We start from the raw sequence: 119,789 nt of genomic DNA, 5'->3' as shown, positions 1-119,789 counted from the left end.
AGCAGAAATCTCTTTGTGGCAGTATTATCACAATATATTCTATACTTTTCCAATTACAAACTGGCACTATCTAAAAAAGACATCGATGGAATCAAATTCTGAAATACGTACGATACTGCAACCTCACTGATGTTTTTTATGTTCAATTTGAATATAAATAAATTGAAACGTTTCAAAAGGTTTAAGGTTTTTATATATTGTTTTTAATACATTTTTGTCAAATGCACTGAATAATACTGAGTTTAATATAATAGACTATAAAACAATAAACAAAATAGGTGAAATAGAAACATGTTATTATTATTATTATTATTATTATTATTATTATTATTATTATTATATTAATGATTATAGTTATTGTTATTATTATTATATTTTATTATTAATAAGATTATACGTTTTTTTTTCATGTGACCTGTAATAACCTTATACTGAAAAGGTTGCAGTCACCTGTTTGTAACCCTTGGTCAATCACCTTGCTTTGGCAGTAAGCACCCACGCGATCTTTCTCGCTCCGTCTCTGAGGCTGTCTGCAGAACTGCAAGTTTCCCATTGGCTGTAGGCAGTCACCTCATGTCAAAACATTGCTTTACAAATCCAGCTGGACTGCCATGTGTTTTGTAGTTAAGGAGGCAGACACTACACATCCATAGTGTAGATGCTCTCAGTCTATATGTTTGCCTCCAATTTAAATTAAAGGTTTAAGATCAATGAAGACCGTTTTATTTGGATTGCTATTTAAAAAGTCGTTATTGATAAGCTTTCTGGAAACAAGTTGATTAAAAACTTTCTATGATATACAAGCTACAATACATTAAATATTAATATGGATTGCACTTTGGAAGGTAAATTAAAAATTTAATTAAAAACTTTTTTTTGTGTTTCTTAATATTTTTTACTTCCATTGCATGTGTCCTATATATTGTATGTATTGAAGATTTAAGTAAAGCAAACTTATCTAATTTAATAAATAAAACTGACAATGGTGGGTTGTTTTCAAATTAATCGGACTAATTTATTTCCATCGAGATTCAGCTGTCTATTTATCTTGTACTTTTTCAACATTGTGAAAATGTTTTATAGACATAGAAATGCCTGTTGTTTACACACTGTATCTAACGTTGAGATGCTCTATGGCTAATTTATTTATTTAATTGTGAATGATTAATGTAGCCCGCAATCACGACATATTTTTTACTAAAATGGCAAAACGTACTACATGTAGGGATCATTTCTCTTGTTTGGACCCCCAGCATATAAATATGTGCTTCTGATTCAGTGAAATTCCCTAAGTAGGAGCTGTGCTTTATTGTTAATAGAATGGATTCACATTCAACCGGAATTAAAACAGCCATTCCACATGGTTTCTGGGCATAGCTTGTTGTTAACTGGATTTTCACCACTAAGTGTATTAAAGTGCTGTGCGCCTCCTCCCTGAAAGGTGATCTGTTTCTCAAAATAATTATAAGTAAAATGCAAGAATGACCTTTTTACACATCCATCCTTCTTTTTAATGTACAGTTCTACACGTTTATATGTAGATCTAGATATTTGATATATGTTGTACGAGTTAAGGGGAGCGACCCTGTCATCTTCCAGCCTTAATTTTTAGTTATTTCATAATAATAGTAAAAAATAATAATAGATTACATTTATACAGCACCTTTCACAAACCCAATCATCTAAGCATGGAGGCAGAAGAGAAATGTTCATTAAACACAATTCATGATTAACATAATTCAAAAGTTTTTGAAACTTTTGTTATATTTATTTAAAAAAAATAATGAAAGACTGATGAGTTGTACTGAAGTGCTCAGTAATCACTGAAAATAACCCAAATGAAAAATCTAAAACTAACAACACTGTATGATGTGTATGGTGGTGATTGTCTCCTGTTCCCAGACATGCTGCAGCTCATCAATAACCATGACATGGAGTTCGCCAGTGTTTTTGATCATCCCCAGTTCACTGGAGGTGCCCCTACTCAGGACCTCAGAGCCCTCTCCGAGTCCACTGCTACTTCAGCTCCCACGTCAGCTTCCACTCTCCATCCAGAGGCGACTGCCACCTCACACTTAGATGCCCTGCTGGATATTCCTGCCCCCACTACGCTGTACCAGCCCCCACCCTCTGTGCAGTCTCCTTTTCCCCAAATTTCAACACCCAGTCACCCCAAGCTCCACCAAACCGTGTTATCTGGTCATGCGCAGTGCTGGGAGGGCCAGGCTTCATCGGCATGCGATGCTGCGGAAGATGTAGACTGCCCTGGACAGTCGCCCTTTGTCCCATCTCAGCAGCAGCAGTCACAGCTTGCGGTCAGCCATCACAGTCTGGATGAGTACTCAGGTATACAGCTTCGCTTTGGCATTTGCAGTCATCTGCCACTCGTAGATGCAGGAGTGTAACTTTGGTTCATGGGAGCGGTAGAACAGCCCCAGCCTCAGCTGGCAAAGAGGGAATTTAGCAAATCATCGCTGACTTGCACAACTAAGACTGTGGGCTGCCCTTTGAGATTTACACCAGCTGCAATGCTAGTTGCCAGTGAAAGCTGGCTCTCACTGGAGCACTGGGCCCCTGGTGAAGAGGCTCGGTCTGCATGTCAAAGAGCTGCTGGTTGCATAACACGCAAACGGGCCCTTTATGTGAATTTGAAGTGCCAATTCAGTTAGCTTTAAAAAGTTAACAAAAGATAAAATACATTGTACTTTAAAGAGCCTTGATCAACTGCAGTGATGCTTACTACGAAAACCAAGTTTATCAGTCCATCCAGGTCCACTCCTCTGCGACATGGAATTTATAGTTACATATAGAATGAATACATGACCCAGTACATGTCAAATAGTCTAGCAACCACTTTTTATTGACTAACTGACCAGTTACCTGGTCCTAAAGAATGTTATGTAATTATGGCTGTAATACAGAGTATATTGTATTATGTCAGATGAAATCCAATAAAGTATGGATTTTCTTCTCCGTCAAACTTTACTGTGACCATAGGTAATTGTTCCTTGGTGTCAGTGGCTGTAAAATAAGTGCCCAATAAGGCCAGTGAGTAATTTACACTAGGGATATGTTTTCAGACTCTGTTGTGTTTGGTGGATGCCGGTTAACTCTTTAAAGTAAGAAATGCCAGTCAGAAATTGTGAAAGGCATTTTTGCAGGTGCTCCATGCATTTCGGCCTGAAATATCACTATAAGTGAAAGATGCATGGTGTAGAGTACTGAATAAAGTATGAAAGCTGTAATAATACTGTAATGTTCTAACATTTGACGGCATCGCACGGCTGCCTCGTCTGTCCATCTGTAACAGTTGCAGCCTCACTTTGCTCCTCCACAGCGGTCCACAGTCATCATCCTTCACAGCCCACCTCCAGTCTTACAGCTCCTCAGCAGTCAGCCACACACGCAGCCCAGGCTCAAAGTCCGCCCACCGACTCCCTGCTGGCCACGTCGTCATGTCCCTCCACGCAGATTTTTTCTCCGCACGCTCAGCAAGTTCCTGTGAGTGTGGCTGCATGTGCCGCTTTCATAGTGTTGCTGTGGTGCGTTCGAAAAACGAAACGCGCACACTGTCTGATCGTAAGAGATGGCCCCCTGTTACCCTGTCGCCTTCTTGCACCTCCTGCATTAGCTTCCATTAACTGTTCCGTCTCTGATGCTAATTTCTCTGTCTCGCTCCAGCTGTTCCTCCAGCCCCAGTTCATCAAAACAGACTCATTGTTACTCACCTCCCGTGCTGTGAAGCCTCCTTGTGTTACCTGTGCTCCTGTTCAGACTACATCTCTACAGGTAAGGCATCCAACTTCAAGAAAAAAAAATGATATTACACTGGTACATATATATTTTTCCTCCACAATCTCTAGATCAGGGGTCTCCGACTCCGGTCCTGGAGAGCTACTGTCCAGTAGGTTTTCTATCCTACCCAGCTTCTGATGAGCCAGACCTGTTGTCAGGTAAATACCAGGAGCAGGTGTGGCTCATCAGAAGCCAAGTGGGACAGAAAGCCTACTGGATAGTAGCTCTCCAGGACTGGAGTTGGAGACCCCTGCTCTAGATGTTTTTAAATATAAAATTAAATGACGGTAAACTTCATTTAGCTGAATTTTAATGTCTGACTGCCCCTTCCTCTTTGGCATGTTTTCAGGCTCTGATAAATGGTGGCGCCATCTTGACCACTGTGCCCATCATGGTGGACGCAGAGAAGCTCCCAATTAGCCGCATATCTTCAGCTGGCAAACCGTCAAACAAGGGAGAGAAGCGTACGGCCCACAATGCCATAGAAAAGCGATACCGCAACTCAATCAATAACAAGATCATTGAGCTTAAAGACTTAGTAGCTGGAACTGAGGCCAAGGTAACCTCACAATCACTCCCCATGTACACAGATGGTAGGTTGTCATCCTGTGTGAGAAATATTAGAACTTATACATCTGTTTATTTGTTTGTCTTCAGCTGAATAAGTCGTCGGTATTGAGAAAGGCGATCGACTACATCCGCTTCCTCCAGCAGTCTAATCAGAAGCTGAAGCAAGAGAATATGGCTCTCAAGATGGCCACCCAGAAAAACAGTAAGCTTTACTTTGAGTACCACAACCATTAAAGCGATTCCTTTCGGTGGCGGGTCTTCGCTGACTGCCTCTCATCTCTTTTCCAGGATCTCTGAAAGATCTGGTGGCCCTGGAGGTCGAGGGCCCGACCTGCGGCGTGACGAGCGAGCTGCTCACGCCGCCGCCCTCTAATGCAGGGTCACCTCTGCACTGCGGCTCCTTCCCCCACTGCAGCAGTGACTCTGAGCCCAGCAGCCCTTTTGGGGGGGTAAACAGGCACTAACGCTAATGCTAACGCTGACTTATTTAGCTGATGAAGACTCTTAGGTCATTCTCAGGTAAACTGCAGTGATGTTGCTGTTTCTGATGTCCTGTGTTTAACATGATGGGCTTCTCCCTCTCCCTCTGTTCTCCTCCCATTCAGCTGGTGCTTAAGCAGCCGAAGGTCTCCCGGCGTGATGTGGCCATGATGGATCGCTCTCGCGTAGCTCTCTGCATCTTCACCTTCCTCTTCCTCTCCCTGAATCCAATGGGGTCCCTGCTGAGCAGGGGGATGGGCGGCACGGGTTCTGCGGGCACCACAGGGCGCACAGGGGCCAGTGGATCAGGCCGCACCATCATGAGTGTGGAGAATGGAGGTACTGAGCTCGCACTAGCTAGTTTTGGGACTTAATGGGGGGGGGGGGGCTGGTGGCAAAGGGCACTGACAGAAGCTAAGTGAGAGCTGGTTCAAGGTTTAAACCAGTGGAAATATCTCGCTGTATAAAAGAATGTTGTTTGACCTCTTTTTGAAGGGTGAGTAATTAAAGAAATAATAACAAAATGTGATTGATTGATTTGATTGATTGATTGATAAATAAATCTATGATGATGCAGCATCAAAATGAAAAGAATGGAAAATGCTGGCATTTGCATGTTATGTACAAGCTATCAATTTTTTTTTTATTTCAAGATTGGTAGTTGTGTTTTTGTGCACTTCTGAAATTTGTCAATGAGAAAAATGTGAAATTATACAATCACTTGCAAACAGATGTCTGTCTTTTATGATGTCATTGTGTGCTGTGGCCACTAGGAGATGTGGAGGCGGCGGCGTGGCTGCACCCCGCGGTCCCTGTCCTCTGCGCTTGGCTTCTCAACGGCCTGCTGGTTGCTGCCGTCCTGGTGTGGCTGCTGGTGTACGGGGAACCGCTGACCAGGCCCCACTCCGGCTCATCCGTCCTGTTCTTGAAGCACTACAAGCAGGCCAATGAGGACCTCGCCAAGGTGGGCAGTGCAGCTAGGGGGTCTTTATGGTCGCTGGTGTGCAACCAGGATATCCAGTATGAGGAACGTAATACAGTGTAATTAGTAAACAAATTAACTTCATTCATACGCTTCAGTGAATCTGACACTGAGTCCCTGAAGAATGTGTGCTACTTTCACTTGTACATTATTTAGATCAAGAGAAGTAAGACAGGCAGATGAAGTCGCATATACTGCTGATTTACTCTGCGGTTTGCACCTGCCGTGAACCGGCTCCTTCCATAAAAATACAGTTATCACAAAAATGTATGATTATTTCCTTTACAACCTGCTTAGCTGGTTGAATGACGTAGACGTTTTAGACGAAGGGTTTTAGCAGATCAGTTCAGCAGTGGATTGTGGTCATTTTTTGAAACATTCACAAATGACAGCCCTCGGGGTATGAAATTTAAGGTTTTTAAGATTTTTTTCTTAGTGAGAAAAGCTATGTTTATATAATAATATTGTGGATACAATTCCGACATTCGATTTATATTCATTTCATCTTGAAATTAATGTAATAATGCATTTAATACAATATATATGCAGTTGTGATCAGAAGTGTACAATGCACTTATCATAAACATGTTTTTCCTAGCAGTTTTGGGCTTCCAATGATTTGTACAACTGTTCATTTTCTTTGGTAGAATGATTATACAGCACACAAGTTAATAAAAAAACACCAATTTGATGCGCAAGTTTTAATTTATTATTGTTTTTATGAGACCAACACAGAGTCAAAATCATACATGCAGGGTCAAACATATACATACAGCACAGTCAGTATCTGTTTAAATGTCCCTTAGCACGTTTCAAGTCAATCAGACACTTTTAGCAGCCATCTAGAAACCTCTGGCGGAATTCTGCTTGGATATTTGACCACTCTTTGTAGAATTGATAGAGTTCAACCAAATTCAAACCTTTACCACATATTTCCCATGGGGTTGGGGTCAGGACTTTGCGAAAGTCTTTCCAAACACTTAACATTTGGATACAGCCATTCGAAAACCAACTTTGAGGTATGTTTACGGTCATTGTCCTGTTGGAACAGCCGATTGAGTCGAAGGTTCAACCTTCTAGCTGATGATTTGAGATTATGTTGAAGAATTCTAAAGTAATCCTCACTCTTTCATTATTCCATTATTCCATCTCCTTTGTGCAGTGCACCAGTTGCACTAGCCGTAACACAGCTGCAGAGCATGAAGCTCCTGCCACCAAGCTTAACAGTTGCTACAGTCTCCTTGAGGTTCGATGCCTCATCTTTTCCCCTCCAAACATACCTCTGGTGATTGTGGACGAACAACTCAATCTGACTTGCTTGACTGTGGAGAGACATTGACATTGATGTTCCAGCAGCTTCCAGTGCATGGCAGACTTGTACCTTGGTGGGTCTTGGGTTGCATCTGACCATCCAGACTAATTCTTTGTATCAAATTTCTGATCTTTTTTATGATGTAGTGTGTTGAATAATTATTCTGCCACAGAACAGCTGTAGAAATCAATGGAAGCCCTGAACTGCTGTGACAAATCTGTATATGATAATTGTATGTAAACTTTTAACCAAAACTGTACATGGTGAAAGGATTACAGAAATTTGCAGATGTCAGTTAAGGTCAGCGGCTGTTCGGTTTTTGGATTGCACGTCTGGTGTTATGACACAGCGTCCTTGTTAGTCCGGCAGAATGTTACGGAACTCAAATTACTAAGCTAATTTTACAGGACATTTGGCACATACCGCGCTCTGGGTATCGACTGCTGGCGTGATCGGTAATAACTCCCACCCATTAGAAAAGCAGGGGTAAATTGAGTCACTTCTGGAGGAATTGCAAAACTTCAGAAGCCTTAGATTTGCGGGGCTGCACTAAGATACCGAATTTATCTTGTTACTCTTATTATTATTGTGTCAGTTTTTCTTTTTTCAAGGGCCAGCTCTGCGTGTACAGTGTTTATTATGTCTCTCTGAAAATCCGTCAGGCAGTGTGTTTATATTGTAACTATATCCTAGTTATGAGTTATATCCTAGTGTATGTCTGGTTCTGGGAGATGCGTCTTTGTGACGTTGTTTCTGCAGGCATATATTATCCTTTCCAGCTCTGTCTTTTCATTTTCTTGGGTTTTATTTCCAATTTTCGCCGTCCGTCCTCCGCAGGGAGACTTCGCCCGGGCCTCACAAAACTTTCAGACTTGTCTGGAGGTTCTGGGGCGTCCCCTGCCTGTGTCTCAGCTGGACCTGCTGTGTGGCGTCCTCTGGGCGGGACTGAGGCTGGGCCTGCAGTGGCTGTGGGTGGGCCGCTGGTTGGCGGGGAAGGCGGGCAGCCTTTGGCCGGACCCCCCCTCACAGAGCGATGGTCGTGCCAGCTGCGCCAACGCTACGCTAGTTTACCACCGGCTGCACCAGCTGCACGTGATGGGTATGGAGGGTCTCTGCTAATCGGCACTGGCAAACACAAGTAGCTACAGTGCAGTGTACAGTGTGCCGCAGTATGTTAGGATGCTGTGGTCAGGAAGTCGCTAGTTCCAATCCCAGGGTCAGCAGAGTGATTTCACCGTTATGTCTGTGAGCAAAGGCCCTTAACTTCCCCCAGTTCTCTGGAGAATGTCTAATCTTGCCCAGAAAAAAAAATCTACATTACTTTGGATAAAAGCATCTGGCAAATAAATAGAATGCAATAAGCAATGAATTTTTACACTGCTTGAAGTTCCCTTTCTTGATTGCTCAGTGTCTAAAACACATAGTATAAAATGAAGCTTTATTAGCTTGTTAGTGTAGCTGAATGTGAATCCCCTCTGTGTAAACAGCCTGTCCCTGCCACACCTTTTGTGTAACTGCTCGTCTGGCCCTCTAGGAAAGCTGGGAGGTGGCAGCCTCTCTGGCCTGCACGCAGCCCTGAGCGCGGTGAACCTGGCCGAGTGCTCGGGGGACAGGCTGACTGTGGCCACGCTGGCCCGGATCCACGTCTGCGCCGCGCTGGGAGTCAAGGCCAGCCTGCCGCGGGGGCTGCGCTTCGCCGCCGTGAGTGCGGGCTCTGTGTGACCCCCCCCCCCCCCCCCCCCCGCCGTGTGCTCGCTCAGCCTGCAGCCAGAGGCTCTTAAAGGCCACTGCTCAGTTAAAGCTCTTGTCCTGACTGCAGGTCACATGGTGTTAGCGTGGCTGGCAGTTAATTAGCATCTAGTGAGGTGACGCGCAATGCAATGTATTTGAATCAACACGGCATTTTATAAATAGCCGCGTCATTATTTAATAAGCACCACCTTTAAAGTTGACAGTAATCTGACGGCTTTGCTGAGGTTTGCTTCCATTTGTGTGGCCTGCTAATGTGCAGTGTCAGAGCTACATATGGCCCACGTACCAAGTACATGTCACGTGACCTGCCCCCCTCCCCCATGCAGTGGGTATTCCTGAGCAGCGCGCGTCGCGTCTGCCTCGCCCCTGGCTCTGGTACCCCCCCAGCCATGCGCTGGCTCACTCACCCCCTGGGTCACCGCTTCTTCATGGATGGGCAATGGACTGTGCACGGCTCTCCAAGGGACAGTGTCTACAGCCAGGCCAGGAGCAGAGGTCCAACAGCTGCATCCTCCTCTCTGACATACCTCTACACAAACTGCTCAGTGATTGTGCACGCAGTGCTACACAGAAAGATAATCAGTTAATCAGCTTCCAGATTTGTAATTTATGCAGTTCAGTGCCAGATCAGTAATAATATATGCCTATTTGCCTTTGCATAGCATATAATTAGGAATGATAAATTATGCAATAATAACTAATAATTACAAACTACTAAGATACAATTAGAAAATCTTAATTATAAATCAATAATATATAATTACGAATTGATAATTGCAAATTAATAACATAAACTTGGTAACAGAGAGAATGTTTGGGAGTGGCTGTACTGGATTTCAGCCCTGAACCCCAGCTTACCCTGTGCTGCTGTGCTCTCTGCAGTGGAGCCCCTGGCCCAGGTGACACAGGCGTTCCGGGAGCACCTTCTGGAGAAGGCCCTGCTGTGTGTGCTCTCCTCACCGAAGGAGAAGACCCTCGTGGAGGGAGAGGGGTGGGACTCCGAGTCACCGCTGTGCTAGCAAACAACGGCAGACCAGCTGCCTATTAATCAGAAGCCGTAAAGATCCTTCACGGCTGCACTGTGCTGATGTCACCCTTCTGAGACCTTGGCTGCTCTCAGTACCCTGACCGTCTCATTTACGAAGCTCTCGTTTACATGTGTACTGTGGGCAGCTGGCAGCGTATTTAGCTCCTTAGGACCAGGGTGTGCTTATGCCCTGGGAATTCAGGGCTAGAGCTGTGTGAGTGGATATCGCTGTCTAAGTTATGCTTGGATACAGGCTAAGCACCTGAAATAGCTAAAACGTTCAAGGTATGATGACACGAGATAATATAACTCACTACTGTGCCATGGCATAGCCCTGACTGTGCACGACTAAAACAACAGAGCTGAAATATATAATAAAGAATGCAAGTATCAAGACAAAAAGGATAACGATGTAACTAAATGTAACTAAAGTGGGAATGAGCATGTGCACTGTTATAATATAAAACCGCCAGAATACTGGATGCTGTATATAATACTGGATACTGTAAATATGCTATATATGTGTATACAACCCTGAAAAAAATGAAGAGACCATGTTACATTTTTGTAAATCTGCATTGTCAGATCCTGGTTTAATCCTGGTTTAATCCTGGTTTTGCTGGCTGAAGGCTACATGCTGGCTGAGTGGCAGGTTGCTTCCAGGCTCAAAGTTTCTAAAACTGCAATACACAAGAAAAAGGTAAAGCAGGAAACACTGGGAACGACCAGAAATAAGCCAGGTTAAAAGCAGAAGTGACTTTCTAATGCCAGAGATGACGGTCAACTTATCCAACAGGGCCTCATGAATCAGAGGATGACATCAAGTGACCTTCAAAAAAAAAAAAGGGAAACATTAAGCAGTATGAGGTGTACTGCTAGGACAATTCATAACAGACTCCTAGAAGCAGGACTGATGACCCATAAAGCAAGAAGCCCTTAATTAATGAGAAGCAGGAAGAGCCATGCTGGAGTTTGCAAAAAAAATATATATTTTACACATGTGCATAGCTATAACTTGAGAAATGAGTGAACCTAAAAATTTAGCTGTGGTCTCTTAAATTTTTCCAGAGCGGTATACTGTATATATTTCCAGTATATACTATACATCAGTACATTATTGTTATTATTATTACTCACAGGGAGTATTATTACTCACAGGGAGTATTGCCAGGCTCTTGAGTACCTCCAGCTGCTCATCAGCTTCTCGGACGCTGAGGCCTCCACGCAGTCTGTGGCCCCGGGGTCCGGCCTGGCAGCAGTCACTGGTTGGTAAAAGACCTCAGAGATCCCCGTGCTCCAGTAGGAGCTCCGTTCAGTCCCCATGGCTGCATTAAGAGGCAAAGCCGGCCCATTTTCACGCGTCCACGTCTGTGCTGATGTCACAGGATGCGACATCCACTCCAAATGGTGGGCCTCTACGATGGTGGTCATGATCAGTTGGCTCCAAGGAGACAAAGATGCTGCGGAGAGACTCTGTGCAGCTGTGGAGGACTTGCCTGTGAGCCTGCGGGCACAAGAGTGAGCAACGCACTGCTCTCACACACTCACACACACACACACACACACACACACAAAGGTTTATAATTATATCTTTATGAGGACCGCTCATTCATTTCTATAGGATAAATTCTAATGCTAACTATGACAACCTTAAGCCCTACCCAGCCCTAACCTTAACCATAAGTAACCAAACAAAATACAAGCCATTTGGCATTTTTATTTTTTTGATTCCATTCACAAATTGTTTATTAAATTTAGGTTATCCTTGTGGGGACTAGCAGATCAGTTGGCTGAGTTTAATAAATTTTTCCCAAGGTGGGGTGGGGCCCCTGATTTTGCTGGTTGGGGCCCCTGATGTTTGTCAGGGCCTTTGGCTGTGGCCTAGAATAGCCTTGGATTAATCTGCATCGGGTTTTGGCGACAGAAGCACACAGATGGAACTCACACCACTCACCTTCCCTTATAAATGCCAGTTACACTCTCGTACGCCTGCTGCTGAATACTGACGCCGATTCTGTCCTGTCAGGAACCCCTTGCCCAGAGCCGCCCACTACACATTCAGGGCGATACAGGCCATCCAGGGTCAAAGGGAGAACTGGCAGCTGAGCCTGGGCTACAGTGAGAGGGCCAGCGGCCTCCTGAAGGACAGCCTGAGCCGGGACCCCCCCAGCTGTGCCGGGGTCATCGACAAGGTGCCCTTCCTTTCACCCTCCTGCCCCGTTTTCGGTTGTAGCACCCTGGACCCCTTGAACGGTGCTGTGGTGCATTGTGGTTGCATTGCATGTGTGTGCGCTGTTATGCAATGCTGCTTCAGTGCAACGCAGAGCCGGGTCACGCCGTGCCATCGTGCCCGGACTGCGACCTCGCTGTGGTTGCATGAAGTTCACCACGGGTCACTGTCCCTGACAGATGTGAATCTTGTCTATTGCTTGTATCACTCTATATAAGCACAGAGCTTAAAAAGCTTCATGTACTCAGAATAAATACATTATAACTGCATTAATATTTTTATATTTTCAGATACAATATTTGAAAGATATTCTATATGAACGAGTCATCTTGCATTCTGCCCCTTTTTACAGATCGTTTTAGTCCTGTTGAACGTTCTGTTGGGTAGACTGGGCGTCTCGCTCCGTTCGGCCGTACGCCACCTTGGCCGCGCGTCCTGCTGCCTTAGGTGTCACATCTGTCCCCAAGGGGAGCAATGCAAAGTCGTGTATCATTCCACGTTCTGGACCAGCCACAATGTGCTGCCCTACTTAACAGCATAAAGTAGTGCGTTGACCCACATGGTTGCTTCAGACCTGTTCTGGGATGATCCGGATTGTGCTAAGTGCAGATAGACCCACGTATGCACGGTTATGTTTGTTGTGTAATTCCTTAAGGCTTTATACTCTGCAGTGCTGACAGCATTCAGGGTAATCACCATCTTTACTCAAACAGGCTGGATCACCTGCCTTCCCTTTATTAATTTTAGCCATGTCTACGGTACACGTATGCTGCCGCAGTGATTAATTATGGTGTATCGCGCTGGTATGAATGCGACATATTTTAGATTACTCTGCAGCGAAGGCTGACTGGCTGCAACACATATGTGCTAAGTGGTGCATTAAAAGTATAAAGTAAACAAACTGAAACTTAATTAAAGTGAGTGCAGGGGAGACAACCTGTGGGAGTATGTCTGGGGTTTACTTTGGAGTACTTCATTTGTTCTGTTACCCAGCAACAGCGACTTTGCTGAGGATTCTCCTGGCAACATTTTGAATGATCCCCAGTTCCTTAACCACGGCACCCCCTGCTGTCCAGCTACTGCAGGTGCTGCTGTGCGACCTCCTCCTGGTCACGCGTTCCACCGTGTGGCACCGTCAGCAAGGTGGTCTCCTCCCGGCCCCTGCTCAGCAGCTTCACGGCTTTCAGCAGGACCTGAGCTCCCTGAGGAAGCTGGTGCAGAGCTTTAGGCCGGGCACGCACAGGGTGAGGGCACCAGATGCGGGGGGGATGTGCACGGCATGAGGCGGCTGAACCGTAAACTGAGCCACGCCTTAAATATTGCATGCGGCCATCAAAGTTTAACCTAATTCCTTGAGTGCACATTACACTGACTGTTTGTACGACGTGGAGGGAATGAAATATGGGGGGGGGGGGCATTTGTGGGCACGTCTGGACGGTAACATAAAGCCATAAAAGCGTGATATTGGTAGGGTGCCCACAACAAAAAAAAGAGGGGGAGGAAGGACACGTCCTCTAGCGGCTTAGTTACGGGCAGCGGCCTGCTGATCCAGCAGCCTGATCTACCTGCAGCTATTCCTGCACGAGGGCACAGCCAGGCTGATGGCGGGATCCAGTCCCGCACGCGGCCAGCAGGTCCTGGGCCTCTGCCTGCGGCGCCGCACCACGTCAGCCAGCACGTCAGGTGACCCGGCGCCTTGCCAGCTCGCGCCCGTTTGTCAGTCTCATACAGAAATCTCCCGAGACCAGGGCGATGCCGACAGGAAGTGTTATATTAGGATGCAACACTGTTTTTCCACACGAAGTGCCATCTTTTGGTGTATCTCGGGGATCCCTTGCGAATGTCTTGTATTTTCAGGTGAACCTTGAGATCTGGTGACAGGACAGCCAGCATGGATTTTCGGGGGTATTCTCATCCTACAAGATCCCATTCCCACAACTGGGCCTGCCTAGAATTTTAATAAATGACCCAAAAACGACATCATGCCAGTTGCTTCATTAGCCACACCTGCGTGGGGGGGTCACTGTCTTTCATATCCCTCATTTGCTGAAATGTTTCCTATGTTTTGGTAGTTACTCAAACTTTATGATGTATAATATTGTATTGTTTATTATAAATACTATTTAATACTGTATTCCTCATTTGAATAACACTGTTTCATTCTGCCTTTCATAATTAATGGTGTATTCATACTATTCCCTAATTAAGTGTTTCTCAAGCCAGTCCTCGGGGACCCCCCCCCCGCCCGCCCCCCAGACAGGCCACATTCTTACTCCCTCCCAGCTCCCAGCACACCTGTACCAGGTCCATACCCAGAAATAAATTTCATGGGGGGGGGTCTGATAAATTTCAAATTTACTAACTGGATGCATGTCCGATCAGTAACAAAGAACATTCGGGCTTCAAACTCGTTATTTTACTACGCCTGCGTGCGTGACCTGTAGCAGGTATTCTGCGTCTTTGATTGCTTGATTGCTTTGGTTCAGTTGTGCTGGGAGAGGACAGAAACGTGGACCGTCTGCCGCTCCCCAGGGACTGGTTTGAGTAACACTGCTATGATTAGTGCAGTATTTACGTTTATCATCCTTTGCATTACTCTCGTCCTGTGGTATCCTTGCTGCTTGGCTCCTCTCGATTCATACTTCATGCCATACTCACGCTTATGAAGCTTTACTCCATTTACGCTGCTGCTCCCTTGCGTCTCTGCTGCGTTCCTCCCTCCCCGTGACTCCGTTGGTGTATCTGCAGAGGAGAGTCGAACGAGGCCAGGCCCCCCGACAGTGGGCCAAGGCCGTGACACTGCTGTGCCACTACCTGCCCTCCTGCTTGCTGTCCCCTGTCACCCCCACGTAGCCCATGCTGAACCTGAACCGTCACACCCAAGCCGACTCCCGGGGGGGTTTCCCAGCCCACCTCTCATTTTATGTAGCTGCCACTAAACACAAATATTTATAATTGTGTAAATGATATAAATTTAAAGAATGGAACAAGAATGCCATTTTAAATGTAATGTACATTGTCCTGAAATGAATTATTAAATGTGATCCTAAGGATAATGGGAATTAAAAAAAACACAACGTGTGACTTAAATGAACTACCATTAAAAAGATCCAATCTTATTTTCTCTTACGACTCATTTGCCATTTTTGATAAACCCATTGCAGTGACAGCATTTTGCCACTGTGTGGTGCATGGAAGCTTGTAGTCAAGAAGAGAGGGGGGGGGGGGGGGGGATTTCACCTTATCCTGTGTTTTTGCTGCAGGGGATAATCTGTGTATCAGCCTGATGCACATTTGAAAATAGTGATTTATGTTTGCAGTCTGGAAACACGTAGAACTGGGGATTTGACTTAAGAGGTTTGGATCACTGTTAGTGAAACCTGTTTAGTCCCACATTCACCTGTCATGGGTGCTATCTCTCTAAAATGAAATGAGTTCATATCGGTTGCTTTTAATTTTATAAAGCTTTCACTTGAAGAGATTTCATTTTTGTGCAAGATAGAGCCTGATGTATTTAATTTCCCTATCTGTACAAAAGGAGTGTTAGCTAGGTGATTTCCAGCAATTAATAAATAAAAATAGAGGCTATATATTCTAAGTGTTTATCTGTGCAATACAGCTGTTTTTCTTGAAAAATTGTTGCAATTATTGGAAGGTTAAGTATTACCAAAATCTCGCACTTCTGTTACTGCTACAATATTAAAACATAATATCAGGAGTTTACGTTACATAGTATTGTGCCCAAAGCACAGCTGTACAAATCTGTATTTTTTCTTGTATAGTATGGATTTTCGCCATGTTAATAACTCAGATTTTACTTAGTGGTGCATAGAAAGTTCCTGCCAATGATTTAACAGGAAATTACAGTAATTTTTTATAGAGGGAATTAAAGAATATTGAGGAAGAACTGGAAATTGTTCATACTGTATAAAGGTGTAATACTCTTGAAAAACAGAAGTACAACTGCTATGTGAAATTGCAAACAACAAATAAATTACGAAATGAAATTTTTATGGTTACTGAGAAAAAATATATTTTATCCAGTTGGCTTCTTTGATATTTTTACGATGTAGATATGAATAGAAATACTGTTTTGTAACATGTAGAAACAAATCTGTTTGCTGGATGAAGTTGTTGTTTTGAGAACAAACCATTAATTTAGGATTACATGGAAATAACTCAGTAAAAAGAGAACATTTGTACATAATTATTGTGTTATCTTTTTTTTTTTACAGAACTCTGGCCATGAATGAATATTGAATATGAAAAAAGGAAATGTTTGCCTGAAATAACAGCGTGCAAACGCATTTCAAACATTCAAAAAGTCACTTTAATTCATTATTTTAATATTTTATAAGCAATGACATTAATTTTATAGAAAATAAATATCTCTAATAAATACTATAAACAAGTATTTAAGTACATCACATTTTAAAAGAAACCAGCATAAAATAATTATATACAACATTAAATAATTGAGATGAAGTACAAATTACTGGTCGCTTATGATGAAAGTTGAGTATTCTTCTGTTTTTACTGAAATTTTGTAATATTTTAAGGTTAACAGGCAAGTTTTTTCCACCTACATAGTAAAATGTGAGGTCTGAGCAAGGAAGAAAAACAACACTGATATTCGACTGAGCAAAAATTGTACGATATTCATTTGAACTTTATGCGGTGCAGAGTAGCTAAGAACTGTGCAAAATTCTGTACTTCATTCCTTGAGCTAAATTATGAGTACAATCTTTGAGACACTGGGAGCAGAGAGATGAATACTTAGGTGAACTGGCTGGAAAAGATCAATACTATGGTCATATAAAACTTGATTGCCATGTGACCATTTATTTTATTACAGATTTCTGAAAGCACATTAAAAATATATATATATAGGAAGAAGTTGTATAAATACATCCATCAATCCACCTTGCTCACAGTTACGACACAACTTGAGTATGAATGTTTTTAGATATTTAAGTATTTAAAATTTGATGTTATTTTTTAACAGTGGGATGCTCGAGCAAGGATTGCTTAGTACAGAAAGAAAACCAAACCATTTGAGAAACATGGATAAAAAGCGGTAGATTTCGACTTGGAAGTATCGGAACATATGATAATGCAAAATGACTTCAGCTGAGTTTTTTTTTTTTCGTTGATATCCTCTGAAGGAAAGTCACCCACGTTCTGTTGAAATTAAATGTGGCGGAGTGCATGAGTGCCGAAAGTTTTCACCCTTAAAGGACGCCAGGAAAGAAGAGGCTAGCAGTGACTTTCATCTGCGGACATTAGTGTGCAGCTGGCTTCAGCCAGGGCTGCTGTTTGTGCCGCTCTGCTGCAGGAGCTGGTATCCCGGCGTTCAGCGCCACCCTGTAATCCATCCCGGCCCGTCTGGGCGTGTGTCCTCTCGATGCCCCGCTCAGGAGATCCTCCTAAATCCCACTGCCATTTCTCAGAGACTCTGGGAAGAGAGCGACCCAGATGTATTTGGGTGAGGAGCTGCTGACGGCGAACACTCAGGCCGACCCCAGCCAGCACGGAGAAGCAGGCCAGTTAACGGCACGCCCTTCAGGGTCTGTGACACGGAAGCGAGGGGGGGGGGTGGGGGCGTGCGGAGCGTTAAAGAGCAGCGCGTGCAGAGCCCATCCTCGCCGTTCCTGCTCGCCGTGCAAATCAATACAGGAGCACTGCGGCTGCTTTAAGTCGACTGCCTCGTGAGCCCGGGTCACTGTGCAAGAGGAGAAATATGAATGATGTTCTGCCCTTTTTCCACCATGCAGCCAAGTCTAAGACTCTACCCTGGGGTTTCATCCACAGCTTTCTCTTTTTCTCCTTCTTGCCCTCACAGACATGAAGGAATCAAGGTTAATTTAAGACCACCAGCCTAAAGTAACACAAGCAGGTCGCACAGCGTTCACTCTCCCCATAAATAAGTAAACTCACAAGAGAGGAAAGACTGCATCCTTCTGGTTCCCTCTGGTTCCCTGCATTATCTCCGCGGAGCCCTAGATGGGGGTACTACCCGTTTTATTAAGGCGGCGGAGTGGCATCGCAGAGAGCAGCCTTCAGATCCCAGAGTTAGTGAATCACTTTGATGTGCGCTCTGCCTGCTCTGAGATCTCATTACGTGGGAGGCAGTAGAGGGAGGCTGTATTGATCAGCAGCCAAGTCCTCCTCGCTGTCAGTCTGTGGAGAATACGACGTGGTGCTTCACACACAGCTGGCTGCTGGTCGCCCTGAAAGCCGAGCCTCTACACTGGTTACACTGGTTCTGAACTTCCGCCCTTTTTGTCTTCCGCGCCTCTACCTGTCCAAGACGGGGCGGATGACCCAAGAAAGCTGATACAGATTACTCCACAGCTATGTGACTTCCTTCTGATGGGTCACTTTTTGGTGGCATTATGATTGGAGGGGAGGAAGGGTTTCTCAAAATATGTCAAACTGGAGCCCTGGGCAGAATGTTGGTGGATTGCCATGGCTAGGGTAAGAGGCACTGGATGAGAGTCAGGTCATCTGTAACTAGGTGTTTACTTAAACAAGTACTGAATGTCTAATTGTTCACAATGCAGTGTTTGTTGGAATAAAGAAACAACAATAATTGCACTTCAGTGTTAAACTACAAAAGCGTGTCAAACTGGAAAAAAAAACTGTAGCGGGTGGGTGAGATTTGTGCATACATGACAAAAGTCATTTACCTGGTGGTTTGTACATCTCAAAGACAAGCTTTCTTCTTCCAGCCAGCAACCTGTAATGATAAGAGGGTTAAATCAGCTGGAGAGAGTAAGGATGGAAGACGGGATCATCAACGCTACTCTACATTCTCCTTGATGTCAAGTCGAGGCTTTGATGATTATTCTGATGATGAGAAGAGAGTTTTATCCAAAGAAACTTAACACATTGTACCATTTTGCACATTATCCCGAATGAGGTTAAGTGTCTTTCGTCTAGTGAGATCCATATGGCAGTCTGCATAGCAAGTGCGGTTCATAATCCTTAATCTGTCAGTAGTGGAGCCTGTGTTCTACATATGCTTCCTCAGTGTTTTAATTAACCAGAGCAAGGGATGACTGCAAGCACTGATAACTTAAATGGGTACGGGCACATACAGAACTCCTACCAATCTCTTTGGCACAGAAATAGTGGAAGTTCTGAGGACAGCCTTCATAGGAGCATCTGATTGACGCACCCATATCTTGGCACACTGAACAGCTCTGCACAAGGAGGAAAACAGGATTAAAAACTGTCAATAAAAAAACGCATAGCCAGGTTATTATAGGAGTGATTTAGAAGCTAAACCAGCTGTGGGATTAAAACTAACCCAAATACATTTCACCTGTTAATATAAAATTCAAAGCCTTGTAGTTTTCAGCCTGCATGGATCACATTGTGTGGAGTTCATTCAGGAAGCCTCCTAATGCCTCCCATCTGAATACTCCTCAGTGTCAGCTACGTACCGGAGGTGTCGTGCAGACCGACTCACCGTCGCAGCTGTGGCACGTGCAGCCTCCTTCACGCCGTAAAGTTTTCCAGACACCAGGAAAACCCCGCCGGTCCAAACAGCACAGGCCTCATGGAGCCAGTGCTCCCTGGACTCTGCTTCCAGTTCGGCTCCCTGCAGCGCAGTTCTGCCGCTTTCATGCAGTCTTAAGGGACGAGTCCCGTCCTCCCCAGCCCTTCTCTCAGAACCCTGAAGCTGCTGCAGCCTTTTGTACCTCTCCAAGAATTTTGGCCGCGCAACGCCCTCAACAGAAGCTCTCTCCGCACCTCTCAGTTGTCCTGCGTTGCCTTCACAACTGCTCCGCCCCGCTAGACTCCTACCGCCCTCCCTCTTTAGAGCTCCTGTGTGCCCCACATTGCAGTTCATTATCACTTTATCCTCTCTGGACAGCTGTCTGTATTTAAAAGACAGGGTCTTCCTTGGTATGCTGTCCTCGGGGTAATACGGCCCACACAAGTCCCCGAGCTCCTTGTAATTTGTCGGTTTTCCACAAAGGCAGCAAGTGAGACTGCGGTCAATCAGGTTTTTGTTCACCAAGGGACCCTGCAGCATGACTGAAGAGTCCGGTATTGCCTTGGAAACTGTAGCTGCGTCCTGGATTTTCTTTCTCCTGGCCTGAAAGAGCAGATGTTCCTCCTCAGGCCCGTTGATGACGGTACATACAGAGGCAAAATGTGCCATTTTGTCAACATGCACATACGGCCTGAATAAAGGCAGGGTCTCGTTTTTGGGGAGTTTGCACAATAAATAGTTTATAGTGTACTCTAGTTGCTCTTCCATCGCTAATAAAGTATCCTGCTTTCTGTGTGTAGCCTTAAATCTGCGGCCATTCTTTGCAACCTTGCCGTGATTAAAGTACTTGTCAGTTGTCCTTTTGGATACTGCTTTATGTGCCACACTGCCTTGCTTATCCAATGCCGTAACTCGTGCCTTCCTCTGGGAGTGAAACCCATGTTTGCCCGGTACAAAGTTGGGAGAAGCCTGAGAGCTTCCCAGCTGTTTCTCCCTGTCCTCTGAGGGTGCTATGGGCAGCGGTTCCTGCTTTGTGGCTGTGCTGCTCACCTGGGAAGCGTGGCTCTTCCTTCTGCTTCTTCTCTGCTTCAGATGCATTTCATGATTGTTCTTGATGGCCCTTTGCTTGGCTATTCTCTGTGTACTGATGAAGGCGGTCTGTGTTTCCAAGGCCAAGTCAGGCTGCTTGCTGCTCTCCTGGGATCCTTCTTCCTTTATAGCATCAGAATCTTTCAGGCATGTTGTGTTTTCCAACACCATGGTGCTCTTTGCAAGTTCGCCATCCTTGTGCACCAACTCTTTGTCCTCTGCTGGCTTTACTTGTTCCAAAACATCCTCTATGATCTTTTTTGGCAAATTCTCAACTATGTTGTCAAAATGAGTGTTTAGGCTATGCTTTTTTGTGCCGAGTGATGTCATTTTCTGAACCATGGCTTCATATTTTAGCCCTCTGCCTTTCCTTGGGGGCAGATACTTTGTTTTGACCGGGTACTGGACAGGCAAAGAAATATCGTTAACATTAACAGGGGAGGGATCTTTCGTAAGAAAACTGTTCAGAGGTAATGTAAAAATCTCGTCTCGCTTTAACCTCTTTTTGGGACTCTTAACCACCGATAGGTTGGTTTTTAAAGGAAGTTTGTCAAACTTGATTCCTTTTATCATCCTCTGTCTTTTCATAGGAACCATAGACTGGCAGTTGGATTTCCTTTTAGTGGCAGACTCACTCTTCTCATTCGGTTTGCTAATCAATGATCTGTAGACATTTTTCCGGTGTACAGAAGCAAGGGTTTGTTTGGGGCTGTCGCAGCACTGTTCTTTCAGCAACGTCGTCTCCTGCTTCTTCATTTCTTTAATTGTTTTAGGTAGAATGCACATGGTCTTCTTCTCCATTCCTTTTTCTTTCACTGGGTTCTCCTGCGCTTGTTTTCTGGATCTCAGTACCATAGATTTTTGGTCTTTAACAACTGACGTTAAACTCAAACCGGTTTCCTGGTTTTCATCTTGGTTCATGATCTCACTCAAACCTTTCCTACTTGTGATTGCAGTTTTGTGGTCTCTCAGCTTTTTCCAGTCAGTTTTAGTTATCAAGCCCTTGGTATGACCTACAGAGTCCTCGCCGTCAAATTGCTGATATGGCTTTGGGCCACGTTTTTTCAAATGGGGGCATGAACTCGATGCAGCCATTGCAGTGAAAGAACGAGTGCACATCCTGGAAGGGAAGTTCTCTGCTGAAATATTGCATGTCTGGGAGAAGAGGTCTTTGTGAACAGCCCGTCTTTGTTCTGCTAAAACTGTTGTTTTAGTGGGTGCCATATTGATTTCCTGAGGAGATTCTGGAACTTCCTTTTCATCCATATTTGAAAGTCTTGTGACTACAGTACTTGCATGAATTAGTATTCGAGATTGGCGTCGCCTTCCTCGCACATGCCGTCTGCTGAATGCTGTAAGATTTGCAGATGGGGCCATTGGCTCTGACTCGGTTGAAGATGTCACTGCACTCACACAGCTCATCTCAGGATCAACCTCTTCATCACCTTTCTTTGGGGAAGGTGGGGTGTCAGCCCAGGAAGGTGCTGAGTGTATTATTGACTTTCCTGGCAGCTGAGGAGAGTCAGGCTCCAGTTCCACAGCATCTCGTCGATCAATGTGGTCCCTTGCTTGGGGGAGGAGTGATGCTTCTTCATTAAACACCGAGAAGCCTGCCTTCACACAATGTGTCAGAGGTGCAATGTCACGTGAGACTGAGCTTCTTTCTGAGTTTGTGAAAGGCATGTCTTGCTCATCTGCATCTTTACTAACTTGAGACTTGTCTCTTTGCTCCTCAGTGGGGCTGCACAGCTCTTCAGGTTGCAACCATGTTTTATTATTGATGCTCTCCTCAGAGTATGGTAAACTCTCCTTTTGCTCTTTAACTACACTGGTTTCACTGGGACGAATAGACTCCTGCTCCTCAAGTGTTTTTTCTTTTGTGAGTATTGAAAAACCTTCTTCCAAAAGCTCACTCATGGTGTTAAAATGCGGAGACTTAGAAGTATTGTCTTTTAAGGCTACAGTCTCGTCTTTCCACGCCAATGGCATGCTTTTCTTATCGGAATGAGAATCAGAGCTCCTATTACTGCTTGCACGTGATACTGCACAGGACTTTGCAGTATTATCCTCCTCTGTAATACACCCTTGTTCCATCTCATAGTCTATTTGTTCTTCAATATCACTGGGATATGTTTTTCCTGTCAATACTTGACTTGTTTTAGGAAACTCAGTGGGATATTCTTCATCCTTTAACCATTCTTCTTGCTTACTTTTAGTGTCTTTATTCTGGTCGTTGCAGGCACTGGCCATAGTATTATTAAGATTCTCATTCACTTTCTGTTCACTTGGCTTTTCCAGCAAGGATGTCTCTTCAAAGTCTTCTTTTAGTGACTCCTTTATTTTATTGATGTCTTCTTGGGAATTTGGCTCTGGATTTAGTGGGCTGTGAACAAGGTTGCTTTGAGATGTCTCCTCTCCAATGGTCCTCAGGATGGTGTCAATATTCTCTCTAACTTGGGTAATCTGAAGGCCTGATGCACTGTCCTCTGATATCTTGGAAATGTTATCAAGTGCAGTCACAGAACAGGAGGATACATCCAGGGTTAGGTTACAATTAGCAATAGCCTGCACTGGTTCTCTGCTTTGGTTGCAGTAGTAGTAGTTTCTTTCCATCTGGACCTCAGAAGAGCATCCATCCTCCTGCAACTCATCGTGGATCGACTGGGGAGTACCGAAGGCTTCAGTGGCAGATTCAGCATTGTGAGTCGCTGTACAGGAAACTTCTTCAAGATTGCGAAGATGATCCTTAAATTCCTCCTCTTGTTTAGGATTGCTTCTTTTGTTGCCTTTTTTATTAATCACAAGAGAGTCAGACAGCAGTAGATGTTGGACATTATTGGAAATATTTTCCACTTGAGATGTCAAGGCATTAAGACTCCACAAGCTTGGATTAGACAATAGCTTCTCAGAGAATCTGTCCTTCAGGGAAGAAGCATAGCTGGTTGTCTTGGGGTTAATATTTGATGTAGAGTGAGATTTCTGTGGCATGAGTAAACCTTGGTCTCGTAAACTGGTGGAGGAAGAGGTGCCTGATGCAATGGGGGGCTGGCTATATTGAAACGAGTCAGAACTAACCATCAAAGGAGATGGTGTGGAGCTGTAAGTTGGAGACCTCCCCACAGATCTAGCAGGTGACTGGCTGGAGTTGGGGCTACAATTCTGGTAGTAATGCTCAGGTGACCTGACAGAGAGGTCAGTGAGACAGTAGCTCTGTTGTGGCTGAGTAAAGTGTTGGTATTTTGAAATGCTTTCCTGGCTGTTAGTCATTCCCTGCAAGGAAGCCTGTTGTTCATATCCAGACCTAGAGGAAGCCTGCTGGTAGACATAGTTACTCTGTGCTCTGTAGCTATTTTGCTTTAGGCTGTTTGTGTTCCCAGTGTTCCTGCTATACTGGGAGTTCGGGGGCACGGCATAGCTTTTATAGCAGTGTGATGTGGCGTTGCATTTCTCCACGTACGATGGTGTGGATGCCGACAGAGACTGAGAGTGCTGAGGAAAGTGCAGCTGGCCGTGAGAGTAGCTCGCCGGGGATGGAGAGGCGTCTTGCGGGAGCTTCTGCTGATGGTGGCTGGAGTACACTGAAGAGCGGGACTGTGCTGCATGAGTACACCGGTTCTGGGAAACGGGCAGCACATTTGGCTGCAAATACTGAGACCCGGTGCTTCTGACACCATCTACTGGTTCCATTTTTGCCAGCATATCCTGGTCATACTGGGACATGTGCGATGTGGCCGGCCACTTCTGCTGAAGATGACTTTCTGCCATGTACACGCCTGAGTATGTGTTACCAAGATGGCCGCCGTAACTGCTCTGCAGCTGCCGGCTTGGAACTTTGCCGCCTTTGTACTGCTTCTCAGCTGGGGCAGGGTTGCTGCTATAGCCTGGATATGCTTGCTGGCTATAACAATCCTTGGCCGTGGAGTCTGCTGCTGTCGCCAACGGTGCTGCTGCGAGTGAGTGCGCTTCATAGCCCTGTCTGGTCTGGCTGCGCTGATGTCTGTAACTCTCAAGGCGTGATAATTCATAGGGTCCCTGCTGGTAGCAGTGCTGGTTACCATGGAAACAGCTCCGTTCTCTGAAAGACTGCATGACTTCGTCTACGACGCTCTAAAAAACAGGGGCAAAACAGAGTGTATGCTTTATGTTAAAGTCCTCCTCTTATGTTCATAATGCTTTCTCATTTATGTCTCTGTTCTCCTTGTAACACAACTGTATATAATGAAAGTTTTTCATTCCTTAAGTGATATATATATTTATATATACTGTCCTATTAACACTGAGACACACTCTTCAGTACATCTGCTAATGTTTAGTTCATAATAATACGTGCATAAATCTTGCCCTTTTAATATTTTAGAATTATTTACATTTTGCATAATCCGTTTTTATTTCACATGACTCTATTCCAGGTTTATATGTTGTCTGGCACATTACGACAGTGTGCTAATGATTACTAAAGGTAACGCTGGGGGAGAAATTTGTGATTGAAATATTAATTCTGTTTTTTTTTTTTTCCTTAAAGGTGTTAACCAGAGTGATGCATGGGAAAATACGTGATTCATAGTGTAGTCGTTGTTGTCACAGCTTATCGTCACCCAAACATCACATGCTATACTGAGGACAAGCTCTCTGGAGTGCCTTATTGGAATTCAAATAATAATAATAAATCAGAAATTTCATAGATGCAGCTGGCTTTGCCTGACTTTTCCTGCGTGAAGTAAATAAAGAAATACTAAGCAAAGATGCTGCTTTGTACCCTGTGATTCATTTGACAAAAACACAACACTTATTTGCCACGATTGAGATCATGACAGCATATTTAAAATCCAAAACACTGAAAATAAATATGGAAAGATATCTTAAATACACATTTAAAATCAGTGGACTTTTTGAAATCTTCAGTTTCATCTGCAGCAATCTGAGTACGTCGTTGCCCCTATATACCCTGACACTGCGTTCAAGCTCCGGTGTAGGGACTGACGTTTGCGGTCAAACATGAACAACCTTTACCCAGAAGGAGCGAATAGGCTGGTCTGCCTTGTACCCCGAACAGCCATTTTTAAACCTTGTCCCCGTGTCAGAGGGTGCAGGCTGAATAATGAAGTGCCGGCGCCTGCGGACACGGAGATGGGGAGGGCTGGGAATCTGATTGTTCCGCTGCGCACCAGATCATTTAACATGCACTGGATGTAACTGGGCAGCCTCGATCCCATCATCTACCTGGCAGAAGCTGACAGCGCTCTTCTCCCCGGCAGGTTTTCACCGGATTGCGCCGCCGAGCTTCTCTTCTGCGTGTTTACATTTCGGCTTCCCCGCCTTTACCTGCGTACTCTTCAGCTGGATGGGTGGGAGACTAATTTTCTCGCCTTTGAATGCCCCCGCCATTGATTTCCTCCTATATATGTGTTCTCATTAGCAGCGAGTAATCATGAACGTGCTTCACACTGTTATATGTATCTCTCCCTTAATAATATAAGGTGGTAAACCGAGCAAACAATTTAAATGAAATCTGTATAGACCGTGTCTGTTAACGATAACTTATGTATACCACGAGTCCAGATCGCGCTAATAATATTACGAGAACTATAGCGGCTTGGTTTGCACTCCCAAAGTGAGCCAGAGGGAGAGAAGACGAGATGGCTCAGTCTGTCTGACCTGAAAGGTCTGAACTGGGGCATGACATTTCAATCTCTGTGTGATGCAGACCTACAGGCAGGAATTGAAGGATACTGGACCAGAGAGCCAGCAGAACAACTCCCCCACTTTTAAAGGTATACGCTAGAATTTGTATGACGTCATAGAACCAGAAACGCCAGTGAGACGGCCACTGGGAATCCGATAAATAATATTTTCTGTTTGTTTACTTAAATAGTTCAATTATACTGTTCAAGCATGCTGTTGGCACTATTCGTGTTTATATTCCAGCTCCATTTTGTACACTATACATGTATTTATGAAATATATTTGGATTTGTGAGTTTTGTGCATTTACCCAGTTAACATATGGATTTTATGGATTATGAGTCAGTGGATTAGTTATTCCTACGAGGTGTGCGGATTGAATAGCCAGCCCAGCCAAGGGCAAAATTATTTATAGAAGCCAAAATGTGTTATGTGATAAAGCTTGTGTTGAGTGTGAATAACATCCATACAGAAAGGGTAGTATCTTCTCCCATCTTTGACTGCCCATCAAGACGAAGTAAATAAAAGAAAATCCAATTTTGTAAAGCTAAGTGCATATGGGTTAAAGGTCACGCTTTGCAATGATGAGTTGCAGTTTTATATGTGATTTGTACTGAATTTTTAATAATTTTATTAAGAGTGTAAAATAATGTGTGTAAAGTTAGTCATATACACTTATAATCATTTCACTCCTTTATTTGAAAATTTCCACAGTAACCTACACATGCCAAATATTGTCAGCTTATTAAGCGGTATTTGTGAAGTAATGGATTGAAATTGAATGGCTTGTTAAACAGCAAAATAACACCCCCCCCCCCCCCATTTTGTCTATTTGGTTGCAAGTATGGAGCAAAGGTGTGGACTGTCTGGCAGGGAGCTATCAAACTTTCTGCCTATGATGCATACATACCTGTACCTACCATGAGGACACCAAGGTCAAGTCCTCAATATTTTTTCTGCAAGTCCAATAACCTCGATCCATTATACAGCACACCTAGGAAGGGCTAAGACTTTTAACCTCGGTATTCTAAAAATCCTGACTATGGCCCTGAAAGCACAATCATAAGGTGCCACACATAACATGGGACACTAACATCATATTTCATTAATCAAAAATGTGGAGAAATGTTCAAAACTGTATGCTAATTATACACACATTATTAAACTGTTTGGTTGCTTGCCACAAAAACTGGACTACTTAATGATGTCTGAAAACCAGCTGTTGGCTGACTTGACACAAAACAAAATATGCATAATATGAAACATGTCATCAATGTTTTATATTCCACCTCAAGAAACATAAAATAGAGTATGTCCAACTCAGTTTCTTTGAGTAAAATACTGCAGCATTTGATTAAGAGGGAAATCACTTCTAGCATGGCTGTATAGTAAAAATATGTCACATAAACATATAAAATGTCACTAACAAAATGAAATTATCAGATAACCGAAATATGCACCCGTGACTTCAATGAATCTAACAAGAATCATGATAATTGAGCATTTAACTATGGATTTGAAAGATTATATCAATAAGATGTATGGCAAGAAGACTTCTGGCATTTTTACTTTTTGGATTGCATTCACAGATTTTTATAAAATTGAGGTTATCCAAATGGGGACCTGAAAAATGTCCCCGAAAGAAAGGAAGTCTCAGGTTTTACTACACTTTGGAGACATAGTGGTCCCCCAATGTAATCTATGTAAACACACACACACACACACACACACACACACACACACACATTTTAGGGGTGTTGTGAATCTTCTCTTCATTGTCTACAGAAACCCTCGGAGTTTCATTTGCAAAGAACATGTCACGCATTGTCATTCCTTTTGGTGGACTCACATTAAAATGAAGGGGAATGTATTTATGCTTTGAGAGAAGAATAGTACAATCTATTTTTAAAGCCATATAACTCAGGTTTTTGGGGAAAAAAATACAGCATTGGTTGACATGAATATATTTTGGTGCAATAGGAAGACCAACAAAAACATGGATATGTGGTTATGAACAGGGGAGTTTCTAGCTATTGAAAAGATCAGGGGCTACATCAGGTTTACCTGGGGCTTGATTTTTTGAAGGAAGATTGGCGTGGGGGCTAAAATACTCGGGGCTAAGCTTAAATTACTTGGGGCTATAGCCTCAACTAATCAGACCTAATGGCAGCCATGGTTATAAAACATGTTGCATTTCATGTAAACATCTAAAGTGCTTAGATTTATGAAGCAGGTGTTTTAGAGGTCCTATATGAAGAGATGCTCTTTTGAAGTCATTCACCTCTTTACACAACTATGCCATCTTTCATGGGCAATTTGTCTTGCAAAACGCTGTAATGGAGGACAATATTGATGTTCCGGCAAGGATTCGTACTCATGGGTCATTTTATGTCTTGGGTGAGCATCACGGATAGGGCTGAGGGTCTCCTGTCTTACGTTACCGCGGCACAAATTTATTCCGCCCTCAGTGCTGGATCCCGCTGCTGAAGTACCTGTATTTGCTGTGTTTCATCTGGAGGTGAATCGACACACTCGGCTTCGTAAGGATGTCCCCTGTCAGGCCATTAGTGATGGGGTCATTGCTTGCGATGCATTAAGTCTTACGGTGCGCGCAAGGGCTAGGTTGTTTACATCTTGCTGGGGGTTTTGTTCTTTCTCTCCCTGAATTCTCTTTATCTAGGTAATGCCACGCAGTCACTGTCTCTTGTCTCCTCTCTCTCCCTTTTTTTTATAATTGCTCTCTCTCACCTTCATGTTCACTCCTTTTTTCCTCTTGGCAGAGACCTCTCCTCTCAACGCTGCCGCAGCTGAACCGCAGTGTACGACAGTCTGTGTCATTTCTGTTGCTCCAGACCTCAGGTACATTGTAACGCTCGTAATTTATGCTTTGCAAGTTGACGTGGCCCACTTTTCAGTAATACTTTTACCAAGTTGCATCCACAGTGACTATCTCGCATCCAACTTTGAAGCGGTGTTTTCAGCTTTGCCTTGTTGGGCTAAGATAACAGTTGCAATGTGCTGATGAAGATAAAGCCAGAGATGGCAGTGTTGCCACATTTCTGTAACAAAGAAGCATGGTGTGATAACTTCCCACTTTTGGAAGAGAGGAACTCACTAATAAGCCTTATCATAGAGCAATAAACTCATAATGGCCATAGAGCATAGGGTGTCTTTGAGGGTGCCTGTTGACTACGGCTTACTGCCTGCCGTAAAGATGGTATTTCTGTTACCGTAACGTTTTAACAGATAGACATTTTTCTGCAAGGCATTGCTGTTGTGTGTCATTAGAAAGGCTCCAAGCAGGAAATCTCCTTTCCCATAGCTTGTCAATGATATGTCATAGTAAACCTGGACAGCAAGTTTAAAATGGCCACCACTGTAAACCAGGGTTCCCCAGTTCCGGTCCAGGAGGGCTAGTCTGTGACACAATTTGCAGATTTCCCTGCTCAAACACACATTATTGTCAGACTGTCCCTTCAGGGGATCCTTGCTGTAAACCTTTATAAGATTCAACTCACAATATAATGCAATATATATGCTGTAAATGTTTGTCCCAGTATGTTATAGACTAAGAATCTTATATGAAAATGTGGGGTAGCTTTTTAAAATAAAAAATAACCATTTTGTTTATGTTTGACAAAGCATTTTTTTTTTTATTACACTAAGTTCAGTCATTTGTCTTCCGACTTTGTCCTGAGCAAGTTCTTATGTAGCAGACACCTGTACCTAATAGCAATAATGTACCTTGATAAACACATATAATAACAAGCAGCATATACAGTAAAGTTTTGAGAGATTGGCATGATTCTTCTACATGCAGGAGGTGGGGTGATCAGGCTGTTACCAGGGAAACCAAAAGTTCTTTACTGTTCCTGTTTTTCTTTAATGGGTGCTCTCCGATATTGTGGAGACTGACTGGTGATTCAGTAATATGTGGTTGGAAGGATGAAAATAAATAAAAAGATGGTATAAAGTAGAACCTGCATGTGTGATTACCTAAATTTTGATCCTGCTCCAACTCCCTCAAATATTAGCCACTTCCTGTGTAAATGGCAAACCATTATTCTTCAAGACTGAGACCTACATTACTGCAATTTCTCAATTAAATGAATCTGGTTTCTTCATTAAACGTTAATCTCCAATATAAGGCAAATAATCTGCATATGTCATTAACGGGAGCCATATCGAAACCCATCAAGGAAAGGTCAAGAAATCTGTGGAGCACATACTGACAAAAAAGCGTGTTTTCATATAAAAAAGGCAGTTCTGCCTTCGGGGGGGGGGGGCTTGTAGCTGTAGTTTCCTTTGTATCATAGACCTGTGTGAAATCCAGCTGCCAAGGCAACCAAATAACTCCGAGCCAACAATCACAATGCATCCTCAAAATCCACCCATTACTTATGACGTAATTTGCGCAGCGTTTCTTCTTTCTCCAGCATTAAGACTGTGTGTTGGGAGGAAAGTATCTCAGGACTACTGGAGCTTCAGCAACCTGCATGAAAGATAACTGGTCTAAGCCAATGCAAACACAGGAAGCAGTTAAGTCATGTTGCGCTGCATGCTTTGAAGTAATTAAATAATTATTTGAATAAAACCGAATGTCACATTTTTACGTAGAATTGAGTTGCTGTAATGCATCTTTAGCAGTAACTAAATCAAAGTCACTAGCCAGAACTCATATAATTAAGGTTTATGAAATGAAAACAAACCAAGCCTAAATATGCACTCAGTGGCCACTTTATTAGGAACACCTTGCTAGTACCAGGTAGAACCCACTGTTGGCCCCAGAACCTCTTCAGGGGTCAACTAGTTCATTCAGAGTAGCCTTCCTGTGCACCACTGTTTTTGTGAGCTGCTGTTTTTGCACTTGCAGCCTTCCTGCTAGTTTTAATGATCCTTTCTGTGCTCCTCTGACCTCTCTCATTAACAAGGTGTTTACTTTTCCCACAGAATGGCTGCTGACTGGATGTTTTTTTTTTAAGTTATTGCACTATTCCCTGTAAAGTCTAGACACTGTAGTGTGTGAAAATCCCAGGAAAGTGGCTGTTTCTGAGATGCTGGAGAATCCATATCTGGCAATGATGATCCAAAATCCACCAAACACTCACAAAATCAGAATAATTCGATCATGTATCTATCATTCTTATGCTCAGCTAAACAGTGACTGAACCTCCTGGCCCCGTCTGTGTTCTGTATGCATTTAGTTTCAGTCGTATGATTCACTGTTTGTGAAGTTTTCTTTTTGCTTGTTTCCTTTTAATCAGGTTTCAAATGTATGCATTTATAAGTCATGATGAAAATCAAGAACTAGAATTCATTGATTCTGTTAAAGTAGGTGGAACTTTTTATGTTTGATATTACAGAAGGGTATTGGGATAGGCCGGGGTCTTCCTAAGAACATGGGAGTGATTTATTCATAGTCAAATGACCCTCTTACACAATGGAAATAATGGCATACCAAACTTTTGTTCTTCAGACTTCCCTTTTATCGTAAAAATAGTCTTTGTCTGCAAATACATAGCAAAATTGTGTAGGTCTTACATAAAAGTGGAAAAAAACAGATGATGCTGGATTGGGCGAGAAGCATATTTTCTGTCAGAACTGCAGAGTAAGTAGCTTCTGACCTGAAACTATCATCCGATTCCCCCAATCCTCTTGACTCCCAAACCACCCAAGTACATCACTGCTGAATGCCCCACCTCAATGCACCCAAGGTGGACCTTTAACTCCAGCACCAGCAGTGGGGGTGGCTGGGTTGATGTCCAGAGTGACTGTTGCTGTATCTCACTTTTATTTGCGGGCACCCAGAAATACTGGCCTGGCCAGCTTATGTTCACCTTCTTGCTCTTAAGGATATTTTTCAATAGGCAGCTGTTCAAGGTTATGTCATTTATTGTTAAAATTCTTTATAATTGTAAAGTATGCAGTTGCTTTATTAGAGGATGGTATAATGTGAAAGCACTTACAGTTTTCCTCATTGTACTGAAGCAGTTCAGGCAAAGTACCATGCTTACAGGTAGTACAGGGGGGCCCTTCGGGGACTCAAAGCAGGTCATGAGTCCAAACATCAGGTCGAGTCACGTAAAAAAAAAAATGTATGATTTATTGTTAAATCACCCGAAACTCATTCCCACTTAAGGTTTTCTCTAAAAACCCCAGTTTGTTTAGGTGTTAAATTTTTGTGCTATATTTTAAAGAATGCAGCCCTTATAGGTAAATGATTTAAAGGTCCTTTTACTGAAGTTTTATGAATTGGAATGAGGACTGCAGAAACAACCCCAGTCTGCAGCTTTTTGGCATTGAGCTGAGCATGGCATTTGCTGGGGTAAATAGCCGGCTGAAGCTAAACCAGAAAGCACATGCACTGCAGTCACGGGCCAGTCTCTCTTCCATAGCGCCTGAAATCTGCCAGCATCCGAGTCGGCCCTGGGCAAGATTCAGAGCCCCTTGTTAAAGCGGGATGCGGAATCATGCCGTCGGAATGTCGAATCCCCTAAGCGGAAGCACACCGACCGCGGTGCGGGGGAAAGAAAAGCAGAGGAGTTCAACTTCAGGGCCTCTGGGGCCAGACGACTGCTCGTTATCTCCCGGTGAGCTGCGGAGAGCTTGGCATGGCGACAGGGGGCAAAAGCAGAGACGCTCGTCCCTGAAGCAATGCTGATTGTCCGGCCCCTGTGTCAGGTATGCTTCGGCCAGCCTCGAGACCGCCCCCCCCCCCCCCCCGATTCTCCCCCTCATGGACTGTTTCACATGCTCCCTGATGTGCATATGCATGCATCTTATTGGAGATGACCTGCCACCTCCCCCAGCTATCGGCGCCCCCCCCAGGCTCGCCACGGGATGCAGTGACCGTGGTCGGCTCGTGGTGGGAGGGGCCAGTCAATCTCGAGCAGCTGGTCCTACCGCCACGGCTGTTGCGCGTGCGTATGTCCTGCCCCCGTCGCAGTCTCGCAGTCCAAACGCACTGATATGTTCTGTGATGCCCCCCCCACACACACACTTGCAGAGGGTGCCACGATACATCGTGGAAGGACACCTCACCACCCCCGCTTCAGCATACACGCACCCTCTCACACGCACACGCGGGCATCGCTCCATTTTACAGTTTGCCAGGATGCGTCGGCAAATATGCGGCACCAACCTGCGGCGCACAAACCATTTTATTAGCTGCCATGAATAAGAAAAAACAGCTTTTTTTCTTAAGCAGCCATCTTGTTTATTCTGCTTGCCCTTCCAGCCTGGCCTGGTGACTGCATCGCATCAGGGCCGCTGCTTCTGACTGCCAGAGTGCCCGGCTCCTCCCCCCATCCTTGGCAGTCCGTGTGGGAGGGGGGAGCACGCCATCCATCGCGTCGCATTCAGAGTGCCGCCGCCGGGAGCCGCATGCCGCGCATGCGCCAGCCAGCTATCGATTGCCTCTCACCTGCAGCCGGCGTTCATTAGGGTCTGCATCGCAGGCCAGTCGTTTCTCATCTGCATCGCCAAGCCCAACGCAATTAGCCTCTCCGGCCCATGCATAGCGGACAGGGGGAATGGGCGGGGGGGGGGGGGAATTCGCAGCTGAAGGGAGCTCGGAGCAGGCCCTGAGAATAACTAATAGACCCCCCATCGAGAGACACTCAACATCACCCCAACTTGCAATTTGTATGCATATTAGAGCAGGTTCCCGAGCCGAGTTATTTATCGCTCGCTACACGGATGCGACGGGATCTGAGGCAGGAGTGGTAAACAGAGCTGGAGTGGGGGGTGTCAGAGACGGGTCAGCGGGGACACCGTGGCACGGGGAACTGCATCATCCTCACATGATTTTATTTATTTTTTTTAGCATCCGACGGAGGAAAGACATTATTAACACCCTGATCGGAAGGGTTTCCTTTCTTTGTTTTTGGAAGGGCGCGCGCGTTAATGGTCCGCGGTGGTTGCCAGGCAGTTTGAGGCGTAGCGGGGGACGGCGATAAAGGGGGCTTATTATGAATGCGGCACGGAGAGCCGGTGAAATAGGCCAACAATATGGAAGGAGACTGCAGAGAACACGCCTGCTAGATCCTGGGGGACAGCTGCGCGTGAAATGGGTGTTATTTTTAGAGGGGCGATCGCCGCTCCTAACCTCTCAGGTGTTCCCAAATAATGTCTGCCCAATTATTCATTGTTCAATTGAGCGGCAGGCATCCGCTGAATGCGTCCGTCTCTGGCTTCATCGCCGGGGGTTTATTAGGGCAGATGCGGCTTTATCTAGGCTGACATTTCAAACCGCCTCCCTCGTAGGCTGCGGCAGAGATGACTCCGACACCGGATCAATAACGGCTCCAACAGGGATCACACATCTGTTTCGGCGTGCAGACAGAGTGGCTCGAGCGTGCACGCTGGCCAGAGATAAACAAGTGTGCTCGCATCTCCAGGGAGGTAACCATGGTTACCAGAGCTCATTTAGGCAGCCTGTCCTAGAGGCAATACAATAACAGGTTTTCAAGGCCAAAGATGTCACTTATTTTGAAAGGGAAAGTCATCCTTTATTGATACCAAGGTGTGCCCATCTGCGCAGATGTTGAAGTCTTAGCAAGGGTGCCTTTATTTTTGGAAAAATCCCACTCAGAAACATTTGTGCTTTGTGAATACCGTAAAAGCGTATCAGTGATTTTCATGTTCAATTAATTTCGTTTGAAGTGACTCTCGTCATTTGGTTTTCGAAGTCTGCATGAATGTGTCGCGTATGAGCGGCGGGGAAGAAAGCGGACAGGATGGCCAGAAACAAGCCGCTCATCTGCCGGCATCCAGGAGCAGCCCGGAGTGGACGGACTGGCGTGGGAGGCAGTAAGAGAGGTTCACCTTGGCCAGGATATTATGCATGCTTTAAGACAAGCACAATTTACTCTAATTAGGTATTCCAGGCAGGCTGCGTTCATTGACCTACAGTCCATCCTCATGCCATTGATTGGCCTAACTTTGACTTTTCTCCGGGGGTAGGAGAGCACTGCTGCCGGTGATGGTGGTAGGAGGGGTTCGCTTAATGATCTGTGGCATTTATCAGTACGAGTCATTTTCTGGCCTACTGTATTACGGCGTAATTCAGTCTCAAGCCACTGGAGCATTTTAGATGTATTGCGTTTACAGTCTCTCTCTCTCACGCACACTCTCTCTGGAAGACATGCCGCCCTCACCGTTCAGGCCGGCATCGCTGCTCTGAAAATTAAACCAGAAGCGATTCTATCGACTTCTTTCTTGGTGTGATGTTGATGCAGTCTGGTTAGCGTCACACCTGCGTGGTCCATCTGCCTGCGACAAGTTCAGCTGAGATCTTCAGTCTGGCAGGACTCCATTCAATATTAAAAATTAAATTTGAAATGATCCATCTGAGGACTGGGGAAATTAACAAGTGTTTTGTCTCCTGTTTTTCGGGAGGGAATTACTTTGTAATGCTTTATAAGCATTTGCGGTCGTAGTTCATATGACAGTTATAACAAAAACAATTTTGATGCAGGTGGTATGTGGTGTCACTGTGTCTCACACCTCCTGGTTGATGGTTTGAACCTCACTTCCACTGTGTGTGTGTGTAACTCACATGTTCTCTCTCAGTTGTGTGGGTTTCCTCCCACAGTCCAGAGATGTGCAGTTTGGCTAAGTGGTGTCTCTGAATTGCTTTTTGTTGTATGTATGACCCAACCAGAATGAGTGGTTAGAGGACAGATGGATGCATGGATGTTGAGAAATCTGAATACTGTATTTTCCCTCTTTGTGCTGCAGCACTTTTTATCAAAGATTCAGTGGTATATTTTTATTTGTATTGTTAGGGCAGTTGATTAAAATGATATTTTTGTAGATGACTTCTGTCGTCTCTCACCAAGTGCATTGGACTCTCCAGTTTGTGTTTCTTGATCTTGGTTTTCATATCACCGCTACATGTCGCATTTTCTGACCATGTGCAACCTTCCCCGTTCATTACAGGGCCGTGACGGCAATTTTCCAGAATCCTGCGGATGCAATAAAAAGGGAAGGGGCTGCGTTGCACTGCCGCAGTGTGTGTAAACCGGCGTCAAGGTGATCCTGCAGGCTTACCCTGCGTGAGGCGAAGGACCATAAACGCTAACATATGCTCACGCGCACACCGGCACATCGGGGCTGGGCTATGAGGGGTGGGGGGTGGGACAGTGCTCCGTAACCTCGTTGCTTTTTTATGCCACCCCACGTGGGAGGCAGCCTTCACTGACCTCATTATGATGCCCCTTTGCTGAGTGTGGGATCATCATCGTGAAATGGCAATAATGCGATTTAATAAACGTGCTGTAGTGCGGGAGGACAGGCTAGAGGATTGGAGATGGTGAGAGCTGCATTATATCATAATAAAAGGACATAAAATTATGTCATAATGGCATTTTAGTGATTTATCGAAGCCTGTTTTTGTCTTTCGTCCTTATATACTTGTCCATTTTGCTTCAGGGGATAGAAAGTGTTTCTTAAAATAAAAGTATGAGGATAATTTCCAGATATGCTGTGGTACATTTCTGGAACAGATATCCATAACAGTGATATCAATATCCACAGATTAGCAAAAGACATCTTTAAAACTCTCATTTGTCTCAGTATCAAATGTTTTAATTTATATTCGTTGCACTGTGTCCAGTGTCACTGTCCATTGATGAATGCAGCCATTTTTCTTCCACTCCTGAGTGTTGTTGACACCCTTGTGAGATGCCTACAGCCAGGATGGATACCTCCCAGCAAATAATATTGTGGTTAAAGACATAGACCCTGGAGACAGCTATTGTACTTTTAAAAAGGTACTTAACCTGATTTGCTTCTGTACATGTCTAACTGTGTTAAGAGTAAGCTATTCCTATTGCTTGTAATACAAGTTTCTGCAAAGCAACTGTAATAGTGATGACAATCAAACAGAGCTGACGATGCTGATTTCTGTCAGGGAAGATATAATAAACCATATATTTGTTCCATATAAATGGAAATTGCTGCATGAGATGAAGGGAGGATTGACAGGAAATCCCATCTAACCTGAGCAGGGACTGCTGTAGTGTGGAAAAACAGGCCGGAAGCAGGCCAGTGAACAGCGAGCTTCTGACGTGCCGGGAAAAAGGAGCAGCGCCCCTCAAGCGGAATCAGAATGACGGGTGACAGGAGGCCAGGGAGGTACCCGGGGGGACCTGGTGTGGGTGGGTGTGGGGCACTTTGTCCTGTCTCTACGAATCAGTGATGAGAAAACGACCCGGGGGGGAGCAGGAGCCTGCAAGGCACAGCTGGCTGTTAAAGGCGGAGGACAGAGTGCGAGGCAGACAGTGGCTTTTCCTGCACGGACGGACTTCAATGTGTGTGGAGCATCTGGCCGAAACCGGTGCTGCCCAGCCGGGTGAATCGGAGCGCTGCATGGGATCCCATTTAACGTGTTAATTGCAGTCTTCGGTGCAGGCGAGAGAGCTCTGACTCCACTCTGCCGCACCTCCGAGCGAAAAGAAGGGGGTGGGGGGGCTAACACAGCCGGCGCTTTGACAGTTAACCGCTGCGGGTGACACGTGCGTGCGAGCGGCATGAATAATTGTGAGGTGAGGTAGGGAGAGAAAGGGGGGAGGACATGGGGGAAGCGAATGCGACGGGCTGCCAGTGCGCTGCGATGAGTGGGACGGAACGCAGAGAGCGGTGGGCGGGGGGCAGCACCGCCCGCTGTTTTTCCGCTTCAGTCAGTACCGCGCTTACGTCACGCTAACTCGCTAACCCCGCGGTTCACGTCCCCTCAGCCCTGGCCACCGTCTCCTTCCATTAAAGGCAGAAGGCAGCGGGCAGTCGCAGCCTGGCTTCTTTTTAATGGCTCAGAAGCTGCGGGACGGCTGCGGATTGCGCCCTGGGCACAGATACGCGCACCAGCCCTCGCTCGTATATATCCCCCCCTCGCTTTTAGCATCGCATTATTTATTTACACCTCAGTTATAGGTGCCGATGGAGCAGCGCGTTTTCATGTGGGGGAGGTGGGGGGCTCTAAACGTTAAACCGGGTAGTTTATCGCTGCCTTTGTCCTTGCCGAGCCTCGGAATGAATTTGCAGCGGTTCCTTTCCGCCGGTATAAACAATGCTGACATTTCTACTGAAACCTGAACGCTTTGTTTATGTCAGTGCTTTACCGTCCATTTCTACACATCTCCAGACTCGACATTTTTTTCAGTAGTGCTGTACATTAATATTTGATTCCTGAGAGTTGTTCCTGAGAGGTGTGGATGTGTTGATTTTTTAAAAAGTTTCCATGCCAACAGAGCTTCACAGAGCATGTAATTGCCACACACGCTACCCGAGACCACCGGGCTTTTTAAAGCGCTGTCAGTCACGGTTTGCTCTGGCAGCGGCGACAGACTGCGCAGCGTTTCTCCCGTAAATTCATCTCCTTTCCCGTCCGTCCACCTCCCCGCTTCTCCACATCAGCCCCCAGCCTCGCGCTCTTTTTCCTTTTTCTGTCCCGCGAGACAAATCTCTGGTTCCTCTAATGAGCTCGTGCGCGCGCGCGTGCGCGCGCTACAGGATGTCCTGCATTGTAACGGGTGCGATTTTGCGTGGAGCTGCGTGCTACGCTGGTTATCATGAATAACGTGCCGCTTTCGGAACAGTTTCCCGTGATTCCGTTTTCGTCGCTAATGAAATCGAATAGTATCCGGGATTAACACTGTGCAGAAGGGAATATCAATAATATTAATCACCATATCACACTTGGAAGTTTTGCCCCAGAACCATTTGCAGCATCTCATATGGATCAGTGAGGCTGCTGCCCAGCACACACGTGCAGATACGGTTATCCGGTTCTCTATCACCATATGTGGTTCTCAGCATGTGTCAACAGAATCCTCAAACAATGCCCTCCGGTTATTAATGAACACAAGGAAACTGGTCCCAGTCCTTACAATATTCCAGTTACTCAAACACCTCTTTTCTCCCCAAGTTCTGCCCTTTCTTCATTCACTGGGTCCGATGTCTTTGTTCTCCCTGGGTCTCCTTCCTCCTGCACTGCGTGTACTTTCTCTGTAGTGTACTCAATAAGCTCTAGAAAGTTCTAGAAATCTCCTTGCTCAGTAAGCCTGCTGCTAACACCCCCATCTTGAAGACGTGAGGCTGCATTGTAGACGCAGCTTTAGTGCACGTCAGCCTGCACCGGCCTTTGTGAGCTGCTCTACACTCTTATCCCCGCATTATAGAAACACTGCACATTTTATATTAAAGATCATCCTCAGTTTTTTTCTTTCCCTTTCTTTAATCGCCTCGCCTGTCCTGCTAATTTGATTCAGTTACACACCGGCAGGCTTGCTCAGAAAGAAGAGTTTGACTTCCATTGTTTAAGAATCCTCTTGGAAATATGAGCTGTCCAGAGCTATTACTGATTGTCAACAGCATCTGCTGAGCAAACAGGCATGTTTGGCTAATGCAGACAGACTGGAGAATCCATGCTTACTGGTGCACTAACTACTTCCAGCACCACGATGGATGCGGTTTCCTCCTGCTGCCTCCTCGTCACGCCCCTCTCTTGCCTTTGACATCATTCCGCCTTCCCTCATCTGTACATGTGATGCAAACACTCCCTTGGTGAGAATCCCAATTCCCTTCACAAGGTCATCTACTACGGTTTGTGCTGGCAAGATGCCTTTGACCGATTTGAGCGGAATGCTAACCAAATACACGGGTGGCTTGCAATTACCTGCATGCTTCATGTATAACAAAGGCCTTTTTTTGCTAGACATATTTTATTCTGGGGCTCTTTTACCTCAAGATCCATTTTCTGTAAATGTCACGCCTTAACACTGCCCCCTTAATACCCAAATACCACAAAGGCAGGTTGTGTGCTTCTCTAGTACAAACTCTGGCCCCTCGATAGTCCATCTAGCACACATCAGGTGACACTGCATTGTGCATGACAACTAGTACTTCTCTAAGCAACTGGCAGTCATGTGACCTACCTACCCTGGCTGAATCTCTCCCCTTTGAACAGACATCCATCCATCTTCAAATGTTAATCCAAGATGGTGGGGAGCCTGAAGCTTATTCAGGAAGAACAAAGAGGCAGGGTGTACCTTGGATGGGATGCCAGACAACTTTATGGGCACACAGTCAATGAGAACATGGCTTGTTTGTAAATACCTAGATGGACACACAGAACGACTGATCAAGCTCTACCAGTGAAGAACTTTCTAAATTGTATTGCATAGGTGCAAAAAAAAAAAAAACTATATGGATGAAATACATTACTTATAACTAGTAACCTGACAAATCCATGTAGCTACAGTGTATTTCAGAGCAAAGATTATTGAAGACTTTGCTCCAGAGTCATTGGTTCGGTTCAAAAAAAGCAAACCTAAAACAAAGAGAAATGAGGAGAGTTTGCTGATTGTTTTCTACTAGGCTGCTGCATGGCAGACAGATCTCGCGCAGAACGGATCACAAAATCCCAGTGGTTTCAATGGATTTGAGAATGACAACATTTTGAGCGGAACGTCAAGGGGGCGGGGCTAAAGGACACCCGACATTGGGTCTAGCATTGCCTATGATACCAATTATGTCCTGCTGCTGCCTAACTTCCAGCTCACGCTTGGAGGATGACATAATTCAAACATGACCTGCTCTGGCAGTCGCTCAAAGCGAAATATCTGAAACAGGAAATGTCATATGATGGAGGGACATACGAGAGGTCAGTAAACCACTCGTTCTTAAGCTCGAGATATAAGAACAAAGAATCAGAAGCTGAAAAGCATCTCACTCTTCAGCCCATGACTAAGCAGTGCAGAGACACAGCAGCTAGGTGAGAAAAATATTCCCTCTGAGCCGCCATCTGAGAGGCAGAGGTCACACTTTCATGACTAACTCTGAATCGCAATGTGTGCTCCTGAGCCGAAAGGCGAGGATCTTTGCTTGCCGTCTCCAGCTAAGTGCTCCTCTGCTTCTTACACCAATAGCGATGGGCTAATGAATTAGCACCTGTCTACAGTGCTCTGTAGTACATTAGCTGCATGCGCGTGTCTCTGTAACGCCATTATGTGGAGTAATTAAAGTGATTTCCACTTTAGTCTCCATTTTGCACAATTTGCATCCTTGTCAAAAAGAGCATGCTCCAATGAGATGATATCTCATCAAATTCTCAAAGAATGTCAAAGGATTTTTTTAAGCACATTGATTATGTCGTTTTGGGGAAGGCTTCTCACGTTCTAAAGTGCAATGGGAAGTCACAATCGACCACGCTGATTTATGTCAGGAACAGACCTTGGTTGAGAAGATCCCTGTCATTCCTGTAGGTTTGTTGCTGTTTGACGGGTACAGCCTTTGGTTCTGTTGTGTTCCAGGTGCCATTTATTGAAGCGAGTATTTCTCTTCAGGTTTCAAAGAGCTCTCACAATGCCTGCTTTTCAGGAACAGCTCTGTGATCCTGATGGAGAAAGAAGGCACCCAACACCCAGGATGGGATTATCATGCGTCGTCAGTCGCTGCCTGGCGCAAAACTGCAGGAACCACCAAAGTAACTAATCAGAAACCTGTGACTGACACTCAACCTGGGATTCAGAACTGAATCTCTCCTGCTCTTCATTCCAGTATCGCATTCTTTTAATGAAAAACTCTAATCTCTGTATCTCTCAGTTTCAGTGACGTGACCTGAGTTTGACACAGCTACATTTCTCAGATGGCTTGACTTATGAACATTTCCGTTAGAATGCTAATCTCAGAGGTGTGGTTAATGTACTTTTAAATGAACGTTCAATTTAAATTAATGTTTGTCAGAACTAATGTAATTGTTAATAGACAATATGCTGTAATTAAATTTTTATTACGAGCGCTGATTGAGCCGTGGTTTTAATTGTGGTATTAAGCTGTTATTTTAGACCCTAATAAAAAAATTTGTAATTTTCACATTCTGGGATGCACATATAATGTGCTCCTGGTCTTTTCCCATTGGGCCATCTGCACAGAGTAGGACAGCAGGGGAATGCTCTCTGTTCACCTCTGACTTCAGCCCTCTTTATTTCAATGAACTGCCTGCTAGACGTCAAGCCTTGTGCCGTGCATTGACTAGCTTAGCTTCCTAAATGTGGAGCTAGCTGTCGCTATGATTATCGACAACACTGCTGTTTACCGCCCTTCAGGGGTCCGCTCGCATAATTGCCTCGCAGCTCTACACTACCCAGCCGCTGCTTACAGTCAAAGGACCTGCTTCGATGTGTTTAAGTCAGCAAACCTTCAAAAATGTGACAAACATTAGCACCGTAATGGGGGTACTTCCAATGTACTTTCTGTCATTTGCACTGGATGACGACATCATGGCTCAAAATACGACGCTAAATTCATTTTATCGAACGTGAGGAGCCCCCGCCACGCACTTTCATCCCCGGCCATGCTGGTGCCGTGCAGGCTGAGAGCGGCACGTCTGCGGACGAGCTGCATGCGGCATCGACAAGAACAGGAAGTGACACAATGAGAAAAAGTTGCCTGAAATAACACCGCAGTCTCCTTCCTGACGGCATATTAAAGGGATGGATGTGTCCCGTCATGACTCACAGCTGTCACACGGGTGATATCATAATTTAACCGCAGTGCTGGGCCAGGAAGGGGATCATGGTTGTCGCTGCTTGGTTTAGTGACGGTCACCTAAATGGACAGCAGTGTAGTACCGCTAAGTATGAGCACTGTACAGTGCAATCGTACCGGGTTCATCTACGGGCATCGTTCAGAATATCTGTTAAAATAGGCTAAGGACCCACACGTCGCCTTTATATCTCTCTGTTGCAGGCATCTTTAAATCTCCTAAATGTTCTGGGGAAGAAACATCTGCAGCAAAGCCTGCCCCCGCTCCCCTGTGCCAAGCGTGTGTGTCTATCAATAGGAGCCCCAGGTCCTATTTTTGCTTTGGGGCCCATTGCTTCAAAACAGACCCCTTTAATAACCTTTCCCAGGACTCCTAGCTGAGGACTTGTCCAAAGTCTCCTAATGGGGTGTGTGTGTGTGGATTAAGTTTATATTACATTGTGGGGACCAAATGTCTTTTTTTTTTTTTGTTTGGTTACTTATGGGTAAGGTTAGGACTGGGTAGGGGGTAAGGTAGTCATGTTGGGATTAGAGTTTTGCCCATAGAAATGAATAGAGAGTCCCCACAAATATATAATTACAAACCTGCGTGTGTGTGTGTGGAAGGGGTGGAGCGACTGCTGCATGTTTAATGGCTCAGACAAGCTTTCCGATCGCCTGACAAACTTGGTACCAGGGGATTTTTTCTGTTCAATTAAGACTGACCAGGTCCGCTGAGTATTATCAGCAGGTTTGAGGCCACAGGAGATAAATAAATGGTTATTAAGTCCTTGCCCCCAGGCTCCCCAGCTTCTCTCAAACGCTTTTTGACGTTTTTTTTTCGCTCCGTCGCCAGCTCTCTATTTCAACGCCCTGCCGTTTGGCAAAACCGGCACATCGGTAGATTCACTTCGTCTCACCAGCATCTCCCGTCAGAGACCTGTCTATCCGTCTAAGAGCAGAGTGTGCGTCCAGCACGTCCTAATTAATGTCTCTCGGCTGAAGCTGAAGCCGGCCTTGACTGTAATTTCAGGCAAAAGTAATAAAGGGCTCCCCCCGGGAGCTGGGGATGAACTTCTGTGTGTCGTACTGGTGTCGTACTGGTGTCAGTACTGGTGTAAGTACTGGTGCCTGATCCTGCACAATGAGCATTCAAGGCAGGAGGCTACGTCGGCCGCTGGCTGTGCGTGTTGTTTGTTTTGTTTCTATTTATTTATTTATTTGTTTCGCGTTAACGGGAGCAGCAGAATACAAAGGTAGCATTCATTCCCATTTAGTGATGATGTCAAATTAAAGTAGTAGGTTTTGTTTCATTAGCGTGGATTAAAAGTCTTTTCAGGCACGGGGCACCACGAAACACCTGCCCCCTTCCTCCTGACCCTCCCCACCACAGATTCCAGAAAACTACAAGTATGCAATGTTTTGAAATGTTTTTATATCTGCCAGGTATTTTTCGACCACCACAGTCTCCGTTCTGAGCGAGCGCTGAAGCCACGAAGATTAAAAGCTTCTTAGACCCTTGTCAAAAGTCCATGTTCACTGTTTCTACAAGCAGATCCAAATTCCTTCTATCCCATCTTAATTTAATTTCAAGATTATTAAGCTAAGGTCTGACACATACAACTGCAGAAACATACCCTTAGGTACAGCTTTTGAGTGCCATTCAGTTTTGAGTCTGTATTTCACTATGCTGTAGAGAATTTTTTCTTAAATTTAACGATAAAAGGCCTTTTTTATGTCTGGGCCACTATGTTAGGGACACAGGAGCATTTGTCTGTTAAAACACGCCTGTGTGAAAATGTGCAGCACGGTGCAAACATCACTTCTAGACGTCAGGAGCAGCGTTACACAGGCTGCCTGTCCCCACAACGCACTACATCACTCCCAGCATCTGAATCATCCCCGTCAGAGTCCACCGCTGGCGCGGGGCTAGCAGCCAGAGACACCCGCACTCAAGGCAAACATGGAGAGAATCCCTGCTCTGTACAGACCCCCGGACATCAACCCCGCTACGAGTCATACGCATTCCTCACATGCCTCCGTCGGCGGCGGACGCGGAACATGGAAACGGGCGTACCTGTGTTGCCGGTCAGTCTCTGTCTTCCGCACAGCCGAGCAGGACCGGAGCCTCCCGCGAGGTGAAAATGCCAGCGGTACTCCCAGCCTCCTCGTTCTCTCTAGCTCGCCGTTCTCTCTCCATTTGCTGCCATGTTCAGTGTAGGGTGTAGGGGGGGCCGTGTGGGGTGTGGGGGGGTTGGGGGGGACGGGGAGCTCAGGGGGATACAGAAGCAATTAGGAGCCAGCCCTACAGCTTCCAGACGGAATGTATAATGGAATTAGCTGAGGGGGCTGCTTCTGCTGGCGTGCCTAGAAGGGTATGGGAGCGGGCGTGAACCACCGTGTGTGTGTGTGTGTGTGTGTGTGTCTGAGACAGAGAGAGAGAGAGACAGAGAGGGTGTGAATGCGGGATCCTCCTGGGGGGTCAGGGAAGAAAGGAGGGTCAAAATATGGGGGGGCTGGATAGGCACCTGCCCCAGAGGTTTCTAATGCGTGATAGCAAAATGACGAATCCGGCTTCTAATATTTCTGACGAGTTCCCTGCATGAGTGGGTGGCAAAAAAAAAGTCAGAGAGAGAGAGAGAGAGAGAGAGGGAAAGAGAGGAAGAAGAAAGGGAAAGTGAACAGCTTGCTCTTCAAGACGGTGTGAGGGACTGAATGTGAGCCTTGGTATGATTGTGCCATGAATGGAAATAAGAGCACCCCCCCCCCCCACCCCCTCCAGCACTAAAGCCACTCGCTTGCAGTCAACGCCCCCCCACGGTCGCTCAACACCATAGACGCTGACGACTGTGCGGTGGCCCACGCTAATTTGGATGCAGCATATGGAGCGCGAATCCCCTTGCCTGTGTGCTGTCCCCCCCGCCCCCCCAGGCAGAGCGCGGTCCCACAGCATGTGCAGCTTGTGCGGTGATTGACGAAATGTCAGGCTGCAGTGGCGTCTGCGTCACAGACACGCGGTAAGCGATCCTCACCCTGGATGAAGCCGGAGACTCGCCGAATTAATCCCCCTCGTCATTCTCCATCATTTTGTCTTATTCTTGTCCAGAGAACCATACAGGAGCCAAACGCTTAGCAATACTCCAAAAGAAAGCAATTTTCCTAATACTTCACAAACTGGAAATGCATTTCAATCATATAACAATACATAAATACTTGTATCTCATCACCTAGCCTGCAGGAAATGTCCTCTTTAAGGTCTCACGTAGAGAGTAAAATGCAGATGTAAGGCGTAAGCAGACCCTGGCGCACACCGAATCTGCTACAATATCTAAGAGCAGAATTTGCGAGACGTCGTCTCCATCACAGGGTGATGTGTCTGTTTACAATCACCATGCAAATTTGAGCTGCTCATAATGGAATTAAAAAGCTATTTTAACATCGGCAAAATATTTTTATTCTTTTTATTCAACTACTAATAGTGCGAGAAAGTCACAATGGGGATGAATTTTATTTGCATCTACATGCAACCTTAGCAAAATAGCACGTCATTTAAAGGTGATTGCATCTTTACTCTGAATCATAAAAAGTGAGTTATTTTACAGCTGGGTGTAAGTGAATTCTGTTTTTTCTATGATATATTGATATTGAAGTGCTATATATTTATAAACTGGAGGCATTGTATACGTCACAAGTGGCTCTGTGGAAAGGTGGCCAAGCTTAGAAAAGCAATACATAAATGCAATACATAAAGTGTAGGCCTTGGCAATCCTCAAGGAAGCCATAAATTGTCATTAAGTATCACTGTGGTTTGTGTCCTTCATGTCATTAAGGATCACTGTGTCCTTCAGCTCCATTTTAATCACGTTGATTACAGGTTTTCCTCCATTATCCGAAACCCGCATCTGATTAAGCTGAAATAACAGCCTGTCGGCTTGTCAGAAGACTTGTTATCAGCTAAGCATGTGTGTGTGTGCTTGTGAATATGCTAGTCAGGCAACCATAAGTCATTTTTTGTCATTGGGAGAGTACTTTCCCAGAACTTAGGAAAAAAATTAAAATTTAAAAGAGATGACTTCCACTTTTTACTGGTTGCAAAGAAAGAGAGCAGTCTTTGAAGTACATTTACTTACAGTTTAAATTTACGCATAATGTTATTCATGCTAAAGCTCAAGATGTCTGATTCCACACTGAAAATTTCTTATCTGACATTTTTTCCTGCATTTTTAAAAAAAAAAATTTAGATTCAGATTTTCACACTAACTGATTAAGACTGAGAGTTAACATTAACTATAGCAGGGTTATTAAAATCACGGTCTTTGAGGTCCGAGCACTGCTGGTTTTTCAGCCTTCCTTTACCTGTCAGTCAGGTGTGAAGCCTCTGACCAATCAGAATCAGTAACTATTAAACTAACTACCTGGGAGAACTGAAAACAAGGCCTGGATTTGGAATCGAGGTCCAGATTTCAAGAACCCTGAACTATAGCGTTTGTTCCCCAGTGTGATGCTGCAACCTGGGTATGTTACAGCAGCTCTGGAAACCTCACAGCCTGACCCAAACTGGACTGAACTGCAGCGTGTGAGCAATGGAAGGGAAATCTAATTAACGGCAGATACTGAATTGGTGGAAGATGGATACCTTCTGAAGCTTGCTATATTTAATTCTCTGGCTGGGTACTTGAGTAACTGTGATGTGTAAAATCCACTCTGTCCGGTCGGAGCACTTCCACATAAATTGTCTCTCGAGCGACTGAAGCTACTCGAAGCTCTCGGAACAGTTTATCTGCCAAATCCAATTGTGCAGCAGGTGGCATTGTGTCCAGAATGTAAACAGGTTCAAAACAAGCCCTGTTGCCTCTTTGCTGCGCTCCCCGATTCACCCAGCTTCCAGAGGGGGTGTTTGCCATGGAAACGGCAGACCAACTTTTCAGAGAGGAGCGCACAAGGGCAATCGGGCATGGGAAGGAAGAGGATAAACAAGGCCGAGCCCATTTTGAGCAACAGCTCCCCCTTTTAAAATATTCTGTCGGTGTTTCACAGGCACGTCATTGTTGATGATGTAGATTTTTCTTGTGTTACAATGTGATTGAATTTGATCTTTTTAAGTTCTCATAGGATTCCATCAATTTGTAGGGTTGAGCACAATTTCACTTCATACCAGCCAGGATGTTCTAGCTATTTTTAAAACACCGATCCTGGTGCAATGGAATGTGTACAGTCCCCTAAAAGGAGAGCTACAAGAGGCTTGAATGCTTCGAACCAATGCAACATGCTATGATTCAAATATTTTCCCTTCATACTGACTTGTCAGCCATGCTATTTAAAGACCACTGTACATTTAATAACCTGCTGCTATTGTCATTGTGTAAGTTAAAATTGACAGAAAATTATACATTTGAACTGGTTTTTACAACATTAATTTTTAGTATAGTTGTCATTAAATGTGCTTTGAGGTATGACTTACTACTTGGTTTGTAGAAAAAAATGCAATAAAAAAGATTAGTATAATTGTTTAAAATAATTTCAGTTACATTAAAGAGATGGAGTTTACATGCTTTTTCTGTTACACAACTACTCCAGTATCTTGCTACAGTCCAATGACGTCTAGTGTAGCTATTGGGTGCCTCTAAATTGCCTGTGTGATTGTGCGTTTGAGTATGCAAAGGTGTGCTTCCTACAGTATACTGGCGTCCTGTTCAGGCTGTAAGATGGATGGATGACATTAAAGAAAAAAAGAAGTATGAATATAAATAGCTGGTCTACAGGTGCAAACTTCATATTCAATATGTGACTGCCATCTGGTGGTGAGAGATGTAAACACAACTGAAAACACTGCAGGTTTAAGAAAAGCTGAGAATGAAAACATCCATTCGCCTTACAAGTTTTCCACTATAGGATCACAAGGAGCCTGGGCCTGGTCTGAGGGACACTACAAATGGGGACATTCTGGAACCTATATTTTGCCAAAAGTTTGCCAGTTCAGGTGTAACAGGTTGCTGTTGAATCCATAAATATATGCATTTTCCCTCAGTTGTGTTCCTGAAAATGCCAGTTTAAATCAGCCAAATCAGTCAAGTCAGTTTGGATCAAAGAATCAAGACTACACTATGGTAGTTGTAATCCTTTGATCCAGATTGTATTTAGTGTATGTATTGTTAGTATATAATTGTGTGTGTGTTGTGTATGTGTGTGTGTTGTGTGTGTGTGTGTGTGTGAGAGAGAGAGAGAGAGAGAGAGAGAGACAATAGTGCTATTTTTTTTTCTGTTGCATGACAGTTCGTGTTACATTTTGACTGGGTGATATGTCTGCTTCCAGTAATATTTTTAAATGTTCAGTGTTTCCGTGTCAACAATTGCAGGTTATTTTAAGCTTTTGTTTATCTAATCCTGACTGACTGCGGTGACGCAAGGCAGCTCCCGACGATCAAAGGCCTTTGGCATGTTCTGTTCCGCAAAGTGCACCAGCCACGAGAAACAAACTCGCATGCCACTGAGGAGAAATTGAGCAAGCTCAATTAATGCTCAACTAGCATGTAGCAGTATGGCCTTTTTGACGAGAGGGAGCACATGGTCTCTGAACAACCGAAATATTTAAAGTCAGTTTAACATTAAAAAAGGCATTTGAGTGACTTATGGGGTGAAATACAAATATTAACAAGTGATGCCTGTTACAATAGCTGATATCCATCTAGTTTCTAGCTGCTTATCCAGCACAAGGTCACAATGAAACTAACTCAGGAAACACATGGTAAATTACAGATGGCCAATTCACCAAACTACAGGTGCTTGGACTGTGAGAGGAAAAACACCCAGTACAGGGAAAACATACAACCTCCACATGCATAGAACAGGGGAGCAAGATTCAAACCCCCAAATATAGAGGCAAGAGTGCCCCTGAGTCCCCCAGAGAATATACAGCATCCCACATCCCCTTCATAAAAAGTCTTCATTTGGATTATCTGCTGATTTTTTTTTACCGTGTGTGTCTGTCGTGCATGCAAACTGTTGTACTGTATTCATAAAGAGGATTATGTCTGCAATGCATGCTGGGAATTGAAGTCACAGTACACAGGGCTTGAGAGAGTTTTGATTTGTTTCTTTTTAAAATTCACTTCAATTAAAGCTAAATTTGCAGTTTCACTCATTTCTCAATTTATCGTTATGAACGATATAAAATATAAATTTTTTGCACAATCCAGCCTGGCTTTTCCCTGCTTCTCATTGATGAAGGGCTTCTGTCTTGCTTTATGGGTCTTCAGTCCTACTTCTAGAATCTGTTATGAACTGTCCTGGCAGTGCACTTCACACCACTTAATGTTTCCCATTCTTTTTGAAGGTCACTTGATGTCATCCTCCGATTTATGAGACACTGCCGGATAAGTTGACAGTCATCGCTGGCATTAGAAAGTTGCTTCTGCCCTCTACCTGACTGGTTTCTGGTTGTTCTCTGTGTCTCCTGCTTCACCTTGTTCTTGTGTACCGCTTCCTTAGTAACTCTGAGCCTGGAAGCAGCCTGCCTCACAGAGGCCAGCAGAACCAGGATTAAACCATAATTCAATTGTGTAAAATTCATCTATCAGCTATAACCGCAAGTTAATTATCATAATAATAGACTTCCTCACATTTTAAATATTTCAGAGTAGTTATTGTCAACAATTATTTCCCTGAGATAAAAATTCTACCCCTCTTTCAGAAATATATGTGCTTACCCCATCATCTGGCCATTGAGCTGTGAGTAGCTGCCATACTGACATGAATGATGGTTCTTTGGGATCTACACCTTCATGCTCTACACTTAAGGCCCTTTCCCCTCACTTCCAGGCAACAAGGCAACAACGACAGCAGACCCACCAAAGGCCATGGCTTCTTTGAGGCTTTGAAGGATACATTGTAAACGCAACATCACCGTGCTTCTTTGCCCTCAGTTATTTCCATCAGCGGACCTATCAAGCTGCCTGGATACACACACACAGACACACATGTAGGGTAAACATATCCTTATGGGGACCGCTCATTCATTTCAATGGGAAAAACGCTAACTATGACAACCTTAACCCCTACCCTGCCCTAACCATAACCATAAGTAACCTAACAAAATACAAGAGTTTTTGCATTTTTAGTTTTTTCATAGCAGTCACTGATTTTTTTAGTTTTCCCTTATGGGGACCAGGAAACCGGATATTTATCACGTTATGGGGACATTATGACCCCATAAAGATAGGTCACACACACACACATAGAGGCACATTCCTCTCTGGAGGTGATTCCAGTCAAATGTAACACTTGCCCCACACAGGCCGACGGAGAACACACTGCCCCCCCCCCCCCCCCCATAAACAACGCACAATTACACCAGGGTACAGGCTGCGAAAAAACAACAGCAGTTACCAAAAATATGGTGCCGGCAAGCAATTACACATCGAAATCAAATAAAAAATAAATATTTTAAATTCAATGACCTATTTTGTTTATGATATAGCGTCTATTAAATTTGCACATCAGTGAGTTTCCTCATTTCAACCTGAATTTTGCCTTGAGCTTCCATCTCTCTTTTTTTTCTACAAGTCTATACATTATACCGGAAAGAACTCAGGATTATAGCCAATATAGACCGAGAACAGATTCTGTGTGTGTGTGCATGTGGCAAATAACTGGACATCCATTTCTGGATGACATGCATCAAATAAGTCAGAGGAGGAAGTGTTATGCAGTTTATTAAATGATCTGTAAATGTTATATTTGAAAAAAAAAGGACCTTTTCGTAAGCGTTTCTCAGTTTTTCCAGGACTCAGCCTTGCAGCATTCCATGCCAAGTTAATTTACCTAAATATATTCTCAGCACAACACCAACAACTTTGTTAATGGAAGCTTGCTGATCCATAACAGTTCCAGTGGTAGATGTTTGCTGGGGGCAGCACAGCATTAATGTTAATATCAATGATCGATCAGGGGATTTGCAAGAAAGCAAGAGGTGTTTAATTATAATTGCACAAGGAGTGATGGTGTAATGGCAGCGGGATTTGAATAAGGTCACATCTCCGGCTCACCTTGCAAGTGTTGTGTTATATTAAATGCCACTCATGTTAAGTGCACTGAAACCTTCTTGATGTAGTCACAGCATAATATAAAGGTTAAATTGAAAAATGTCCCTTCACCAGCAGAAAACACCTGTGATGATTGATATCCCTTGTAAGGGAAATAAATGTTAACAGAGCCGGTTCATAACTTGTACCTCTATGAATAAAATGTATTTATTACATGAAAATGTGGATTTTTCTGATTATATTTTGAATGTTGCAGTTTCACTGAAATTTAAAAGGTCAAGTGGCTGGGTAAGCAGAGTCTGTTAGGCAATGGCTGAGGCTGCTCTTCCAGTTTGTTAATTATCATAGACCAACAAGGAAAAAGAGCAGTTAAAAGAAGCATGATATTATTACAACAGATGATAACAAACTGTAACAACCCTGCATAGCAGGATAGCGGGCCAACCTGAGAGTACACACACATACATGCACACACACACACACACGCACACACACACACACAGGTTTATAATTATATCTTTGTGGGGACTCTCCATTCATTTTTATGGGGGAAACCCTAATAACATGATGACCTTAACTCCTAACCCAACCCTAACTGTAACCATAAGTAAGCAAACAATATTAGACTTTTGACATTTTTACTTTTTTGATTGAATTCACAGATCTTTGTGGGGACCTGAAAACAGGTTTTTATTACATTGTGGGGGACATTTGGTCTCCACAATGTAATATAAACCTAATCCACACACACACACACTCACACAGAGGAATGTTGGTATTCATATATTTGTGGGGACTGTCCATTCATTTCTATGGGAAAAACCCTAATCCCAACTATGGCATCCTTAACCTCTACCCATCCCTAACCTTAACCATAAGTAACCAAAAAAAATTACAAAATACAAGTTTTTGATTGCAGTTACAGTTTTTTTACAAATTGTTTTTCCCCTTGTGGGGATGGAAAAAAATGGTCAAAATTGCAGCTTTTTTTATCACATCATAGAGACATTTGGTAATGTGTACATGACCCACACACGCATACACACTCTCAATGGGCAGTTTGCAGATGCAAATTCACCTAACCGCATGCCTTTGGACTGTGTAAGGAAACTGGAGTACCAAGTAGAAACCTTGCATGCATGGAGGACATGCAAACTCCCCACACAGAATACGGCTTATGTATGGCGTTAAGATTTGTATGTTTTTTTATATATTCTATCACATTTACAAGGGCAATTTCATTGCAATGAAAAAAGAAAAATTTAAACAAATAATTAGTTATAGCATTTTCTTTTAACACTTCACATATTATTATACTTTTTTTAATATTCAAATACATCACACCACATTTTGGATTTAATGCTAATATAATACTTCATAATACTCAGCAGTATGACAAAAAATTGCTGTTTCCAGCTCCCCAAATGCCATGCAGCGCTCAGCTAACCCTGAGCCTTCCATGCTAACAGAGCTTTGCTTCCATGTGTATTTTTCCTCCTCCTATCATTGAACCTTCACCTCAAGTTTATGACTTGTGCACCCAGTCATGCCTCAGTTTCTCCCGCTGGTGCTGTGTTCCTGTGGTGTTCCAAGCAGAGCTTCCAGCTTCAGCTACGTTGCTGGATTCTTCTACTCTTGAAGTTTACAAAGGTATCCATGTCCATAAATTCACCCATTAAACACAGTGTCACCCGAACCTGTGTGGTATGGTTCCGTGTGAGTGTAAAGATATTGTTCCTGTCTGTAACCATGCCATCTACACCTTCACTGGGTATGAACTGTACATGCAGGGTGTGATTGCACCATGGATGTTTTTATTTTTCTCATTTGTGGCATATGTCTGTTTAGGCTTTAATACACAGCACTGTATTCCTGCCTGTAAGCAGTAAACAAGACAATTACACAGGCATATCGGACAGCATGTCTTCTTGACTTGAGTTTGTGGGATGAGCCTGAAGTTCCCGGTCTTCCATACTTGTGCTTGCAAGGTAACGCAGCTTTGTCGTCAAATAAAACTTTCTTTTTCGTGTGAAGCAGCTTCTGATGGTTGAAACTATTCATCTCTCCAGGGTTCACAGAGTCAGCAGCAAGCGAATGGCTTTACGAGACACAACTGATTGATCTGAATTGAAGTACATGTACAGAGGATAGAAGCTATGGAGGCGATGATGGCAAACATGCCTGCTGTAGTGTAACTATTAGCATTGTCTTGCATGAGAATGCAAATGTCATTCATGCCGCCGAGGGAATCGCCATTCAGGAAACATATTGTTTGGGGGGGGGGGGGTAAGTAGTAAGTAGACTCATAAGTCTACTTACTGCCATTAACTGTCTATTGTTAGATGGTCACATTGTCCAAAATTGAAGATTGAGGTGCTGGGGCTCCAGAAGGTGAACGGGGGGCCCCGTGGCCCCACATGGCGGGGGGCGGAAGCCAGGCAGGGGGTCCGGAGTGGACAGGATGTAGTCGATGCTGAACTTGATTTCGGATTCGGGTTTTCCCAGAGGAGGGGGGTTGAGCCGGGGTTGTCTGTTGCTGGGGTCCATGGGACAAAAAGGACTGGAGTCCAGCTGCCTCAGGGCGCCGTCCTGGGGGCCGTCCAGGGGCAGGAAGGGTTCGGCCGGCTCCCGAAAGCCCACCTTGATGTTGCGTCTGCGGCGACGTCGGCGGAAGTTACCGTTCTCAAAAAGGTCCAGCATAGACTCACAGCCTGTAGCAAATGTCCAGTAATTTCCTTTCCCTTTATCATTGCCCTCGGTCCTGGGAACCTGCAACACAAGTTACATGGATGTGTTGTTTAGCTTTTAATGGACTTTGTTACTAATGTATGTCACCTGGATGACACTACTGAAAACTGTGACCCTAAATGGTAAATCTCAAAATTTTTAGCATGCTTAAAACTGGGGAAACGTTATTTAGCAATGAGCTGAAGAGAGAAAAAAAAAAGTTTGTGGGCATTCACAATGGGTTTCTCAAATTATAGATCTGTCCAGATATGTGGAAAAAATACATTTTTTTCCAGAATGAACCATAAGAGAAATTTTATTAAAGTTCTCTCTCTTTTCTGTGGTTTATGCATTTTCATGAATATATTTTTCAAAAATATATTTTTAATGATCTGGAATCTTTTCAGATTTGACATTATTTCCATGCCTAACGTGGAAGCGATTTCTGCATACAATTTAACTACCTCTGTAATGGATGAAAGTTCTCACAACAATAACAACAACAATAATTATTAGAATAAATGATCATGATAAATAACCACCATACAAAAATATATATTACAAGATGTCCTACGTGTACATTGCAATATTTTCTATGTATATTACATGGGATCTGAGTAAGGTAAAGTCATGCTGTAAAAAATAAAATAAAAAAAAATCAGTAAAATCACCCGTTGGCTTACATTGATCAATAGTTTTAACGGATACAGAAAATGCGTGGCACTTTACGTTCCTAATTCCCGGCATATAAAATTAACGGCAATTACTTTACCTTTATGAAGCAGCTGTTGAGAGAGAGGTTGTGTCGTATTGAGTTCTGCCAAGCTCTCTGGTTGGAGCGATAGTAGGGAAATCTCTTCATGATGAACTCGTATATCCCGGACAGGGTGACTCTGTTATCCGGACTCTGCTGAATGGCCATTGCTATAAGTGCAATATAACTAAAAAAGAGATCGAAGAATTCAGTATAAGACAAATATTCCAATTATGCAGCTGCAGGTAATATAGCATATTCTAGACCCAAAGTCACAACTCTGGTTCGTTTTAATTTTGGAAAAAAACACATTAATTAAATACTTTATTTTATGTGAAAACTCAGTAATGCTAATAGTCTATCTCTATCTGTCTGTCTATCGCTTACACCTCTATATTCGATAAACGAGTCTGATCTTTGCAATTTAACAAACAGCGAGTCCAGTTTAAAGAGCGACAGTTAAAGTTACCAGAGACGATCTACGCCAGCTGTTCATCTTAAGTCAGCAATACAGGGGTAAACAATAATGATTAACAGCAATTCGAATAATTAGAAATGGAAGAGATAACGGTATATATGACAAAAAGTTATAAATGTAGGCTATCGAAGACATTGCGAAAATATACCCTCTAAACCTGAGTAAGTTCGTAAGTTTATTACACAAGAAGAACAAGAACAACAAAAATAACAACGAACAAACAACAACATCATCATCAACAACAACAACAACAACAACAACAATAATAATAATAATAATAATAATACCTGTAGGCTGGTCGGCACATTTTTTTCTCTTCATCAGTACTACAGGTAGGATAGCCGTCACCATCGTAATTGAAACAATTGTACGGATATTGCGAATTATCAAACATTGTTTAATATGTACCTTGCAGAGTGACAATGTTACAGCTGTCACATATGCTGAGGATAAACGCGCAGCTGACTCGCTCATCCAAGCCGTGCGGCGCCCGCGGTTGCCGGCCAGATGTGAGTAGTTGTTCGCCACTGTGGCTCCGCAAACGAAGTCTAACTCCACTAACAGCAAGCGGCCGGTGTCCCAGAACAGCCCGTTCCGATGGACGGCGTGCAGGTCCCCTGGCGCCTAAGTGCAGATAACAGACGGAATTGCTCGGCTCCCACTTGCTTGCATGAACCTCTGAACCCGGGGCGTCATCAATTTGTAGCTAAACGGTCTCACTCGCTCCCACTCTGGGTGGTCCTGAACACGGGGAACCGGGCGCTGTTTATTTATTTATTTTCTATTTCTTTTTATAGTCACATACATCAAACAGACAAAAGCAGTCCTCTCACACACACAAAAAAACACTTCATGCGGGATTTCATTTTTATTTTCGTCTAAATAATCCTTATGAACAAAAGTAGAAATTTCATTTTTTTGTGTTGTTTACTGAAAATACAGAAGTTGCGGCCAACAATGCGAGGTCTGTAGATCTTATCTATAATACTGTATAATGGGCGTAAATTGTCTTTCCGTGACTAAAGGGAGAAGATGTGTGTTCAAAGGGTCCCTAAACAGGGGCATTTTAGTGACTACTGTCAGGCAGGCGGAGACTGAGAGAAACAGCTCTGGGCGTCGTGTCTGCCTGTGTGGGCTTGGGAGACGGGGAAGTCCTGTCTTCCCGTGTATCGGAGCCACTACATCAGGTTAAAAACGCCTCACCGTTTTTTTTTTCTTTGACGCTGGAATTGGAAAAGTCAAGGCCCTCTGATTCAACTTAATAGAGATTTGTATCAAAAATAGAGTAGTAGAAGTATACAGATCAAGGATGTATAGATTGGACAAAAAAAAATTCTTTGGCAAAGATTTAAAATGCTGATTTCATTAAGTGATGATGAAATCACAATGCAGTCATAGGTATGTTCGAACATTTAAATGTCTCAATACTTAAAATATAAATTTTGCCATCAGCGAACAAAAAAAAAAAGGCCAGCTAGCATAAGCCACAATCATTTGGTAAGTCTGGCTTGAACATTACAAGAATGCTGTAGGAGCAAAGCATGTAGTAACAGATAGGTAAACAGCCTATTTTGGGCCTTCGCAGTTTTTTTACATGCTGGTTTTTGAAAGCTGTTATCCTTTTGAAGTGTACCTAATCGTGGCTTTTCAAGGATGAATGTTTTCAGCAATGGTAGCATTATGTAATTAAGTCCAGTTTTACTGTTCAAAAAGAGGACTCTAAAAGCTTTCGTAGGAAGTGATTCAGATGTTTCATTTTTGTGTGTTGAAACACTAACAACATGGTGGCTCATTCCTTCAGGGTTATGCGTGTGTGTGTTTGTGTGGTTATGTATAAATTACATCATGGTGACATTTGGTCCCCACAATGTAATAAAAAACTGTTATTTTGATGTTGTGGGGACCATTTTTTCAGTCCCCACAAGAGGAACCTCAATTTTATCTGCAATCAAAAAACTAAAAATGCCAAAAATCTTGTACTTTGTTTGGCTACATATGGCTAAGGTTAGGGCTGGGTAGGGGTTAAGGTCGTCATGTTGGGATTAGAGTTTTCCTCATAGAAATTAATGGAGAGTCCCCACAAAGCTATAATTACAAACCTGTGTGTTTGTGTGTGTGTATGTGTGTGGTGTGTGTGTGTATGTCTGTGGTGTGTGTGTGTGGTGTGTGTGTGTATGTCTGTGGTGTGTGTTTGTGTTTATGTGTGTGTTTGTGTGTGTGTGTGTGTATGTGTGTGTGTAGGGTGTTCCTGTGCTTTCCAGAATAGGTTTCAGGTTCTCTGTGCCACTGTACAGGATAAACAATTACAATGCATTGCGGGTTTTATAATAAGCTTGATACATTGAAGTGATTAGTAACAATAAACTATATGCTAATTACCATCCTGTCGAGGGTGAACCCCAGCCTTCTGACCTGTATTGTCTGAGATGAGCTTCAGTCTAGCAGTACATACACGCAGAATGTATTTAGAAATTAACAAGGAATTGAATAATTGAGCACCATTATTCATCTGCTACTTGAGGAGTGGCTCAGTGGGTGGCGCTGTTGCCTCATAGCTCTACGGCTGAAGGTTTAAATGCTGCCTCCGCATTCTGTGTGTGCGTGTGTGATGTTTGCATGTTGTACTTTAAGTATTGTGGCTTCCTGCTGCAATCCAGAGACATGCAGTCAGGTTAATGGGAATCTCTAAATTGCCCGTTGTGTAAGATTGCATATTTATGTGTTTTGTGATGGACTGCCAGTCTGTCCACGGTGTGCTGCTTGGCATGAGCTCCAGATCTGCAAATCTGACCTCCATAAGCATTGGAAGATGGATTGATATAATACGTTATAAATATAAAGTAAACATGTTATTTGAGTTGTGCCAATAATGCTATGTCATAAATGTAAATGTATCTTATAGTCTATTTGCCTACAGTTTGATTAAATTAAGGTGTAGCTGTAAGTGGTGTAAAATATAGTACTGTTAAAAGGAACTAAAAGCAACTGACGAAGATGATGATGAAGGACTTCCTATAGAAAATGTTTTACAAAACATTTGTCCATGCCCTTTTTTCCCATAGGAAATAATTAAGGTAATTTGCGTCTGGTAGCACTAATAATTGCAAGTGTGTTTGAAAAAAATAAGTGTTCATAGGTTCATAGTATTACTCCATTTATGATCTTCTCTTGAAATATTTTATTTACATAAATCCAGGTATTTGAAATGTAACTTGTCTGCTTTGTAATGGTGCTGTTTTGCGAGCAGCAGACAAAATGGTGAGACAGAATATCAGGTCTTGGGGAGAGCGGCCTCCCGACAAGCAGCCAATCAGATAACAGTCCCACAGGAGACTTCATGCATTCCCATGACAACACTTCCGCGGTGGACTGTCTGGGGCAGCTGATTGCAGCACTGTGTTTTGCGGTCTCTATCCCCTTAGATGTTTGTCTGAACTTCGCTTCCTTCATTCATAAAAGGGATATTTAAGCCTATTTGTTAGACGGCTGAAAAGAGTATGTGAAGGTTATCAAAACAAAAGTAATGATCAGTATAATTACATCGACTGCCCAATGCCGCCTTGGTAAAATAGAGCCCCATTTTAGAAAATGTATAAAATTGCCAAACTTCTTTCTGAAAATACATTTTAATTTTGTGATGCTTTATTAACGTAAATGTCAATGCCATTTTGTCATAAAAACGATTCCCACCCAGATTTAAAATCAAGCAAAAAAAGAAAAAGTTATAGCCTACTACGATACACGATACAAATATTTGAAAACTGTTTACCATGTTCACAGGGAAGATTACACTGGTTCGCAATTGTTTATTTTCTTCTTGCAAATCAAAGTAGGTCATTGTCAGATTTTTTTGTACTGGATTCTAGCATCTATAATCGGAATTTCCCTATCATGCAAGGACTTTGAGTGATACACAATTAAACTTGATGCTACTGTATATGTATAGTTGCAGTGTATGTGCAGGGTGGAAGTGACTCTTCTAAAATGTAGACGTGTATGGTTTTCTGCTGTGCTTGGCCTCAGGAACATTCACGCTAAGGGGGCAGCGGAAGTCAGCCGGCATACTTGATCACCAGCTGCCACCACGTTTGGAAGTCAGAGAGAGCAGAACCCTGCGTCAACATACAGTACGTACCGATGTGTTACGGCTTGCGAACTCCGGCAGAACAGACTTGCAGTGCATTGTGCCCTTCTGTAAAGTGGTAAAAATGTTCAAAATAGAAATAAAATAATTTTTTTCCTTAAATTAAGCATTAATATACCCATACATTGATAATAAGGAATTATATACTATCAATATAGCCACTCTAAAACTATAGGTGATCGCAAAATGTTGAGTGCATTTCTGAAATCAACACAAAAAGTAGACAAAGGACACCCTTCAGTTTTTCTGTGACAAAGTCCTTGTCGACCAGTGTTATTAATGACATTTGTATCTCTAAGCAGTCATATACAGGATCTATGAATATAATAACATGGACTGTTTGTGGGTTGTTTAAGTAGGCTAAACTAGAGCAGACTCTCTGTATAAACATAATTCTGAAAAATATTACATAAAAAAAAATCCAGACATTGATATTTAGCTTTCCCATCATACCAGTAAATGATACGCACCAGGTATTCGGTTATCGTTTTGGGAGGTGTTGTAATTAATGGTGGGCAGTGCAACCTGAAGCTCATCCTCTGGATGTATTTTAATGTTGCATCAGGTTGCTGAAAGGTTTGGCTCAGTGGGCCGCTTTTCAGCTCCATATCTCCTGTGTTGCGGGTTTTAATCCTGGCCCAAAATCAAAGGTCTTTAGAGGAAATAATAATAAAAAAAAGCTTTTAAGTGAATTGGTATCTCTAAAATGTCCATAGTGTGCCCTGTCACAGTAATGCTGTGACATATCATAAAAACAATTCTTATAAAATTCTTTAGATATTATTATCATGTATGCATAAGTTCATTAATTCTTCATTAAAAGTTCTTTATAACGCCTGAGTGTAATGCGGAATTTCAGTAAATCAGGGGGGTAACTAGATGCTAAATAAAGATGTTTTTCTTTGTTTGCACTGCCACCTAGTGGAACAAATGGGTATCACATCAATATTCATTCGTCTTAGATGTCACCTAACGACATCCATGTAGGAAAGAATGGTACATTAATTAATCAGAGAAAATATATGTGGGAAAAATATGTGTTTCACTCGAGGAGTGATTTTCTGATAAACAGCTAAGAGAGGATATGAACCCCATGCTCCACTGAATGAAATAAAAATTAAAAATGAATTAAAAATTAAGAAAGAAAGAAGAAACTGGGTGCAATCGCTTAACAGCGCCAACTAATCCTGCAAGTTTGTATAAGCCTCATATTTCATTCCATCCTTTATAGTCGTCTGCAGATTAGATTGTTTTCTAAACGTCAGCAGAGACGTCATAAATTCTTCATATAAATTTTCATTGCCCACCATTCGGGGTCTAAGAAAAAACAACACACTTTGTTTTTGTTTTTGTTTTATTGCACATTTTGCAAACAAACTCCACACAAACAATGCATGAAAGTAAAAGAAGCGTATCGCCACAAAGTCATAGCTTTTTAGGCTGGCAAATTACTTATACTTATTTACATGTGAGAACAGAAGGGAAAAAAGTAGTGCCGTGTTCATCACCATCAGGACACGATGGACACACACCTCAGCTCCAGTTCTCCTTGAATCCAGGTGGAAAGTAAGTCTTTTTTTAAATAGTGAAACCAAATATTCAAGTATTCCTATCATTGCACAGGCACTGGATTAAATCCAATTCATTCAACTGTACTTACACAGCCACTCTAGCATTGCACTCTGCTGACAGTGACTGATGCCCACACCCTGGCTGTACTGTCAGTATACGATAGACATCAGCACACCATGTTGAAGTACCCACAATGATGACACAAAATCGAAAACTATTCTTCTTGTTTATTTAAGCGTCATTTAATTTTCTAACTTAGACTTCAGAAAATAAAACAGCAAAACAAAAAATAAAGGTAAACCATTATTAGTCTATGGAGGCTATGCATTTCTTTATAAATCGTCTCCTCTTAACCAAGGAAGATATGTCTTGGTATATGAGTTGTGATACAGCGAAAACCCCTCACGTTTCTAGCACTACTGGGACGCTGCTTTTCTTAGGAACAGTCGGTCAACCTACCATACAAGTTATGGTTTTAAAATATTGTCTTTTCACTACATTGCCACTGTGATCATTGTGTATATTTCTTCAGACGAACACAACCTCACACAAGGACAAAAGGAAGTAACACTTAAGTCTTTATACATTAGGCACTGTGTACAAAAGGATTTTCTCCTAATGGATAATTATGCTAGCATTAAAATGTATGTTCAAGATGCAATTAATAATGCAGCATTTCATCTATTTACAGTAATAAATGCTTACTGCACAGTCTGAAGTCAGGACATGTATTTTGACAGCAGCCACAATGAGAGTTACTGTTCAATTTTGTAAAGACATGATTCTTCACCCAGTGCAGAGGCCTTTTGCCACCCTGCTAACCCGCGGTCAGTGTGTGCAAATTGGTTTCAATTGTGCATTTTGCTGTGCTCCGATATCGACCAGAAGTTTTTCGAATGGAAAAGAAAACATTATACATAAATAGAGCCTGTTCTCCCTTGCCATTTTAAATTGGATTTAAATTCCTATGCTCCTGCTGAATTTTCAGTGAGATGGAATATTTACAATACACTTCATGCTATTGCACAATTCAAGGAGGTCGTCCTTGAGCCACCAGAAAGCCCATGGGGAGGCTTGATGCAATAGTGTACGATATCTGAAAGCCATAATCATTCTGTTCTATTCCCATGGCTTCTACAGACTTAGAGGCCTGGGATCTCTGGAGTTTTGGTCATGAGTCAAAAAGTGCTTCATACAAAAAGCTTATAGGACAGACATGACATGTTGTTTGGAATACATACAATGATACAGAGCGATACAGAATATCAGGCAACAATGTCAGAGACCCAAGTTTTGCAACTGAAGCTAAAAGAGTATTTCAGTAACAGATTATTATATTACCTCATAATTTAATTTTATCATGGTACCCCAATTTACACACACACACAAACACACGCACACAAAAAAAACACAAGATTAGTGCAGAATCAGACCACATCACAGAACTTGACTTGTTCTCCAGTTCTCCTGGAATGTATAGAAATAAACAAACCAGAGTGCTGATAAATAAGGAAATACATTTCAATTTTATCACAAGTCTGGTTGGAGAATCAAAGTTCCACTTTAAAATGCACAGGAAAAGTTTTATGATTCCTAAAGACAACTTGTAATATCGGAATTGATTTAATCAAGGAAACAGAAGCTTTTGCCCTTTGGCAAGACCATTTCAGACTAACTATCTTCCACAAAGGCTTGACAGTTTAAGGAAAGGACTTAGCGATCTGGTGAAAATATTAGACGAGCTAATTAATGAGCTAATTATAAAAAACTTAAGTCTGTTTTCAATTTCAATTGTCTAAACTTGGACTCTTATGGCATATTATATAGACCAGGGGTGGACAATGTTATCCACAAAGGGCTGGTGTGTACGCAGGTTTTTGGGATAACCTTTAGGTCAGCTGTTCAAACCCAGGTGTGAGGACTCCCCAGCCAATCAGTCCTCTAATTAGTGACCTAATTAGGGAGTTGCAGCAAAAACCCGCACACACACTGGCCCTTTCTGGATAAGATTGCCCACCCCTGATATAGACTTTATAGTGTTCACTATAAACATTCATAAACTATGACTCATTAATATGCATGTTATTATACTGGTAGCAAAATATGAAATTGGCTCAGTCATTTATATTATGGCCACTTGTGCTTTTGAAGTAGCGTCATCTAATACAAACAGATGTATGGATGCACTTGTGTAGACATGAGAAGGAAAACCCAGTACCTAGGAAATCAATAACTTAATTAGAACATAATTCTGAGTTTGGCAGCTTTTTGCAAAGTGAAAGGACGCAGCACTTTGATATATGTGAACAGTCCCAGCACGAAGAGTACCTAACATAAGGTCTACAGAACGCCTCTGAAGTACAAAGCATGTGATTATAACCCAAAGTTTAACGAGTGTGGCTGAACAGTGTTTATTAAATGTCAAACACAAAGTTGGCCCATGTCCGCTGTTTATAGGTAGAATTAATATTAGGATTTACGTCCCTTAGTTGTAAAACAACAGCATTTGTCATGTCTGCACCGCTCCATGTTTAGGCAATAATGTAAACATGAAAAACTGAATGAATGACCATAAACAAACAACAAAAAAATATAATTTGATTTTTAAACCCAAATATATAAAAAAGGAACTCCATAAATATGACCTCTAGCTATGGCTGTGCAGAGGTTCCTAAGAACATGCACGCATGCTGCCTTTTCAGCAGATCTGACCGAAGCGAGCGGCTGGGCACCAGCTCCCCGGATAGCCACACCCCCACAGGCTTGTGCGTCGCACGGTGGAGACGAGGAGCTAAGCCTGCCCTTCTGTATGTATCCAAATTCCAATCCAATACACTTCAACCGAACCAGTCTTATTCCCTTTTGCGCACTTAATCGGATGTTCACAACAAATAAAAAATAAGTAACTCAATAAATAATTTAAGGCCAATTGAGGCTGGCAGGACAAAATAAACACACATTGGAGCAAACCGGCACTCCAATCAGTGCCTCGGATTAAAAAGAAAAATTTTTAAAAATTATACAAGGGACAACAATGGTTCTTGTTGACGCGCTGTCAGATATGAGCAATAAAACCATTTTATTTAACAAGACCATGTCTATCACCTCCCTTATGCATGTACTTGCACACAAGCTTGTATCAGCTTATATACACACACTTATATACAAACACACATACAAGAGAAATGAAGGAATAAACGAGTCTTGGAATTCACTGAATTCAAAAAGTTGCGTAAATAGGGGCGTCTCTTGCAAGACTTTGGAGGGCTGGGGGGTGGGATCTGGGAGTGCAGGGGGAAAGCTCCCTCCGGCCCTGGCCTACTACCTGTCCCGGGGGGCCGTGTGGGTGCTCCCCCCCTCCAGGTCGTCCTCCACCACGGCCGTGTAGCCCTCCTTCTCGATGCAGTCGGACAGCACCTTGAGCACCAGGCGCAGCCGGCGGTCCATGGCCTCTAGGTGGGGCTGGATGAGCACGGGCGTGAGCCGGTCCCTCAGCAGGGACTCAGCCATCAGGGTGCTCAGCTTGAACTCCTCCCTGGCCAGCAGCTGGAGGCGAAGGTGGGTCGATTTCTTCACTCTGCAGGGAGACGGGGGGGGCGGCACGTGGGGAGCTGTCATCATCTTTCGCTCTGCTTCCCCTGCCCTTTGTCTTCTACATTACTGCAGAAGTGTTTGTTCTTTTATAATTTAAGATAAGATTATCATGCCATACTTTCCTTAGCTGCACTTAACACGATCAAGTGTATGAAGCGTCTGTTTTAAACTATTTACAATTATTTTACAAGTATGAATGCATGTCATGCATGTATATGAATAGATTTTAGAAAACAAATTTACATAAGGAAACAGCAGCATTATACATAAAATACTTTTACAGATATTGCTCTGAACAGCAAGATATGGGACCTATGAATATTAAGGAAGTGAAACTTTCTGCTCTGTCTGAGCTGTCATGGTCCTGAACACAGATGATGTGATGCTAATTGATAACCTAAAAACATAGCTAATCATTTATGTCTGCAGCTATAAGATGTTTTATCTTATCAATATTAAAACAAGAGGGACATTTAGTGATAATGACAATATATTGTGCATAGTATCCACCATAAAATATGCATCGTATATTGTTATATCAAGTTACATGACACATTTTAATAAGTAGCTGCTGGTGTTGGCCCAGACTATTTGAATTACTGCATTCACAACAACGAGAAAATGTATTAGAGATAGTGAAAGTAATCTAACAGCTTTTTCCTCAACATTATGCAATTATGTTTGCTTCGTAAATAAAACCGGAATGTACAAAATTGTCAAGGAAATTGGTAGAGGTGAAATACACTCAAATCACATCAAACAGGCTTTTATTGTCAATTCCCTATATGTTCATAACATACAAAGGAATCGAAATGCTGGTCCTCTCTCATCTTTGTAATAACAAAAGATATAGATGTATAAAAAAGAAAAAAAAAGTATAAAGTATAAACATATAAGACATTGACACTGTTATTTCAACATTCCAATGAAAAATAAATCCGCTGACTCACCTGCAGCATTGGCTTAAAGGCACAAGAATAGAGGCTTCGTCATGGGAGTATTTCCCAAACCTGGAAAAAAAAGATGTAATAGACATATTCAACCTTTTTGGCTCAGCACTGGAGCACTGTAATATTTATAGAATGGATCGATATGATGTTGTGGAAAATTTAGGCAGGTAGCTTGAAGGCTTTTGACGCAGTCTTAAACAAAAGGCTTCTTGAGGATGCAGCCTGCGATGTTATACTTGTGCTTAAGCATAAGCGTAAATAGATGAACATGTTAGTCAGATGCTATAAAACTGGTCTTGCTGACTAACTAAACTGAAAACAAGCACACACAGATTCAGATACACTGATACACAGCTACAATTACCAGCATTGTGATATTCTGAGAAATCACCATTCAAGAAAATCAATAATCCTGTTTGTAAACACCTTACTTACACAACAAACAAACACAAGAATATGTTTTTGTTTATGATAACATAAAGCATGGAACCTTTTAACCCCTTAATTTGCAACACAGTGTTGTTTCATAATGCTCTATAATCGTAACAGAAAATTTACAATACGAAAAAAAAAATCTATTTACACATATGAGATCTTGCTGTGTTGCCTCACACACACTTCTACTAGCTAGTTTAAATATTTCTCATCCCCAAAATGATTTCCTGCTCATGTGACCTTAGTAATGACCTAGTGCCTCCTTACCCTCTCCCATTATCCAAGTGGATGATAAACGTGTCATTCCCAAACTTCTCAAACGTCTCATAGTGATGCCGATCCATATTACCTGTGTGACACAAGCACAATTAATCCTGTAAGAGGCAGGTGCTTAAATGATGTAACATCTCAAACGACATCCAATCTATCCATCTAGGAAGTCGCTGGATTTCGTGTTACAGATTTCAAGCGTTCTTTCAGCTGTTTTTTTTTTCAATACACAGAGACAATATCTTTTATAAGACCTGACAGAAAGATGAATACACAAAAGAATTCTAATCCAGGGTAATATGCCTATGCGTGATAATGGCACACTGATAATATCTAGAGGAGGTATATGAGGATTTTATGAAACATCTCACCCATGAGAAAGTCAAAGATGGTCATGTCCATGATGTCCAGGAGGCGCGTGCCGCTATCATAGGGCGGGGTCTGCTTGACCTCCTCGCAGTAATCTGGGTCAACCTCCCATCTGTTGGGAGAAAACATCTGACGGTTTTCACAGGAAGTCCACTGCTCTTCTTATTCCCTGTCTGGGATTTCAGTGTGCGAAATGCATTTACAAACCAAATTCTGCTGCCTTCATCTTTTATTAATGATCCGTCAGTAACCGCTGCATCTAATTCAGAGCAGATAACATGGGGCTTGTGTCAGTGTGCCTTTCTGTTCCTGCATGTGTGTATGTATGTCCCCATTCTACAGCACTGAATGCTGGCTTGGCAGCAAATGACCAGGTGCCACTCTCATGATTCATACTCAAAAATAATAGCAACACGCCGTTTCCCTGACAACGATGCTGCCGGTTCAGCCTTCGGATGTAACATCTTTCTGATTAGCTGCTTTCCTGAAGAGCGCGGTGCAGATATCTGTCCGCGCAGAGCGTGAGCTGGCCTGCGGGTGGAGAATTTTTACCTTCCGCGCAGCTGGGGAGAGGATTGCTGCACGACTGTGAACTACAGGACCTATGAGATCTCACGCGGTCCCGGGGAAGAGTGAAAAATGGCATCATGCAGGACTCAAGAACATCACAAATAAGAATTCAAGATTTGGAGTGAGCACTGAAATCAGAAAAAGACTGTTTTCTCAGTTACCTGTACCTTGAGATTGTTTGATTATCGTTCTGAAAGTATACAGGAGGCTACGGCTTTGCACATATTTCAAAGGGGAGGGAATTCTCCTGGCTTGATGCTTTTATGGATGTGCATTACTCTCTATAATGTATAATTAGAATGTTTCAGTACTTTATAGCTACCAAATATTTCTGCAACACATATATCTCTGTAATGCATTTGTTTGCTACGAAAGCTTTTCTTTCCGAGACCAATCCTTTTATCCATCCAACCATCTTCTGCACTGTTTTTTTTCCTTTCAAGTCGATTCAATTCATTCTTGTACAACACTTCCTGATACAGTTATCCTGAAGCGCATAACAGAGAGTCAACCAACTGTGTCACTCACTGGCATGCAACACTTTGGGGTAACAATAGTGTAAATGAACAGTGAATAAAAGACAGATGACAACAGGGGAGAGGAGACAAAGGTCTACAGTTTGAAAGTTGAGGAAAAGAAGGGTCAACTGCGGTCACATCATCCTGAGTATAACATCACACGAATATTAACCATTCATCCATTCATCCATCCATCCGGGGCTGGACTGACCATCTTGGTCCCCCAGTGGCCAATGGATATGTGGGTCTGGCAAATTTTTCATGGGGGACCTCCTTGTTTGGCAAAATTTACTGTGGGGGACCCAAAATCAAAGGCAGAGTTTTAATCCCAGTCCTGCAATCCATCAGCAACTTATCCTGATTAGGGCCATGTTGAAGTGTCACTATATTACTATATATGATTTATACTGTTGCTGTGTAACAGATCAGAGATTTGAATGCTGCTGTAAACAGCTGTATTGTAGAGCACTGCTCACTCTGAGACAAACAGCATACGAAGAGGGCTACTTTAGAATGAGAACCCTCACTGGCTGCGCTACACTGCACAATGGGAACCAAGGGCTACCTTATGAATAATTTTCCAATTAGTTCAGAGCATTTTGATTTACCCCAGAGACAAAGTACTAGGTATTAGTAGAGCAATGGCGTTAGAATTATATCTTTGCTGAATGTGTGGTTCAGCTCTTGGGTGCATTACAGTAACCTATGGTAGCCAACCATACGATCAAAAACCTTGATACACAAAATCACAAAATCCAGTGAACACCATGAAAGATAATTGAAAGATACATCATGGTGGCTCGACCGTGTCCAAACACACCACAAAAACAGGACAACTGTGGGTTTATAATCTATTGCCAAGCAATGTAAATACAACACTGCATCCGCTTCCTTAATTTAATGCTTTCACTAGGCCATCTAATGACATTGCACTTAATTATTCTTATTGCGTCGCTTCTCACGCTGTTCTGCGCCAGTGAATCTATTACTTCATTTTTAAATTTCAATTTCAGGGAGTGTGAGGAATCATATTATCCCAAGTCCCTAATTTCCTGGAGCAATTAAAAAACAGACGATGAAAGAGGCACTTTATGGCTCTTTTGGAAGCAATGAGCTCCTAAATCACTCTGTATGGGGGAAGTTCTGTATTGTCAGTCATTTGTAGCTTTATTTATTTCATTATACCCAATCCTATGTGTTCTGATTGTGACAAAATAAATTTTATAAAACGTAATAAAAATAAATAAGTTACAATTGTATCCCTAGAGACAATGCATAGGGTTCAATGACATTCACCTGTAATATGATTCTGAAATTGTCATTTTTCTTTAAAAATATTGTTCTGTTATTTAAAAGTAAAGATGTAGAGACACAGACATGCCCAGTTCTGGTTCTGGGGGGCTGTAGACCATGCTGATCAGGCCCAGTAATATGGGGAAGGGCAGGGTGGGTCTGGCCCAACTGATCATAAGACTGGAGCACCCTGTCATAACCGTGCCCCCTCCCCGGCCCACCCACATTGCAAAGCTGAGGCACGGCTCGGCACTGATGTTCCGACGCCACGTTTTTAAAGCAAGGAAAGTGGGGAGCATAAAAGCGACCACAATGCATTCAGAAGGGCCAACCTCATCATTAGTCAATGATATGTTTTAAATTGGTGAGTGACGAGGAGAGACCAATCAGCTTTCAGCTGGGGCCAGTGGCCCCACCCATGTATATGCCCCTATAGTAGAGTTATGTGAGTACAAGGAGGAAATTCACTGCATAAAATAAAACTAAAAGTGGGAGTGTTCAGTGAAGATGCCCCTGCAGTTACAGAACCAGCTCTTACTCTGCTTTCTTTCGCTTATGGTAGGATCGCCGCCAGGGGTTCCTCCAGGTCTTGCGCTTTGCCAGGGCCAGGTCGGGCAAGAAGGCAGCCAGGGAGCCCTCGATCTGATCGGGCTTCCCGCACAGAGCGTGCTCCGTGGAGCAGTAGTAAGAGCACTCGCCATAGAAACAGATGTTGTTGGCTAAGGAAGATGAGAAAAGGGGGAAAAAATGCATCGCAGCCTCCGTGACGAGCTTAAACATGCCCCTAACAGTAAAGCTATCAACGGCTTCGGGATCAAGGCGCCATGCTGGGGTTTCAAAGCATCATCTCGGCCTCATTGCTGCAGAAGTAGACAGGTGTTTGAGAAGAATGACCTTTAAAGTGTCTCCTTGCCTTTGTGCGGCATATAAATTAAGTCACTATTCATGTCAGACCTATTAGAGAATATCTGACGCGGCACAAACGCCCTCTTGTCTTTGTGAACTTTGTAATGAATGGAGCTGACATCTGAACTGGAATCCCCTGTCAGTGTGGAGTCCTGTTTAACATATGGCACACAAATGCACTGCACAGCCACCCGCAGTGGCCCGCGACTCTGCCATAGTTTTTATAATCCCCCGGCGCCCCCCAGGACAGCCCCGTGATGTCTGCAGAGTTTGGGGGTGGGGGGGGGGGGGGGAGCAATGGCGTCCGCACCTGGCGATATGAAGAAGGTTTTCCACAGCTTCTTGTCCCGGGTCACGTCTCTGATCTCTTTCGTCATGTTGACCAGCCGCCCGGCCACTGGAGGGACTCGACGGAAGTCCAGGATCCTGCCGAAGTGGACAGCGTGTCATCAACTAAGGTGACTCTATTGAGGAAACAGCATCTGGCTACTGCCCACATCTGACGCATCTTGCTAACCAAGCCTCCACAGTCCCCAGACCCAGAGTTGCATGATAATCTCTGGTTGACCACCGAGAGGCGCTGGATTAAACTTCCCTGGATCACTCGCATCTCCTGCTTGGTGTGGCAGCCCATCACGCACTAACACCAGTTACCAGTCACTGGATTGGTAACTGCTGGGGTCCACCTCACGACCTTGATGAACGTGGACAGTGAAGGTCTTTTAAATGCAAACACATGCAAATTAGTTCATATGTTTATTAGATTAAGGGAATTTAATTAAAATCAAATGTGACACCTCAATCTAATTAGACTATTCCCTTGCTTCCCCTGCCACTGGGGGGAGACAAACTCAGGGCGTGCAGCCGTCTGTATGTGAGACAGTGATAAACTGTGGCTCTGTACAGGTTTTCAGGATATTGCTGCCTCATTTAGTGGATAAAATGTCATTGTAATTGAACCATTGGTCAGCTATGAGGATAAAGACAGTATGGAAGAAGTGAGAGGCTCAGTGAAAGGGCGGCCCTAAATATATCTTTTAGCTTGATAATGTAGAACTGTTCAAAATTATTTTCACAAATGTAGCTTACTTGTATTGTTATTAGGTTAATGTATGCATAAATTCAGAATATTTCAGGCCTTAAAATTGGCCCAAGCAGTTGAACGAGCCACAAGGAAAGCGATGGTGAAAATAATGTAATTTCTAACAATGACCAAAAGGGGGAGCTATGACCCAGGCAATTATGTCTAAAACCAAACCAACAGTTTAATGTAATGCTGATATTATTTTAAAGGCTATTATGGAAATAATTCTACGCTGAAATCCCATACAATAATTCTTATTCTAAAAAGGATGGGTAAACAAAACGCATCAATCCTATATAAATAACTAAACAGAAATAAATGAACATCTTGTAAAATGAAGCATGGAAGTGAACCACAAAAAAGTTACTGCTGCAGCAGAAGCAGAGTGCAGGTGCCTCTCTGACATCCACTTTCACTTTCCTGTGTGTGCAGCCACATGAATATTTCATCCGTTTATGACATGAAGCTGAGCTCAGGCCCCAGGGAGAATAAAGGGCCCGCAGCCAGCTGAGATGCAGGGCTGCGACGGCCACGGCCACGGCGATGGCCACGGCGAGCCGAGCCGACCTGCCACCTGAGAGCTTCACGCTCTGCCTCACGCCTCCGTCAAGGACTCATCCAAAAAGACCCTAAATGAACAAGATCTAATGAACAGGCCTGAGCCCCAGAAATTCAAGCCCACAGACACCCCCGTCTCCTCAGTTACGGGCTACCGTGCTCCCGTGCTGAACTGCCCGCTATTCACGTTACAGAATTTTAAAGGGCGGCGGCCCAGTATATCTGCTCTTATAAGCAGGAGACTCACGCTGCACAGGAAGCAGGCCGTGCTGCTGTGACTCCCCTTGTTAGAGATAACAGTCTCTGCGAGTGCACCTCTCCTCAGCTCGATGAAATGATGAATGCCTTCGGTTCGGTGTTGCTAAAAAGGCCGGATTGCTGAGACTTCACCAGAACTCGGCCTTAATTTGTAACAGAAGCAAAGCCTGTTCATTTTGGTGAACCTCTGGGCCGTATATTTAGAACAGCGCAGGCTTTGCATACCTTTGGTCCTCTCTCGCCCTGCCCGCAGGCATGCCAATGTACCGACTGGATATTTCACTGGACCAGATGGGCTAAAGTCTGTGGCAGACATTACATTCCTGTATGTCGATACTGGGCCCAAGGGACACATTCTCCACATTTCAGGTGACTAGAGTTGGGATAATGCCAGTTTAGGGGCAGCACGCGCTCCTGAGCACGGTCACGGTCGGAAACGAGGGCCTCTCCGAGACAACCTCCCTGAATCTGCTACACGTCTCACTTGGTCTGTTTTAAGCCATAAAAAACAAGGCAAGTTCAAGGTTTTTTGGGTGCGGATTTATGTGTTTACCAATATGTAACATCAGCTGCTGGAAATCAACATTGTACATTGGCTGTAATTGCACTTAATTACATTCCATTATAATATCCAATTTCGTGCGCATTTCGGTGGAGGGTTTAATCACCAGCATCCTTAAATAATCAGGGGTTACAGTCTGGAGGTGTGCACGGATTGCCACTGTTGTGTCAGCTGCCAGAGGGGGGGGGTGCTGCCTCTCATCTCTGCGCATTTGCATCGTTTAAAGCCGGCACACAGGTCTCCCGGGTGTCCAGGCCGGGCCTGACATTTAGAGATGCAGGTGTGACATTTACCTGTCCAGATGAAAGGCCGCGATCTCAGCGTTGTGCCTCTCGAAGTCGGAGAAGTAGAAGAAGTCGGGCGGGGTCTCCTGCTCCCGGGTCTGCCTGAGAGGGAAAGGACACAAGACAGCGTGAGCCCCTTTGATGAGCAGCGTCACTGGAAAGCCAAGCAAGACCAGGCGAAGGCAGATTAGCAAAACAAAAACTGTCAGCAGATGAAGGCTCAGAGACCTCAGTCGGGGTGAGGAAGAGCACTGTTTAAATTAGGATTATGCACACTGGGTCCAAACACACACAGCTTATATAAGGAGGCCTGGAAAACAACAGAAATAATGTGAATATCATCGCGACAGCTTGTTATGTAACGGTTTGAGGCAGCAGATGGGCACACTGGGGTATTTGTTTTTAAATTAGGTATAGCGTGCTAAAAAAATTTCATGAAAACTTCGACGATGTTTCATGGAGATTAAATATTATACATAAAGAGGTGCAGAGGACTGACTTCATTAATGGGGGGCAAGAAATATCTGTGCATCCTTTTGCATATTCCACGGTTAAAGCTGATTCTTTCCATGTGATTCATGATTTTCTTTGGGAATTAAGTGTCAGCAGACAGCAGTGGTGAGGAACTGGTCCAACAGTGATCAACCAGCCAAATCTTTTTGCAATATAAATTATTACAAATACAGAAAGGTGCATTAAAGTATCTTCAACACACCAAATAATAAACTTTTGATCCAGTGTCAATTCTCACAACACCATCTGTAGTCCACCTCCTACAATATAAATAATAAGCATGGCCCTGCTGTAAGAAATTAAGTGTTCGTAAAATACTTATAAAATACTTAACAAAACTGCCTTGTGGTCACTGAGGACTTTCAGGAACTTTCATTACTACCAAGCCAAATATGTCCAACCCTTGGCTCGGTGTGGTTTTGTCACCAGACTACCATCCAGCATTATTTTAGCTGTTTATCGCGTTATCTATGGGAGACGGAGGAGCCGAGACGGGCTTGGAATGGAAACAGATCGTAATCTTGGCAGGGCGGTTCCCTTCAACCTATTCTTCAGCTGGCTGTAATCGTCGCCCCGCCGCTGCAGTGGATCTGACATATGCAGCGATCATTAAAAGCTCAGCGTGGAGGCCAGCGAGCAGCCACTTCATTCAGCAGCTCGCCCCCCCCCCCCAAGCCTGAAGGCTGCACATGGCGTTTCCTCCCCCAGCCTCCCTTCAGAGACGGCTATAATTAAAAGTCTTTTTTTTTTTTTGTCTGTATGGGAAGGCCGACTTCGCCATTATCCGGTCATTGATAAAATCTACCGATTTCGGTAAATGGATTTGCAGGGAAATGATCCAAATTCAGCAGTAAATTAACTCACGATAAAAACCACACCGAAGTCTCATACAGCGTGTCTGAGTTGGGTGTCTCACTGGGTGATGTTTTGGACAAGTCGCTGCAAGTCAGTGTGATTTGGTATGCAGCACGTCACAATACATATCTGTAAGATACTAACTGTGACCATAACGGTTCAGAAGCCATGATTCCCAGCTAACATGATATCCTGTCAGGGCTGGAGCATATGGAAGCGAGCACCCTTTTATGTTTGCATTCATACAGTATCTTTGTGGGGACTCCATTCATTTCTAAGGCAAAAACCCGAATCCCAACTATAACAACTTTAGCCCCTATACATAACCATAAGTAACCAAACAAAATAGAAGACTCTTGGCGTTTTTAGTTTTTTGATTGCAGTCACAATTTTTTTTAATTTTTTTTAATAAAATTGAGTTTCCTCTTGTGGTGACTGAAAAAATGTAATACATACAAGGATCACACACACACAAAATAAACATGTAAACAATCACTACTGATTATATTTTTCAGTGATCTATGTGTCCAGCCCAGTAGGGGGCAGTACAAACAGGTCTGGTCCTGAAAACCTATCCAAGACTGAATTGGCAACATTCACCTGAAAAATAATACGCGCGACATGGCCGACAACTAGGGCAATTCTGGAAAGTCCCCCAACTGAAACGGACAACAGCTGCGTTTATATGCAGGTTGGGATGTGGGGGGGTGGCTGTCAGCCTCCGGTGGCAGTGCTCCAAAGGCCATTAGCTCCCTAACCACTTACTCCCGGCAGCAAAAACCCTCACGTCTCTGAGCCCATTATCCTCCCCAAGCCCACGCTCGAACCCGCACTGGAGCTATAGCAGGAAGTGTCCTCCCCATCTCTGCTGGCGAGAGCTCCCCCCACAGCAGCTGTGGCCCCCGGGCCTCGTCTCGCTCATGCTGTGTACTGGGTTTGACTTTTTGACATGTAGAAGGGAGCCGCAAAGACTCGCTGATGAAAAGATGTTAGGCCCTTGAAGATGGCGATTACTCTGATATACACCTGATTTAATGACAATATAGCTGTCGGGACCTCAATATTACTCATCCGGGCTTTGAGGTCGAGGAGGGTCCCGTCACCGACTGTCAGCTGGCTGGAGGTATGATAATAACCCACCAGGAATCTGGCCACTTATTAACACGCAACACGAACGTCATTATAGCTATCGAGTTCAGAATTATATCGTTAGCCTGCAGAGGCTTGACAACCATCGCATGGGTTTGTTTTTCGTCAGTTAGGCTAGTAAAATAATGATCGTTATTAACACACACATATTGTAACTAAATAAAAATACGTCCGTCCATTTTCGATAACCGCTTGTCCTATGCAGGGTCACAGGGGGTTCCGGAGTCCATCCCGAAAGGTATGGGCGCAAGGAAGGGAATAACCTTCCAGTCTAAATGAAAATACCCCAATTTCATTCTGAGTAACAAAGTCAATGGCAGGCAGTTAGCAGAGGGCTTGAAGGTGGCCGTGGAGCAGTGGTTGGATGAGCTCGATACTCGACAGGCACTTCAGGCTCTTGGGGGTCTGACGAGGCAGTAGCGATACCAGTGTGCTCATGATGACTTTCCCAAACGAGGCCCCAACCTTTCTTTAAAAATACAAAGTGCTTAACTGGCTGTTTGCTTGGACACGCAGGCAGAGTAAACACATCCTCTGATTTACTAACTAAAGGGCTTGTTGGTGCTCTTTGTAGGTTACTAAACTAGAGCTATACAAATACACTGAGTGGGTTGCAGACAGACTTGAAGCCACATTTTAATATGACCAGATCTAAAAGGCTTAAAATAGAGAAAGTTGACCTAAAAAGTCCAGTCCTGTTACAGCATTTGTCATAGACATAGGCCAGTCACGGACAAGGTTTTATTTTTTGACAACAATCTTGGATGTGCCTTTTCTGTTAATTCTCCCTACCACAAGGAGGCGCTGTTTAGCCATGGCCAAAAGCAGATTTTACCAGGAAAAAAAAAATAACAAAACAGGGTAGTTTTCAAGATTAGCACAGCGGCCGCAGCTCTAACAGTAACGCAGCCCTAGAATTCAGTCTCTAAGTGAGCATAAAACATGAAACGGCACATGGGCTGGCCTCATTTTCACACTCCGTCTTTTCACAGAGCACTGCTTTGTCCTCGGGCTTTCATCACAAAAGGCTGCTTGGCGCTGCTTTTTTGTTTTCTTACGAGCAAGCAGACGTGTACCGGGAATCGAGCTGTTGCGGGTCATTTTAAGATCCTCTTTAACAATGGAGGAGCTCGCCGTCTCAGAAAGACAGAAAAGAAAAGGCAGGCAGGGACAACACAGGGTGTGACATGCTAGATCACCTAGTGTCCCCAGCAGCCAGTGCAGATGACAATTATTTAGCAGTCGGTCTTAAAGACGGAGCCACTGCTGCTGCTTGGCAAAAAAAAAAAAACGGGGCTGGAAATAGTTGGCGGACTTTGACTCCAACTCTGTGCCGGAGTTCTTGTTTATGTGAGGATGATGCTTAATGGTGCAACAAAAATACCATTGCAGGATTCCACTGTTTCTCTGCTTGCAGTTGCTGCGAGACATAGACACACACACACACACACACACATATGCATATCTTTGTGGGGACCGTCCATTCATTTCTACGGGAAGGACCCTAATCCCAGCTATGACAACGCTAACCGCTAACCAGCCGTAACCTTAAACATAAGTAACCAAAATAATACACGACTTTTGGCATTTTAGCTTTTTGATTGCAGTCACAGATTTTTTTATAAATTTAGTTCCCCCTTGTCAAACTTTTGGTCCCCACAATGTAATGTATACGTAACCCACACACACATATGCAGGCACACACACACACACACACGCACGCACACACCCATAAGCCTGAAGGGATGAGCCACCATTCTGTCAGTGTTTCAAAACACATAAATGAAACATTTGAATCACTCCCATGAAAGCTTCTAGAGTTCTCCCTCCCTGCCCCCCTCCACACACACACACACACACACACACACACACACACGCACACAGTATGCCCAGGTGCTAGTACACCTGCAAAGCTGTTCTGTTTCTATAATATCCACATGACCCCCCTCCCCCACAGTATTGGGAGGAGCTCCTAGACTAGCTGTCAGCTCCAGAAAATGAAGGGAGACGCCAAAGGTACTGCTAGCTCACAGACACAAGGGGGAGCTCTAGCCACTGGCTACACTTTTTTTTTCTTCTAGAGACAAAACACATTCCTCATCTGTTCCCTGCTAGGCGGGCTTTTTTCAAAAGATACTTGCTTATCAACATCTTCCCAAAATCATAACATTTGTGAAGTGGAACAGGGAAAAAAAAATAAGATAAACCATGCAGTCAATGCTTAGAGGCAGCTGTAGCTACACAGAGCTGCTGGTCTAGAACGTCGATACCTCTCCAGGAATAATTATCTGTTATTCACAGGCCGATGGCTCTTCAAGATGAATTTATCGATCCTTATAAGTTTCTCAAATGGAATTAGGTTTAAATTTAAAGAACAAGTATTAGCTAAAAAAAAAAAAATCCACGTGAAGCATTCTCCTCCACACCCAAAATTTTCAACACAGAGCTCAACAGAGCTTGCAGGAACTTGAAATGAAATGGAACGACTTGATTCATGTGATGACAGCCAGGCAGTTTTCAGTCCTGTAAAACCACCAATGAGGAGATCTTCTGCATATCCCCAGAACATGCTGGCAACATTTACTCATCAGTGGCGGCTGCATTACTACATAGATGTCAGTGGTAGAGCATGTCTTGTCATCTGACAGCATGGTGTGGCATGTTTTTAAATGCAGGGCCGTTCTGGAAGCCCTTTTGCACTGAGATGCAAACTGGAGACAGGGGTCCAGATAAGCTGTCAGACGGGCCTCGATATCGGCATGCGACCCTCCCTTCCACTCCCACAGACCCTGTAATCGCATCCTATAAATATTCCAGCCTGATAAACACAAGAAGGGGCGAACATGGAGGAATCCATCCCTGCACATACAATCGCTGGCAGATTTAAACTCCATTCCATCCGACGCATCGATCTGATCTTGTGCTCCAGGAATCATGCAACGATCTTGCAGGAGGAGACCTTAAGAGCGATGTGACAGCGCTGATCTTTGTCAATACATTCCACACTCGTTTATCCTTCTGTGAGTAAAAACCAGGTCTTACAAGATGAGTAGATAGGTCAGATATAAGTCTCCTCATCCTGGCATTTTATGCCTCATTTGCAAAAATCTATGTAAAGGACAATACTGAGAAACACGTCTGCATGTCTTGTAGGACCTTAAAGGGTTTACGTAAGCCTGTGCGAGGAATGTTAAATATCGCTTTTATAACAAGAACTCCAAGCTTCTCTTACAGGACAAACCTTTTCAGTATGAGTATCCTAATGAAACAAATATATACAGTATATGAACTATACAATCAATCAATCAATCAATACATCCATCCATGCATGATGCATCCATCTATCTTGACAAGGATAATTCAGTACCCTGTCATTTTAACACTTTACTGTATATTATCTCTTCATAAAAAGGTTTGTTAGTTTTAACCCATATACTTGCAACAAATCACAGTAAACATTAAAAAAAAAATCCTGTCAAATCCAATAATTTCCCAGCACATTTATCTGCAGTATTATCAAATTTGGTCTAAACCACACCAACAATAAATTTTGCTCCATCAGACTTAATTGAAATGTCCTCGACTATCATTCCTCCGACAGAAATGCTATTAAGAATTCGAAACACTGGAAGCTGCAGCTCAGTATATGAAACATATTAGCATGCCAGGCAAAGAAGGACAGACAGCACAGGCACGTTCAAGTCAAAGACTGCGAGACCTTGGAAAACTTTGTAGCTGCTCTCTATTGAAGAGGATGATACGAGTAATGAGAACAAGGTAAAATGACCTAGCTGAATATTAATATACCCAATTAACTTATGCTCTTGTCAAACAGGTGACACACATGAATCACCTTCTGAAATGCAGTAGATCCATGTCTAGCACAGAAACTGGAGTGGGCTTCGACATTCTACACACCCATGGAGATGATCAAATGTTAGAGCCCAACTTTGATGAGTCAGGAATAGGATTTCACTTAAAAGACACGTATGTGAAGAATGCCTTCCTTCTGGGCTTTACATCCTACAAGCAACAAGCCTACAAGCATCCTTACATGTGCCATCCAAGTACAAGCTAAGCTTCCATACGTAAACATTCCAAATGTTCATGAGGACATTTACACCACAAACATTTTTTAATTACGTTTGAAAAACGGACAGAAATAGAATGTAAAATGCATCGTTATTCCTGTGTAACAGGACAGTAATCACATCAGCATAATTCAAATAGACAAAATTATCACAGTAATTATACTGCAGAGTAAAGACAAATGAAGCCATTGTCAGCTGTTAATTGGAAGTGACCTCAGGTCGGGTGATGTTCACTGAAGATTGATTATTTTCCTCCCACAACTCATAGACACCTTCAATTCTGTCTGAGACTGACACTGTCTTTAATGGATTCTTTAACTTTAACTCCAAAGAATTCCCAAAATCACAAGCCGATTTTTCTGGATGTTACTTCAGAACTACGATTGTCACTTTTAGATCTACATGTCTATATTTTACAGACAATGAAAAATCATATTGCCTCCTTTAGTCTATGACTGACAGTCTTCCATTGCATTGCAGTCAATGTCCGTCAGTGGTATTCAAAACTAGCTTTACCTAAGGATGAGCTTGTTTATATCGTCACACTTTAGGTTCTTTGGTCTTAAGGAACAAAAAAAAACTTTTGGATATAAAAGACCTATGTGTCACATCGGGACCTGGACCACGCCCCACAGCGGACCAAACCGGAAGGGAACCGCCCCTTTTAGTTAAATGGACGGTCCTGGACCAGCAGACTTTGCGAAGTATTGTTGCCATTGTTTAGATGTGCCTTGCTGAGTGTTTGATCGTCTATTGTCTCTCTCTCCTGCCCCGCGTGTCCTGCCTGCCCTGTCCTCCTCGCCTGCCCCGCCTGCCCGTCCCGGACCTCCTGTCATCCTGCCTCCTGCCTGTTCCTGCCTCCTGTCCTGCCCTGCCCCGTGTCCGGTGTGATCGTGTAGGACTGATCCCCTTGGCTTACGACCCTTCTGCTCCGTCCCCGACTACGTCTCCAGTGCTGCCCTTTGGATTTGGTGTTTATCGGTGTCCGAATAAACCGGGTGTTTCCCGCATTCTGGGTCCCGACTCTGGTGTCCTGCCTGATCGTGACACTATGAGCAAAGCATTACACAGAGCAACACTGACTGAACTTTTAATCTTTTGGCACTTTCTAAAAAAGTAACAAGGTTTTTGACATCGCCATACAGCTTCATGGTGACCTTTCCAATCCATGGAATATAGCATGTCCATGATGCAAAATCTATTATGTGAGGATGAAACTTCCGAAAGATAACAACAATTGTATGAATTGAGGAGCAAAACTTTAAGTTGCTACTTCTCCAAAATATGTCAGTAAATCATGAAAATTAAAGCCTCCCCCATTTCCGTTTTTATAGGCATTCTGAATGCTTGTACTTCAGTGAATAAACGCATGATTACTTCTCTCAAGCCAAATCATTGTAGCGAGTACGCAATCGCACCACGCTCTGTGTCATCGGTTTCCCATCCTTCATTTACATAAACATTTCAAAGTTATGATGAGACAAGCAAACATATGACGGCCTCACGACAAAATTTAAAAAAGACCTGCCTGTCTAATCTTATGCTCCTTAGAATAATACGAATCCTCCAATCTGATTTCACCAAACGCATAGCTACTTCAGCCCAGTTATTCCCCTTGTTAACACTGCTCTTGAGGTTATGGCTGCTTATCTTGAGCAGAGGTCTAAGCATAGCTTCAACCCAGCTCTCGCCAAAGTAAATGGATTTTGTAGATGCCATTAATAGCACTCTCACAAGCTCCTTCTCTCCCGATTAATCATCAGAGTGTGTGGCAAGACAATATACAATAACAGATGTTTGTTTAAAACAAACTACAGAACAGCGATGCAGTTCTTTTGGAAACAGTACTTTAACAGTGAGCCAGCTAATTATTATTTTATAATGCTGGGGAATAGGAATTGCTTTCCAGCTAAACATAACATATTAACATAAGTACCATGTTCTAACCCCAAATCAAGCATCTCCATCCGGCAACCAGGCCTGTCTGTTACTACAAAGTGTGGATAAAATGAAAATGAAGTCTTCTCCGTGTTATTTCCCAGGATAAATGGTTGTTACGTGTGCATTGCGGGAAGTGAGTGCTGATGTCATGTGGGGTTTGACATCATCCTGAAGTCCACGAATGTTGAGGAGAAGAAGGAGCTGGGAGAGCAGAGGGGTGAAAGCTGGCCGAAATCCCCCGTGTGTCCCCACAACGTGATGAATACCCATTTTTTTTTTATCTTACGGGAAAACTCTATTTTATAAAAATCCATGACTGCAATGAAAAAACTAAAAATGCAAAAACTCGTGTATTTTATTTGGTTACTTATGGTTATGGTTAGGGCTGGGTAGGGGTTAAGGTTGTCATAGTTAGCATTAGCATTTTTCCCATAGAAATGAATGAGCGGTCCCCATAAAGATATGATTGCATGACTCTGTGTGTGTGTGTGTGTGTGTGTGTTCACATAAAATTTTATTGATGTAGAGAGCATATTTGCAGCATGTAACTCAGTAACAAAGTCTTTTAAGATATAATTAGAAAGCAAACTGAGAACCCGTAATGGGTCGTTGAACCAAACAGGAACCAAATGTCGGGCCTGGTACATCATACCATTCTTTCAAGCATCCTTGAGGATCTTAATGTCTATCAAGGCCAGCATATCATTCACTTGGCTACTCTTATACTCTATCTTAATGGAATAACCTGTAGTTCTTGTGGAAAAAAAATAAATAACTAAAGCATACGATTTGTGCCTTTTGAGTTATATCCTCAGCCTTGCAATAAAAGCAGACCCATAGTGCAGAGCCACATGGCCAGACTATTACAGGAACCCAGATAATGATGACACACTCTGAATGTCAGGCAGCCAGGGGCAGTCCATTCCTTCTTATTACAAAGATGCTGCACGCAGCTTAATGGACAGATCCAAAGCAATAGTCTACAAAGCAGAAGAGGTTGAATTAATCTTCTTTTGAGAAGCCGGGGCCCATTGCATACAGTCCTGATTCCCCATGTGCCTGCAGGCTTGAGTGTAGATAAGGGAGGCGGAGCCACAGCTAAGCGCCACATTTGGCATCAAAAACTAAGGACAGCCGACATCACCTCTCTGATGTCATGCTTTCAGCGGTACGAGAGCTCGGCAAAACGCAACACACTGATCACCGCATTTAAGACCAACAGCTTTCACGTGCTCGGCCTGGACAAACCCTGGGGGTCTGTCTCCACGAAGCGCACTCAGAACGCAAGTGAAAACGTGGGATAAGCAAGAAAAAAAAACGAGCTCCCCAAAGACCGTGTAGGGATTTGGAAAACTGAGGACTTCGCTGCTCTGTAACTTCATCTTTCTGACATCTGTTGAAGAGGAAATGCTCCCAAAGCCTATTTGCAAGATGTACGTTTTTTAAACTAATGACTTAAAAGATTTCAAGATGAATCTAACTTATCCCTATCATTTACAGGACATGGGGTTTTTATTTTTACAGTGCAGAACCACAACATTCTGGTCTTTCCCTTGTGGCTGTCATGCATCTGTAGTCTTTAATACTCAATGGTGATTTGAACGGTTAAATAAAATGCAAAACCATAACCTTCTATCCTGTAATGTGTGAGATGAACATATATAATAAGCCTCATTAAATACTCCGAAATCAGATTTTTTGACTCTGATGGAGAACAAAGCATATTAGAAAGACTTAGAAATCTTCCTTCTGGAGGTGCTAGCAATGAAAGAAGGCAATTAGTCACAGAGCCTATCCAAGCTAACAGGCAGTATATGACAGACAGTGTAGAATAACAGTTACTGATGTCGTGATCAACACAGGTGACATCTGCAGCTATTTTTTTGTGGTCATTTGTGGTCGTCCTGTATTCCTGAGGAATTCCCACTCAGATCACAATTTTTGAGCGACAACACATTTTGCATGCATGTATCTCTTAAAAATACAGGAACCAGCAATGAGTCATAAACACACACACAGAAATGGGAAATGGGAACCTGTCTGAATTACGTATATGCCTTCCTGTTTCAATCCATTTCTCCAGTAGATCCACAGTGAGTATTAGACAATAATCAGAAACACTGCACACAACCACAGATCATATCTGCACGTCCATCAGTCCCTTAAGTACTGTTTAAAGAAAGCCTTCTGGCAAAAAACACCATGAAATATTAGGCTGTTATGTCCTTCCACACAGTTATAGCAGCATTATCTTAAATGTTGCTCTTTGCCTGCTGTATAAACTCCAGTTTGATTCACATTTTCCAGACGTGCTCCTCAGGATCCGCTAGCATCAAGCAGCTGTGTGTGTATGAGTCACAAGGCTCGATCTACAGGCCCCTGGAACTGGTGTCCAGGTTAATGTGGTGGCAACAAACTGGCCAGTTGTGCCAGACGGAGCAACCTCTGAAGGAGCCTCTCTGGAACAGGAAACTACTTAATCATCCGATGTTGTTTGAATAAAGGGCTGAAACATCATGACAGCACAGAAAAACTTAGCTGTCGTTGATATTTAAATTATATTTATTCTAAAATTTCCCGATTATGTAAGAGATAAGTTATGACAGAAAAAAAAATAAAAGCTTAAAGAAGCCCATTTCAATTATTGTCAGTCAATGTCTATGGATAATATAATTAACTTCCCAATCAGTTCAATAGTGGTGCTGTTTGTAAGGGGATTTTCACACATAAAACTCATTCTCTTTATTATTCCCTCAGTACTAGATAATAACGCCTGTTTGTACCACCTTACGAAAATGGAAGGTTCATTACTTGTGGTAATATTTCACTGTGACACTAACTATATATAATGAAAAAGAGATGTATCCGGCACTTAGAAATGTGGAGTAATAGAATCGCAGACTGTGGAGGCAATAATGTCGATAGTTTCATGTCAATTCAATTCAATTCAATTTTAATTGTATAGCACATTTTCACAACATTACATAGTCTAAAAGAGCTTTACATTATCCCCGCCCAAAGCCCCCAGTGAGCAAGCGAGAGGCAACAGTGACAAAGAAAAACTCCCTAGAAGGAAGAAACCTTAGACAACAACATGAAAACGGTGAGTCAACCTCCGACTCATGGTGAGTCCTGATGGTGCAATTTGTGGTGAGACCAACACACCAAACTCATGACCATTACAGATAACAGAAAACAGGCAACTTCAAAAACCAGAGCTGAAACACAAATGGTAGCTAGATATGTCGCAAAATAACTTAACTTAAACACATCATGCTGCCAAAAATGATTCTTTTAACATTAGCATTAGCTTTGACGCACAAAACCGTAGCCACCCTCTCTGAATCGACTATCTTCGTTTAGAAAATCTGTCTTGTTTTGCAATTCCTATTTTTTTGCCAACTCTAGCACGGTTAAATTTTCAAAGAGATTGCATTCTTTTGGCAAAGTCTTTATATATTTATGACACTATAGAGAAAAACATTTTTTAAGGGCAAGAACACTCTGGTATGTTGACGAGCAAGACCTTTTTGGTTTCGGCTGCTGTACTCTTGCAGTATTAATAAAGAGCACGTAGATGAATCAGCTGCCTTTCAGCCTATTTGTTTCTGACAGTGAGACGGACCGTTTTTTCAAAAGTGATGTCAGATCAATACACTTTATATGAAGGTTCTTTGAAGGGAGACCTGACCAAAAAAGGTCGAACGAGACATGGAAGCCTGTCTTTCTAAGTGCTGCTATCCTTCCAGGTTTAGATCGCTTAACTCACTGCCAACGACAGCGCTTATCATTAAAATATCATCTGGTGGCAGGTTTTATGTATCTGTTTCTTGCGATGTACCCTTTAATGTACATTCTGAGCATAGACACAAAGTCAGAGTGAAGGGACGTGTGCCAAGGCCTTAGCAGAAAGTTCTACTGAATGGCAGTCAAAAACTGATCGATTTTTGCGGTAGATAACATAAGGATTGGGATCTGATACACTTTTTATAGCACGAAAAAAACACATAATATTTTCTGTCATATTTCTCAGTGTGCAATAATCAGCAATATCTATGTAAAGTAGGTATATGATGAAGAGAGTTTTAGTCTGTAGAAACATTACTACAGTTTCCTCACAATTAAGCTGTGTTACAGAACACTAATTATGTGGGGAATTTATGACACATTCTTAATAGCAGATCAGAAGAAGAGGAATTCATACCTGCACTTTCCTGCCTCTGCTTCATCTTGCCCACTAAGGACCTTTCCTGGACTTGTAATGTTAGATGCTCTGCTTTTTAAAAAAAAAAAATCTATGCATTTCCCAGTAACAGGCACAGACCCTGTCCCCAAACCTCCAATGCTTACGGCTCAGCTAGGCACCACAGCAGACAATAGGCAACAGCAGTGCACGACTCCCAAACAGAGACTCTTCTGTTTGCACTCGTATGAGCCAAAAGAAACGAAGGAGGGAAATATCTGGGGAATCAGATTTCTTATGCCCGGCTCAGTAGCACCTGACCTCCTCATGGAATACCTGCCAAGGTTTTGGCCAAGGAAAGAACAAGGATGAAGTGAGTTGATTTCCATTGTAAAAGGGATGATTATTCACCCCCCCCCCCCCCCCCCCCCCCCGGCAATTACACGTTTCTCGAATTGTTTTAGCAGAACACTACACAGGTTAAACTATATGCATCAAATGTTTGTGTCTGTGTATGATGTATATATCAATATCCTCAAGCATGTATAATCTATATACCAATATCATCAAGTAAGATTTCATAGGATTACCCAGAAATCCTAAGTTGCACCCATTGTTCTGTTACTACAGTAGTTAACGTACTGCAGTCCCCTCATTCACACTCGGAGGTTTCAGAGGCCGGAATGCTGGGATTTTTCTTGTACAGTAATGACCTGGTCATCATTATATAATAATGTTCAATACCAAATTGGGAACAACGTAAAATATGAAAAGAAATATTCTGAGTGCTTTTTTCTGGACTTTACAGCAGATCCCCCTAGGAGTCATACAATCGATAACTTTACAAAGAAAAACTCCAGGGATAAAGTGATCATGTTTTTCACTATTAAACAAAAAAAAATAATGACAAGATATTGTTACTTCTTCCATTCCGAGTAATGTTACTTTAGGCTGAGCATTACTCTGATACACTTTTTATGATACAAAATAATCTCCGGTGTTAATTTGGTTAGCATAGGTGTGTGTAATTAAAGTTCGTCTCGCAAACCAGGACGGAAAGTAATTGCAGCAACAATACAGGCAATTATGTGGCAGCAGTCTGTCGACACCTCTGTGCTGCTCCACAGGCAAGATTCAACGTGTGCATGTTAAGCCACTTATTTGCGCCATCCACACAAATCAAACCGCAAACATGGTGTGTCTCACACTTAGGCATGAGAGCCCCCAGGTTAACGTGAATATTACGGGGCTGCGAACGTAAAAAACTGTGTTAACGGCGGCTCCCTGTTAAACACGCGACCAGAGGGATTAAATACAGAATATTTCCTATATGTTTTTCATTTCCGTCTTTTAATTTTGTCTTGAAAGCTACAGTATGGTGAAATTAATAGGCGCTGCAGTTTACGGAAATTGTGTGCGGAGAGACAGCTGGATACCTCCTTACACAACTCACAGCTTCATTAATGAGTAACAGACTGGACAAAGGAACATAATTAAAGATTACGTTTTATTTAGCCAACGTTTTTATTGAAAGTGATATAGCTTTTTTTTTTTTGAGAAAACAGGGTTGCCCAATCCATGGCACAGCTGGGACTTAGGAGCCTTTGCTCAAAGGCCCAACTCTGAAATCACTCTGACAGCCCAGAGATTGGAACTGACAAACTTTTAATCACAGATACAGCGTCCTGATCCACTGAGCCACACATTTATACCAAATAAAGTCTTTAAAAAGTGTGTGGACTTTGAAGAATTTCACAAGCTAGCGTGTATGTAAATAATTTGTCTTATTTATAAAGGTTGCTTCAATCAGTGAAATTTTAGCAACCATTGATTATATGGACCCCACCCATTTAGAAACACCCCATTCTCCCAGGAAAAAAATATATTCAGAATAACATCAGTACTGCACCACTATCTCCTCTGCTAGACTGCTCCATAAGTATCGTCACATTCTTGCGTAGTGAGGCTACTGCATACACAGATCCGTCAAATACTCCCCCAGCTATGTCTTTGCTCAAGGTTATCCGGAATCATTATTAGGCAAACTGTAAATGATGACTACATGTATAATTAAACACCAATGGCGGAAGAGACCCAGCAATGAAAGCAAAATAGACTCACGATACAAACCCAATTAAGATGTCCCGAAAGCACGACCACAGAAGATGAAGTCAAATACTGTGAAGCGATCCAGAAGGCAGCATTCAGTATATGCCGTGGAAACTACGCTGGGGCTGACCTTGTTAAACATTTATAAAAACCGTCTGAGACACTTTATTGGAGAAGGACAAAAAAACAAAAAAACAACACTTTGTAGGAATACAGGGAAAACAAACAGGGCCCTTGCCAATAACGGGAAGGGATCACTTTTTCCAGCTCTGTGGAAAAAAGGCTTTTAGCTGAAAACCAATAAAACAGATAATAAAGACAAAAGTTGAAAAGGGAAAAATGCACTTTTGTCAGGTGACTTGAGAGATGATGACACACGAAGTCATTTTGTTCAGAATCAAAAATTAAGAGCCAGAATGAAAAAAGTAAGGAGCGTAAAATATCAAACCCAACTTTGCTGAATGAAAAAAATAACATACGCTACAGTATATATAAAACGTAATATTACCTACCAATTATTACTATGTAGAAAACACTAAATAAGGCTGTAAATACAGTGGAGACTCCCACACACCCAAGCTGTAAATACAGTGGAGACTCCCACACACCCAAGCTGTAAATACAGTGGAGACTCCCACACACCCAAGCTGGCCTTCTCCTAAGACCTCCAGTCCTCCGAGAAGAGCATGGCTACATTTTCCTGAACTCCCTCACATCTCTCCTGGAGTGCGTACGGCCGAAGACGCACCACGGTGCACTTCCAAGTGCAAAACATCCAAGCAAAAACACACGCACACACACACACACACTCACACACACACACACACTCACACACACGCACACACACACAGACTTACACGCACACACACACACACACACACACACACACACACACACAGACTTACACGCACACGCACACACACTCACACACATGCACACACTCACACACACGCGCACACACACACAGACTTACACGCACACACACTCACACAGACTTACACGCACACACACACACACTCACACACACAGACTTACACGCACACACACACACTCACACACACGCACACACACACTAACACACACGCACACACACACACTCACACGCACACACACACAGACTTACACGCACACACACTCACACACATGCACACACTCACACACACGCACACACACACTCACACGCACACACAGACTTACACGCACACACACACACACTCACACAGACATACACGCACACACACACACACTCACACACACACAGACTTACACGCACACACACTCACACACACGCACACACACACACACTAACACGCACACACTCACACACACTACTCTAACACATTAAAATGCAACAATGCTGCTACATCTTCAGTTACTGCACACAAAAAATGCACCACACGGGACATTCATTCCCTTTTCCGCAAAGAACAAACATTTCCTTTATAACAGCTGAATCTTTCCACCATATACAGCAGCTTCTGACTATGATTTATTTGCCTCCTGCTTCCTCGATTTGCTGAAGTCGCATTATTTATTTGCCGTTACTCGTGTAAAGATACTAGAGTAAATATAAATATATTATATATGTATATGACTACATATATTATTATAGACATGCTACAGTGTACACTTCGTATTACATAATTCAATAAATGTATAACTTACAGAACTTGATGCCATTCTGACATGATAAACACACATGGTGAAGTGTGAAAGGAGCAAGCATTTGGTGAGGGCCTCTTTTGTGGAGGCTGGCTTCCGCACATGGGTCGTCAGAAGTGGGGGAGTTTCTGTAAATAACAACGCGGAAGCCCTCCTGTTTTCATACTTCAAAGTGCGTAATGACCATCCCACACGGACTGTGCCCGGCACCTAGTGTGGGTGGCATGTTCCTGCAGGAAGGCTGAAGGAGCGAAGGATGACCCGCGGCCCGGAATGACCCAAAGCCTTGGGCTCACGTTCCTGGTCTGAGCTCTAGGGGGAGCTGTTGCTGAGGCCCAGCAGTGTGAAACTACAAAGGAGGTGTAAGTTAAGTCCCCTCGAGGAAGGACAACCCTGAGCCAGGGACAGCTCTGCAGCTGCAAGCCCTCAGTGTGTCGGCAAATAAAGATGGAGGAAGCTTAAATAAAGCAGAAAAGAAACCAGAAATACTTTCCTAAAATGGCCATCAAATAAAACTTTTGCTGTCATTTTCTCTCATTTAATAACATCCATCCATCCATCCATCCTCTATGCCTACTTGTCCTATTCAGGGTCACGGGGTCCGGAGCCTATCCGGGTAGCTACAGGCGCAAGGCAGGGAATAACACAGGATGGGGCCCCAACACATCTCAATATCTCAATAATAAAAGCAACAATACAAAAATATGACAAGCTATTTAGATGCGATGGTGCTAAACAAGTCTTACTTTTAACCTTGCCTTCAGCAGCTTCTTTTAAGGTTTCCCACTACTAAAAAGCAAATGACATTCTTATCCTGGCAGTGTTTACAAAGGCAGAGTCTGCTGTTGAAGGAGACCTGCTCACAGAATAGCGTGGCTGGTGTAGAATGGCCTGACAAATCAATGCTAGATGCACACAGACAAGCTATGGTGAGTGGCCTCGTTTCATGGCAGCGAATGAGCATGCTTGCCCATGCCAGGGGACTTGCTCCTGATAGGACCTGACACGGTGAGAAAGAGGAATTGACTTTTGCAGAAATCCCACCGCAGGCGACTGCAGCAATAGCTGTTAAGGAGGAGGCTGGAGTGCTCGCAGCGTCCGTGTCTTTGTTCCGGAATGAAGGAGATGGAACCTGTTTTCGCGTTCAATAAAATCTCCTGGCCTTCATCAGCATTGATAAAGGCAGCACAAGCAGCCAGCATGACGGTATATTCTGCATAAACATACAAACGCTAACACACATGTATGCATATATATACTTTTTTATAAGAAATAAATGGTTGCAGGCATACCCAATACACTCTGACGTCTACACCGAGCCCTTATTAATACGAGGCTACCACAACACTTCAGTGGATTTTATTACATCTGAAACTGTCTAATAAAGATGTACATACTCTTTATGCGCAATACACCCTCATATTCATTGCACTGTTAGTCTCTTTAACTAGGCTGTAACTATACCATAGACACAAGTGGTAAAGCAGCTTCATATCACAATATAAGAATATTGCAGTAAACACTGGGAGCCTCTGAATAACATCTGCTACAAAACTTAACTGTTATAGTGTGTATTATATATTTTTAGAGCCCTGTCTGGGGTTTTTCTTGGTCCTTGGCTGCCTGGATGACTGGTGTGTATCTGTTATACAAACATGCTTCCGTAATTGACCATATATTCAAAACACATAAAACGTATAGATCATAGAATGAAAAAGAATATTACGGGGTACCAAGTTCTGGAATACTGGTAGAGAAGATGGGAATGGAAAGCTACTATTTAAATACATGCATCCATATGTGTACGTACTTCAAAGCTTGGTTAATATCCCAAGGTGGGGTGATTTGACACACTAAGAATGCTTGCTGTTTTTCTGTAACTGTAGACCCAAAATAAATTAGGCATAACTGCTCTTTCTGAGCATGAAGCACAAATAATTATGAAACAACGTTCTGAAATCTGGCTAAGTGAATATTAAATGCATTACATTTTAATGAGCTGTGGATATATAACACATGCGCCTGACTTCGCCACACTCTTCTGCTTCGTACCGCTTCATGTAGGTGTGTAAGGGCAATCCTGCCTGTGAATGAAGCAGATCCAAATGCTGCTCCAGTCACCCAAAAAGAGCAGCTACTGTATGAAGTATCACTCCTGACTAGAGGCTGAATGAAAATGAACCGATCTTATATCCTTCATAATTTGTAGAATATAAAATAAATTTGAAAATATGTAATAACTAGTAATTACCATTAATTAGCAGGCTAGCAGTAAGTAGCAGGCAACCAGTTGTGACCATGCAAGTTTCATTGTAGGCCTATAGAATCTATATCCTTTTACAAACACCATTGAAATATTGAAACTATTGAAATAACTGTGCGAAAATCAGTTAAAATATGTAGTGAGTATTGTATAAAAGAAATAAGACATTAGTATATCATAAATATGTCCAGTTCTATGACATTAATGACAAAATCAGCCTAGTATGCATGCAAAATACATACAGATGTCCTCCAGATCTTTCTTCTGCAAAGGAATATATACAGCTTGCCTGACACAAATCATTCATAAATCTATTGGACATGCTGTTCTGTATTATTTTCACCTTTTCTGCAGTTTTTCCTTTTCCATTGGCTTGGCCTAATCCCATGAGAAAGGCGGGTCTCCTTTCATGTCACTGTTGCTCCACCAATGCATGCCCGGCTCTGCTGGCAGTCAAGCGTGTAAATGTCCGGGATTCCCGTACAGCTAATGCTGTACCCACAGAGTGGGGATAACACTGGTCAACACAGCGCACCAAAGGTCAGTATGAAGGAGAGCGAGAGGGGAAGAAAACCGTATAGCTATAGAATCCTTGCACTTCAACATGACTCCAAGTTGTCCCCAAAACAGGTAAAAACTAGGGTCAGGTGTGTAGTCTCTGCTAGCATTTAGGGACAATGCGACTACACCAACCACGAATCAGATGTCACATCAAAGAGCCTCAGTGTTCAGTCTCAAATTTCATCACTAAATGAACAGACAGTAATACCACCTGGATAGACTGCAAATAAGAATGAATAAGTACAATGCTGTAGAGTATATTCATAATTTACTGAAAACCCATTCATACTTTAAACACGCATCCAGTATAGAAGCATCACTTGGAACCTATCCCAGGAAACACAGGATGAAAAGCAGAGGATACCTTGGACAGGATTTTAGCCCACTCAGGGGCGTAGATTTTTGAGTACGAACAATAGGGACACGTCCCTACCAATACTGTAAGAGTACCGTGTGTGTTTAGGGGGCAGTGGGTTCAGGGCTGATCTGAAACCAAACCTACGGCCTTGAGTCCACTGTAGGACAACTTTGCAGACAATAAAGCTATCCCTAAACCAAAAAAACCACCAAATAAAAACACACCAGAGCTAGAGACCCCAATCCACAAATGTGTGATTTCACAGATCGACTTTTTAGGGTCCAGCTTAAATAGTCTGGGGATTGAGGGCAAGGGTTAATAACACGTCCCAAGTAAAAACCATGATTGCATCAACAATGTATCTTGTCAAGTTTTACAAAAAAAACACTTTCCTGCAAACTCCCAGTAACTAATCATATGTTGACCCATTAATTCAAGCACAAGTGTAGACACAATTGCTTTATTTAGCAGGCCAAAGCAACATGCAATTGAGGGTTTAGGGCCATGCTCAAGGGCCCAGTGCTGAAATCACTCTAAGTCCCTGATCCCATAACCCAAACACAGTCACGATAAAATACCACTCACAAAATGCCAAACTGAATATGCTAATGAACTCGTCAAATGATATATCAATATGAACATGGTTTACTTGTGGCGCCTTTCTTTCTGAAAAATCTATCCCTGACAATTGCCTCCAGTCTGAGCTGATGGGACTCCTTCACGATGCCTATGCAGGCAAGGCAACTATCAGGCAGCACTACCGTACACACTAGACACAATCTCACTTCTATATTAAGCAGAAATGCAGAATGCTCATCGCACTGGGAGACCACTTAATGAACAGAAGTTAAGACTGGTAAACAGTGCAAAGTTATCGCCCGTTGGGGTTACAGTTAATGAACAAAAAACAATGATCCACCTTTTCTACTGTGTGAGTGCAGTATACTGGATTTGTGCCTCTGGGGCCAGGCTGCGGCCCCCCAGGTTAGCGAACATAAACACCCCCCCCCCCCAAGTTCCATTAGCACTTATCTACTGCAGGGTCCTGGTGTGGCATGAATATTTTCAACAGAAATGCAATTCTTCTTTGGTGCCTTAACACAGACTGCCACGGACTGACAGCCATCCTGATGTGCAGCCTTTTGCTTTCCAAACATACATAATAGATGTGAGCAGGCCATAATGCACATCTGTTTCCAGCCCTCACTGTTCCTGCAGACCTGCCCGGCTGCTACCTTTGATCCTGTATCTCTGCTGAAATCGCAACATCTTTTCCTTTTTTTCCCCGCACTAATGGTGGTACGAGCATGTTTTCAGAGACAAAGCATAAAAAGCATCAGGCACATAACTAGGTAAAAAAAAAAAAAAACCCTTTTTTGCCACTTTGCTGGACAGATTGTGGGGAGCAGCAGCAGGATCAGAGCAGTTTGCGTGATACACACAGGACGGGCGGTTCGGCCAGCGGCCGCAGGAGCGGTGTGTGTGTGGAGATCTGTCAGCCTTAGCCCGCATGCTGCTGTTTGTTCAGCTTGTTATTTGGAAGAAGGAGAAAAGGATGTCAAGAGACCAGCAAGACTAAACGCCTCACTTTATTCAGCTACGATATCACGGGAGATATTCTGGAGAAGCAAAAGTAGCTAGATCATTTAGCGAAATAAACGTGCAGTGATGCTTAATAGAATTTTTTTTTTAGAAATACGTTTGCTTATCTTGCTGGGATCTTTTCCAAGTGCATTATAATATAAATTTTGGTTTTATCCGGAAATACTTGCTTAGAAATATGGAATCTTCTATGGCAATAAATACTTGAGAAGCGGGAAATTTTTAGATGCACGTCTAGAGCATCTACTGGAATGATCACGCTTGGCCTGGCCCAGGGACCTGCAGTAGGTCTGGTGCCCCCCCTGTGCTGCCCAAACCGGCACGTTACCAGACCAGGCAGGTTGTGTCTGCAGCTCCCCCACCCCGCCAGCACTGGGCCAGACCCGCCATCCACTCCCTTCGCGGCACCCCGAGCCGCGGCCATCTGGTGGCGGCGCCGCCGCTTAATTCTCAAATTTGACACCATAATTCCAGTGTCTCGTAACTCCCTCCATAAGAGGCCGTGACTCTCCGCCTGACACGCAGGAAAAAGCCCCCCTTCCCCACCCCGGACGCTCTCCCTGTCACGCCATCACGAGGACAGCCGCGCTGCACGCGCCGAGACATCTCTGAGCCGAGCCTGTGCCGATCTCACGCAAGACAGCTGTGGGATCAATACGGCGTTACATTTCTGAATCCCAGAACTTAAGCAGTCAGCAGGGAGTCTATTGAAACAGCAGGTGCTGAAGTCATTACATGGTGCAGCGCATTCTAGCTTTTGTCGCGGCAAAACACTGGCGGGGGCAGCATTTCTGTACAGTTATAGAGGAGCAGGTGGAGGGGAATAATACATTTATGAGGAATCCAACTCTGCACTTTGAACAAGAGTTTAGGGCTAATTTTCTGCAAAAAAATAAATAAAAATCACGGCACTGTGTGATTTCTTAATATCCCATGGGAGATGTACCTTAGTGGGTCACACATTTTTTCTCTATAAATTAGGATATTCTGAAATTGCCATCTCAATGCAGCTGAATAAGCTTTAAAATGCAGCTTACAATTTGACAAGTGAAAATCAATTCCTCATTATAATCTAATGGAGACCGTGTAAGCTGCATCATACTTGTATAATTAAGAATGCAGTACTTCATTTCTTATGAGGAAACAATATTTTCTTACAAATCTATTGATTTGCTTTGATTGAACCTAAACGCCTAAAACCCAAAAATTAAAATCTTAATAGCAATAACCACACTATTAAAATTAAAACTGATCTATTAATACTGGTTAGCCTCTCAAATATCTGGAAGCATTCATTCTAAGGTTAACATGCATAATCCTGAAGCTGAAACTTCACTTAACGAGGCATGATCAATCTGCTACTAAACATTTACAAGATCTCCTATTTTATTTAAAGATATAATTTTTGAACGCAGTTCAATTATTATTACCTACTTGTATAAGTAAACATAATGAAATGTTAAGTGTTAAATAAGAATAAAACACCTGGTTTCAACTAGGTGCCCTCAAATTGCTGACTACAAATACATAGGTACCTATAATTAAAGTGAGTACACCAATCACAGAGGCACCCGTGCCATTACGAAGGGAACTACTCACTTCATGGGCTTGAACAGGGCCTGGCCATAATTCTGGAAAGTCATGATGAGCTTCAGCTGGGTGCCTCCAGACTTCATGGCTGTTAGGGGACAAATACAAGCACACATGTGAACTTTGTTTGCAATGCATAGTGTCAAAACAACAACATTCAATCTACAATTAAAAAGAAGCTACGTCATACTTCATTTCAATTGCCCTTACTTTGTCGTCTTAATTCATCCTCTATCATCTTCATAATACAGTTTTCATGGCTGATTCATCATTATAAGACTATTGATTTGCAAGCTGACTCATGCCTTCCCACTATGGCAAAACCGCTGTGTTATCCAGATATCCTTCGGGATTGTTGCATTGCGCCATACAATCCTTTTTTTTTTTTTTTTTTTTAAATGCACAACGTGTTACAGATTTAGAAAGGAGGTACCGTGTAACAACAGCGGACGCACAAAGCTAGGCTTGTCATCGCAAATGAGTCAGCGGCCCAACAACAAACGCGCGGTGATGCAATTAACAGAAATGTGGCAACACAATCCCCATTGCTTAAAGTCAACGGAACGTCACACTGATTAGCTATTAAACTTATGAATATGACATGAGATTATGTTAGCATGAAAAGCAGATGAGTGCATGGCACGGCTCAAGGACCTTAAGCTCTAAGCACTTTTCTACACACAATTAAGCTCTATGCAAAAATAAAAGCATAAATAAAATTAAAGACTACAAAGTTACATACATTTAATGTACTGATGCAATGTCATAATAATAATATTAGGCTTTCCTTTACATGTGGACTGGGATTTCAATATGGAGAAAAGCTTATTAAAGGTTAGCCACTGTACTATTAACTTTGCTAATAAGTACCACTAAAACATAAAAACAAGCTGCACAGAATTTGCCCATAGGTAACCTAAACACACATTAATGCATTTGAGACCAAAGGTCAGCGCTCCTGCTCGTGCAGTCCAAGTTTACTTTATCTCTGTCATGCTGATGTAGACCTTTGGACCTTCTGTTCTACCTTCATTTTCAGCTTGTATGGGGGGGGGGACCTGAAAATTCACACACTGGGTTTGTTGACACAGAACAACTGTGATCCTTTTCTTTGTGGTACTGTGTTCATCGCAAATGTAATTCTCTTTTAACTTCTGCCTATTTAAACTTAAAACTAGTTCAGTGTTTATAACCCTGGGAGTACGGGGCATAACTGGGTAAACTGGGGAAGTAACGTCAGCGCAGAAAAAAAGGAAGCCAAACTATCTGGCTACAGTTAACTTCCAGATACATAAATTGACTGCATCCTCCTGAGACCCCACCCATTCATTTATGTCCATTGTAGTGGACATATTATTTTTGCATCTATCTTTTCACTGATGTAAGGAAACATATTTATTCCTGTTGTACACTAAAGAAGACATGCTGTGAAATTAAAAATAAAAATACATTTGAAAAAATCTAAAGTGTAAGATGTCTTATTCCCTCCAAAGACAAATAACCTAAAATTGAAGGACACTTTTTCCCTTGGGTCTCAGGAGGTTAAAGAGAGCATGTAAAGCACCTTATGACTGTTTGAACACAGAGAGAGGAGCAGGTCAAGCACCGCGAGGGCAATGCAACACAACAAAATATTGTTTTATTAACAACCAGGTAGGATACAAGGAAAGACCACCGCAAAATCAGGAATAGCATCATGGGCGTAATTTACGTGGAGGGTGGGGGGGTTGTAGTCCCCCCCAATAAATCAAAACCCGCTAATACAACCCCCCAAATAACCATGTTTCCCTCGTAATGGGAGGAGACCTCAACCCCCCCCAATGTTCCAGCCAAAGTTACGCCCTTGAATAGCATACAGCTTCTTTTGTTCCCTTTTAAACCTGCTTACAATGTTATACAACAATAAGATACAAGAAACTTATGCTCTGCTGGGTCTGTCCCATTCTGGAAAAAACAAGTGACTCTGCTTTTGAATCTCCCTTAACTTACTGTAATTTGTACTCAATAACAAACAACCTTCTACTGCCAGCAACCAATGTCCCCCCTTTCATGGAACTTCGCTTCCTGCAAACTACAGCATGGCTGACATTATTACCAGCCCAAATTATGAGAAGTATATCCCCACAGCCAGGAGCTGAGTGTCGAGTGGGAGGGGCAATGTTGGGTTTGTTATCATCTGTTACCATAACCTCCGTTATAAACCCCTCTTACCCCTCGTGATAACCCCCTCCTACATTGCCCCTTCCACTTGACACCTGGCTACTGGCTGCAGTGATATATACTTGCAAAAAAGCCAAAGCCAGAAGATACCAGTAATACACAGTCCCAGACAAAACCCATGAACATTTAGCCATCTAACAGAAAATCAACAACACAAATTACAGTACATATAGCCATCGTAACTCACAATAAAAAAGCAAATAGATGTTGGAATAGACCCCAAGCTCAATGTAGCCCTGTACGAAGTTATGGAAAATAGAAGGATGGATGGATGGATGAATGGATGCTTTTTCTGTCTTCTCAGCTACAACTAATACCTCAGCTATGCGCCGGGGACCTCTGCATGTATAGCTAATGACAGCATAAGGCTAATTGTGATCCCACATTCTAACAGCATGATCTACAATGTCCTCGTCTCTGCACGATAAACCTCAACCTGCTAGTGTTTCACGTCATAGGGAGTGAAAAGAGTTAAAGGTACCACCCATGCATTTTCACATAACAGTATGTTATACAACCCTATTAATTACTCTAATGCATCACATACGTGAAACACAGTTTGAACGGAAAAGCATGCATCAGCAGGAATGAGTCGCTGTTCCAAACATAGCTCATCACACAGTGAGCAGATGGGTGAAACCGACCTATCCGATTCATGTGTAGTCCAGATGCCTGACACCTTTCAGAAAAAAAATCACACAAAAAGGCCCTTATTCAAGCTATTGACACACATTGCAGCCACATGAGCACGGGTCCCTGTACACTGAGGTGTGGCTCAGTGCCCTAAGGTCTTTATTGTGTTGTACATACTTTACACTCAACATGACACCACCGTATAACGGTGACGCCAAACAAGCCGTGTAGTGAGGCCTTCAAAGTTTGTTTCACTTGGGCCGCCCTCATTCATGCTATCTAGGCTTATTCCGCTGATGTTAATGGAAAGGTGTCAGAGTTTAAACAACTCTAAGCACAAGCCGACAAGCTGACAGCAGTCTAGCGAATCTTCCCGCCTCTCAACCACGGCATTGAAAGTGAATGCGTCGGCATGCAAAACGGCAAACGGGCGGTATTGGAAGTGACCGTCGACGAGACACAGTGCATGAACTCAATTGCTGAAATAAATATCAACAGGGAGAGCACAAAGCTATACAGAAGCTTGACATTGAGGGCACCTCTAACTCTGATTCACTCAGAGCAACTGGTTGAGCCAGTGTTTCTAGAGGACCGCAGAAAACAGATATTTAAAAAGCATCGCAAAGGAAAATAGTAAGCAACAAACTGATTACAGTTTTCAAAAAATTAAAGGGATTAAGCACCTTATAAAGATTACATTGTTACAATAATTTAATGTTCAGAAGTCAAATCCCATATCCAATATTCTATCTGCTATACAAAAGGTATATTATCATGATAGGGACCTACAACTCAGTTAATGTAAAATGATTAAATTTTAGACATAATTATGCATAGCATCCTATTGCAATACAAATATCAAACGTTTTTTTTATAATATAAACATTTCAGATCTCCCATTCAGCGTGGAACAACCCTTCACAAGTTCATATATTATACAACTCATAAAATGAGCAGTAATTAAATTTAATGATGTCATAGAGGTTATTATCAGGGTGCAGGGTGCTGGACATATACTCTATACAATAGATTTCTTTCGATTAAACCTTACTGGTTTTAAGAGTGACATCTGATGATGTTAGTGATTGACTTTTGAACTACTACTGTCCAACTGCACTGACCATTGAGTTCATATCTGAGGGTTCATATTTACACTGGCTGACAAGGGGTTTGTGTTCATGGTGTGAGGCCCTGTGCAGCAGGACTGTTGGGGGCCTGCTTATTTTTATCTCTGGGGTAATACAAAACAACATGCTCCCCGCTCCCCCCCCTAGGGTGGAATGTGTGAAAGTAAAAGTGGAAAAGTGGTGATGTCACGCGTCAGAGTCGGCTTTGCAACACTTACTTCCTACACCTACATGCGCAAATCCGGAAACACTGACTGCTTGAAATTGCTTTTATATAAAGAGATTATTTCCAAAAAACTAACAGAAACCAAAAGGATCACTAATATTTGGGGTCATGCATATCTTTTTTCAGTAACATTCAAATATCGATGAAAATACAGGCCACACGGAGTCTAAATTGAACACATAAATGAGTGAAATGGTTCCATTTTTGCACCTAATGCTTGAACACGTTATGTGTTCCAAATGATCATACTGTACATGCACCCGAACATGAAATATTAAATAAAAAATGAACTAAAATTGATAGATAAACAGTGAAGAGCAGGAGCCAGTTAAATATTGCAGTGTGCTTTTGACTGAATGAGAATGTGATACAGCACATCTGACAATGGCCATCATTAAAGAGATAAGTGCAAGTCTTGGCAGGGCTGTTGGGTCAAGATCCAGCCTCTGATATTCTTAGGCTGCGCAGCACACCTCAGTTGAAAGAGCATACTGACTTTTCTTGACAAAATAGTTAAGCCTCATATATGAGCCAAATTAGCTAAAAAAATTAGTTAAAAAATCAGCTGTCATAAACTGTATGTTACAAACATAAAGAAGGGCAGTGGAACTGTCCTCTCTCCTTCACATAAGCAATTTCAGCAAGTAAGAAATTAGCATGTAAACTTCTGCAACAAATGCAATCTATATATGTGTAAATACCGACACAAAGTATTAGAACAGTTCTATTGCTCGTCAGTACAGTTTCATTACTCAGGACATTCATATGTTTTACTGTGATGTAATCCATCCAGTTCACTAGTTTTATCTGAAAGTCCTCCATATAATCCATGCAGAATAAATCATCTGTACTTATAAAGCCATATGTTAAATACTTACAAATAACAAGCACTGAAAGATAATGGAAGCAGATTTCTGGAAAGGGTTTTGTTTGTTGCAGAAAATGACAAAACCACAATTTAATATCTTTCAAACAAAGCACGATGCAGGATTTACTGATCTAGTCTGAACAGTTAGTGCATTTCATCATAGAAGCGTCACAAGGACAATGACATTCTGGTTACAGGCCTCTTTTTTCCCTCTTACTCATCCAAAGGTCCTTGTCATCTTATCAGACCCTAGAAACTACTGGTCAACAATAACAATAGGGGGTGTGCATAGCTCAGCAGGTTAAAATGCTATGTTTATGATCAGAAGGTCACTGGTTCAAATCCCAGGATTAGAAGACTGCAGTGGCTCCCCCTCAATTGCTGCAGGGACTGTCTGATGCCATTTGCTTGAATCAAAGTACCATATTAGCCCAAATGTAAGACAACCTCCCACTTTTCGGCAACTATTTTTAGAAAACATTTTTTTGGAATACCAAATCTTACTTTTATAAAGAAAACTAATTTGACAAGAATGTATAATAAATAAACCATAGATCAGATTACAATAAATGTATTAAACAGCAAATATTCCAAAAAATGTATTATTTGGCCGGGGGGAGGTAATGAGTATTACGAACCCTTGGGGGCGCAGAATGTTGTCGATGCAGCAGACCCACATGAAGGGGGTAAAAAAAATGTGTTGTGGAGAAAGGTTGAGCCTTATTAATTAATGATATGACAGCTCTTTAAAAATGAATGCTAGTATCTTTATTAACAGCCACTATCAGTTTAATACTAGCAGTGCCACAGCCAGGGAAGCCAACAATTTACACGACACTCAGGAATACAGGCTAAACACACGCATCTGGCGTGACACTCACACTGTATGACTCTTACACTTACACAGGAAATCTACATTACCGTAAGTCAAAACACTCATTACAAACGATTGCATTTGGTGCCATCTATTACCTTTTTCGACTAGACCCCAAATATAAGACAACACCACTGTTTCAGATGTATTATGAGGAAAAAACAAACAAACTGTCATATACTGGGGTGAATGCGGTGCACTGATTTGGATAAAAGCATCAGGATCTGAGATTTTATAAACATTGCATCATAGACACAGAATCGGAGATTTTACTAAGTGATTCATTTTGGGTATATTTTTGGCAAAGCTGCAGGACACAGCAGAAGACTGATGATGAGAACTTAGCAAGCAGCCCTCTGTTCCTGTCTGTATCCTGGGCTTTTTGGAGAAACTGTGAAGGCACCAAAGATGCAATTAGATAAACTGGTTTCCTGGAAAATAAGTTTGAGGTTTCAGCTACAAAAGGTATTGATGTATATGTATTCTTTTATCTACAGCTGATATATTTATAAAGAGAAAATAAATGACAGAAAATTATTATATATATTCTGGTGAATTACGATATATATATATACACACACACACACACACACACACACACACACACACACACACTAGTAGAAAATAGGATGCTACAATGTTAATCTTGTGCTTCAATCCTCAACATGATGGAGATGCAGGGCACATGCACTGAACAGAAGCAACCCTTTGTCCTCAATTTATGAACAGTCTTCAGCAAAGACCCATTGTTTGAGGGACCTAAAGGGGACATCTGACCATTGACCTAGAACAGCCCAGGTCAGTGACCTTGAAAGAAAGCGAGTTAATGGTCTATTCTCTCATTCCTTACATCAGCAATGCATACATTCCTGCAGATCTCTATGCGCAGTCATTACTAACCTCTCTGTTGTTACTAGACTTCTTCTAAATTGGATGGCATCACAAACTAGGCATAATTTTACTCAAGTGAGTGAATAACCCTGCAGGTACATGTCCATTTTTATTGTTCTGTATTTGTTTTTTTTTTGTTTTGTTTTTTTTTTGATAATTCACTCACCGTCCTTGCTTTCTCTTTTGTATGTTTCACATTTTGTTTCTAATTAACCACTGTGAATGCAGGTCTTCAAAGAATTGCAAAAAACTCATCTAACACATTCTTAAAAAAACAAACAAACAAATAAAGCCATTTGTGGCCCATTTTCTTAGAATTAATTACATTCACCATAAAATTGATAATAATTAATAGCTACCATGGTACATCGCTTTAGCTGTTTTTAATGTCGTGACTTATGCAAAGCTGGTGCATTTTTGTTTTGCAACAGTTGCATAATACACAGGATGCTATGCAACTCTGGTGACACACATTTTTCAAGTGACATACAATACATATATTTATAGCTTATGAAATTATTTTGTTTGTAGGTCTGTCTCACAATTAATCAAATTATTTGTTAAATTATGATTCAGCCCATGGTTTCTGTGATGAAGACAGAAGGAAATGATAATTTAGCAGGTGCACTTCACCAACCTTTCAATTTACACACACACACACACACACACACACACACACATAGAGAGTCATGTAATTATATCTTTTTGGAGGCTGCTCATTCATATCTATGGGAAAAATGCTAATGCTAACTATGACAACCTTAACCCCTACCCAGCCCTAACCATAACCATAAGTAACCAAATAAAATACACGAGTTTTTGCATTTTTAGTTTTTTCACTGCAGTCATGGAATTTTATAAAATAGAGTTTTCCTCCTGGTCCCCATAAGGTAAAAAAAACAGGTATTCATCACATTGTGGGGACGTGGTAAGGTATACCTGGACCACACACACACACATACAGTGCACATACATACACATACATATCCATCCCAAGGAAGAATATCCAAAAGTTACCTGAATCGCTTAAAGTCTAAAAAATAAACAAGAACAGATCTGTAAGGAATTTCCTACATTTATGTTGCACCAAGGTGAATTCATGAATTCATGATTCAGCTGGAAATGATGCATCAACGAAACCGCCTACATTCCTGTCTCCCCCTATCTTCAGGAGGCCAATTATTGTGCTTGGAATCTAAAAGCAATCTCTCTTTATCTTGTTCTTTTTTAATAAAGACATTAAAACAAATGTGCTTTGAGTTCTGGTGTACAGAGTGGCAGTCAGTTGCTGATATGTAATACACACAGCAATTCAGCCCTTTATTCAGAAGACCAGATGTCCACTGTGTCATGTTTGTGTCACGTATTCAATGCGGTGACAATTCAGACCTTAAAACAGCTGTTGTACATAGCATCACCCCAGAATACTGTACGAGTGTATGAATTTTCTCTCAGCATGTGCAGCTAATTGACAGAAAACATGCAGAATAAATGAGCTCCAGAACAAATCTGAAGACGATATGCATAAAATGACAGGCTGAAAGCTAATATTGATCTGCAGCCATTCAGAAAATCCTCGTGGGTCGAACCAATTGTCATTTTGCTGTCTGGGAAGCCTGTGTAACAAGCGAAATGATAAAAGATCATTGTGACACTACAAGCCGTTTCATCCTCATTTGTTTTATTGCCTGTTCCTCTCCCACAGATATGTTGTGAAATGCGATGTCTTGAAATCGGCATGCAAAACTGAAACCTCACAGAATGTGAATGTGATTGTTTATTTACAGTACACGGGATTTGCACATGAGTAAACAGTAGCTAAACTGTTACATGTAAAAAGCCTAACAAATTGAAGAAAAAGGGAAGAAAAGCCAGAGTACAGCACAGAAAACTTACCGACACTGGTGATTCTTTGAGTGACCAGATCATTCAGCAGAGCATCCATGACTGGGCTATGTCTAGCATACAGTTCATACCGATTAATTCCAATGTGGAATCTCAGCCAGTTTGGATAAGTGTCTACAGAGGATTCCCCAGTGGGGCTAAATTCTTCTTTGTGCCCTTCATTCTGCCTGAAAGAAACAAACCAGCGAAAAGAAATGAAACACAGGCAGAGCAAAGGCAAGAATATGTAAACTAACATTAATTAAAATTTGAGTTCTATCTCGAGGAACTCAATTTCAGCAGCTCTGGGATACGTCATTCTCATAGCCTCAAAGCCCACATGGAGATACGGAACTTGTAATCTGTAAGTCTGAAAATATAACATTTGGTCTTCAGACAAGGATACTGTTTTTGATTAAAAAAAAAAAAAAAAACGTTGTAAGATTATGAAAGACTGAGCAAAGCACTCAAATCAGAAAACATACAAACTGCAGAAACAAAAGTGCAATGACAGGCTGTTCAAAAGAACATTACACAGATGTTCACAGCGTTATCCTTCATCTTCGTCATCGTGCTGACATATCTGTCGAAGGATTTAACGCTTATACGTTACTTTCAACGTCTAAACAAGACTATCAGACAGAAAACTATTTACTGATGTACTGATGTTATAAGTGTTTTGTTTTTCATAAGTAGTTTGTTTTCTACTATAGTGATTAATAACGGCAAATAATATTTCAGCTAGTGCATCTTTTGAGTAAAGTCCCTTCTTCTACAAAAAGGACTGTATATATCACGAGTGATTAAATTCGTCCGAACAGTTATGGTTGCTCCACTGCATGTACCTTGATCATATACTTAAAATGTCCAAGTTGCTGTTTTGCTATTATTTAACAGATACATCAATTCAAAAAAGAGGTGATACAATGTAACCGCTACAAAAGACACATGATCCATTCTTACCATTCTTGGTCCTCCGCAGCTTTCGGGTTGAATCTGATGTCTGTATTGACGTTAAACAACGTGTCTTCGTCTGTCAGTGGCGGCAGGGGGATCTTGTACAAAGGTTGCTCAAAGAGGGACGACAGTCTAGAGGAGCCCTGGACAGGTTCACTCTCGGCTCCCGTGTTCTGGATGAAGTGCTTCTTGCTCTCTTCGTTTCGTGCGTATTGCTCCAGTCTTTTAAAAGTCTCAGTTTTATCCCCGGGCCCCGTGATCTTTTCTAAGGAATGCGAGGTAAGATTGGAACTGGGCTCGTTACTGAAATCTTGCAGTATCCTTAAAGTATGTTTATTAGGCCAGCCCGATTCGGCTCCCGGTCTAAGCCGCTGCTTACCCCAACTCTGCGGTTCTTCGCTCGGTCTGTGGGAGCATGAGCAGGCGCTGTTGCCGGCGCTGGGTCCGGCTGCTCGTCTCTCCAACTTTGGTAACAAGTCAATCATGATGTGCATGGTGCACGCTATCAGGAACACCATGAGGATCAACACTCGGAATTTGCGAAACAGGATCATCTTCATAGTTACCACTCTCAGCAAATGAAAGTACCGATTAACCCGAATCGAGGTGAAAATAAGAAAGCTCAATACATCACAAGCCCTATCTAATTAGCTGCGATTTTATCAAAATTCGAGTTAAAACGTTCGCTGTCTTCATTTGCAAGGCTGGATAAAGGTACCAGCGTTCGACTCCAGAATAATCCGTCACATAATTTAGAAATCCATGTAAAGCGAGAGGCTGTGTTATTATTTTTGCTTTGGAAAAAAATATATGTTGTCAGGTATGATACAAGGCTATATCAATGCAACGCCGGGGAAGATTCACCACGAACTCCTGACCTAAATAACTTAATGCTTATATTTTTGCTCAACGCCGAATTAAATGCACAGGATAACTGGCACTGAGGATGAATTATATATATTTTAGAAAAAATATCCATAAAATGTATTCTCTTGGTCTTGATAGCTGCGCTCCATCTTCAAAACCTGTATACTGCAGTGCTGAAGAGACCTTCTCATTTCGCCTGAACACTCCAAAGGCATTTGTCCAAGCCGCAGTTGAGAAGAAAGCATATGTTAAGAAAACGGCTTATTCTTCATATAGGTCAGATGGATGTACAAGGCGACGCGAAGACGCCGCCGTCCTGTCGAAAGTCCACGGAAATATTGTACAAAACATACCAAAATCAGAAATCACTGAGCTACACGGAGAAGCGATGAGAGCTAAATCTGAACGCGTTGGCTGCTTTAATAGCAGAAAAAAGATCCACCCATCCCAACCACGAAACCAAAACGCATAAGGAATATATAACAAACTATACACGTATAAAGCTCTAAAATAATAAAATACAGAGACGTTTCAGCAGGTGCAGATATTTTCTTTTGCTTTTGCCCAGAAGCTGCACCACCCGACACCGCTGGCGAACTAGTGCTTTTGCTGTTTAAAGCTGGGTGGGTGTGTTAAATATTATGATGGACCCTTCTAAATCCAGCCTTTACTGAACGTCACAGGGTCGAGATTGGCTGGATCCGCATACAGGCTGCGATAGTAACATAAAAAAAGGCTGTAACAGTCTGGGACTGTACGCCTCATCCGTCCTGCAGTTCCGGTTACTGCGACAAGGGGGCGTATTATAATAAATATAGTGGGGGGAAAAGACAAAATGTATATGTGTAACAGTAACAATATTGCAGCAGCGGTTGGGTTGATTTTTTAAAATTCGCTTTTATATTATATTGAAAAATATTTCTTTCCGTCCGAACCTCCCACATATTCATTTTTTGATATGGCCCAAAAGAAAATACAAAAGTAAAATGGTCGCCACATGTTTGAGAGATTCGTGCTCCGCTGCAGCGGCGTCATCCGAAGCAGGGGGCATAGCCTTTGCTTATTAAGTACATCTGTAAACTGGAGAGGCAGCAGGTATGGTATTTAATCACAAAATATGATTCGATATATAATAAGTTTGAGGAAGTCAAACACATGAGTATTAAACTTACTTTATGTGTATGAAGCATACTATTCAGTTTTCAGTCCTCAAAATAGCAGACATTCTCGACTTGAGTCAGGAAATTTTCACTGACGTTTCTTAAATATGATACTCATGCTATTCATTTTACATATTACAAAAATACTTATAAAGTTCAATATTTATTTAAAATCTTAATGCAATTCAATATACTGACTATAAAAATATTGTATACGACAGTATAAAGGGCAGGGCAGTTTCTTTGGAAATAAAAATCTTATAAACATTTATTTCAGACTGCGAAAATGTTAACGGTATATTCTAAAAAGTCAAATCTAACCGTAGGGAAATGTGATTATTTTAACCATGGTTTAAATATATATAAGAACAGACTGGTGTTTGTATACTGCTTAGATTGCCTGGTTATTTGCTCTGTAATGTCAGTTATTCAGCACGAAAGCTATGGGATTTTTACTTTTTGAAATGATAGGCTGCTGATTACAGGAACTAGCAATAAGACCAACGAAGACCGCGCCTAGTTGGTATAAATAATAATTATATAAAAAAAAACAACTATTCTATAGCAAAACTTTACTGTTGAGTAGTAAACTAATAACAAGATGAAAAAAAAGCTTATTTAAAATAATAATCATTTAGTTTTTAGGAGTAATGAGGTCTGTGCTCTCAAGTAGCAGGTTGCATTACATCAGAACCCAGGGTTTGGACTGAGTGGTCACATGACTGTCCTTCATACAGCTGAATTTCAAAGTGTCTATAGGCCGTGGTCTGTACAGGCCAACCAGTGGGAGGCTGGCTGTCTTACTAAAGGACAGCAGAAACAGGATACACAACGATTGGATCAGATTTTATTGTCTTGGCTTGTCGCGTCTCTGACATGAGTTGTGTCACAGAGCACATAACTGTGTACCCAACTCTGGCACAAGAGAATGGCATGTGGATAGCAGTTCAGAGAATTAATATTTAGTGCAATTCAGAGTGACTGGGGAAAAGAAACATGGTTCACGTTGCTGAAAGAATGTTGCTATAGACAGCATAATAATGGAAGCTCATCGAATAGAAACAAAAACCTTGTAGCTAATGATAAAAAGTTTTAAGATCTCAATCTGATCTGTCTTCTTCGAAATTATTAGATCCAGTAATATATATATATGCAACAAATAACCTCCTCTGTTATTTACGCAACTGAGTTTGATTTGTACTCTATTAATTGGGCATTCATTTGCATCACTGTTGCCAATGCAAGTAATGATAAAGGCTAATTACTCACCTAAAGTAATGTCCAATGATCCCCCAAAAGAAAAGTGCGAAAGAAAATTAAGTAAGAAAACTTAATTTTTGTGCATTATCTATTATTCTCTGTACTAATGCAAGTGCAACAAAATACACAACCACACATACACACACAAATGCATGAAAAGGTAAATTTCAGTCAGATGTCAAACTAGACAAGGCGGCTCATTAAAATGTAATTTTTAAATCTGTTTTTAATTGCTCAACAGTAGGGGCTCTATAGTTTGAAGGATTGAGATCTCGTCAATCCAGAGCAAGAAGTAGGGTGAGCAAACAAGGAAATGTCTCACAAAATGTCTTTGTATGCCTTCAATACTTCTTTGAACTGTTAAGCATACACACGTCAGAAAACATTAAAAATGCAGTGCGCTCAGAATTCCCTCATTTTGTCTGTACAAATCATCAGCTAAAGAGAGATTCAGTAATGAATTTTGCATGTAAGGTTGTTCTGTTACATTATTATTTTGAAATCCTCATTAAAATAAAAGCATAACTCTGCACACTGTACTGTTGTAAAGTGATGATGCTGAGTTGAGTAAACATCCCATTTGAATGCTGCTGATCGTCTAAAAAGAACTTATTAAAATATTACTGCAGATTATTTGAATTGGTCATCCTTACAGGGTAATTGAGATGACATCTAGAGGTCTTCCTACATAAATTATCCAGTGTATATAGTTATCTGGATGATCGTTCTCAATTTGCATCCAATTCAGAGTCATTTGTATGATTTTCTGAACAGTATGAATGAGCTCGGGGCTATATTCATTTTCGATCACTGACCTCACACACAGGTGTGAAGTATTTATGGTAAATTTGGAGGTTGAAGAATATTTATAGTGGTTAATGGAAAATTACAGGTCTGTATATGGACGACCAATTAATCTGAAAAAACATAAGGAGTTACAAGCCAAAAGGAACAGCAGTAATGAATGGCTCATGTGCGCATGTGATGGACCTTATAGCCTTGGGATTATGTTGCTTGCATAAGGGTTGTAGAGAGTGACATATCTTTTAGAGGTCGGGGCAAACCGGTATCTCTAAATACTCCAGTTTTATGTACTGGTTTCTCCAGACCGATGTGGATGTTTACCGCCTCCTGAAATAGTTTCAGTTTTTCAAGTATAGATACAAACAGGCCATTTACTGAGATTTCACGTTAATTGCAGCTGATTGATGTTTTAATGGGAGGTTTTTAAATATGGGCCTCGTCAAACAACAGCAGAGCTATTTTCTGAATGTATGTTTGGGAACTTGTATCTTTAGCAAATCAAGTGACGGGAGTTGTGTTATAGTAAATTGTTCCATTGTTGCCGCTGCAAAAAGACACAGCTCGTGCTTCTTGAAGCAGGCATCTCGTCGGATAGATACGTCAGCATGGGCATTGACTAGCGGAGCTGCTGGAAGGCTAATTAAGAGGTGCGGTTTCGGTGGGAGCAGAAATACTTCGGTGTTTGGTGACACTGATATAGATTTCACCGGGACAATACGCTGCTTGTGTGTGACCTTGCTTATCTCTCATCTGCAGTGGACCATTACAGTTGGATTTTCTATATGTCACTGCGTCCGTGAGCGAGCGCTAACTTCAGCAGTGGTTGAATCTTGTAGCGGATTTATACTGACCTCTGGACCTGAGCATGGTGGTAACCTCCTATGTGGTAACCAACTCGGAAATAGATGAATACAGGGCACCCACTAGTCAGCTGCTGTCATTTTTAAATATTTACCATATATTTTGCATACTTTAAACTGATTAATCAGATATTATATATGGTAATGGTTTCCATTTAAACTGATATTAAATAGTGTGATATACTGAAAAGGCCACTGCTTGTTCTCATATTAATCATCAATTCGGTTTAATCAGGGCATTAAAAATGACACTGGTAATCTGACTAGGAAGACTCAGAGCTGTAAAATACAGACTCAGCATCAAATCTTTACATTAACGCTGCTATTCAAATGTCTAGTGAGAAAATGCCTGAATTTTGGAATTAGAGTAAAGCAGACTGGTATTGTGCCTTTTATTTATTGGTATTAGAGAATTATAAATAGTGCATGAAGAATGTTAAAGGCTCGGCCTGAAGGAGCTCATTTCTGTTTTGCTTCCTTGTAGATGACCAAAGCGCGGACCTCTGACACACTGATCCAAGCTGGGCCATATGTCCAATATGTTTACCTGGAATGGCATTCAAAGCAAATTATTGAGTTGGTCAATTAAAAAAGTTACTTTGATGGTGAGTTTTCTGTTGAAATATGACAAAATGTGTCTTGCTGCTTTTTTGGGGGGTGGGTAAGGTGTACATTGCACTATAGGAACTGGACACTGTTACATTAAATGAAAGAAGGTGTCTCAGAAAATAGAAGCTGAATGTCAATGTCAAAACAGAGTTCTCCAATCTCTCCACTATGAAAAAACTATTTTATTTCCGATTGTGCAATTAGGTTAAAAGCATTTCACTTGTATAGTATCATTTATGAGTGACCTCTGTACAAATCTGGGGTGATATAAGCTGGATTAAATTGAACAACCATGCTGTAAAACTCATTTCCACCACTATACGCAACTACATCTGATATAATTGTGAGGTAAATGGGTACTTCTGATAGCATCGCCCTCTGTTGGTCCCAGCAGGCCTTGCTCCAAGGTTAGTTTTGCAGTGTTGTGTGAGAACACAGGTTTTGATCTTATGGCCTGCGTGTAATTGCCACCTGAATTGGCACAAACAAGTAGGGACCTCTATGATGGCAGGTCAGCTTTCAGACAATAAAAACATCTTCTGAGGGTTTCATTGGCCAGTTATTTGTTCACTGTTATGTCCAGTAAAAATGTGTTGTGGCATTTTAATGGAAACTTCTGCTTTATCTGTGTTATACACATACACTACATTTATAAGAGTATAGCTGCTTATCTTTTTGTTATCTGTTGCTAATCGTAAATGTATTTTGAAGTGGGCAATATAGATTCCTCATGACTTGATTACTTTATGAAATTGCATTAATGTGCCACATTCTACTTTTTTTTTTTTTTTTTTTTTTTACAGAGATTGATAAGAGAATTCTTGTTTACCGAAGTGGAACAGTTAATTGAATAATGCAAATGAATCCATTTTATTAAAATTAGTAAGCAAACATTTAAGGTTGATTGTAAAATTAATTGTTACTCCACCACAGGACCTCTGATTATTTGTCTCCTATACATTTTTATCTTAATCATATAAAGCATATATACAAGAAATAGAATCACTTTTATATAAACTACAGTTTAGTTAAATTAGTCATTAAAATCGCATAACAATACAAATTGTGGATTTTTTGTAGTATTTATCAAAAAATGATGGATGTATAATTGCTCATGTGTAAACAGGATGAAAACGGTTAGAGGATGGATTAGCTTCGCTGGTTTGCGGTCCGGTGTGAGGGACCCTGGCGCTGAAACTGTTTAACTAAGACGAGGCTCCGAGTCCTGGAACCAAAGCAAACCTAAACAGACTCTCATCGCACGCTGTTCCTCCCAGCTGTAGGGTGATCAGTTAAAGTCACGGTGTCACACGTTCAGGGATCCGGGGTTGTATTTTATGCCTCGGAGCTTCTGGTTTGTTACACAAACTTAAAAAGCCCTTTTGTGTGGCTCACCTCAGTACACTATTCATTAAAATGTATAAATGTATGAACATTCAGGAGGTGAGACGTGGACTCCGGATGGGATTTGGTGGCTTTTGGGTGGATCCTCCACTTTATTATCCAACCAAAAGTACCTTTACAGTGCTAATGATACCCGTCTAACAAAGATGCCCATTCAGACTCCTGATAAATTTCAGGGCTGAATCACCGGGGAGGAGGAGCCTTTGTCTGGCTTTTGTCTGCCTGGAGTGACATCTATGCTTCATTTAACTTCATATTACTGTAGTTTGGGTCATTCTCGCCGTCCAGTAACCACTTCCCCCTAACCAGCAGTACCAAGGGATCCTGATATCTATGCAATTTCCACAGCCACACATGTAATTGATTTACAGTAAGACAGTTTCCTGAAGTTGTATTTTGAAGGATAAAATTGCAAATGACCCTGGACACTACGATTATGATGCCTTGCAGTTATCTGATGAATGAGCGTGAAACCTGCGTACCTTGTTTCAAAGCCTAATTTGGAAGGCGGTGAATAACAGTGGTTAGCCTGCAGTAACATGTATAAATAAAAGTGGTTTTTTTGGTTCTTCCGGCCAGTGACATTGGGCTCAGTGGTGTCTGTAATAAGCTACCACTGTAGCTTCGAGTCAGAGGCTGCTTCCTGTTTTCCCCTTTTGTTTATTTTTAGCTCAGCTTGGGCAGTTACACCTACAAATATACCTTCTATATTTTCCGTTGGCTGCAGTTGAAAGGCGGGTGGCGGCCTGAGCGACAATCACTCACTCATAAAATTATATCCTGTTTTTTAACATTTTGACATTTGGACCCTCCTCGTACAGTAGTTCTATGATTGCCCAAGAGTAGATAAGGTTTTAATGTAAGGTTAGTGGGAGAAGCATGTATAGAGTGTATTTCTGTGTATGTTTATGTGTGTGTAGAGTATATATGTTTTCCTGTGGCCTTCATTTGTGGATTCCAGGGAACGCCAATGTATTATTTTAGTAACAGAGTTCTTACAGTACTGTGAGAATGGGGTCCGCCTTTGGCTGCGTGTTTGTGTAGTTTTGACAGAGGATTTCATTAGATGTCCAATCAAATCTGCACAGTACAAAAACAAAAAAATCTGCAAGAGCATACGAAATTCAGTTATAGTACATATCTCATTGATTTAGTAAAAACACCCTATGTAACTCCCGGTACACAAGGTGTAAATTAGCAGTTTCCCACAGAAACTCAATAAGTGGTTACACCACTTTTAATAACAACACACACAACAACTTCCATCAAACACCTTGGTGCCTTATTGATGATTCTCTCACCCACAAACCACAGCATTTTCACCCCCATCCTTGACTGTTAGTACTGTGGCATGCAGCGTGAGGTCTTCACAAACTCCGGTTTACCTCTGCCACTTCTGGTTCATGTGTCCCCGGAACTATTTTCCTAAACTGGCTCCAATTTGTTAAACTGTCACAGATCCCAGTATTCTGTAATGCCCTTTTTAAGGGTAAATTCATAAGCGCTGACCTCACGTGAGGTCTGAGAAGCTGGTAAATGTCCACATGTTGTTCTGTTCTGATGCCCTGAATGACTTTACACCTCTTAGGCATGGACAATGAAATGAGAATTATCCACATAAATTAATTATTTTGCTTATACTGTACAGTGTTTTGCTGGGAAGGGAAAGGGTTTCCAAAAAAAGCTATAATTTCACAATTGAAGAGTTTTTACTTTAAGGGCGGGTGTAGGGCTGAGCGGGTTTGGGGGCTGTGCCTGTGATCAGGAGGTTGTTGTTTTGAATCCCAGGGTTGGCAGAGTGCTTTCATTGTTGGGTTTCGGAGCAAAACCCCAGACCTCCGATTTCCCCACTTACCGGCTGATCCTGCCTTCTCAATTGTACATCACTTTGGATTAAGTTTAAAAATGGGATTTAAACAGTTTCTCCTAATGAATTCATTACGAGCACTTCTGGCTTGGATGGTTAAGACAACAAGCAAAATGCTGCAATTCAACATATTAAAAATATATTCAAAGTCAAAGGAAAATCGTAATAACAAAGATAGTGAATTTAAATCTTCCATGTCAAAAAGAAGCAGTATATTATTATTAGGGACACTCAATGTCCAGAAGCCTGTTGTTTTTTTTTTTAAATATCGAACGACTGAAACACATTTATACAAATTTTGCCAATCTTATTTTATGTACACTTTTTAAATAATGATGTACACATATAATTAACGAATCATTAATTGGGGGTCAAATGAAAATGGTGTATATACAGTATGGCTTCCTTTATGTATGCACAGATGACTGTTAAATGCCAAAACCAGTTTGTTTCTTTAATATTTAATCTTCTTTTAGCCATGGTGCTAAAACCAGTTTGTATAATTTTTCATCTTCGTTTAGCCTTGGTGCTACTTGGTTTTGTAACACAACCTCTTTGTTTTTGTTTGTATCGTGCCTGGACATTCGGCTTCTTGAAGGTATGCCTGCCACTTTCTGCCAGTCGGATAGCCCTCCTCTGTCTCGTCTGCAGAGGAAAGACGCCACAAACAATTATGCTTAAGACATTAATCCACTAAGGAGACTGATGACTGGTATATTGCAGAACCTAAACGGCAACACATATTGCATTATACCTATACTGTAAAAGCAGACTTCAGCAGATTACTAGGAGTTATGAGATAAAACAATAGTGAAATACCCAGAGCTTCCAGGATGTAGAATCCTGACATGTCTGTATGAACTGTAATTGTTCTTTTGTCTGCTACACCTGGCTGTTGAGGTTTTGTCTGTGTTTGTAGCATTAGCACGTACAGGCTAATGCTGCATTAAAGTTGTCTTTTTTTGTTCAGTTTACAGTCTTGGATTAATTATCCTTTTTTTGCCTAATATGCGTCTACCACTTATCATACTGTACATATTACATGTAATGTGCATGGAGACTGCATGCAACCAGTGTGCATGAAGTCACATAAAAAATTTTGGAAATTTGCTTTTTTTAGTCAGTTATTTATCATTGCACTTTATTTTTCCTATGTAGAGTTAGTGATTTGCTGTTTTTTATTCAAGATCACTATTATGCTGCAGGTAGCTCATGCAGCTACTGAACAGGTGTTTTCAGATAAGCAGGGATGTGTTTAGTCGGTACTCGAGAGGCCTTGGACAGAAGCGGCAGGAGCTTAATGGTTTTGTGCAAAAGCGAGTCCCTGTCTGACGCATTTATTTTGGCTTTGATATCTTTGACATGGCATACCTTTTCAAAGTCCTCACGCTAACTTGAAATTGAGTAATACTGTTTGGATGCCCTTTCAGAAAATCAATTCAGACTTGGAGGCTGACTCAAAGAAACCACATTCCTCTTATCTACACGGCAATCTTTCCCGGAGTCACCTTGCTCTCTGAATGTATCTCTGTAATGTGGTGCTCCCTTTATGGTGGTCATGCACTCCCAGTATGTACAAACTGACCTTATAATCTGTACTGGCACTTTCTGCCAGGACAGTGATGCCTGAGTGATGTCTATTTTGTGTCCAGAGGCAGGTTGTTCTTGTAGCCCAATCTAAAAAGCATTTCCCGTTTTTCTTTTCTCAAAGCAGCTAGAAGGGCTACCCTTGTTGGGATGCCAGTCTATTACGGGGCACTTACGTAATCACACATTCTGGGCAATTTGTCGATTCTGTTTCTACCAGCTGCAAGTTTTTTAAGTGCAGTAGGCAACCTGCACAAACGTGCAGAGAGTATCGGACGAAAATTAAACCCACAACCGTGGAAGTGTGAGGCCGACTGTGCCATTTGCTCTCGAAATACGTAGTATTTCTATTTGATAGGTATTAATAAGAGGGTTCGGATTGTCATCAATGGCAGCGCCGTCCTTTATACTGGCATCACTGGTTGGCAGGGTGTTCTCCGTCAGTCTTCACAGGATGCACAGGATGAGAGAGGATCCTCTTCCTTGTGAGGTCCTTCAGTTCCTGAAGACCAGCTGCTGTTTGTTCATTTCTTTCATTGCTGCCGCTCGCTGTTGAGAACTGGCATCACTCGCCAGGGCCCTTATCAGAGAAGATGGGCAGACAGAGTAGCGTCCCCCCACGACCTCAGTGACATTGCTCGAGCATGTGCTGCTGAATAAACAGGAGATTACAGGCTCTCTCTAGCACAAGTGCATCAGACTTTACACAAGGCTTGTGAAATCGGAGAAATTTTAGGGATAAGACAGTGATCTAGTGCAGAGATCTGTGGTATACCCTAGATGAGATACACTACATAATGTATTCATTACAATTATGATATAAATGCTACAATAAAGCCATTAGATCTAAATTAACTGTAAAAGAATGTACCATTATATCACAATTTAATCCAGATTACATGTAAATGTATTTTAATGTATTACTGGGAGTCACTCAGGAACCTTGTTATTTTGTGCAGTTTTTCATTGACTGTTGTATATAGATGTGTAGATCTGGTGACTGAGGAGGTGAGAGGAGGCATTACGCTTCATCCTGGCCTCACGAAACTGCTTTTGTTTAGCAGTGTGTATGGGATGGATGGGATTATGTGAACTTCATGAGGGAATATTGTTTGCACCTTGAGGGCACCTGGTCCCTGTAAATGGGCTCATATTCCTTATCCATTATACAACCATGCAAAGTAACCTAATGACTCCCACAAGATAGCTGCCCATAAGTACCAGAAGACACTGTGGGCTGAATGGCATCCTTTGGCTTTCTCCATGTCAAAGAACTTGCCATCTATTCCAGCTTTGTGAAGCTCGCAACATGCAGCTCTTGTAGAGACTGGGTGAGAAAAGTACAGATTCTGATCTATGGTCATTTGTAAGGCTGTACTTTTGTGGTGGTTCTTCTCTGTTTCCCATTAATGATGGGCTTCTTCCTTGCTTTATGGGTCTTCATCCTGCTTCTAGGAGCCTATAATGAACTGTCCTAGCAGTGTGCTTCACACCAGCGCTTAATGTTTCCCATTATTTTTGAAGGTCACTTGATGTCATCCTCCGATTCATGAGGACCTGTTGGATAAATTGACAGTCATCTCTGGCATTAGAAAGTTGCTTCTGCCCTTTACCTGGCTGGTTTCTGGTCTTTCCCAGTGTCTCCTGCTTCACCTTGTTCTTATGTACTGCTGCCTTAGAAATGTTGAGCCTAGAAGCCACCTGCTGCTCAGCTTAGCTGTCTGCCAGCAGAAGCAGGATTAAACCAGGATCTAAAAATACAGATTAATATATATATATATATATATGGTGTGGTCTCTTCATTTTTCCCATGGCTGTATATCCTGTACATATGTATGTACTATAGGGATTTTTTTTTAAATCAACAGTGTCATTGTAACATCTAAAGTGACCTCTATATCAACATTAATGGCAGACTACTGTGTAATATTTACAACAGTAGCAATATCTCTTGATTTGGTTAAGGGCCAACAACCTTGCTACCTTATCAAAAGCATGCTGCTGGTTTAGACCCTCCCGCATAACTCAACATACTCACTGAACTGTGCTCACATGTACAACATTTTTATGTCCCTATTAATGGGGGAAAAAGACATGGAAAGAGAAATAATTGGTGCAGTATTTTTCAAAACTTCTGGAATAATTCCAGTTTGTCATTTGTTCAAGTAGTATAATGTATTATGTGTGACAGACAAGAAGTCAATATTTATGTACTGTTTTGTCTTTTTTTTAAACTGAACAACCTTTTTGAAGCATTAGCTGGTCATTTTAAAGTGATGCTGAAGGCTATAATTATATCTACAATCTGTTTATCATTTCTTTATGTGAATTAGGATGATGAGATGATTTAACTTCCCAAATGTCAAGCAGCCAAGAATATAGCTGTAATCATGTACTCTCCGTGTGACAAAATCCCATCAGTACATTCCTCAGTGTCTACTTATGTACTTATGTCTTTATTACAAAAAAAAGACAAAGAGTTAAATAACACTTTCCCATGCTATATGAACAGGAGACACTAAACTCGATATGACAGAATCCAATTCTAAGTTTTCTTGTATTTCGCCCTGAATGTCCTGTTTCTGGTGATGTAATTTCACCCCATAATTAGATAATGTTTTTTTTTTCTTTTCAGTGACACATGTTTATGCCTAAACATTGCAATGATTATATTGGGAGTATTGGGAGATACTCCTGCCTGGGATACTCTGGGATACTCTGGGGACACTGATTGGTCTCTATGGTGCTGTTTTAATAATTCATTGTATTCCTCATTGTATCATTTATAATATACCTCAAAGGCCATCTATCACATACAGTAGGAAATTGAGTATGATAGGATCACTGAGTTCTGGTCTAGGCAGTAGGGTAATAGGTTTTAGGCAGTAGTGGAGGAGCCAGGGGGGGGGGGGCACAGGGCCAATCACAGCAGGAGGCCCACTGTGAAATTTACCAAAGGGGACCCTCACGGCAAATTTCACCAGATGCCCCTTTTGATAACAGGCACACATAACATTTTACCAAGAACACCCCCCTCTAGGAGAGCAGTGCAGGTGCTAAATACTGATTAGTCTGTACTGTTCTGGTAATGGTATTTTATTAAGTTATTGCAGGAAGGTTATGATATAAGATAAAAGGATATTTATGTAAATTCTTTCCATGTCTTATTAAGCAGTAATGTGTATAACATACATATAGCGTGTTTCATTTATTCAGATACCTGCATGCATTACACTTATTTCTTAGCTATGCTGCTTTATTTCCTGTTGAAACTTGAATATTGTTGTTTAAATCAACCCTCTTTCTGTGGTGCCCGAATGTACGACGTTAAGACGTGTTCATTGGTTAGATTCCCAGGCTTTTTTCAAAGAGCCGCTTCCCGTTACAGAGAATACAGCTGCCTACAGTGCTGAGCTTCTTATTATGAGAAATTAGCAGATGCCTCTATTCAGTCACCCTAAAAATGATGGAAACCCTAAATGTTCTTGAAGATTAAAA

At 42.4% G+C, this 119,789-nt stretch overlaps 4 protein-coding genes across 9 annotated transcripts; 1 reads left to right on the top strand and 3 right to left on the bottom strand.

The window, feature by feature from the left end:
* The first annotated feature begins 644 nt into the window (after window positions 1-644).
* On the top strand, window positions 645-14,341 carry LOC111842554 (sterol regulatory element-binding protein 1-like). Its single transcript, XM_072712337.1, has 19 exons — window positions 645-845; window positions 1,903-2,346; window positions 3,338-3,501; window positions 3,682-3,789; window positions 4,145-4,354; window positions 4,453-4,567; window positions 4,654-4,814; window positions 4,971-5,184; window positions 5,619-5,809; window positions 7,977-8,238; window positions 8,674-8,840; window positions 9,218-9,386; window positions 9,774-9,882; window positions 11,077-11,183; window positions 11,304-11,436; window positions 11,945-12,110; window positions 13,225-13,392; window positions 13,720-13,831; window positions 14,006-14,341. Exons 1-19 carry the CDS (start codon window positions 827-829, stop codon window positions 14,014-14,016), a joined length of 3,030 nt encoding a protein of 1,009 aa, XP_072568438.1. The 5' UTR covers window positions 645-826; the 3' UTR covers window positions 14,017-14,341.
* A 2,171-nt stretch (window positions 14,342-16,512) lies between these two features.
* LOC111842567 (retinoic acid-induced protein 1-like) lies at window positions 16,513-45,187 on the bottom strand. Of its 5 annotated transcripts, none has more exons than XM_023809297.2 (5): window positions 45,027-45,187; window positions 19,623-24,848; window positions 19,260-19,353; window positions 18,838-18,887; window positions 16,513-17,717 (listed from the first exon to the last, which is right to left on the bottom strand). In XM_023809297.2, exons 2-5 carry the CDS (start codon window positions 24,828-24,830, stop codon window positions 17,595-17,597), a joined length of 5,475 nt encoding a protein of 1,824 aa, XP_023665065.2. In that variant the 5' UTR covers window positions 24,831-24,848; window positions 45,027-45,187; the 3' UTR covers window positions 16,513-17,594. The 5 variants fall into 5 exon arrangements, 3 of the variants coding, with proteins under 3 accessions (XP_023665065.2, XP_023665066.2, XP_023665067.2); XM_023809298.2 differs by having other exon boundaries at window positions 16,513-17,603; XM_023809299.2 differs by having other exon boundaries at window positions 17,591-17,870.
* Window positions 45,188-53,157: 7,970 nt separating this feature from the next.
* Window positions 53,158-56,595, bottom strand: foxl3 (forkhead box L3). The gene is made up of 3 exons (XM_023809293.2): window positions 56,237-56,595; window positions 55,490-55,658; window positions 53,158-54,759 (listed from the first exon to the last, which is right to left on the bottom strand). Exons 1-3 carry the CDS (start codon window positions 56,341-56,343, stop codon window positions 54,337-54,339), a joined length of 699 nt encoding a protein of 232 aa, XP_023665061.2. The 5' UTR covers window positions 56,344-56,595; the 3' UTR covers window positions 53,158-54,336.
* Window positions 56,596-61,875: 5,280 nt separating this feature from the next.
* On the bottom strand, window positions 61,876-107,377 carry fam20cb (FAM20C golgi associated secretory pathway kinase b). 2 transcript variants are annotated; one of them, XM_023809210.2, is made up of 11 exons: window positions 106,253-107,377; window positions 105,880-106,138; window positions 104,929-105,104; window positions 96,203-96,281; window positions 73,326-73,418; window positions 70,881-70,996; window positions 70,203-70,383; window positions 67,286-67,395; window positions 66,912-66,993; window positions 66,210-66,269; window positions 61,876-65,242 (listed from the first exon to the last, which is right to left on the bottom strand). In XM_023809210.2, the coding sequence occupies exons 1-11, from the start codon at window positions 106,431-106,433 to the stop codon at window positions 64,987-64,989; spliced, it is 1,593 nt and encodes a 530-aa protein (XP_023664978.1). In that variant the 5' UTR covers window positions 106,434-107,377; the 3' UTR covers window positions 61,876-64,986. The 2 variants fall into 2 exon arrangements, with proteins under 2 accessions (XP_023664978.1, XP_023664976.1); XM_023809208.2 differs by having other exon boundaries at window positions 105,880-107,377.
* Window positions 107,378-119,789: the final 12,412 nt, after the last annotated feature.

Source organism: Paramormyrops kingsleyae, chromosome 5 (genome assembly GCF_048594095.1).
Source record: "Paramormyrops kingsleyae isolate MSU_618 chromosome 5, PKINGS_0.4, whole genome shotgun sequence".
Classification (NCBI taxonomy): Eukaryota; Metazoa; Chordata; class Actinopteri; order Osteoglossiformes; family Mormyridae; genus Paramormyrops; species Paramormyrops kingsleyae.
This window is presented reverse-complemented; position numbering and strand designations above follow the sequence as displayed.

Coding starts and splice junctions, on each gene's coding strand:
- LOC111842554 (XM_072712337.1), top strand. Junction 8,239..8,673: donor GCACCAGCTGCACGTGATGG/GTATGGAGGGTC, acceptor CTGGCCCTCTAG/GAAAGCTGGGAGGTGGCAGC. Junction 11,184..11,303: donor CGGCCTGGCAGCAGTCACTG/GTTGGTAAAAGA, acceptor CTGATGTCACAG/GATGCGACATCCACTCCAAA.
- LOC111842567 (XM_023809297.2), bottom strand. CDS start 24,830: ATGCAGTCTTTCAGAGAACGGAGCTGTTTCCATGGTAACCAGCACTGC. Junction 19,354..19,622: donor CACGTGCCACAGCTGCGACG/GTGAGTCGGTCT, acceptor CTCCTTGTGCAG/AGCTGTTCAGTGTGCCAAGA. Junction 18,888..19,259: donor TTTCTGTGCCAAAGAGATTG/GTAGGAGTTCTG, acceptor TTATCATTACAG/GTTGCTGGCTGGAAGAAGAA.
- foxl3 (XM_023809293.2), bottom strand. CDS start 56,343: ATGTTTGATAATTCGCAATATCCGTACAATTGTTTCAATTACGATGGT. Junction 55,659..56,236: donor ATGTGCCGACCAGCCTACAG/GTATTATTATTA, acceptor TCTCTTTTTTAG/TTATATTGCACTTATAGCAA. Junction 54,760..55,489: donor TCAACAGCTGCTTCATAAAG/GTAAAGTAATTG, acceptor CTTGTGTTGCAG/GTTCCCAGGACCGAGGGCAA.
- fam20cb (XM_023809208.2), bottom strand. CDS start 106,433: ATGAAGATGATCCTGTTTCGCAAATTCCGAGTGTTGATCCTCATGGTG. Junction 67,396..70,202: donor CATAAGCGAAAGAAAGCAGA/GTAAGAGCTGGT, acceptor TTCTCCCAACAG/ATGGGAGGTTGACCCAGATT. Junction 65,243..66,209: donor CCTTTAAGCCAATGCTGCAG/GTGAGTCAGCGG, acceptor GTCTCCCTGCAG/AGTGAAGAAATCGACCCACC.